The 127,550-nt window shown below is 32.6% G+C and overlaps 8 protein-coding genes across 22 annotated transcripts in view; 2 read left to right on the plus strand and 6 right to left on the minus strand.

Annotated features, from left to right (window-relative positions):
- The window catches only part of LOC134235878 (ATP-dependent translocase ABCB1-like), a 14,816-nt gene extending 3,048 nt beyond the window's left edge, over positions 1 to 11,768 (plus strand). The window contains exons 4-22 of one of the 2 annotated variants that reach the window (XM_062718040.1): positions 618 to 731; positions 935 to 1,045; positions 1,531 to 1,656; positions 1,839 to 2,042; positions 2,720 to 2,890; positions 3,047 to 3,242; positions 3,400 to 3,542; positions 3,947 to 4,108; positions 4,310 to 4,402; positions 4,625 to 4,786; positions 4,908 to 5,040; positions 7,071 to 7,141; positions 7,316 to 7,416; positions 7,716 to 7,856; positions 8,060 to 8,216; positions 9,551 to 9,748; positions 10,581 to 10,784; positions 11,160 to 11,306; positions 11,381 to 11,768. In XM_062718040.1, the coding sequence (XP_062574024.1) occupies positions 618 to 731; positions 935 to 1,045; positions 1,531 to 1,656; positions 1,839 to 2,042; positions 2,720 to 2,890; positions 3,047 to 3,242; positions 3,400 to 3,542; positions 3,947 to 4,108; positions 4,310 to 4,402; positions 4,625 to 4,786; positions 4,908 to 5,040; positions 7,071 to 7,141; positions 7,316 to 7,416; positions 7,716 to 7,856; positions 8,060 to 8,216; positions 9,551 to 9,748; positions 10,581 to 10,784; positions 11,160 to 11,306; positions 11,381 to 11,581 (2,835 nt within the window). In that variant the 3' untranslated portion in view covers positions 11,582 to 11,768. The remainder of the gene's footprint in view (positions 1 to 617; positions 732 to 934; positions 1,046 to 1,530; positions 1,657 to 1,838; positions 2,043 to 2,719; positions 2,891 to 3,046; positions 3,243 to 3,399; positions 3,543 to 3,946; positions 4,109 to 4,309; positions 4,403 to 4,624; positions 4,787 to 4,907; positions 5,041 to 7,070; positions 7,142 to 7,315; positions 7,417 to 7,715; positions 7,857 to 8,059; positions 8,217 to 9,550; positions 9,749 to 10,580; positions 10,785 to 11,159; positions 11,307 to 11,380) is intronic. The other variant, XM_062718041.1, reaches the window with a different exon arrangement.
- Positions 11,769 to 19,296: 7,528 nt separating this feature from the next.
- LOC134235899 (uncharacterized) lies at positions 19,297 to 21,480 on the plus strand. The gene is made up of 2 exons (XM_062718079.1): positions 19,297 to 19,623; positions 20,102 to 21,480. Exons 1-2 carry the CDS (start codon positions 19,416 to 19,418, stop codon positions 21,193 to 21,195), a joined length of 1,302 nt encoding a protein of 433 aa, XP_062574063.1. The 5' UTR covers positions 19,297 to 19,415; the 3' UTR covers positions 21,196 to 21,480.
- A 2,763-nt stretch (positions 21,481 to 24,243) lies between these two features.
- LOC134235880 (interferon-induced helicase C domain-containing protein 1-like) lies at positions 24,244 to 38,034 on the minus strand. Of its 2 annotated transcripts, XM_062718043.1 has the most exons (12): positions 37,944 to 38,034; positions 37,138 to 37,308; positions 35,592 to 35,674; positions 32,544 to 32,798; positions 32,226 to 32,388; positions 31,602 to 31,700; positions 30,793 to 30,977; positions 29,110 to 29,251; positions 28,710 to 28,901; positions 28,407 to 28,433; positions 25,581 to 25,748; positions 24,245 to 25,150 (listed from the first exon to the last, which is right to left on the minus strand). In XM_062718043.1, exons 1-12 carry the CDS (start codon positions 37,996 to 37,998, stop codon positions 24,522 to 24,524), a joined length of 2,169 nt encoding a protein of 722 aa, XP_062574027.1. In that variant the 5' UTR covers positions 37,999 to 38,034; the 3' UTR covers positions 24,245 to 24,521. The 2 variants fall into 2 exon arrangements, with proteins under 2 accessions (XP_062574028.1, XP_062574027.1); XM_062718044.1 differs by lacking the exon at positions 28,407 to 28,433 and having other exon boundaries at positions 24,244 to 25,150; positions 28,683 to 28,901.
- A 71-nt stretch (positions 38,035 to 38,105) lies between these two features.
- LOC134235868 (uncharacterized) lies at positions 38,106 to 44,819 on the minus strand. Its single transcript, XM_062718031.1, has 4 exons — positions 44,772 to 44,819; positions 40,087 to 40,731; positions 38,389 to 38,934; positions 38,106 to 38,242 (listed from the first exon to the last, which is right to left on the minus strand). Exons 2-4 carry the CDS (start codon positions 40,727 to 40,729, stop codon positions 38,106 to 38,108), a joined length of 1,326 nt encoding a protein of 441 aa, XP_062574015.1. The 5' UTR covers positions 40,730 to 40,731; positions 44,772 to 44,819.
- A 180-nt stretch (positions 44,820 to 44,999) lies between these two features.
- Positions 45,000 to 121,181, minus strand: LOC134235884 (uncharacterized). 7 transcript variants are annotated; one of them, XM_062718055.1, is made up of 7 exons: positions 121,007 to 121,181; positions 115,906 to 116,001; positions 109,011 to 109,086; positions 108,551 to 108,715; positions 107,953 to 108,059; positions 106,806 to 106,868; positions 45,000 to 45,011 (listed from the first exon to the last, which is right to left on the minus strand). In XM_062718055.1, the coding sequence occupies exons 1-6, from the start codon at positions 121,142 to 121,144 to the stop codon at positions 106,815 to 106,817; spliced, it is 636 nt and encodes a 211-aa protein (XP_062574039.1). In that variant the 5' UTR covers positions 121,145 to 121,181; the 3' UTR covers positions 45,000 to 45,011; positions 106,806 to 106,814. The 7 variants fall into 7 exon arrangements, with proteins under 7 accessions (XP_062574039.1, XP_062574043.1, XP_062574041.1 ...); XM_062718059.1 differs by lacking the exons at positions 107,953 to 108,059; positions 108,551 to 108,715; positions 109,011 to 109,086 and adding exons at positions 114,747 to 114,835; positions 115,108 to 115,272; positions 115,571 to 115,646; XM_062718057.1 differs by lacking the exons at positions 45,000 to 45,011; positions 107,953 to 108,059; positions 108,551 to 108,715; positions 109,011 to 109,086 and adding exons at positions 114,747 to 114,835; positions 115,108 to 115,272; positions 115,571 to 115,646 and having other exon boundaries at positions 106,320 to 106,868.
- On the minus strand, positions 47,047 to 50,277 carry LOC134235870 (uncharacterized). Its single transcript, XM_062718032.1, has 6 exons — positions 49,776 to 50,277; positions 49,474 to 49,569; positions 48,631 to 48,706; positions 47,763 to 47,927; positions 47,271 to 47,363; positions 47,047 to 47,096 (listed from the first exon to the last, which is right to left on the minus strand). Exons 1-6 carry the CDS (start codon positions 49,920 to 49,922, stop codon positions 47,047 to 47,049), a joined length of 627 nt encoding a protein of 208 aa, XP_062574016.1. The 5' UTR covers positions 49,923 to 50,277.
- Positions 54,124 to 88,273, minus strand: LOC134235881 (uncharacterized). 6 transcript variants are annotated; one of them, XM_062718045.1, is made up of 9 exons: positions 87,802 to 87,919; positions 87,433 to 87,528; positions 86,586 to 86,661; positions 59,791 to 59,970; positions 59,463 to 59,558; positions 56,403 to 56,478; positions 55,080 to 55,244; positions 54,897 to 54,985; positions 54,138 to 54,404 (listed from the first exon to the last, which is right to left on the minus strand). In XM_062718045.1, the coding sequence occupies exons 2-9, from the start codon at positions 87,513 to 87,515 to the stop codon at positions 54,321 to 54,323; spliced, it is 849 nt and encodes a 282-aa protein (XP_062574029.1). In that variant the 5' UTR covers positions 87,516 to 87,528; positions 87,802 to 87,919; the 3' UTR covers positions 54,138 to 54,320. The 6 variants fall into 6 exon arrangements, with proteins under 6 accessions (XP_062574032.1, XP_062574034.1, XP_062574029.1 ...); XM_062718049.1 differs by lacking the exons at positions 54,138 to 54,404; positions 54,897 to 54,985; positions 55,080 to 55,244; ... (4 more) ...; positions 87,433 to 87,528; positions 87,802 to 87,919 and adding exons at positions 66,895 to 67,053; positions 67,535 to 67,623; positions 67,735 to 67,899; ... (3 more) ...; positions 84,958 to 85,046; positions 85,135 to 85,291; XM_062718050.1 differs by lacking the exons at positions 86,586 to 86,661; positions 87,433 to 87,528; positions 87,802 to 87,919 and adding an exon at positions 61,639 to 61,659 and having other exon boundaries at positions 54,135 to 54,404.
- LOC134235883 (uncharacterized) lies at positions 81,884 to 102,529 on the minus strand. 2 transcript variants are annotated; one of them, XR_009985495.1, is made up of 9 exons: positions 102,409 to 102,529; positions 100,197 to 100,392; positions 99,850 to 99,945; positions 96,749 to 96,824; positions 94,588 to 94,752; positions 94,403 to 94,491; positions 93,238 to 93,908; positions 82,414 to 82,527; positions 81,884 to 82,286 (listed from the first exon to the last, which is right to left on the minus strand). XR_009985495.1 is itself a non-coding variant. In XM_062718052.1 (7 exons), the coding sequence occupies exons 2-7, from the start codon at positions 100,338 to 100,340 to the stop codon at positions 93,825 to 93,827; spliced, it is 654 nt and encodes a 217-aa protein (XP_062574036.1). In that variant the 5' UTR covers positions 100,341 to 100,392; positions 102,409 to 102,529; the 3' UTR covers positions 92,113 to 93,824. The 2 variants fall into 2 exon arrangements, 1 of the variants encoding a protein (XP_062574036.1); XM_062718052.1 differs by lacking the exons at positions 81,884 to 82,286; positions 82,414 to 82,527 and having other exon boundaries at positions 92,113 to 93,908.
- Positions 121,182 to 127,550: the final 6,369 nt, after the last annotated feature.

Below are 127,550 nucleotides of genomic sequence, written 5' to 3' on the forward strand. Positions count from 1 at the left end.
AAGTGTTTTCTTCCTCTCGTGTATGTTTTCTATGCAATATATTTTGTTTTATATGAATACCACAATAGTTCAGCTAATTTCAGAATGTATTTGGTACAAAGGAAATCCCAACAACCGTTGGCACCCCATCCCACCTCTGGAATGCTAAGGAGAAGTTTATAATGTCATATTTATAGACATGCATTGTTTGAAATTTTTTGAGATCTATCATTAATCATCATCTTTTACCCGTCTTCATTATGTAGCATCACACAATTTAACACAAGTGTACGTGTAATTGCCTCTTAATGTGTACAAGACAGAAGTGTATGTTCTGCCAAAAACCACACTAAACCTCTAATCTAATTATCTTCATAATCATCTTCATACAACTGAATTGAATAAAAGTATTTCCATTTACCCGAGCTTAATAAAGGAATTATTGCAGGTACATGTATGACCGTTGGCAAGGGATACTTACACCTCCATGGCATCTGGTCCCATCTCTGATGTTTTAGCGGTCCATTTTGCTCTGCTGGCAATCTGTCTTTCTGAATTTTACTTCTGAACCCAAATACTGTTTTTTCATGTTACATATAATCTATCTTTATGGTTGTTTTTCCTATTTGGATTGACAGGTATTCTTCTGCGTGATGATTGGTTCCTTTTCTATTGGAAATGCTGCTCCTCATCTTGGTTCAATATTTGGCGCCAAAGGTGCCGCCGCTGTAGTCTTTGAAACCATTGACAATGTAAGTATAATAAAAAAGGAAAAATTACTAAAATTAAAGCAACTGGAAATTAAAAAAAAATTACCTTCTTAAATTATAATTTGAAAACCTGTTTAAGCTGTAAAATTATATATATTTTAGCTATGGTATATTGAGAACATTGTTTATGATGGATAAATTGCGGAATAAGATAATATGTATCCTTTTAAATATTTTGTATAAAGGTACCCACGATAGATGCTACAGTTGATAAGGGACAGGTACCCAGTTCACTAGAAGGTGACATCGACTTTGTTGGAGTAGAGTTCACCTATCCTACACGAGAGGAGGTCAAGGTATGCGCTGGCTGAAATTAATAATTGTTTCTTCCAACAAAATGTTTGAAATTAAGCTTCTTTTAAAAAAAAAATATTCATATATATGATGTTTTGAAAAATACAATTGTTGGGAAATCATTGCACTGCAAACAAAACAAAATCGAATCGGGTTCCCAAAATCAAATATTAGCACAAGCTTAAAAGGGGAAATAAAAAGATCATAAAAAATGCACATTGTAAACAGGTAACCGTTCACGGTAGCCTAGTTTCTCGGGTTGCGGCGCCCCAAAATCAAATTTTATCACAGGTTTAAAAGAGGAAATCTGGTAAAACAAATAGAATAAAAAATGCAAAATTTTAGTACAATGCAGAGATCATATCTTAAACATCTGACTTTACTTTGTTTCGAATCAGCTTCAATATAAGGGTAATGAGTGACATATTTATAGATTGAATAAAAACGTGCTCAGCACAGAGGTACAGGGGTTTTCATTTCTTTTCAGGTATTAAAGAACTTTAACCTGAATATAGGGCACGGTAAGACCGTGGCGTTGGTGGGAGCCAGCGGTTGTGGGAAATCAACGGTCGTCAAACTTATCCAGAGAATGTATGACCCACAGAACGGAAGGGTAGGACATTAAAGATGTGTTCGGAAATATACTTTTTATATTGATTCTGTAAAGAAAATTTTTAACTTTCCTGAGGACAGCCTATACTTTATGTCAATCATGTTGTTTATTAACAAAATCAACAAATTTACCTTGCATGTTCTTTCTTACATTACTTACTCTGTTTTATATAAATTTTTAAGGTTTTATTAGACGGCAACGATTTAAAAAATCTGAACACCAACTGGCTCCGAAACAACATCGGTGTGGTATCCCAGGAACCAGTCCTGTTTGCCATGACTATCGCCGAGAACATCAAACTGGGGAATCCTGACGCCACAATTCAAGAAATAGAGGAGGCAGCGAAGGCAGCTAATGCGCATGACTTCATCACTCAATTACCAAATGTAGGTCACGTTATCACTTAGTTAAACATGTGACTGCATCACTCAGTTTCCAAATGTAGGTCACTTCAGCAGTTAGGTACATCTACTTACTTACTCACTTAGACCTCCTCATCCAAGGTGGCACATAAGACAGTCAAACAGTCCCGCCACCCAGTCATATACGTTGCGTTTGTTTCTATTGCCTTTCATGTCAACCCTATCTCTTTCAGTTCTTTCTCTGATGTTCTTCGTTGTGTTGTATTTTGCCTACTACTTCTTTTTTCTCTTGCCATCGGCTTTCTAAAAATACTCTATCTCTCAATGGTGATGTTGTTTCATGTACCTGACATTTAATTACTTGATTTCCTCGCTCATTAACGAAATGTAGGCGACTCTATCGCTACATTGTAAGTAATCTCATTTATTCACGTGACTTCGATCATAATTCATCAATCAGTTTATCACTTGAGTTCACTAGTGATCCCATGTAAAGCCACACAAACTTTATTGCTCGGTTTATCTTGCATTTCATCACTCAGTTGCAAGGTCATAAAATCCATCTCATCACTTATACTTACCCCAATTTAAAGGGAAGAAGTGTTGTTCCTTAATGATAGTTACATCATTTTATCTCTGAAAAAATTAATTGGAAATCATATGAATCTTGAGACACTGGATATTATCCTTTTTTTCGGTAGGGTTATCGGACTTTGGTCGGAGAGAGAGGGGCCCAGTTATCTGGAGGACAGAAACAGAGGGTCGCCATTGCCAGAGCTCTCATCAGAAACCCACGAGTTCTCCTTCTGGACGAGGCCACGTCAGCCCTAGACTCCGAGAGCGAGAAAATTGTCCAAAAAGCATTGGATAAAGTGAGTTTGTAGTTATACAGATATCCTTTTCTGATCACTGCTCTAAAAAAGGATTCTAAAGCGTAAGATTACAGAATTAGTTCAATCTCTGTTTCTCTTTCCTTAAAATTGTATAAAATTGAAGTTTGTTTATAAATCTAAACTTTTCAAATGTAGGCTCGGCTTGGTCGAACAACAGTTATGATAGCTCATCGTCTGACTACAGTCCAAAACGTGGACATGATTTACGTGGTGGACAAAGGGGAGATAATTGAGTCCGGAACACATACTGAGCTCATGAAGAAGGAGGAATTTTACTACCAACTCGTGCAGGCCCAATCATTAGAATCTGATGATGAGGAAAATGAGAATGGTTAGTTAAAAATTCTACATATATATATTAAATTAAGAATTTCTTTGATTTAGTGATAATCACATCTCAATCAGTGCTATTCCTAAAGCGAATTAAAAAATCCTACACACCCTCATACTTCTCATTGTATAAGAATTTTAAATCTTGATGTATGTAGAAGAAGAATCTGGTCCAGAAAAGCGCGCCTATAAACGTCAAAGGTCACGTGTGTCAACTTCGGAAAAGGGAGACCACCTAGTAAAGAGTCAGATCTCTCGGCAGATATCGGCTTCTGAAAAGACAAAACAAGAAGAGGAAGAAGTTTGTATTCATTTTAGTACATCTCAACCAAACTTCCAATGGCTTCAAAATTGATTTTTACTTTTTTGTATATTTTCAAAAAGCTCTTTTACTTGTGTAATCTCTCAAAGAAATGCATCATATACATATATACATTTAATTTTTTTTTGCTACCGTAAATAGATTTTGTCTTGTCAAGACTCAAGAATTTCATAAATCCCTCTGATTGAAAATTCGGTTATACCTGTAAGATTATTCAGAATGAATTTTTTTATACCTGTAAGGTGGTTCTTCAAAATGAACTTTTTAGCAATATAATACCGGGTACTTATCAAATGTTTGCAAAGCATCGTACATGATTGTATGTTTGCAGGATTCCGCTTAAATTGTATTGATTTTCTTAATTAATTCGTATTTTTATGAAGAAGAAAGAGGAAGAAGAGGAGGAATTCGAAAAGCCAAAGTATTTCCGAATCTTACGTGAGAATTTCCCAGAATGCCCTTTTCTGATTTTTGGCACATTGTTTTCTGCTATCCAAGGTTCCACAATGCCGCTGTTTGCATTGTTTTTCGGAGAAATGATAAAGGTACTGGTTGTATTAAAAAAAGTATCTTCAAAAAAAGTATTTTAAAATGTTATCAAGATTCATTGCAAACAACAATAAAAATATTTTTAAATAAAGGAAAAATCAACACTTAAGATTGTATCGGTATCAAACACAATGACATTCAGCTCAATGATATAAAAATTAATTTATAACATTATGTTTTTAAATTTTCCCTCCTAGGTCTTTATAGATATTGACGGGACAGATAACGTCCTATGGAGCTTAATGTTCCTGGCTCTTGGAGGGTTGAACTTTATGTGTCATTTCTTCATGGTGAGTAAAATTGGAACATATCATTGTGAAACTTATTTTGTTTTTATTGCCTTCTAATAACTTACATTGCATTAAAATTAAATTTGAATTAAAGTTTTTTTTCTACCTTTCTTCATTATTTTAATTTACTGATTTCCTAAATTCTTAATCTGTATAGTTAACGCTCATCTACAGCGGCAGGGAAACTAAATTGTGAATAAAAATGCTTCTTCGTGATTTCAGAACGTTAATCTTGGTATAGCCGGCGAGCGAATGACGTTTAGACTGAGATTGAAGTCCTTTAAGGCGTACTTAAGACAGGATGCCTCCTATTTTGACGACCCGAAGCATGGTACAGGTGCTCTCACGACGCGATTGGCTACTGATGCCTCTCTTATAAAAACGGTTAGTGAAAGTTAGTAAATCTACAGATTCCAAATTGTATAACATGTAATTGCTTAACAGTTCCGAGAGAATTTGATATGATTGGATTCGTTACCTTTACCAATTCAACTTGATATTTCAGGCAACGGGTTTCAGAATAGGCACAATCCTGTCCTCCATTGTGAGTCTAGTGGCGGCCCTGGTAATAGCATTTTACTACGGCTGGAAATTGGCGCTAGTTGTCCTCGCAGGAGTTCCCATATTAATGTTGTCAAGTGAGTATTCAAAGCACTGATCCAGTAATGTGATGGAGTGGGTATCTATTCCAAGAACTGCTCGAGAGAGGGTTGCTTTTTACTGATGCTCTTTCAATAAATCACTAGATAAAAAAGGAGAGCATCCAAAGTCCTTGTTTTGCATTTTTTATCCTTCTAAATAATTTCCCCTCTTAATAAAAGTTAGATGGGAGTGCAGATACCTTTTCTGATGAAATATATGGAGATAACAAACAGTATTCAAGATAAAAAATCCATAAAACAATACAAAATAGGAGCAGAGCAAAGAGAAGTGAGCCTCCCCTGCCGACCGGTCACACTCGCCGTGTGCTCCTTGTCATGATTGGGAAATAACAGAAAAATCCGTCTTCAATTCAATGTATAAATAATGGACTAACAATGAGTATGAAAATCATCAGTCAGCATTTAAATGATAAATTGTATTTGCTGACAAGGTCATTGTATCGACCATAGAATTACGAAATGATTACTTTAAACGAGACTGCCGAAATTCTTGTTTCATCAACTTGTTTGTCAATAATTTACCTCGTTTTAGAAATTATTTTGTAGTAGAACATCCTCTTGTATATCAAATCAATTGAGATATATACACTTCGTATGCAGGTGAAGGTACATCGCTGCATAAGTAGGGGAAGTTGACGATAGAAAAAATAAATCATCTTGTTTATCATGGAGCTTAGTCGTTAGATTACCATTTACGTCTTTTTCAAGTATAATATACAAATATGAAACAGAATCTGTGGTATCTTTTCTCTCAAGCTCACCTGGATATATCGCATCGACATAAGAATGGAAATTATCATTGTTTATTGACAATATGTCGTCGATATATTTAAATCTCGGGTTGAAGGACACAGCAAGTGTTTGCTTCTTTTCACGTATAAGATTTAGCAAAAATTCAGCTTCATATGAATACAAAAATAGCGAATATGCCAATAACGGAGCACAATAGATTTTTGGAATACCTGGTCTCCAAAAACCCCATAGATATTGTCAATCAGAAACTCAAGCATCTCTTTGATGTCAACTTTATTGTACTTGTGTGTGTAATCAGAATGTGTTTTAACAAAATAATTTTGCGAATGACCAATGACCAGGTAAGTAAATGTACGAGTTCCATTGTTATTGAAAAAGCAGCTGTCAATGATTTCAAAAAGGCTGGACTTTAATTTATCTTGGAATTGGTTGGATAAAATTAAAAAGTCGTAATTTTTTATGCTGTTAATTTTGCCAAAATTTTGTGAATTTACCAAAACTTCCTTAGAATTTTTGAGTATCTACATCTGATTTACACCACGTCTTGAATATGTTCTTGCACAGTACCCCTGAAGTTCTCCTTAACTACTGTTAATATTTTATAAAATAAAGTTATTGTTATTTTTTGTTGAAAAAGCAGCTGGCAATGATATTATAAAGCCTGGACTTTAATTTATCATGGAGAATGATTGTGTATAAATTTATAAAAAGTCGTAAGTTTTTAAGTCGTTGATTTTGGTAAAAGCTTGTGATTTCAAATTTTTCAAAAGTTCCTTGGAGTTTTTGAGTATCCACATCTGATAAATACCACTTCTTAACACATTGTTGCACAGTACTCTTGAAGTTTCTTCTTCACTTCTGTTAATATCTTAGTGAGGAGTAGAGAAAGAGGCTTGGTTGAACATTTACTGGAACCCGCTATTTGTCTATGTTTGTAAGGATTCTTAAATAGTTTTGGAATCCATTATATATAAGGTAGTTCAAATTCATTTTGATTCTTTGGGATATTAGAAATATGCAAAATTGACATATGATTTTGAAGAATTTCCTCCTTAGAAAGAGAACTATGAGTATAGGTTGGATTACCATTGTAGAATAAAATCCAAGGTCTTCTAAGATATAGTTTATAAAATGAACCTTACAAATGAAGACAATGTTACCTACTTTGTCAGCAGGAACCAGTACTTACTGATCATATAACCTAATTCTTTTTTCACTTCTGGATTAAATCTCATTTTGCTCTATATTGATAGGTAGTTTACAGATCAAGGTCGTCATGGGGAAACATAAAGAAGATCAAAGTAATTTAGAGGATGCTGGCAAGGTAATAAGCTAAAAGAGCTAGAAAACCTCAGTAAATGGTAAACTTTAGTAATCAATTTCTAGAAGTATTTGTAACAGTAAAAATATGTATTAATTTTTAATAAAAGTTTGATGTTAAAGTATATATCGTGTAAAGATGAATCCGAGTGATGCATTATTCGTGTGTTGTTTTAAGGTGGCCAGTGAAACAATTGACAACATCAGAACGGTGCAGTCTCTAACCAGAGAAAAATATTTCTACGACCTCTACGCGGCTAAATTAGAGAATCCTCTAAAGTAAGTTCTAGATCTACGGATATGAAGCTTATTAATTGTAAAAAGAAAGCAATCTGTTTTTGCCATAACGTGATATTGACAAAATTATGTATTCAAAAAGCAGTGCGTTTTCTTAAAAATCAATATTTTGTAAAAGTTATTTTGGAGCCAGTTTATTATTTGTCAGTGGCGCCCCACCTTTTTGAAAGTAATAAACTGATTATGCATACTCACAGTTTAGCGTCAATATGGCCTACCTGGTTTTTGCTTTTATGAATCTGAATTTGTTACATAGTATAATCGTTCTTTTCCTTTGACAGGTCCAGTCTTAAACAAGCTCAGATCTACGGGTTTGCCTACGGGTTTTCACAATGTGTTGTGTTTGCTATGTATGGCGGTTCCTTCCGATTCGGTGCCTGGCAAGTGAGCCTAGGAGAAATGGCACCGGAGGATGTGTACAAGTCAGTGAATAAACTATGAATCGTTATTCGTCAGTTTTTGAACAATATCACTTATTGATAAATATCACAAATATAACAAAACTTGGTATTTGAAATATTTCCTTATACTATCATTCGAAAATCTCAAAAGTTTTCGAAAATTTTAGCTCTTTAGTAATATCATCCTACCTGTCATGAATATGCCTATATTTGTCCTTTTCCAGAGTCTTTTTTGCCATTGCGTTTACTGGAATGACAATTGGACAGGCCAGTTCCTTTTTACCTGATTACTCCAAAGCTCAGCATGCTGCTGGACTGATATTCAAGATACTGGAAACCATTCCAGGCATAGATATCTACTCCCAACGCGGGACGTATCTGGTACGGATATGCAAGTGATAATAATTGTCTTCGAAAGTGCATATACGAGGGTTGTCCCGTAAATTCGTGGACAAGTTGTCTAGTGTAAATAATATACATCACTGCGTTCTGAAATTTTCACTATTATTTAGTACATATTTTAGTAAAATACACAGCAAATTTCAGATAAATATATGCATAAATAAACAAATTATGTGATTTTATGCCATGTATTGTATCACCTTACGGCGCATGGATTATAACGTCAAAGTGTCTAAAACAGCGTCACGTTTTATCTTTGCTGAAAATGAAGTTGGATGAGTCCGACTTAAATTTAGGAATTTCATTGATACACATTCTTTAGTCTTCATAAACAGTCGGAGAACCAATTGGCACCCTTATGCGATATTCTGAAAATTTATCAGTAAGTTACAGACAATATTCTCACTATCATACAACTAATAGAAATCTCATATCGGCGGTCTACTGTGACAGCGTCTTTTGCTATTACATTAGGAGTTTGTCCGTATGTTGTGTACTACCCAGGGACTCGATCAAAAAAGACTTCGCTAAGAAAACCCCTATTTCATTTGTATACTTTAGATATGGTGATATTTTTATAATCTTTTTTCTTCTATGGTCATTTCAAGTCTCTAAAGGTGTCATTAGAACATCGAATTAAAACGGAACTGCTCTCCGGTGCGCCGTAACGTCATAAAACGTGGCCATTTTTCGTGTGTTGTGTTTACCACTTTCCCATTTCGAATGTTTGAGAAACTGCCAAAAATGAACCAAATGCCTTAAAATTTTTACAAAGACTACAAAATTGAATGTGGAATTGAATCAGGATAATTTTAATCCAAATCTTATGTATTTAAAACTTTTATTTTGAATTCAAACTTGTGTATTCTTTGATAAAACCTTGGTTTTTTGTCCGTGCGCCGTAGGACAATACCCCGTGCACATTTAAGCATAATAAAATCTTTATTTTTGCCTATATTTTATCAATAAAATTATCATGCACTTAAATATGATAAATAAACATTTACTGAAATTTTCAGCTTAGTGCGCCCATTACTTTTCGAGAAAAACGCCTTGTCCACGATTTTACGGGACAACCCTCGTACATGTGTCATCTGGAAAAGTTCTACATGCAAATATAAGATAAGAGTTTTTGATTAAGTTGTTGATGTATTGTTAGCGTTTTCATTTTACTATTTCTTCGTATATCTGCTGGTCGATTTCTACTCTATTAAGTTTAAGTTCTTATTATATTATCAAAAAGTGGTACATGTATTTTAACCTATCGGTATATTTTCAAGCAATACAATTCCAATTCATTCGTTTCTTTCCAGAACAATGTAGACGGTCGAATCGTCTTTAAGAACGTGTCCTTTAACTACCCTATGAGGCCAGATGTGCGGGTGTTGAAATCGTTAAGTTTGACGGTGGAGCCCGGGCAGACAGTGGCGTTAGTGGGGCCGAGTGGATGTGGAAAATCTACAGCTATATCTCTGCTACAACGGTTCTATGACGTCCAGGATGGACAAATAGTGCGTAGTTGTGGTTTTTTACGTGGGATGAAAGATACTTTTGCCTTAGATTAAAAATCATTTTCAAGGAAGTTAAAAGTTTTCTTTTTGTTGGATTGTATTGAAAATGTAGAATAATCCATACTCAAATATATGAAATATGTCAGTCAGAATGAGACAGGTTGTAAGAAGGTGGTCATTTTGTAGTTCTTGGAATTATACAGTTTAATAAGTGATTGAAAACAAAAAGCAATATGTTTTGCGTATGGCCTTTTAAGTTTCTATATGATTCTTTGGTATAAATCTGAAACAAACGTTCCATTCTGACGGAGGAATTAGGTCTTCTTTATCATAATTTGCCCATCGTTTATCATCACCTCCCAAACATTTAATAATAGATATGAAGTTCAGTCACATAAAGATCTTAGACCTCCTGAATTCAAGACCTTTAAAAGTTCTTATTATGTTCTGCATTTAACTTTCTATACGATTCTTTGGTATATTTTTGATGCATACTTGTCAATCTGATAAAGGATTTAGGTCTTCCTCATCTTATTTTGGCAATCGTTTTGCATCATCCTCCAAACAATGAATAATAGATATGAAGTTCTGTCACAGAAAGCTCTGGACTCCCCTGAATTTAAAACTTTTAAAGTTTCTTTTAGATTATCATATAAACTATACTTACTTCACCAGTAAGGTAAAGGCCTGCAACAGTGTAGATTATTGATCATATAATTATTTCAGAAATAAATATAAGCATAAGATGCAAGAAAAGTTTCCTTTCACATCAGTTGAAACATCATCTAGATATATAACAATACAAATCTTTTTCTTTGATTTTTTTTTGTAGAATGTCGACGGTATAGACATCCGGGATTTAAATCTCTCCCGTCTCCGTTCATTTATTAGCGTGGTCAGCCAAGAACCGATTTTGTTTGACTGCAGCATCCGGGAGAACATTTCTTATGGTGTAGATTCCGATGTAGGAATGGACGACGTCATCGAGGCAGCAAGGAAGGCTAATATCCATGACTTTATCACACAACTTCCGGCTGTTAGTGTCTTTAAAACCAGTGATATATTTTTCACTATAAAACAAAGATCACAAACAAAGCATTAAAAAGATTCGTAGATTGTTGTTCAAATTAGACATTAATGTAAAACTTAAAGGCACTTGATCCAGCAATAAAAAAACTTTTAAGAGAGGTCCGAATTTGCCAATTTTCAGGTTATTATAACAATGATTACCCAGACTTTGATTTCTGTTTGTTAATTTCTTATCTTACTTTATCGATAAAAGTATGATATGCTTTGAAACAGGATTTAATTAATAAAGAGTAGTGGATATAATTCATGAAAATGCACTTGAAATTTTATTTGATTAGATACTTATTAAGGAATATGTTTAATGAATTACTGGTAAATACAGGGCTATGAGACGGTTGTAGGAGAGAAGGGAACACAGCTTTCCGGAGGACAGAAGCAGAGAGTGGCTATAGCACGTGCCATCGTGCGTAACCCAAAAATACTTCTCCTTGACGAGGCAACGTCAGCGCTTGACACAGAGTCCGAAAAGGTAAGTTTAAGTTTTTTTTTCTCTTTCATTTTGAAGAACAGTACGAAATAAATAATAAATTTACAACTTTACAGCAAGTTCAGGCGGCTTTGGACGCCGCCCAAGAGGGCAGGACATGTATTGTGATAGCACATCGTCTGTCAACAATACAGAATTGTGACGTCATCTATGTGATCGATGATGGACAGGTGGTGGAGAGCGGATCACATCATGCGTTGTTATCATTAAAGGGAGTTTACTCTGCTTTAGTCAGTGCGCAGCAGTTTACAAAGTAAACGACGTTAAAGAATGACTTGGAGCTTCTAAACGAATAAAAGTTTCTTTAAGAGTGTACTACAATCAGGGATGATGTGATACTTGTGAGGTGTGAAAGATGCATACTTGTTAAATATGTTGAATTTATTTGTTAATGACTTGGACGTTATTTTCAAATATGTCTTGAACAAAACTAATTTTATAGCATTTTTAGCTCACCTGAGCCGAAGGCTCAAGTGAGCTTTTCTGATCAAAATTTGTCCGTCGTCTGTCGTCGTCGTTGTCGTTGTCGTAAACTTTCACATTTTCATCTTCTCCTCAAGAACCACTGAGCCGATTTCAACCAAACTTGCCACAAAGTATCCTTGGGTAAAGGGAATTCAAGTTTGTTCAAATGAAGGGCCACGCCCTTTTCCAAGGGGAGATAATCATGAATTTGTTAAAAATTAATGGCATTTTTAAAAAATCTTCTTCTCCAGAACCGCTGGGCCAGGAAAGATGAAACTCATGTGGAAGCATCCTCAGATAGTGTAAATTCAAGTTTGTTCAAATCATGACCCACGGGGCAAGGGTGGGGCCAAAATGGCCGACCCAAGTTTTACATAGGTATATATATAGGAAAAATCTTTAAAAATCTTCTTCTCCAGAACCACTTGGCCAGGAAAGATGAAACTCATGTGGAATCATCCTCCGGTAGTGTAGATTCAAGCTTGTTCAAATCATGACCCCCGGGGCAAGGATGGGGCCAAAATGGCCGACCCAAGTTTTGCAAAGGAATATATAGGAAAAATCTTTAAAAATTTTCTTCTCCAGAACCACTGGGCCAGGAAAAATGAAACTCATGTGGAATCATCCTCAGGTAGTGTAGATTCAAGTTTGTTCAGATCATGACCCCCGGGGCAAGGATGGGGCCAAAATGGCCGACCCAAGTTTTACATATGATATATATTAGAAAAATCTTTAAAAATCTTCTTCTCAAGAACCACTAGGACAGGAAAGATGAAACTCATGTGGAATCATCCTCAGGTAGTGTAGATTCAAGTTTGTTCAAATCATGACCCCTGGGGCAAGGGTGGGGCCAAAATGGCCGACCCAAGTTTTTCATAGGAATATATAAGAAAAATCTTTAAAAATTTTCTTCTCCAGAACCACTTGGCCAGGAAAGATGAAACTCATGTGGAATCATCCTCAGGTAGTGTAGATTCAAGTTTGTTCAAATTATGACCCCCGGGGCAAGGGTGGGGCCAAAATGGCCGACCCAAATTTTACATAGGAATATATAGGAAAAATCTTTAAAAATTTTCTTCTCCAGAACCACTTGGCCAGGAAAGATGAAACTCGCGTGGAATCATCCTCAGGTAGTGTAGATTCAAGTTTTTTCAATTCATGACCCCCGGGGCAAGGATGGGGCCAAAATGGCCGACCCAAGTTTTACATAGGAATATATAGGAAAAATCTTTAAAAATCTTTTTCTCAAGAACAACTGGGCCAGAAAAGATGAAACTCGCGTGGAATTTCAGGTAGTGTAGATTCAAGTTTTTTCAAATCATGACCCCCGGGGCAAGGATGGGGCCAAAATGGCCGACCCAAGTTTTACATAGGAATATATAGGAAAAATCTTTAAAAATCTTTTTCTCAAGAACCACTGGGCCAGGAAAGATGAAACTCGCGTGGAATCATCCTCAGGTAGTGTAGATTCAAGTTTTTTCAAATCATGACCCCCGGCCCTGGGGATAGGGTGGGGCCAAAATGGCCGACCTAAGTTTTACATAGGGGTATATAGGGAAACCTTTTATAATCTTCTTTTCAAGTGCTTCAAAGCTATGATTAGTGATACCCGGGGTATTTATATGGAATCATCCTCAGGTAGTGTAGATTTTAGTCTGTTCAAATGATGAACGCCTGGAAGGGGGGGGGGGGAGTAAATTCAAGCCCGATGTGCTCAGGTGAGCGTTGTGGCCCCTGGGCCTCTTGTTTATGTAGCATTGTCACAATAAATTTTATGACATGTATGTTCTATTCTATGAGCAAAGCAACGTAAAGAACAAAGACATAAACCCTTTTCCATCTCAAAGTGGAAAACGTGACGTTTCAAAGATTTGTTAACTTGTCCTTTCAATGATTTGCCGTGAATTTAAAAAAAACTGCTTCCGGGCTTTGTAATCTTTTTTCTCCCTTTCAAAAATTTGTGTAGGAATAGTTTCTTTGTTATTATCAATGTTCTCCCATCCTGTCAACACAGTTTCTCTGATCCTGTTCATTCTTATTCATTTTTCTTCTAAATATTGTTTTCCCTAATGCTTTCCTCATATACCCTCATCTGATGGTGGCGACAAATTAAGGAAAAATTCTCCACCATGTGAAGTAAATGAAAATTGAAATTATATTTTTTTGTCAAATTGTCGCCGTTCCCTTTTCTGTTACTTGAAGGACAACATACATGTAAGTATTAAAAAGTTTTCTTTTATTCTTGGCAAATAGCCATCTGCTTCTTCATTTAGGCCATCTGCATATTAATTTGTTTTCATCTGATGTTCTATGTTCGATGCTGTGCATTTTTACGTCCCTTATGGTATGTCGCTTGTCAGCGTTTTATATAGAAAAGTTCAGACAGAAATTGTTCAATGGCAAATCTTCTAAAAATTCATAAAGAAGCAAGATTTCTGAGGAACTATTTCTTATGGTGGAAGGATATGTAGCAGAAAATTCTCCAAAGCTGCATATTTATTAAATTTGATATCTTGGAAACTTTGCCTCACGTAATTTTACTCCGAGAATATTTTCCTTTATGATATGTCAGGAATATTAAATATAGGTTTCAATTTATATTTGTAGAATAGATTTTACACCTTCCCCTAACAAACTTTACCGAGAAATGAAGATATGTTGAGGAAGTCTTGAAATAAAATTTTTGTCACCGTTTTTAGCCTGGAAATCGCATATTTTGACCAATATTTCAAACTGTACACCACTGATCCCAACTTTTTCTTTCATTACTTTAAACGACTTGATACTTCTGATTGATCGGTTCTTATGTCATTAAAAGTTTCAAACAAGAAAATATTTTATAGCCTTTTAAATTTTGTAATACCCTTATTAAGTCATTCTTTAGTGCAGAAGGGTCACATCATTATTTACGCGCATTAATTTGCAAGATTTGTTCAGTGATAAAAATCATTCAAACTATTTGACGTGAAATAAGATTATATTTATTGCCATGGTTACATTTGACTTAAAATGAAAAAAGGTTAAAGTGCTAAACCAGAGTTTAATTTATGTGCAAAAAGTAAACTTAATTGAACCGTACCTCAGTCAAATGCACGTTGACCCCTATTTTTTTTCTGTGATTTTCAGTCAATCTACATCAGCATTTTTTCAAAATATACTTCTAAAAAATCCTTGATATTATTTTAGAAATTTTTGAGTGGCATACCTTAATCATAAATAAATACAATTAAAAGCATCAATCCTTTCTTTGAAAACTCTGATGGATAGATTTGTTATTAAGTCGGTATAAATTCGATGCTGAAAGATAATGGTGTCACCGGAATTTCCCGATTATGACACGTATCACGAGGTGGATGTGACAGGTCGACAGGGGATGCTCACTCCTCATTTTTAATTGACTTCTGAGCTATAATATTGTTAGTTATCTCCATATATAACATTTGAAAGTTTACTAATTGATTGAAAGTGTCTTATCTTGTACTGTTTCACTATGGACCAGGTTAGCATTTTGTAATCAATTTCTATGGACGGCGAGTAAAAATGTAGAAAAGTGATATTTTCATCAAAGAAAAATAAAAGCTAAAGAAGCTGCAAATACTTTAATAAATAGTTTTTTGCATTGTTAGTTTCATTTTTATGTGAAGAAAATATGAAAAAAAAGTTAAACTTTGAAATTATAATATTATAAAGAAAGGAAAATGTATTTATACTACCAACTAATGACTTTTTAAGATATATTGATTGGAATATTGAGATCAAAAGCCAAACCTTGATGAGAACATGTAGTTAATCTATCCCAGAGACAAAATCAGTTATCAGTTATCATGATTTTTGTATCTCAGGGATTTCCATTTTTAAGATCCTTTCGTTTATGTGTCCCCTGGTCGGTTTTTACAGCATATAACACATGTATTTCATTATTGTAATTTACTGAAATAATTGAACACCAGGTATAAAAATACGGAAAGATATTCAATTCATTAATAATTTTCTGTCGACTTTAATGCAAGAAGATCTGCTCTCACAGATATGAATACTTATAGTAAGTTTCTTTTTTTCTAGTTTGTTTCTGACAGGTATATAACTAGATTTCAGATTATACAAAGTTAATTTTAAAATGAAAATTGAATTTATTGATTGCTGCTTTTTGTTAATTAGGAATTATTTTAATATATTTATAGAAGTGTTCAACTTGTTAAATGATGCTTTTTATTTTTTTCTGATCGATATCGCCTCGAGATATTTTCATATGTGTCATATTCAAGAAATAAAATTCTTGTTTTTGTGAATGTTGCATGATAACCACCGAGGTGGAGAAATGTTGTTTGAAAGATAAAAGCCGAGGTGTTAGCCAAGGCTTTTATCTTTCAAACAACATTTCTCGACCGAGGAAGTTATCCTGGATCATTCACGACAAGAAGGACGTTATTTTTATTCTACTGAGATCTCCAAAATACGGCCTACATAGAGAAATGCATTAGGTCACCATGTCTCGATTACGCTGTTACATTTAACACCAGAGGGAAACCTTTGTATGGAATGCAGATGATTTGAGCCGTTGTTGCATTAAAAATAAAAAAAAATTTTAATTACAAATTTGTTCGTAACATGTATTGATTAATTTTAATAACAAAATATCATGTTTCTATTTTTTTTGCTTTAATTAGTACTAAAATCACGTTGTTTCAATTGTATAGGGAGGTCTGTGGAGTAGTCCCGCTTAGTTATAAAACTGACATCCATCAGCACCATTATGCAATTTACAGTGTTCAGACTGCGAAAGACGACACATAGATGTGGTCTAAACAAGTATTCAAATATGCATTTGAATTGTACAGGTTTGATACGTGTTTCTGAGCTGGTATTTTTTTTTAAAACGTTCGTGATTTATTGAAGAATAATGTCCGCGGAATTTCTTTGATCTCGGCAATAATAGTAGAATTTATTTTATTGCACAATTGTCAACAATACCCATGTACAATTGTCAGTTTACCCGGTGATTGAGAATTACCAGCAGCATAAAGTCATATGATACATTTAGGATCACTGAATGCGCTGAAAAGCAAAATGTTATTATGGCTTTATTCTTGTATCATATTTTCGAAGATATATCGGGCCCCGTGGGGATCCGGGTTAGAATAGGTCCTCAGTACCCCCTTGCTTGTCGTAAAAGGCGACTAAATGGGGCGGTCCTTCGGATGAGACCGTATAAACCGAGGCCCCGTGTCACAGCAGGTGTGGCATGATAAAGATCCCTCCCTGCTCAAAGGCCCTAAGTGCCGAGCATAGGCCTAAATTTGCAGCCCTTCACCGGCAATGGTGACGTCTCCATATCAGTGAAATATTCTGGAGAGGGACGTTAAACAGTATACAATCAATCAATCAATCGAAGATATATCGGCATAATGTGTTGAAAAGTGGTGTAAACATTTTATTGAAATTTTTAGTTATTAGGTTTTTTTTAAATACCTCAGATATTTTTTAATTATAAGTTTAAATCATTAGAGGTGAGTGCCTGAAATCCATGGAAGATTTCAATTAATATAAATCTATTATGGGGGCCATAAAAATCAGACGAGCTCATCTTTTATATCATTTCACTTTTCCTCTACGAATTCCTTTGGTAATAAGTGAGACTAAGCTCAAAAGTGAGCTCGTCTAAGTTTTATGACCCCCAGGCTTGGTGTCCATTTGTACAAAATTCCTGCCATGACTGTCAATGTCCTAATCTGCAATGGCCACCTATCTTATCTTACACTTAACTGATGCCAACGTATTTTATTTATCACAAACTGTTCAATAGGTTATCTATGGCTCTATGATCTTTCAATGTTTGATTCGATACAAAAGTCAATATTCGAAAAAAAAAAAAACAATTATAAAATGCCAACTGAAAATGAAAAAATATTTTTATACCACCCGCAAACGAAGTTTGGGGGGGTATATAGGAATCACCTTGTCCGTCTGTCTGTCTGTCTGTCCGTCTGTCCGTCTGTCTTTGCAATAGTGTCCGGTCCATATCTTTCTTACGGAGGGACATTAGAATCTACTACTCCACACAAAGATTGGTCATGACCCAAGGGTGTGTCATGAACTGACCCAAGGTCATTTGGGGAAATTCTAGGTCACTGGAAGGAAAACTTCATAAAAAAATTTCACACAAAGATTGCCCTTGACCCAAGGGTGTGTCATGAACTTGACCCAAGGTCATTTGGGGAAATTCTAGGTCACTGGAAGAAAATTTCATACTTCGTGTCCTGTCAATATCTTTCTTTTGGGTAAACTTGGTGATTCTCATTTCACACAAAGATTGCCCATGACCCAAGGTTTTGTCATGACCTTGATCCAAGGTCAATTATGGAAGTTCAAGGTCATTGGAAGAAAATTTTCATACTACGTGTCCGGTCCATATCTTTTGTATGGATTAACTTTTCATTTCACACAAAGATTGCCCATGACCCAAGGGTGTGTCATGACCTTGATCCAAGGTCATTTGGGGAACTTCAAGGTCACTAGAAAAAAAAATTCATAATTCATGTTTGATACATATCTTTCTTATGGAAAAACTTACTCCTGAAAAACACAGCGGGGGGTATTTTGTCCCGTTTGGACAATTCTAGTTGAATTTGTCAGAAAATTGTGATACTCCTTTTAACCTATTAAGCTAGAAAGTTATTTAAAAATGTATTCGTAAGTGAGGTATTTGACGACAAAGAACAAAGTATGGTTTCAAACCTTGCCCTATGACTTCCTTAAAAATGAAACTGAAGTCAAAGATGAAAACTCATGAGTCATTTAAATTCCATGCAGAATAATCGTACAAATTACTTTCCTCACAAGAATTTATACATGCTAAGTGTGACGTCATAAATATATGCAATTCCCGTATTTTCTTTAAAAATTGCAAAAGACACCAATTTTCAATAGAATTTTCTTTCAGATAATATTGACCACAGGCATCGCCCACAAAGATTTTGAAATATGTGATTTTTCATTGAATTTTGCACAACATAACCAAGAAGTAAAGTAGGCGACGTCTATGGACCCTATTTTCTAAAGGCAAATTACCATTAAAATGGGACATTTTCAGGCATTTTCTGTTTAAAGTAGAAAAATGCATCAAATTAATGAAGTCATATTTTCATAATGATACTCCTTTATGCCATATTCTTCTCCGATCTATTACAGTCATAAATTCGACTAATATTAAAGCTGTTTCAAAACTTTTAGAAAACATTAAAATCCCTAGGGCATAATAAATCGAAAACCATACCTTTCTCTTAGAAGGAAAAGTTATAACGCATTTCATGCAATCAATTTTTATCAAATGCCTTAGTTGACGAGAATGATCTGTTAGATAATGCATTTGTAAATTGAAGAGGAAACACAAAGTCTATAAGAACAATATTAGTTTGTGGCCTAGCAATTAAAGACCTCACAATCATCAGAGGTGATGTCAAGTTCCTAAAGGAATAATAACAACCCTACAGAACGGTTTGAATAGCTGTATATCTCATTTTAATTAAATTTGTGAGATTCAAAACCCATGTCTTCTATCTGGTGTTAAGTCTGACGCCGCAATCGTATATGTGTGTGTCTAGGTACCATTAATTTTGTAGATTAAGTATGAGTATTTTTTCAACAGGATACTGTTTGTGTTGGATTCCTTTTCTGAACTGGATAATTACCTGTAGTCGAAGTGATACGATATCTACACCTGGTGATCCAATTCGAACACCCACGGTTAAAGAATCTGAGTCAACAAAAAATAACAATCAAGTATTAACAGTAACTCCCAAGCATTTTAAAACGACAACATTTCCACAACTATCAGGTTGGTTGCATTATTTGTGGCCGATTTATTTTCTTAAGTCATCAAATATCATCAAATGATAAAGTTCAAAATAATCCTGTTGTGTACCTGGCAAGCTCTGTGTATTGATCGAATAGACATAACTTAATGTTTTATAAAATTTAATTCAAAATACTTATAGCTTTTAAACTTCCTAGCAGCAAAGCACATAAATAATATGTCAAAAAGGAGCTTCGTTTTATTTTTTGAATCTACCAATTTTGGAATTTACATTAAAATTTATAAGAACATCCTATTTTTAAATATTTCTACGATACTAAGAAATCTTAATTTCTTCTATAAATTTAGGTATTGTACAATGATATTTTTTCTAAACAATCTTTTCTAAACAAGCATTGTGCAAAATGTGAAATTATATCAAAAGTCATGTATATGCCACAGATTTGAATTTATTTCAATCGCTACGATAATGATGTTTTACTCGTTGCTTGTATTTTAGGGTTAGATGGGGAGCCAATTAATTCAAGCTCAATGTTCACAGAACAAAATAGCGGTAACACAAACATTGGTGTGCTGAGAGACGCGTTAAACAAGACATTGCACCTACCCTTTCTCAAATGTTTACAAGATGCATCATTGAACGATTGTCTGTATATTTTATCAACGGAAATCATAATGTTAGGTAATCATGATGTTTCACTAACTTCCCTAAGAGAAGACTTTTGTATACTTCCATCTATTGAAAACAATAATTACACGCAGGTTCTTTTTGAGACAGGTGTTGAAAAAGTAGATCTTTTCTGGGAGATATACATTGATGTTTTAAATGTTGTCTTTTTTACATTTGGGAGCATATGCAATATTGTGACTATTTTAGTAATAATATCTAAGCCTCGTTTTAGGAAACCTTTCTATCTGAGCATTTTATCTTTATCTTTGGCCGATCTTCTTGTTCTTCTCAGTGACTTTTTGATGGTTTCTATCTACAATGAAGACTTGTGCCAGGTTCTTTATCAAAAGGAAATCATGCAAGCAGTTTCTTTTTCCACTTCTACATTTTCTTACCTGAATATTGTGTTGCTAGCAACAGTTCGCTATGTCACGTTTGCACATCCTATAAAAAGTCGCGTATATCTGAGAAACAAGTTGATTTTAAAAATCTCCATGGCAATGTTTCTCTCCAGTATAGGATATGCCGTGGCGATGGTGTATGCCACTTGGTTCTTCCTTATAAGATATGTTGGGATAATACACATATTAGAAGACGCTGTGTTTTTCCTCGGGTTCGTTATTCTGAACGTCATATTTCTTGTTCGTCGATTAATAATCGCAAAATCATCGCTGGCATCAGGTCATCTGAAAAAACGTATGACCTGTGTTGTATTGATAATATTGATGTTGAATACAGTTGCTTCTTTAACCACAGTTATTAGAGATTTATTTGAATCAGGCTATTTTGAGAAGGAAGAAATGACCTTTCTATTACCCTTTTTTAAGCATTTTCTATATTTTAGTCATTCTGTTAACCCTCTTCTGTACTTTTTTACGTCCCGGAGAGTAATAAAATTTCTTTATAGTAAATGTATAAAGTAGGGGTATTTCTTTATTTTTGTAGAAATCGTTTTTACAGATAATTTATTTTGTTTATTAACCTTGTTCGAAGCTTAAACATTCTCTTGTTATCTCATTTTTCAATCTTGATATCAAAATAATCAAAAATGCATAAATTGTTATATTTTGGAGAATAACTGCACCTTGTCAGACATTTTTCAGTGTACGGATGTACCTTTTTTTCTTGAAAAGTGAGTATGAGATGAAGTGTAATATGCATTTTAATGTAGATGATAAAACGTAATGAAAAAATATAAAAATTTAAGAATTTCTTGGTTATTGTAGAATTCTGCTGCTTTATTTTCTGTTGTATAATAATTCAAGTGTAAATATATGGAATAAAGATGTATCATCAATGTCTGAGTTAGCAACGTATTAGAAGTAAGGAGATAAATTGTCTGAAAATAATATTTACCGTAATGGATACTTTAATCAACGTCTAATATGTATTTGTGGTATATTTCTCAGATATATATATATATATATATATATATATATATATATATATATATATATATATATATATATATATATATATATATATATATATATAGAGGTGCTATAGCTGACCACTTTAAAAAGGTTTAAATAATCTTTGTTTTTCAGTAAATAGAATCTTGACTTCAATGCCATATATTATTTTTTGAAGGTAAGGATGGCAAACCAGTCAAAAAAAAAATAAAAAAAAAATAAGAAGAGTTTATCTTCACCTGCACAAGGTGTTTATGTCTTCCTGTTAATCTGACACGCAAATCTACGTAAAATCATCTTTTTGAATGAAGTAATTGACAGAACAAAAAAATCAGGATTCACTTTATAGTCATCTTTCGCAAGTTCTGTGGTCGTGCAACTGGTGATTCTAACTTCTTCATGGCACCTATTCCCCGCCTCTTTTTTTTTTTTTGTAGGTGATCGCGATTATATGATTTAAATGGACATAAATACCCTGTAAAGCCTTAGAGCTTTTGTTTCCAATTTTTAAATCAATAAAACATAATAATAAAACGTTAATAATGTCTTTCGATTACTTGTTTTATGTTTATGAATAGAAATTAATTTAAAGGAAAATGTAGATAAATAAGCATTTTTACACAATTATTCAAAGAATAAACAATAATTAAAAAAAATGAAAAAAAAATTTAATCTTTTAAAAAAAAATATAATATATTTTACCAAGTTACTTTGGTCATGTTTATAATTCAAAGATCAATACTTTTCTAGATCTTTATCAAAATGCATTAAGAGTTAATATTATTTTTATTCAGATGTGCTGTACTGACCACTTTAAAAAGGTTTAGTAAATAGAATCTTGACTTCAATGCCATATATTATATTTTAAAGGTAAGGATGGCAAACCAGTAAAAAAAAAAACCCGAGTTAAATCTTCACATCACTTATTTAACAATATACTCTTACAACCTACACAAGCTATATAGATTAAAGGTACATATATATATAAAAAGTATTTGTGTGATAATTCTTTTATTGAAAAAGGATTTAATTTACTACTACAAAAAATTCAATCATAATTTGATTTAAATTTACATGTTAAAAATGAAAAAAAAAATATTAAAGGATGTGCACTTTAAAGCCTTTTCATCTAAATTTGAAAGTTCAATTTCAGTTTTGGCTATTTTTCCTCTGGTGATTTTAACTTCTTCATTGTGTTTTGCATGTGAAGTTCCCCGTCTTTGATCACTTTCTTTTGTAAAAGAAAGTCATTTTTTCCCGATTATATGATATTACAAACGGATCGTTTCTCTCTTGGGTACTACTAAACAGAGGACAAAAATACTCCGTAAAGCCTTAGAACTTTTGTTTCCAATTTTTAATCAGTAAAACATAACACTAAAACGTTAATAATGTCTTTCGATTACTTGTTTTGTGTATATGCATAGAAATTACTTTAAAGAAAATGTACGATAAATAAGCATTTTTACACCATTATCTCAGAACGATATTAAACAATAATAAAAATAAATTATACCAACAAAAAAAAGTTTAAAATATTAGAAAAAAGATACAATCTTAAATGTATTAATTACCAAGTTCTACTTTGGTCAATTGTATCAGCATACAAATACTTTATCAAAGCATATACTTTTGTGATAACTAGATTTGTTCTTTATATAGGTTTATTATATGAATATCAATGATATTAAAAATAATGATAATGTTAATAATAATGACAGTAATGACAGTGTGCTGTACAAATGAAAAATAAGAAAAACATGACATTACTTACAAATGTAAATTCACATGAATGTAATGGTTACTAAAACATGAATAAAAATAGATTTACAAAATATGACAGACAGTTGACCTTTCTATTATAAAGATTTTATATATATTATATATATATATATATATATATATATATATATATATATATATATATATATATATATATATATATATATATCTTGCCCAAAACTGAAAAGAAAACCAGGGCCACATTGCATAAGATTTATTTCAAGGTCACCACCGACCACAGTGATACTGTACAATTAACCAAAAATCAATATACCTATGTAACCTCTAACTGTAGTTGTAAACAATAGCAAAAAGTATATCTCATATAATTAATTTAAACTTCTTCATAACAAAAGCCTATTAAACATCACTAGAGTTAAAATGAATAGCCAATATTATCAACAAAACATTCGAAACATATTTTATTTAAATAAATATTTTCAGACTTTACAAATATTAAAAGAATCCTACCAAAACATACTTTACTATTATGAGCAAAGCTAGATAAAAAAATATAAACTTACAGTTGTTGTCTTTTACCTGATGCTTTATACAATGCATCAACACACAGCCTTAGAATAGTGCAAAACATTTCTGTGCAAAATCATAAACTATGAAGTCACGTTATGATCACAGGAAGTGATGTTGAAATTTATCAAAATATTAAACAATACATTTTAATAAAAGTGTATTTTCCATCATTATTTGAAAAATTGCAATGACAAAAATTATTTTAAATGAAAAATATTAAACACTTTAACTGAACAGAATTTCTGTTACTAAAAATAGATGTGGAAATTACCCTCAAGGACAAACAGTATATGAAAACAAAGAGAGATAACGCTATTGTGAAAATCACCACATCAGACTTTTGAAGATAAGAATATATATAATTATAAAATACACGATTAAAAGTTGCTAATTACAATAAGTATGGACTCATTTAAATTGTCTGAAACAGGACATTGCCTTTGTTAAGTGTATTTCTTCACACAGTATTGTTGACCAACTTAAATATTCGTATTAAAAAAACTCTCATCTCTTTATAAGTCATCTCACAGAACCCCGCTCATTTCCATTAGCTGTTCCTCGCCAATTTCTCTCAAAGATTTCTCAAAGGGAACAAACTTCCACTTTATAATAGGCAAAGGTTTTCTTGGTTTGTCTTGTTTTTTGTAGTAAACGAACCTTCCTTGGCCCATGACTGGTAAACGGATTCCTTTGTAAAGATAAACAGTTCCTAGCTTCTCAGCACAGTTATCGTGGTACCACTCCATTAATTGTTCTAAATCATCCTCTTTGTATGGCTTCTTTTTCAGTCTCTTTTGTGTTATTTTTGCTGCTTTGTTCTTATCTATGACGGCATGATGCGTACCCTTGATCAGGAAAATATTTTCACAATCTATATCAAATTTACCACATCTTGTACAGGAAACTGCATATTCGGAATGATCCTTTTTTGACAAGCTTTCCTCCTGTTCTTTTTGTTGCTTTCTCTTTTCTTCAAGAAGGATTTCGTATCGACATTTCTTAAGCTTTTCTTTAAGCATCTCTTGCCTCATGTTGCAAATTTCGTTTACGGCATCCGTCATCAGCAGTGCTCTCTGCGTGTTGAGGTGTTCTCTAATAGTATGTTTGCCTTCACCAATTGTTATGTAGGTGCCCTCATCTTTTCGAATTCGTCCTAAATGAATAGGAGGCTTATAAAAAATTCATCTCTAATAGAGAGATGCAAGTATGGCATACATCTTCTATGAAAATATATTGCAACTAGATAAAGGATAAACAAGAAGCGATGACCCACACCACTCCCCTGTGTAACAGCAGTCCTTATTTTTGGGCGCGAGTTTTCCCTCTTATTCATAGAAATCGAGTTGATTCTATGTTATTGCTTAACCTCAAGGGATTACTGTATACATGTAATCAAACTTGATCCACATACAATGTTGCCTTAAATCAGTTTCACCAACATTGTTCTGATATTCATCTTCGTGAGTTTTTACGCCATTTACAGTCAATATTCCAAATTTGATCTCAAAATATTGCCATTCTCTTATCGAGTTTCAGTAATTAAATATTCCATTATATAACAACAAAAGTAAAACAATCATTACCTTTAAACTGTCTTGATGTTATTTCATTTCCAACACACATGTATCTAATCGCTCCTGAACATCTTTCGATATTAAGGCCCTCTCCCGCTATATCTGTAGCAATTATTCCCTGTAACTCGCCAGCGTTTAACTTATTGATAACATCGTCTTGTTGCTTCTGACTCATAGCTGCCAAAAAAGTATGTTGACTTATTCCTACAGAGTGAATGACTGTGGTAGATGTTATTTCTTTATAAAAATATTTTTTTGTTCTCCGTATCATTTTATTTTTTTTAAGCCTACTATTTGGTATAATTAAATATTTTCAAAAGTCTTTCCTTTTTATCTAATATATGTTTTTCATGAGAATGACATCAAATGGAATATTTATGGTCATTTTTGTTTTACAACTTTTAAAGCGCTTACGATTTTTACTCGTACTTTAAATGAAAAAAAACGATGTAATCAGGAAATTTGCTAAATGCTAATATAAATTTCAAAACAAATATCTTAATGAATTAAGTTAGTAACTGAAGGCTTTTCTAGATAACCTGTATGTTCCAGGTGCCTAGTCACCTGAGAACCTACAAACTAGTATGACCTTGTGAATTTTTACTCATCTAGTGTATAGACATATAATTTGGAATCTAGTCACTTAATTATTTACCTCGTTATATGAATATGTACCTTGTGTCTAGTCACCCAAATACTTATCTGGTGCCTAGTTACCTGCAGCTGATAACTATTCCTCATGCTTAGTCACCTACAGCTGAATACGATTCCCCGTGCCTAGTCACCTGATAACTAACACTGTACCTCATCAAATAATAACTTACTTGAAGCCTAAACACCTGATTACCGACCATGGCACCTAATCACCTAATTAATTACCTGGTACCCATGTACGTAATCACCTGATTTCTTACCTTTGGTCTCGTCATGTAATAATCTACCTCATGCCTAGACCTTCTGCCTACTATTCTATTTCCTACCTGTTACATATCTGGTGCCCAGTCATCTGATTACATGTACATACTTTGGTCCCTTGTCTGACCTGTTTTTGCATTCCTACATAGCAGGATTTTGTAACATTCATTCATATGTCGATTCGATACACTAGTATCCCAGTGGTCTTTAGACACCACGTGCACAATTCCAGCCTTTTGATCATCAACATTCCTTATTTATGTACATTTGAAGTCATATCATGTTATCATCTACATATGGTGTTTAAATCTCTAATCTTATTTCCTACTCCAGAGCGTTCCTCGAGTACAATCAGTTATTAAATCAGGCTAATGACAGATAAGTTGGTGTTTTCAGGGATTTTAACAACCTTGTTCAAATAAAATATGGATATTAGAAAGACTATTCAACAGTCTAGTTTGAAGTCATCGATTCGCAAGTTTTTCAGTCGATACAATGAGGTTGTCAGCAACCCAACATTGAGTCAAATACTGACTAAAATTTGTCATATCAATTGTTAGTCCATTATTTACAGATGATAGACGTGATAAGACTACAGAAATAAGGAAGGTTGACGATGAAAAAGAATGAATTGTCTACGACTCCCACTTCCCATTTTCTCGTTTACACATGGATCATGGATGTGACAGAGCGGCAGGGAATGTTAACTCCTTCATGGCACCTGATCCCATGTCTGATGCTTTAGAGGTCTGTGCCTGCCTGCTCTGCTTCTGATTTGTATTCTTTGAATAGACTTTGAGCTTGAATACAGTTTGATATCTATATATATCGCCAAATATCTCCAATTATTATATGACTGAATAATTTCCATCTTTTTGATTGGCTGAGATCCAACTATGTTAGAAAAATACTACGTTGTATTGACCTGCACGTGACGTTCCAGGTCAATACAAGAATTGATTCCTCTACATTGATCTAAAAATAGATCGGGAAATTCCAAAATGATACAAATTGTTTTGGAAAGCTATTTAAACGACTATGATTATTTTCATGTGAACAAAACATAAGCGAATATATATTTTCAGGTAAGGGTGGTAATAGGGGATGCAGGGACACCCCTCCAACACTTTTACTGATCGGTAATTTTTACTTTTTGGCAGTCAGTTTTCCCTGATAATACTTCTTCCTTTCAAAATCTATCCGATAAAAATAAATGACATTATATTTTTTTTCACGGCAACTAAAATTGTTAAAAAAAAACAATATTGAAACGACTGGTAAGGCTTATTTACATTTTAACTCTGCTTCTCTTTTGTATTTGGCTAGGACTTAATTAAATGCAAGCAAGTAATGGGCTTTATCATTTTATCAGTGAATCATATAATAAAACAATTATTGCTGTTTTTTTGGTCAATACAATGATTTAGCCATCTGTATTGACCTCAAAAACAGCAATAATTGTATAATATTTAATTCAAGCTCAAAAGTCCATTTGAACAAACAAATTTGGACCACAGAAAACAAGGACCTCCAAAAACATCCGTGTCGAGATCAGGTGCCATGGAGGAGAAAGCATTCCTTGTTCCATTTGGGAAAACGGGAAAATCTGAAGAAATTCGGAATGTAAATAATGGAATAACAATTAGGATAAGAAAACAATCAGTCTGCATTTTAATGACAGACTATATTTGCTGCTGATAAAATTATTGAATCAAACAGAACTTGCCAAAATTATGACTTCAATCGCTGTTCGTTCCTTTAAGTCTTCTCACTATGCCTATTCACTTGATTACCAACCTGGTGCCTAGCCCCCTGACTTGACTACTTAACTATGCCTTTTCCTGTGGTAGTCACCTGATTACTTAACTAGTGTCTGTTTATCTGATCATTTACCTTGTGCCTTGTCACGTGACTACTTACCTGGTGCACCGTCTCCTGATTGTTGTCCTGTCACGTGACTACTAACCTGGCGCACCATCTCCTGATTGTTGTCCTGTCACGTGACTACTTATCTGGTGCACCGTCTCCTGACTGTTGTCCTGTCACGTGACTACTTACCTGGTGCACCGTCTCCTGACTGTTGTCCTGTCACGTGACTACTAACCTGGTGCACCGTCTCCTGACTGTTGTCCTGTCACGTGACTACTTACCTGGTGCACCGTCTCCTGACTGTTGTCCTGTCACGTGACTACTTACCTGGTGCACCGTCTCCTGACTGTTGACCTGTCAGTCGTCCAAATTTGTAATTTTCCCGCTTTAAAAATTCTTCTAAGCAAAACACAAGTTCTCGTGTTCTGACAAATATGATAATTACAGAATCCTGCTTAACATTCTCTTGAAGTAGTTTCAAAAGTTTGTCAATGGGTCGGTCTTTTGACTGGTGAGTGAACATTTCTGTCATTTTTTTCTTCATATCTGATAAATAAACACATATTACCAAAGTTATATAAAGTCATGATTATAATAATTACAAATTTATATAATTTCTTTTTTTTTATTATCATGACAATACATACTTTTTTTTCTCAGCGATTTTAAACTATATCAAAAAAATTAATTCAAAATGCGAACTTTAAGAATCTAAAACATTTATGTGAAAGGATGATATGTATATTTTCCTTACTTTCTGTCCGATTTGCAAGGTCATTTTCAATTGTAACTAGAGATGGTTTCCCTAGATTTTCACGCTCTAGTTTTTCTTCCAGGGCAAGAAGGGTACTTTCACCGCGTAAACAAAGGTTAATTTCCAAGCATTCGCTCAGTATCTACAAAAAAAATTAAGCTCTCTTGTTAGATAATTTTTTTTTATTTGTATACGAAGTTTTCCAAATACCCGATTATAACAAAGAGCAAATGGGGGTGACGGGTTGCTCACTTTGCCAAGGTGTCTATGCGAACCTCCGTTTTCAGAGCTCAATGCTTTATTTGTTTGCAATTAGTACCATTTTATTTGAGGGGATTACTATTAAATTCATATTTCATGCTAGGTTCTTCTATGTATTCCAAACCAAATCCTCACATGCATTTTTAAGAAATCTTGGCTACACCATTTTTAGGAAGAAGCTGCTAAATATAAAATAAGATACCCGTAATATTGCAAAATCAAAATGACGGCTTGTTCACATCCTTTCTTGCCCGGGTTTGAACTTCGGAAGAATTCCAGGGGAAAAAGAAACCACTTCCAGTCAAACGAAACCTTTAACAAAGACACATAAATTGGAGAAATGACCATGGTGATAGCGCCTTGAATATCTGCAGATAGAACCAAGTGGAGCTCCCCTTGAGATTTTTAGAGGGTGCTAGGAGGGTGGGTAAGTGAGAGGGTTTCTGGGCTTCCTATTTCTGCATTGCTTACGTTAAGTGTTTATAGACTTTAAAGACAGGTTAATGTTTGTTAACATTTTTAAGAGATCAAGAGTGACATTATGTCAAGCTTTATAGTCTTAAATTTACAAATTCGTATTTGAAAGATTTCCTCGCATATTCATTAATTTTATATAAATTGTTTATAAGATTATAAATATAGCTTATTCTAGAGTTATCATTCACAAAACTTTCCAATTATCGATCAAAGAATTTCAATAATTTGTTTATCCTAATACATGTACCTGATGTTTTGTTGTTACGAAAAGAAGAAGGTATGGTTTTAGCTTTATTGCACCCTAAAAATGTAATGACATCAAAAAATTTTGAAACTGGCTTAAAAATTAGTTAGATAAATGACTCTGATAAAACAGGAAAGAATATGGCATGAAGGTTTACCATTCTGCAAATATGACGTCACTAACGTGAAGCATTTCTCTATTTTCAACAGAAAAAGCCTCAAAATGGCACATTTCAAGGGTGATTTTCCTTTAGAAAACAGTGTCCACAGCCGTCGCCCACGTTAATTTTTTGATATTTTGTGCAAAATTCAATAACAAATCATATATCTCAAGATCTTTGTGGGCGATGCCTGTGGACAATGTTATCTGAAAGAAAATTCCATTGAAAATTTGTGTCTTCTGCAACTTTTTATGAAATTACGGGAAAATGCATATGTTTATGACGTCATAATTAGCATTTAAAAACACATGTGAGAAAAATGACTCGTATGATTTTTCATGTTTGAATTTCAATTATTTAAAAAGCATGAGTTTTCAACTTTTGCACCAGTTTCGTTTTTTAGAAAATGACAGGGCAAAATTTGTATGGAAACCATACCTTCTTCTTTGGTTTTGACCATAAATTGCACATACTTTTTGACATTCAGAATTTCGCATACAAATGTAGCAGCACTATAACAGAGATTTTCAGACTTGCTTACCTTGAAATATTTAGCGTACAGCTTGATTTCTGTAGATAATGGTAAGTTTTTTCCCATTAGTGGGTGGGCTCTTTCTTCAAGCTTTTTACACCAAGTGATGTACTGGTTGGAGCGCTTATCGTCAGGAATCCCTAAGATCACATCCCTCATTGCTTCTTCATCTTCATCGTTTTCACTTAAATGATCTAGAAAATAAAATCTAAAATAAACAGATTTAAATTCTAAGAGTAAAAACATCAAGGTTTAAATACATTTCATTTTTCGACAAAGGCATATATTATATGCTGTACATATCTTCGAGTGTAAAGCGTATCAAAACAATACTGTACAGTCATGTACATAATCTATGTAGTCCGTTTTTATTTTCTGTGTTAGATATATAATTTACGGATACAGAATCAGTTAAATAGTTACATTGTGATGATAAGTGATAGAAATTATCGATAGTTTTTCTCATTTAATTGATGAGGTTTGGAGTCTGTCGTTCGAAGGAAACTGTAAAATCTGTTACAGTATGTGCTGACAAAAAAAAGATCCTTCATGGCTCAGAGGCAATAAATGCAGAGTACAAATCTTAATTTGCAGCTCACTTACGGCAAGTTTTTGCCTCCCAAAATAGGTAAACAACTCTTTAAGAAACGTTTAACAGGCAAACAAACATAATTACCTAAAAATATATAAGTTTCGAAATAACTACTAGATAATGTCTACCAAATCGATTCTCTTAGCTTGAGAGACGACTCTCTTTTTCTTATTCTCTCTCTCTCTGTCGTATATATATATTTAATAAACGGAGCGTTGTTTTTTACCTTTAGCCATCTGAACTTTCCTCTCCAGCTCCGCCATAAAAGTTTCAATTACCTCATCCACTGAATCCTTTATGGGCTGCTTTGGAAGCTGGATGATTTCTTAAAGAGAGACATACTTGTTCACAGTTATAGTAAAGATGCATAAGTTTGGCAATTGTACAAAGCAAACTAACAATTGGTTATAGGTGTAAGTATCGCAGAGGTTAAACAGATTTATACATGTAGAGCAGCATTCAGAAAATATTGACAATTAAATTAATTATATTCTTTACAAACGTTCAACCATAATATTTAAGCCGTGAAAAAAAAATGTTGAAAAGAATATTGAGATATAGAACACTTATCAAGTCCGTTGAAAAAAATTCAAATTTAGAGACGAACAATGCGGACCTCGAAAGAAGTAATGGTGGGATCATGTGCCATAAAGCAGTAAGCATCCTCTCATGATTGGTTAAACATAAAAATGAGAACACAATTCAGTGTAAAAATAATGGCCGAGCAATACCGGTATGTAAGAAAATGTCAGCTTGCATTTGACTTACTGATAGGGTGTATTTGCTGATGAATAATATACAATTATATAACTGCAAATTCAATAAAGGATGTTCCATTAATGATTCTCACCTGTTTTTACATTCTTCAAAAATTTATCGTAATTTTCCTTTTCTTTTGTGACAATAGACAATTCCTCTACGTCAAGATTTGCCATAATGCCAATGATGTGTGTCTTGGCTTTTTCTAAAGAGATCGCTGCCCCTGTCCCAAGAGTTGCTGTTAGACCTAATATCTAATAAACAATAGTCATTAAATTTTATTTTTTGTCTTGTGTGTTGTTACAATTATGGTATTTGTATGATGTATTTGTTTTGTAATATATTCAAGATTTATTGTGACATTTGTGCTAGCTATCTTGCATAGTTTCTTTCAGATATCCTAACTTACTTGTGGAACGCTGTATCCCTTATCTTTTTCTATGTGGTATCTTCGCATAACTTTATTAAAGATATGCTCGCCATATGTATGGTGACACTCATCAAACACGAGCAGTGTGAAACTACTGAGGATCTCAGGATCATTACCCGAGTCTATTGTATTCAAAATAAGTGCAGGGGTCATGATGATAATTGGCAAAAATTTAGCAAATAAATGCAAGTTTTTGCTCAGCTTGCTGCTGCCAGTTAACATCATTGTCGATTCCTTCAAAGGAAAGAAAAAGAAAACTAGATTAAACATAAAAAATAACATATTTTAAAATCACATAAAATCTTACGGAAAATATTTATCAATTGACAACAATATATAAATATCAAATCGATCAGGAATGAATTGGTATAAATATATCTTGAGTGTTTTAATAGAAAAAGATATTAAAATGACGACAGTTTTAGCAATCTTTGATTCTTTTAATTTTTGCTTTAAAAGTTTACGGGGGGCTGTTCAATAAATATTGTTTCCGTTGCTCGGAAAGAAAATTATGACGCCCTTTAATGATTAAGTCTAAAAGATTTAATTCAAATATTCTCTTTGTATTGAAACACATGTCCGTAACATTCTTATCCAATTTCCGATTGTTTTTAGAACTCATTTTGAGTATAATCCTTCGTATACTGGAATATGGCAGATGAAGGATATAGAGATAACGAACAGTATTCAACATCAAAGTCCATAAAATAATAGAAAATAGGAGCAGAGCAAACACGGACCTCCAATGATTTCATAGTCTTGTTTCTTCTTGCTGAAAGGTATTTTTTTTGTTTGGAAAATGAAGCAAGTCAAAGGGTGACAGAACTGGAGAATATTGTTGGTGTAGCAAAACATTAACTTCCTGTTTATCCCCAAACACCTAAACTCTTCAAGGCGTGTGGGTTTGAACGCTGTCATGAGGAAATTTAATGAAGTAGATTCCTGATTTTGGCTTCTTCCACTCATAAACCTTTCGATTTTTCTGTAAAACGTTTGCTCTCTAGACTCCTCCAGAAATTGAACTGCCTCCAAATAAGAATTTGATCAACAAGCAAGCTTATATTTAAGAAAATGGCATATAGGCCTAAACTCTCTTTGTCCTCTTATAGTTCTTTGCTCTTTTCAGACCTTTGCTGTTTTTGTCAAGTGCATGTTATTGTAATTTGTTTTGATGATATAATCCAATAGATTCAAGATTCAGTATCTATGTGAATATCATACAAATCTGGATAACTACAATTTCTGATTTTTAAAAGTAATTGTTTAGATATTCTTACACACTGTCATTTTTATTCATATTTTCAAAACAAAGGGATTGTGGAGTACTAAGCTTTCTCACATTCAAAAGTTTCTTTAAAATAATGTGAACTATCACTAAATTTATGCCAATATAATTTTCTTTGTGTCTTAAAGTCAATCAAACAACATAAGTAATAATTTATTGAATTTTGGTGAACAGAACATTGGTTGTTGCACGGCCTTGTCGCCAAAGACGGTCCCCATTTTGTGATGTCCATTTTATCATTATTGTTCAAAGAAATCCACCTGTACATGTGTCTATGATACAGACATTGGTTGCTGTAAATTTCACAAAATTTCAGTATTTATTTGGGATTCTTAACAAGTTTTATAACAGCCTTAATGTAGCGTTTCATTTCTCTCTAGTTTACTGATTCTTTACCATTTATTTTGTAATACAGTGTCTCGAATAGCCCTTGTTTTCCAGCTTCTCACAAATATATATTTGAAAATATTAGAGGAAAAATGGTCACATGAACTGATATCAATTCATTAAAGATTCATTCATGAGAGAAAGGCAAGCTTAATGCCATATGATATCTGTGTTGTATTTCAAAGAGTTCAGGACATAATTTATTGAACAGCCCTCGTACATGAATGAAGGTAAAAGAAAAGAACACTAGTAGCTACGAGAAGGATGTGGATATAACGAACAATATTCAATCTCCATAAAACAATACAAAATAGGAGCAAAGCAAACACGGACCTCCGAAACATCAGAGGTGGGATCAGGTGCCATGGAGGAGTGAGCATCCCCCGCTGACCGTTCACATCCGCCGTATACACATCAAAGAACAGGGGATTAATCAATCTTACTGTGAGCCCTATGTACCAATCAGGTAGAAGGAATATTCCGTGGTGAAATGCATTATAAAATCAAAGACATTACAATCAGGACGAAACAAGTAATTATAAGCCAAAATACGACCTGTCTATAGGTTATTTTCGTTCATAAGGTCATTGTTATGACAACCGAATTAACAAAACGCAGACTTAAAACAATGTGTTGAATTCCCCGTAATATCATTTTACTCGTCAGTAGCCTCTCGGTTTCAGAGTAAGCACCCAAGAAGCAAATAAGTTTGGAGACATAATCACAATGTGTCATAGGTGATACATTAAGCATAATAATTACTAGTAAGTTTTTGTCGTTTATAATCAGTAAAAAATACAAATATAAAGCAGGTGTGGCAGATTCTGTGGCGTGCTCTTTTTTCAAGTTACCTGGGATGTATATCAAGTTAAATGATTATTTTTTCATGTAGAAATCTTTCGTTATGGTCAAATTATTAATAGTGCTGGAATTATTTGTTTAATTTTGTTGGTTATTGATTCAGTACGCGTATCTTACTCTTTATTTGTAATTGTTCTCATTGAAGTAATTTTTTTTTTAAATTCTGAATGATATTTTACATTGTATAATTCTGCTAAACATCTACGGATCACTCAGGCTACCATACAATATATGGGGGTAATAGCGGATTTTCCTTTCAGACAAAAGACGCTCACTTCTCTTAGGTACCTGATCCCACAAAGTTTATTTCTAAGGGTCAGATATTTCATAACCTAATTACAGATTTGTATTGCTTTTTTTCAAGCCGATCACTGTTCGTTACCTCTTTTAGACCTTTTTTTTTTTTTTTTTTTTTTTTTTTTTTTAGATATTCTTAACCATTTTTTAAAGTTATAAATATCATTAAATGGAAAATTTAATTTAATGTGACCTACTTCATACTCAGGTAATAATAGCTTGACAGCTTTATAGTGCTGAGCAACTAATACTGCATTATTGGCTAAAACGCCAACATGTCCTAGAAAAGATAAAATTATATGATAAAAACATCATTAATCGTGTCTAATAAGAAAATGAAAGATTCAAAATTAAATAAATCACAAAAGATCACTCTGTGAGATCAATGTTTTATAGCTCTATAAGAAAAACAGATTCTTGTCTGCGCAGAAAAAATGTCCTACATCACAATGCTCACCTGTGACACCTTGGTTATACTTCTTTTCATAAAAGTACTCAGTTTAATTGGCAATTTATTCATTATCACATTGATCGTTGGTGACGGAATATCCAAGGAAAATAATGTAATAGCCCAGTCAATAGATCTAAAATTTATCATATTTCCCATTTTATAAAAATTAACCACAATTCTAACCTTTCTTCAATAGATCCTATGAAATACAAACCTTAGTGCAATTATATAAAGATATTTATTATATGATTAAATAATTCCTATCTTTCTGATTGCCTAAGATCCAATGATGTAGAAAAAAATACAACGTTATATTTACCTGCACGTGACGTTCAAGGTAAATATACGGATTTATCTTACAGAGCCTGACATGTCCTTTTCATGGCAACCATAAAATATAATTTTAAAAATTTCAAATAAATACGACTGGTAATGTTTAATTACATTTTAACTCTGCTGCGTCTCTTTTTGTAATTGGATAGGGCTTCAGCAAATGCAAACAAGCAATGAGTTGTATCATGTTATCATTGGATCATATAATAAAACAATTATTGCTGGGTTTTTTTTCAGTCAGTAAGATTATTAAGCAATCTTCGAAATACAATATTTAATTCGCCTTTCGGGCTAGCTCCTCAGATGGCTCATCATATTGACCTCAAAAACAGCAATGATTGTACAATGAATAAATTAAGATTTGCTTCTATAGAAAATAGAATTGAAGTATTTTTGGGAATGGAGAAATTTGCTCATATATCATTTATTTGATTAATGTACTCAAATATTCGCTTTCTGCAAAATGCAAGAGTTTTTCATTTTCACTAAATATGTTTTCGGATATCTGGGCTTATAGAGGATACTTTGATATAAAAAATTGAGAGAGAGAGAGAGAGAGAGAGAGAGAGAGAGAGAGAGAGAGAGAGAGAGAGAGCTAGTCAATATAGATGATATCTCTGGAAGTATAAAATATTGGTCAGTTATCTAGTATATTGATAGAGCTTTTTATGTGGAAAGTATCTTGTTCTTTAAAAAGCTATTTCGAGAATGCTTTGTTCATAGTCTCCTTAAACTTGTCCAATTGACTTTGGAGAAAGTAAAAATGGTCTAAAACACACACATTGACAAATGACAATTCTTGGTCATAAATTTTCCTTAGTAGGGCTTAAAGAATCATATTTTTTCAAAAACGTTTTTTCTAGAAAATACATGGAAGACTTTGAAGAACGAGTAAACCAAAGTGTGCCTAAGAGAGAAATACTGTGAAAATGAAGTGAAAATGTTGAATTTTATTGTACCTTCTGGATTTTTCTTAAGGTGGTCTTTGATGATGTCGAATGCTATTCTTGTTTTTCCTGTCCCCGTATCTGAGCACACAATTGTATTGCATCCTCTCTTTGCAATTTCCGTTAATTCAATTTGAAACAATCTGAGGTTCAATCCTTTCTGCTCTTTTGTGTCCATTTCCTCTGCATAAGAAATAAAAGTCATTTGAAATAAAATACTTTAAATAATAGAAAAGAAACATATTTGTAGACAATGTTTATTAAGGGCTCGAGTTTTCTTCTGATGTAAGTTTTTTTTTAATAATTCGACTTCATATAATACAGATTAGGCCTGTTAATAACGGAGCTCAATCGGTACCCCTACTCATTTCAAGAAATAGTTGGAAGATTTGCTCTCAAAGACTGTAATAGATTTAAGTAATAAAACTTATGACTTTTGCAACTTTGTAGTATACAACCACAAAGTAATTCCAATTTTTTTAAAAGGAGCATGTGAATCATCTTACTTCGTAATTGATCATTTGCAATATTTAATAAAAACATCCTGAATGTACACAGAGGTAATATAAAACTGATATTGAGAAAAGTACCTGCGTTTCTGATTGAGACTATTTATGCTAAATTTGGGGACCATGTCTGTCAACTCTCTATTCAAATTCCCATGGATATCAATTGTTGAGAGGATGTGCTCCTTTTTGCTAAAGTCTATTTTTTGTAATTGGAGATGCATTCATGCTTTTTAAATTTCTGTTAGTGAGAATGTTAATTCTGTTTCATTATTAGCCCTTAAGTAAAAAAAATATTCAATGAAAGATTACCATTTTCCTCATCCGATAGGATATCGATATTCTCTAATTTCTTTTCTATTTCCATAGTGGTTTCGTCATTCTCTAACTGAAATTTCTCAAAATCTTCTAAAAATATTAATATAAGAATGTTTATTTTGAGATATTAACAGTTACATGAGCAATCAAGAAATGTCATTCAAACCAACAGAAGTTTTGATAATGTGTAGGAATAGTATGAATAAAGATGTACTTGCCGTCACACTTTTCTTCTTTGTCTTCCTCTGCGTCACTCTCAGCCTTCCTCTTTGTTCCTCTGCGTCTCTGAAATTCTTTAAGCAAGCAAACAACAAATATAAGTAATCCACAAGTTAATAAAACTTTTATAAAATTCTAAATTTTCTGCTTTTTAACAGAAATCAAAAATTTCTAAATTTTCTGCTTTTCAAAAGAAATTGAACAAGATTTAACACGTTACCTGTGAATGCAGTTTCTTCTATATCACGAATCACGAGGTTGAGACATTTTGCTCCTGGCAAGTGGTAAAGAGAAAGATGTTCATCTTTTAAGATGATACTGCTGAAAGCTTTATTTATTTCGTCCTTTACTTTATTGTCCGGTGGCTGGTTGATCGGAAATTTGTAACACATAAAGAGGGATCCCATAAAGCATTCTAAATTGCATTCATATTTTTTGATAAACATTATAAAATCAAAGATTGATATCATCATGTTAATTTCTTGGTCATTTTCCAACGGGCAAACCAGATTTTGAGATTCCCGTGCAAAATTTTTTAATTCATTTAAAACGTTGTGGAATGTTCTCCTTGTTTCTGCGACTCCTCTTTTACGCAGGCATTGATACATTTGTAGGCATTTTTCTATCGCACCCTCTTTCCGAATGAATCTTTCTATTCCATTAATGATACATCCTAGATCTTTAAGGAAGGTATCAGTGAGTGTCATAGATAAACCACTCTCATTGGGATCGCTCAGTGTTACATTTTTGTATATCTTGAAAGCCTCTGTAAAAAAGACAAAAATCTTTTAAAAGTAATATGCATATAAAGAAATAGTTATTTTCTTGAATGTTGCAGAATAATCATCAAGGTCGAGAAATGTTATTTGAAAGATAAAAGCCAAGGCATTAACCGAGGCTTTTCTTTTTCAAACAACATTTCGAGTCCGAAAAGGTTATTCTGCATCATTCACGACAACAAGGACTTTATTTCTATTCTACTTAGCAGCTTTAAAATACAATTGATCGTTTCTCTATAGAGAAGTAGGGAGGTCAGTGAAATAGCCCCGCTTTAGAAACCTACATTTATCAGCTACTTTCTGCAATATACACTGTTTAAATTGCAAAAGACGGCACATTAATGTGGTCTCAATGTAATTCGTTCTTACTTTGTAAGTCAAATGTACATTTCAACCGCACAGGTTTGATATGTGTTTTCTGATCTAAAATTTTTTGAAGACGTTCGTGATTTATTGGAGAATAATGTCCGAGGCATTTCTTTGATCTCGGCAATAATCGTAGTAGAATTACAATTAATATAAAAAAAAATGTTAAAATCTAAATGAAACAAGTGCTAACCAATGAAATGCATTTTTACTAGTCAGTCATACCGATATAACAAAAATAAGAAGAACACGGATACATGACATTTTTAACATGTACATGTAACATGGAATTAGCTTTTCAACTGTGAAAAATGACAAAATGACTTTACTGACAAACGCAGATTGGTCAATTACATATGATATCAATACATAAAGGAGGATTATTGAAGAATTTGAATTAGCTTTCGAAATAGGGTTGAAATCACTTGCTTAACACACAAAGATTAGTCCATTTGTAGGGAGTTCTAAAAAGATATTCAAATCTAACGATCTTATTAAAAGTATCGTAAAAGGTTTAATGATTCCATTTTTCATATACCATGAAACATGGAGATAATGAAAAGTATTCAAGATCAAAGGTCTATAAAAAATACAAAATAGGAGCAGAGCAATCACGGACCTCTGAAACATCAGAGGTGGGATTAGGTGCCATGGAGGAGTAAGCATCCCCTGCCAAATGGTCACACCAGCCGTATGCTCCTTGTCATGTTCGGGAAATAACAGACTAACAATAAGTATGAAAAACGTCTGATTTGACTAAAGTAAACACTTACTATCTCCTCGAGCAACGCAAAGCGTCAAATGCTCTTCCAATTCGACTATCTTTTCTGCTAGCTTCCTCTCCCTTTCCTCCATATCTTTGATTTTCTGGACATATTTCTGTTCAGCATTTTCATCAAGTGACATTGTTTCAATGCGGTTTATTTCTACCTCGAACTGTGTTGTTTTATTTTTTGATGAGAAATAGGTATCCATTCTTTTAGAAATTTCTCTAATAATCTGAAAATGTTTCTGGAAATCTGTATCTGACATCCAGGTGTCTGCTACATGACCGTATACTTCATTCCTCATGAGTCGAATTCGCTCGATATCGTCCCCTATTAAAATATGACCTGGTTCTGGCATTGTGTCGCCTCCCCAACCGTTTGTCGGTTTTGGAACATTAGAACATACATTTCTAATCAGAGTATAAAGAAATGTTATGTCCAGGTCTGAATAATTAGAAGCAGTTGATGCCATCTTAAGAAGGTCTTTTTGCTTTTCCTGTAATTTTTTGATTTTTTTTACCGCCTTTTGTTCGATGTCGCTCGGAGGAACTTCATTTTCGAGAATTAGGCGAAGCATGTTTGATTCATGGTCAATTATGGCGATTCCCAACCGGACAAAATTTCCCCGTGACCCTGGTGCCAACGCCATTCCTGGATGAATAAAAATATTGATTCTTTGTTTTTATATAGTTTTAAGTATAATAGAAACTTGCAATTGTTGAATAATAAATATTTATTTATTCTGTGTGTGGCTATTTTTACCATTCCCCATATATAATTCAAAATGCTCCAAACTATAATACACAAACGCTTAATCAGAAAACTAAATTAATCATTTTTTATTAATTATTTTAACTACCAATTATTTATATTCGCTATGTTTTTCTACTTAGCTAACTGTGAAATTAATTTGAATACCATTTCCGTGTATCCTCACGCAAAGAAATATACACGGCGATAACAGATAACGTGCGATAACGGAACGTCACAATGAGGCTACAGTAACATTCGTAAAAATGCAATGATATAGGGCAGCGATAAAATCAAATATTGAGTATATTTAAGTTACTTCCAAACATGTAACATGTAACTATTTTTTGCCATCATTTTGATATCCTTTCACAGTGTGACAGAATGTCATTTTCATTCAATGAATAAAGTACAGCATTTCACTTAAAAAAAGTTACAATAGAATGTATTGATTAAACTTTCAGAACAAAATAAAATATATTAATCGATGTGTAAAGTATGGAACTATCCTTAAATCGGTGTATACATGTCTCTGAAATCAAATGATATATTATTTCAAATGTTTTGTGCAAATGTTAATATTTGGTTTTACACCTATATTAAAACACAGGCATCTGTTTTTGGCATTGGGACAATCTCCTCATGCATATGAGACAAAAAACCATTTTAAAATCATTTTTTCAAAATTATTTTATTTTGAAATGGTTTAATTTCACCATTTGTTAACTCAATTAACCTTTTCATAGGGGTCACTTCCGGTATAGACACTAAGATTCAATAAGTGCCCGATTCGCCTTCTGATTTTGTATAGTTGATCCACCTTTTTTGCAGCCCAGAGGACCGGGCTGCTCTGTACATATAATTTTAAGTGTTGGTATATGGGGATTGGGGTGGGAGTAGTTATTCAAAATTAAAGGTTTTCATACATGGAAAAGACTGTTAATCAGAATGTTCTTTCCGTTCATAAATTACGAGATACATAATATATTTACTTCCATAAAGTGAATCTGTAAAATTATATATGTTTTTCATTTTGATATATAAATTTACTTATCATTTACTATCTAAACAACGACAGGTCCCTTTTTTAGAACATCGAATTTTACTTCTCGCATAAAAACGTACTCTGCACAATTCGTATTTTATATTCTAAAATTGAAAATTATATACATTTTTGAATATAGGTGATGCATGTGTCTAACTTCAATTTATATTTTATGCAGCCAACATTTACTCGAGGAACTGAAGTTTGGTATCGTTTTTGTTTGACATTTATCCCACTATAAGTTTTCCAAATATTCGCGACTATCGTCTCCATCTATTAGACGCAAGCATTTCACACATATCGAAGCGGTTTGATGATCAAGAGTCATTTCCATAGCTTACTTTATAATATTAGAGATGGCAATCGATTGCAGAATTGCTAATCGGTTAACCGCAAAACATTCCGACCGATTATCCGCTTAGTCGTATCAAGATATACATTTTGACATTTTCTGTTTATTATTTTGATTGGGGGATTTTCTGTACCTAAGAATATATTTTATTTCGATTTCAATAGACAAGAAAAATTAAGAAAACCATGAATCTTACTTGAGAAACCAGACGGAAAATTTTCCAACGCAGAATAGATGTTAAAGAAATTAATTCTGCGTTATCACCATAATCAGAACTAGCCTATGTCTGAGCAAGAAGAAAAGGATCGAACTCTACTACAAGAGACAAATACAATTTATTCCTGTTCAAACTACGTAAATACCAGCTGAAACAGGCCAGTCTCTAAAAGCAATGATCTCCAAGCTAGACAAATTTGAGCTCTGCTGAACTCTCACTTTGTTTACAATTTAATTACAACGCTCTTTATAATAATAATAATATATAGTTTAATTTAAACGGCAAAATATAGACATACTGTAATTAAAAGTGCTTAACGGTGAAGTTTCAAATATAATTAAAAACAAGAGGCCCATGGGCCACATCGCTCACCTGAGAAGCTTTGACCATTCTGACCAGATTTCCCCCTTGTTATACATAATGCATCCCCACCCTACCCCACTGATCATAATTTAGACATTTTGAAATCTACACTACCCCATGATCCTTCCATGGGCACATATGTTTCAGCTTTTTTGGCCCAGTGGTTCCTGAGAAGAAGATTTTCAAAGATTTTTCCTATATATTTCTATGTAAAACTTTGATTCCCTATAATGGCCCCGCCCTTCCCCCGGGGGTCATGATTCCTACAATTTAGAATTTACATTACCCCAGAATGCTTCCACATAAGCTTCACTTTTTCTGGCCCAGTGGTTCTTGAGAAGAAGATTTTCAAAGATTTTTCCTATATATTTCTATATAAAACTTTGATTCCCCATTGTGGCCCCGCCCTTCCCCCGGGGGTCATGATGTGAACAATTTAGAATCTACACTATACCAGGATGCTTCCACATAAGTTTCAGCTTTTCTGTCCAAGTGGTTCTTGAGAAGAAGATTTTCAAAGATTTTTCCTTTATATTTCTATATAAAACTTTGATTCCCCATTGTGGCCCCGCCCTTCCCCCAGGGGTCATGATGTGAACAATTTAAAATCTACACTATCCCAGGATGCTTCCACATAAGTTTCAGCTTTACTGGCCCAGTGGTTCTTGAGAAGAAGATTTTTTAATGACCCAACCCTATTTTTGTCTTTTCTTGATTATCTCCTCTTGCGAGGGGATATGTCCCTTCATTTTAACAATTTAAATTCCCCTTCACCCAAGGATGCTTTGTACAAAGTTTGGTCAAAATTGGCCCAGTGGTTCTTGAGAAGAAGTCGAAAATGTGAAAAGTTTACAGACGGACAGACGGACAGACGGACGACGGACAAAATGTGATCAGAGAAGCTCACTTGAGTCTTCGGCTCAGGTGAGCTAAAAAAACAGCAACACAGGACTATCTGGGTAACGGCATGATGTTATAAAATCAGTAATTAACACTTTACGAATTGACCAATTCCACTACGTATACCGTGCAATCTCAATGTGGAGATCTCCAAATATTTTTAATTATAAGATGTGTAAAAAACACTAAATAAAAATCTATGCAGCGCTTTCCTTTAAAAAAAAAACACAATAGGATTTTAAGGAAACTGCGCTCAAATTTACATATATTTTATTTTTTCCGAGGAACCAATTACAGATTTGCTAACCGATTAGCATCGTTCCGACCGATTAATCGATTAACCGGTTACAAGTTGCCATCCTTACTTTATATATTTCCCGGGCGACGTTTGATGGTTACATCAATGTTTTCTTGTTATATTTGTATTGTTTATAAGAAAAATAAGATTGATCTCAACTTTTTTTTTCATTTCAAGCAGCTACGCTTTTGCGGACGACAAACAGATAATGAAGCATATCCATATTAAAAGCTATTATATGTATATTCTTTTTGAACACTTACACTAACCAGTTTGTTTATTTTTGTTTCGGGGAAACCCGTTCTTATTTAATAATGATACCAAAAATATTCAATCGTTCCTAATTATTTTGAGCTCTATATATGTATTATTCAAAATCTTGATTTTTTTCCCACACCCTATTGTTTTGACCAAATTATATAGGCTATCAAATTCATAACGATGTAAAAACAAAAGGAAGGTACTTTCGGTTTACGTTCCGAGAAACAAGGAGAGTGTGGATTCGTTTATTTTAATTATTTGTTTATCGGAAACTCAACTATAGAGAATATATCATAAATATGTTTTAAGTACCTCTTTATTCGTGGAAATAAAACGTTACGTTGTCCAATTTTTCAAGGTTAATTAACAAATAATAAAAATGTCATTGTTCAGATAAAAAGTCTTTGTGTTAAGCACATCCTTAGGTTGTGGATTAAATAAACGGCGAACATATACACAAGGCATGTTTAATTTGCCGGAAAACCGAAATTAATTAAAATCTTACCTTATGTGTGAAGCAAATGTTGTGTTTTCAAATGCATTACACAAAAAACAACAGCTCGTATCAAATAGTGCTAGCAATTCTATAAATAGTTTGTCTCTAAAGTGAAGATCATAAAATTTAAAGCCCACGATTAATTTTACCGGGTTTTAACGTTTTTTTCCTTACTTTAATCTTTTATTACACTAAACATGTTTTGAATTTCACGTTCTTTTTTCAACACATGCAAATGTGAATTTTAAAATGTTATAAGAAATATTACATTTTTGATTGTAATGTTTTTGTTATTTTATATATTTTGCGTCGATATTTTGCAAAATTGAATAATACAAAATGTAAAAACTCTTTTGGTTATTTAAATTGAGAATAATTTTGCACACAGTGGTTATATCTATATATATATATATATATATATATATATATATATATATATATATATATATATATATATATATATATATATATATATATACACACATTAAGTTGTTTCCTAATCCACAGAAGAATTCAAGTTCCTTTTTAATAGATAAAACATAATGTGCCGACTTTCTGGCTTTCAGACATGGCAATCTGAGTACTTATAACATTTGATTCGTATTTAGTAAGAATTTCATTGATTAAATTCCACCGATTATAAATCATCTTTGTGTTCAGGACCCCTTGTCATCATTGGGAAGTAACGGGGAAAAAACTCGCCGATAATTCACTATGTGAATAAAGGCAAAACAATAAATATAAAGAGCTTTAGTCAGTATTTGACTTTTTAAATGATAAAATGTATTTGCTGACAATGTCATTGTATCGACCATAGAACTTAAGAAATGTTGACTTTAAACGAGACTGCTGATATTCTTGTTTCATCAGCTTGTTTGTCAATAAGGTACCTCGTTTTAGAAATTGTTCATACGTAGAGCATGCTTAACTCCGTATGCAGGTAATAAAGATATATTGCTATTGCTGCATAAGTAAGGGAAGTTGACGATAGAAAAGTTAAAATCATCACGTTTATCATAGAGCTTAATTGTTAGATTATCATTAACAACCTATTTTTAAGATTTTGCACAAAGTCTAATAAAAAGGCGCAATTGCTACCCATGGGAATTCCAATAGATTGTTGGAAGACCTGGTCTCCAAAAACATCATTGATATTGTTTATCGGAAACTCAAGCATCTTTTTCATGTCACCTTCAGAGAACTTCTGTGTACAATCAGAATACTTTTAACAACATGGTTTTACAAATGACCAATTACAAGGAAAATTAATTTTCAAGTTCAATTCTTATTGCAAAGCAGCTGTCAATTATATCGAAAAACATGGACTTTAATATATCGTGGAGAATGGTTGTGTATTAAGTTCAAAACTCAAAATTTTTGCAAGCTGTTGATTTGGGTAAAATCTTGTGATCTCAAATTGTCCAAAAGTTCCTTGGAATTTATAAGTATCCACATGTGATTTACACCACTCCTTGAATTGTTGCACATTACTCTTGAAGTTTCTCCTTCACTACTGTTAATATCTAAGTGGGGAGTAAAAAAAGGGCTTGATCGAAAACAAAATAAGGATATGTAATTGAACCTATTTCCCAGTCTTTCGCTTAATTCGCAGTAAATATTGATATAAATTATTATATTAAAGATTTAAAGTAGCATAATAAATATTCGATTCTAATTATAAAGGAAAAAAAGATCCGAGGTTTGAAATCAAACTTCATAAAGAAACCCTTTTTATGTTTACAGCTCATTTGCATGATCTATGGCTACATGTATTCTTTTTAATCTCTCATATAAAACATATTAGCGTACATATTTTCTTGTACTTGATACATGTACTCATCTGATCTTGCTTATCATCAAATAAAAGGAAAAAATAATATACCAAGAACAAAAGACAAGGAAAAAAACAGACCACGAGTAAGTTTTTAAGATAAAAAAAATTAAAAAGTATATATTAAAACAGAAAAACAATTTTTATATCAAAGAAAAATTGTACCAAAAATCTGAAATATGCTACGAAAAATGGTTATAACTATGATTTAATCAAGTGTTATACATCTAAGAAAATATTTTTGCGCATGTTTTTTTTAAAAAGAAATAGTTATTTTAACTTTTTTAAAATTTCATCATAAAAAACTGTTACTGCTTACAGATAACGCAAATGATTTTAAAAATATATACAATTTTAAAAAAATTCTTATGATTAAAATGTAAAGGATCATGCAAAAAGGTGACTTAAATTTTCTAATTTCAAGGAAAGCAGGGATTTGGATCTCCAAGATAATTAGTGATGCGATTTGGTTGGAAACAAGGTTTTCTGTCGATTTTCGTGACCTGCAAAGAAAGAAAAGTAAATTAAAAAGAGCATAAACATAGAAAATCTCAACTACTTTTTCTTTATTATTTTCTTTCGTAGATCTTAGCTACTCTTAACATAAATAGTAACCAAGCGAAATATTGAAATTGAAATAATCTCATTTGTGCGGAAAAAATCTTGCAAAAAAATACTAGCATTTTTGAAGCACATCTTTGGTGGAATAAAGACTGATGGATCTTTGATTCCTAATGTCATGTTGTAAAAGACGTACAATTGCAGCCCATCTGTGAAGAAAAAGAAACGTAAAATATATTGAATTTGAAGATAATGAAGAAAAAGAAACGTAAAATATATTGAATTTGAAGACAAAAACTCAAAAAATGAAATATATTTACATTTGTGACTTATTCATACGTTATATTTGCCTTTTTTTTAACGTGTGAAATGCGTTAATTTTTCAAACCCAACGGCATGTATGTAATCCACTAAAAGACCCTTTATGACGTCACAGAGAAATTACCACGGCACATCTATAACCTCTTGACCCCGTACCTGTATTTACACAGTTATAAAAACGCTTGCCTTCAGTAGTGTTATATAAAGGAAAACATTTGCAAATGTAAATATATTGAAATATCTTCTGCATTATTTTTTTTAGGCATTCAAGGAAATTCGAGTTTTACCAGGCTGAGGGATTATGGGGGAAGATGCACCAATCTCAACAAAGGTACAGTTGAACCCAAGTCTGTAGAATAATGTGTAATTCTTCTGCCTCAGCATATAGGTGTCCAAACTAATAATTTCGGGAGCAACTCCCATAAAAGTCTTCTGCACAAACTTAGCTTCAGCTGAAGAAAGAAATAAATTGGATAATAAAAAATATTTCATAATTTTCATTCTTGTATCATTTAAGGCGAAAATAAAAAAATCAAGACAATGCGTCCAGAAGAAACTCCTAATCTGAAGACAAAGAACGAGGAGAAATAATGATAAAAGCAATGCCAGTTAACGAAAACTACATTAAGAGGGTAAAAATATAGACCACTTAAATGAAAAAAAATGGAGATAACGAACAGTATTCAAGATTAAAAGTTCATAAAACAATACAAAACAGGAGCAAAGCAAACATGGACCTCTAAAACGTCAGAAGTGGGATCAGGTTTCATAGAGGGGTGAGCATCCCCTGCCAACCGGTCACACGCGCCGTGTGCTCCTTGTCATGATCAGGAAATAATGGAAAAGTCCTTCGTCAATTCAGTGTATAAATAATTCACTAACAATTAGTATTAAAAACGTCAGTCAGCATTTGACTCAATGATAAATTGTAGCAATCTAATTAAAATTAGATCCTTTACGCTCCTTGTATTTTGTTACATGTATGTCCATCATAGAATAAGAAAAGTCTATATTCCCTCTGCTCCAAAATATGTGTTGATTCACAGGACTTTTTGCCTGATTTCTGCATATCATTTTCATATCTTCGGAGAGAGAGAGAGAGAGAGAGAGAGAGAGAGAGAGAGAGAGAGAGTAATGAGTGTAGTATATATTGACCTGGAATACATATATTCTGAAAGGCACCGCTTTTATATACTCTACAAGTATCCCGATTCCAGTTATAGACTTTACCCTAAAAAGAAATTAAATTAATTTTTTTTTTGTTTCATAATGTTTCATAAAATTTCACTTTGGGAACATATATAAACATCTAAATAATAAAAAAAATCATTAACAAATCTAGGTTCATTTCTCATGAGAGAAATATGATAAAATGACTACAGAGTAAGCTTTAAAAATTAAATCGAAAGTCGTATGATATCAACATAATTTTTATAACTGTATTAATATTGGCTTTATCCAACTCGTTGAATGGTACATATTTCCTCTGCAAACCTCGCGATTACTAACGGCATTCCAACTCGTTGGCCATGTGCGAGTATAAAGCAAATATCAAATCACGCAATATAAATATTCATTTGTTGTTCGACTGTAATTGTAGGTAACATTTTAACTGAAAGTGTTTACAGGCGTAAAATGGTCTACAAATTCTAATCCGTACGTTTCCGTTTGCTTTTATTTTTTTCTCCGTTTGGGGGGATGTTTTGAGAAGGCATTTGAGGTATTCTTAAAACCATTCTATATAGGTACGTGAAACTGTTATTGTTATGGATTTATTACAGCATTATGTACATGTAGTTGGTTTGAATATACTTTCCATAGGATATTACTTTCTTTTTGTTTTTAATTAAGTTTAGCTTAATTCTAAAACTTTAAATATTATAACTTTAAATATTTTGAAACATATACTTAAATTCAAGTGATATGTTTTTTATTTATTAGACAATAGCTTATTTGTTTACCTATAATATATTTTAAGAAATAAAAACCTTAACTTACAGCCGGGTAATCTTCTATAATGTTGACTTCATCTCCCTCAGGTGTAGTTAGATAATACTGCGCAAATTTTTGGGATATGGCATCATAGGAAACCATCTATTAAAAACAGTGCATGTATAGCTTGACTTAAAATCAGAAGTGTTTTTAAAAGAAGAAAAAAATTAGGATTGCATTTTTTTCTACAAATTATTTTCTTATAATTTTTTTTACTATACATTTCTTTCATTATTAATTTTGCTGCAATTTTCTGTCCTTAAATTCTTTTTATGTACATTTTGTTATTACTGTTATTAAGATCTTACCATTTGCTGAAATCGTTTTTCCTTTGGGCTCCCTGAGAGTGACGTCATAACGTCCATGAATGACTGGCCCTGGAGGGGTAAACAACACGTAGAGACGGACCTGGGGACTATAGAGAGAGAAACCCCGAGAAGGATAAAGGCAACCATCTCAGAAAAAGTCGACTTTTACGAAATCATATGGTCACAGAATAAATTTAAAATGTGCTTTATTGCTTACAAGGATGGGTTTTAAATATTTCCCTCTGAAATTTATTACGACCTTCTCAAATTTCACGAGGAAGCTCTTTCTTCTTTGTTTAATCATCTTCCGTGATCATTAATTATGACATCTCTCATTAATTTGCCGCAAAAAAGAACTATCGTGCTCAAATCTAATTTGCTGCAGAAAACTGCTTTTGTTGTTTTCTTTTAAGACGGAAAATAGATGACACAAAACATAATTTTTTTTAACAAGAGGTCATTATTAAACAATAAGTATTATGGGATATTTTCTTTATATCCACTAGTACCCTTCTTTTTATTTGATAACGCATTTTTAAAATCTTCGACACTGGTGACGTTTTGGGGATCGCATCTTGACAAGAATCACCGAGGTTTACTCTCCTTGTTTTTCTTTGCAATATTTGAAGAATACAATGAATGGATTGATTGATTATTGTTTAACATCCCTATCGAGAATTTTCCACTCATGTACACCATATACATATACCGATAAAGGGTTCCAAATATTACCAATACTCGGCACTCAGATCCATCAAGGAGCGAGGGATCTTTATCGTGGCACGCCTGCTGTGACATGTGACCTCAATTTTTAAGGTCTCATCCAAAGAACTTTCACCTCAAGAGGCAAGCACATGACAAAGGAACAATTGCTACCTGACCTCCAGATCACAGCGCTAGCGCTCTACCGACTGAGCTACAGTGAATAGTCAAGAAAACAATGAAAATGTTGGAAAATGTGGAAAAAACGAACAGTATTCAAGCTCAAAATCCCATTAATTTTTTAACGAGGCCCGATCTAGTTGAAAATTACGAAAAAGGAATGATGAAAAATTTTAATTCTTGGAAATATACTTGTATGTTTTATGCTTAGAAAAATTAGAATGAAATTTTGTTACCTTGCCTTTATTGTAGTGAAATGGGGGCACTGTCAAGATATGGACCATTTTTCGTGTTTTTATACACAATTACATACTAAAACTATTCAATAAACAAAGAAATTTACAAATTTAAGAAAATACATGATGAAATTCTTTATTTTTCACATATATCATGCAATTTTCATTCTTCTTATAAAACATGAAAAGAAAATTGGAGGTAGCCTTTATTGCAGTGAAAAGGGGGCATGTCAAAACAGAAAATTTGGATTTATTCTATCCAGCTTCGTATTTTATAGGTCGCAATGGGTTTACATAACGCCAACAAACGATTACAATAATGTATTAGTTTCTAAAAAAATTAATAATTCTTACATTATGAAATAATTTTCTAGCCATGCTTTATTTTTCTCTTAACACGCGACGTTGTTATACGTGGAAAAGGGGTAGAGGGAGGAGGAGGGGGGGGGGTAACGGCGACAAAATTGCAATTTTTACTGATATCATGTAATATATAGAAAAATAAAATATTTCGGCGGTTCAATTTAAATGATTTACATTCACTTATTTTACTTTTTAAAACTGAAGATAGCCCATGCATATTTAAGTCCGCAGTAAAAAGAGTGTGCATAAACACTTCAACATGTTCAAAGAGAAAGACTAAAATCGTTTACTTTTAGATGCAGTGTTTGTTTTTTAAACTCACAAACTGAAATAAAACAGAATAAAATTAATGAATCGGTACCAAAAGATTAATCCCTCAAAATTTATTAGGTTCCAAAGTTGTTTATTAATTTGAATATTTAAAAAAAATAATAGAATGCCAGCTTTCAATGCATATTCTATAGAGTTACCAGGTAAGCAAGATCAGCGAATACATTTTAGCGCAATTTGACGTCAATGTAACTGTGACGTTATTGTGTTCAACTGTGACGGCAGTCAAGGGTATTATGACGTGCGTGAGTCGACGCTGCGTTAAAACGTATGCGCAGATCAAGTAGATCGGGCCTCGTTAAGCCATTTTTGAATTCTTTTTGCTTAAAAATAAATTTTTGGAAGGAAAAATTAGAAATTTTAAGAATTATTTTTTCTAATCTAAAAAGATTTTATGGCCAAATTGTCATTAATATTAGATTAAATGGTTGTAAAGCGTAGGTTAGAATCAAGAGTTAGCGTGCGTAGTTTCCGTGCTTTTTGACAAGGTCATTGTATCGACTATAGAACTTACGAAATGATGACTTTAAACAAAACTACCGATATTCAATAATTTACATCGTTATAGAATTTGTTCATATGTAAAACATGCATATGCCCTTGCGTATCGAATACACTGAAAGATATTATCTTCGTATGCAGGTGACAAAGGTATTTTGCTGCAAAAGGAAAGTTAAAGTCATCAGATTAATCATAAAATTTGTTTGTAAGATATTCATTGACGTCTTTTTCTAGTAAAAGATAAAAAAGGGAACAGATATCTCAAACTACAGTCACGTGCAGGTGAAAATATTGTCACGTGATTAATCATGTGACTTAATTCTCTAAATTTTTAAAAATCTACTTCCTGTGATGTGATATCAAGAGGGCAAGGTCATTTTCTTTTTTAATACCGTTTAAAGTGTAAACACGCCGCCATTTTTGACCGAATACTTTTGCTCGTGTCTGTATGTAGAAAGGAAAATTGCAGATTTAAAAGTTAAAATCGTGATGATTTATCATAAAGCTATCGTAAAGCTTGGTTGTTAGATTACTTTTAATAAACATGTTTGTAAGACTCGACTCTGTGGTATCTTTTATTTAAAACTAATCGCAAAATATCAATTAAGGACAGACGAGACGTTCCTTAATAAAAGAAAATTTTTTGAAGTATTGCTACTTAAACATGTTTACTCACAAAAATTGAGGTACCGTACCAGGCATTTCTGTAAGATACCAGGGGTAGTTTTCCTTATATAATCCTTTTGGGAAGAAAAATAATTTTCAAATTTCAAATTTTTGGGGGTTTGGATTTTGTAAAAAAGTTTAGAAACCGGTTTAGAAATCAAGATGTTATTAAGATTTTGAATATTTTTCATACATTACGAAGATATACAAAACATATATTAAAGAACGTCACGTCTGACCTTAAAATAAGAATTAAATGACACATATGGAGATAAAGAACAGTTTCAAGTTCAAAAGTCTATAAAACAATACAAAACAGGAGCAGAGTGAACACTTAAACATCAGAGTTGGGATCAGGTGCCATGGAGGATTGGCATCCCAAGCCGACCGGTCACACCCACGATGTACTCCTTGTCCTGATCGGGAAATCCGTCGTATAAATAATAGACAAACAATTTCTATGAAAAAATGGTAAATTGTAGTTGCTGAAGAGGTCATAATATCACATAGACTCATAGAACTCACGAAATAATGACTTTAAACGAGCCTGCTTAAATTCTTGTTTCATTAACTTGTTTGTTAATAATTTACCTCGTTGTAGAGATTGTTCATACGTAGAGCATGCTCTTGGCATGGGTATCTGATAAACTGAGATAGGTAAACTCTAAATCTGTATGCAGGTGATGAAGGCATATTGCTGCATATTGCTGCATAAGTAAGGGAAGTTGACGATAGAAAAGTTAAAGTCATCACGTTTGTCATAGAGCTTGCTTGTTAGATTATCATTAACGTCTTTTTCAAGTAAAAACGTCGTCAATATATCTAAATGTCGAGTTGAAGGCCACAGCAAGTGTTTATTTTCTTTTCACGCATAAGATGTTCCACAAATTTTGCTTCATATGAACATACATGTCCAAGAACCAATTCGACGTCGATTTCGACGATATTGGCAATATTATGTCGATATCGTATCGATATTGATCCTGACCAGCATTATTAATTGGAAATAATACATATAAGAGACTTGGTGCTATGTCGATGTCGCCGATATCAACAATACCATGATGATACGTATCGATATCGATCCTATATGTATTTTATACAATGCATTTTCACAATTAGGTATAATATAATTTTATAAGACAAGTGTCGTCGATATTGATTAATCAATTACATGTATATGAAAATGAATTAGGATGATAAACAAAGGGTTTGGGGTAGTTATTGTTTTGAATAAGGTTTGGAATAAGATGTTGGGTTAGGGTGAAAGTTGTAAAATATGTTTTAACAATCATGATTCAATATAAGAAGGAGTAAAAAAAAACTTTATTACCAAAGAATGATATAAATTTTGGGAATTTGTTAAAAAGTATGAAATGGTTTGCGGTATGATTGAATGGACTTTAAGTTGTATACAAAAATATATCTTACGTTCATCCTAAATAACCAAAATAGCATTTTCGGACACATATGGTTTTGGAAAAATGTATATTATGTTAAGTTGCTTCGTTAATTAATTTTAATTTTAACATTATGTACAGGAAAGGGAAATAGATTTCTAACAATTTCAAGGGAAACAGGGATTTGGATGTCCAAGATAATTAATGAAGTGATTTGGCTGGAAACAAGGTTTTCTGTCGATGTTTGTGACCTGCAAAGAGATTAATATAAAAGAGTATAAAATAGAAAATCTAAACTACTAGAAATATAAGATACTGTTGATAACAGATGAAATATAGTTGCTTTCCCTTATTATGCACTCACGCAGACCTTGACAAATTTAACATTTCATACAACAAAAACATAGCATCGGAAGGGGAATAGCCCCTTCACTTTTCCCAAACATAATATTTTATCTTTTTTAAAGATCCCTATCCCTTTGTTGCAGTAAAGTTAAATAAGGGTAATGTGGAAAATTTTGTACCGAAAAAATTACACCCTCCTCGTCACCATCGCACTAACCCCGTACGAATGAGGATTTTCGATTTTATACAATTTTTTTCAGTTGATTTTTTATTGTCTAGCTGCTCCCCCTTTAGCCACTTTCAAAAGCAATGCTACGTCACAATTAAAACCAATTAAAGTATATTTTAATATTTTCATGTAAACGAAAAATGTCTGCAAGCAATAAAACAATTCTCACATTTTTGAAGCACATCTTTGGTGGAATAAAGACAGATCGATCTTTTATTCCCATTGTCGTGTTGTAAAAGACGTACAACAGCTGCACATCTGTGAAGAAAAGGAATCATAAAATATAATGAATTGTAAAAACGATTGTTGTTTTTTTTCATTTTTTGTTTACGTCATTTAAGGAAAGTTGTACCAGTTTGAGGAATCTTTGACGAAAATCCTCCCATTTCAACATAGGTACAGTTTAATCCAACTCTGTAGAAAAATGTGAAATTATTCTGCGAAATCATATAGGTGTCCAAGTTAATAATGACAGGAGACACTCCCATGAAAGTCTTTTGTACAGGTTTAGCTTCAGCTGAAAAACGCAAGTTGTTGCAAGTATATTTCATTATTTCATTCGCTTATCTTCATGACAAGAAGATACAATTTATAAAGGCAATAAAACTAGGTTGAACGAACAATGATTAATCTCATAAATACACATAAATTAACGTAAATATTGCAAAAACAATTGGACTTCTGCAAACATGACGGGATTAGCTGCCTAAAAGGATAACAACCCCTGTCACCAATCACACCAGCCATTAGCGTTATGTATTGATTAGAATTCCCCAGTCAAATCCTTTACAAAAACCATAAAAATAAATGGTATGAAAGATGTCAGATAAAATACAAGTAACCAATAGGATGTATTTTACAAGCAAGGCCACGCTAACAACGGTAGAATTTGTGAGAAGCTGAATTGGATTGTTGAAATCATTGTTACATTTATGTGTCAATAACTAGCCTCGGTTAAAAAACAGATCTATTTAAAGCCTGATCATTCGTATTGTAGGGGTGGAGGTAAAAAGACTATTTTCTTTCGACAACTCTCCATTATAATGTAGATATTTCCCATTTTAACATTGAAAGAAGGTTTATGTTTCGGAGAAGAGTTGAAACACAATAGCATTCTCTACATACGAGCAATTTCTTAAACAAGGAAAACTATCGCCAAAAAAGTTAATGATACGAGGACTACAACAGTCTTGATTGAGTGCAACTTTTCGCAAATTCTGTGGTCATTTAATGATTTTTGGGCTTATTTTTATTGAAATTTTTAACGTATTTTCCCATTTTTATCTTTAAGGGTCACAGGCTAAGTGACTGGTCGACAGGCCATATTTACTCCTCTATGGTACCTGATCCCATCTCTTATTTGCGGTCAGTATTTCCTCTATTCCATCTTCGTAATGTTTGAAAGGATTTTTAAAGTTCATTTTGGCATATTATATTAAATACCAAAAGCAATGGTTAAACAGTTTCTGTGCAGAGTATCTTGTATTATACTTCTCAGGTTGTTTTTGTTTTTTTCTCATTATTGAAAAACAAATACGCATTATACACACACACATACAGAGAGAGAGAGAGAGAGAGAGAGAGAGAGAGAGAGAGAGAGAGAGAGAGAGAGAGAGAGAGAGAGTAATGTAAGTAAAACAGATTAAATTAGTTTAAGCTTAGAATGTATATTGACCTGGAATACATATATTGTTAAAGGCACCACTCGGAGATACATGACAAGTAGTTCGATTCCAGTTATATAGCTTGCCCTGAAAAACAAAAGCATATACAAATTTTTCTTTTGTTTCATTATATCTCACAATTCATGAAATATTTCTATGGAAATAATACACTGTATTAATTTTTTATTATATAAGATGTTTTCATTTTCATTTTTCATTTAAGGTAAGTCACTTCTCAAATTTGCTAAATCAAGGATTTTTTGGGAAGTATATTTTGGATAAGTACTCAAATAGTATTACTCAAAATCGCAAAGAAAATAGGGGGTCAGTGTGCATCTTACTAAGGTACAATTAAATTGACCTTTTTGCACTTAAATTTTAACTCTTTGATTTATTACTTTATCTCTAATTTTATTTTATCAGATGTTACTACATTAACAAATTTAATCTTTTTTTTACATAAAATAGTTTGAACAATATTTACTGTAAACCAACTTTTATTCGCGTGCGAGAAATTTTCGCGAAGTTCGCGAGTGCCTCATTATCGCGAATATTTCTCTCCGCGAACCGGTCCTTCTAGTATATTTGTCTATTGAAAACAGATGCAAAAAGGCTTGATCGCGAAAATTCATCGTCGCCAACTAGTTTAACCCTGGTAAATCGCGAAATAAAGTCGTCGCGAATAAAAGTTGGTTTACAGTATCAATTTTTACATTCGCTGTGTTTTTCTTCTAAACCAACTGTGAAATTGATTTGAAAACCATTTTCGTGTATACTCACTCGTAGAAATATATTCGAAGAAACGTGCGTTTACGTGACGTCACAATGAGGCTGCAGCGACGTTAGAAAAATGCAACGATAGAGGAAAACGAGAAATTCAAATATTGATTATATTTTAGTTGCTCCCAAACATGTAAAATGTAAATATAAGGATTTTTTTAAGTTTAGTGTGAATTATTGGTGTGAGAATCACACAGACTTGCACGTAGGCATATTTTTATGCCTACGTGACAAGTCTGTGTGATTCACACACCAATAACTCAAACAAAACTTAAAAACATTCCTTAATTGAACAAATCTTGCAAATTAATGCGTGTTTATTATTGTGTGACCTTTTTGCACTAAAAATAACATATTTGGGGTATTAAAAAACTAGATAGGCAATAAAATATTTTCTTATATCAAGCTTCTTAGGAGTTAAGTGTTGATCAGTCAGAAGTATAGAGTATTTTAAAATAATGAAAGAAAAAGTTGGGGTCAGTGATGTTAATTTTGAAATATTGGTCAAAATATGTGATTTTCAGGCAAAAAATGGTGTAAATTTTATCTTGACTTTTTTAATATATCTTCATTTCTTGGCAAAGTTTGTTGAGAGAAGGTGTAAAACTTGTTCTAAATATATAAATTAAGACCTATATTAAATATTCCTGCAAAATCATAACGGAAAATATTCTCCGAGTAAAAGTATGTGAGGCTAAAGTTTTAAGACATTAAATTAAATAAATGTGCAGATTTGAGGAAATTTCTGCTGAATATCCTTCCACCACAAGAAATAGTCCCTCATAAATCTTGCTTCTTCGCAGATTTTTAAGCAGTTTTTTCGATGAATGTTAAAAACTATACATTGTTGAATATAAATATTTTATAAGAATTGAATTTTGATAAATAATTTTTAAGTAAGAGTTTCTGCGTGCACTTTTCTAAAAAGCTGACGAGTGACATACCTTAAAGGCCTTTGCTCAATATAGTGAGAGGTTCTACGTTCATTTTTAATGAGAGAATGGGAATAATACATATCATTTATCCTTTATATCGCTACATTGATATATTTTTCTGTAAAAAAAATTAACATCAATCTTTTTACTGAGCAATCAAAAAAATCAATATTAAGTTAGTCAATGAGATGTTAAAAAGATGACGGACTGTGACGTCATTCACAACAGGCCTAGCGGGTGTGACCAGTCGACAGAGAATGCTCACTCCTTCATGGCACCTGATCACATCTCTGATGTTCCAGAGGTCTGTGTTTTCTCTGCTCCTATTTTCTATTGTTTATTGGACCATTGTTCTTGATTACTGTTCGTTATTTACATATGTTTCATAAAACCTATCATTTATTCATATGCTGACTGACATTTTATTGCGAATTTTTAGGCCATTATTTACACACTAAATTTTGTAAGGATTTTCCTTCCCCCTGTATTTCTTTTCATAACAAGAAACACACCACAAGTGCGACTGATCGGCAGGGGATACTCACTCGTACCTGGCACCTGATCCCACCACTGGTTTGTGTTTTTGTCCGTGTTTGCTCTGCTCCCGATCCGAATTGTTTAAATAGTCTTAAAGTTCAAATATCGTTCATAATCTCCATCTTGATATATTTTTCATATCAATTCTCAAAACCATTCTCTAGGGACTTGAAATCATTTTTGTCATGGGTTCATTGGCATATATGGTTGGTTTGCATAATTGTTCATAAGGTATTATTTCCTTAAATCATTAATATACCAGAGATACAAATACATCGGTATAGCGACAAATTTTGGAATCTAATTTTTTTGGAAAAGAAAAATCTTCGCTGTTAGTTTTCGTATTTGAAGTCTTTTTTCAGTTTAATTTTATGAGAGTTGTGACTCTTTGATTGCTACAGTGATATTTACTTTATCTGATGTTTTTTACTAAGTGAACCATTTCATAGAAAGATGATGTAAATCTATACACAGAAATATACACAGAAAAACGCTAGTTTAAGTGACATACCAATGAAAATACTGAAATATATCAAAAATAGGCCAACAAAAAGTTAAAGTAATGAGTGTACAAATGTAGGTTTTGAATTTGAATACAAGGAATGTTTTAAATTGCCTGGGTTCAACTGTGTTTAAATCACACAGGTTTCCTCTCGAATTGTATAATTTCTATGACGCGGAAGAGTTTAAAATAATCCTTCAATGTTTTTCAAAATTATACTTTATTGAAAAGCGTGAAAGGTACATCGTTTATCTTGTAGGAAATAGCTAATATTATCTAACCATGATATAATAAGAAATAAGAACCTTTTAACTTACTGCTGCGAAATCTTGTATAATGTTGACTTCGTATCCCTCAGGCTGAGTAAGATAAATACTTGCGATTTTATGGGATTTGGCATCATAGGAAAACATCTATGACAAACAGTGCGGTTGTTGTACATTAGATTGTATTAGAATCATAATTGTAAATATATTAAGAAATATTAACCGTATAACTCATTGAAAATACATTTCTCTGCAATTATCTTATTATAAAGTTTATACTATGCATGTCTTTATATCTAATTTTACCGAAATATTTACGTTTTACTGTCTTTAACGTCACAGTATGTATACATCATAATTAGTACTGTTTTCAACTTACCATTTGCTTAAATCTTTTTTCCTGTGGACTCCCCGAGAGTGACGTCATAACGTCCATGTATGTCTGGACCTGGAGGGGCAGACAACAATTGGAGACGACCCCGGGGACTACAGACAAGGACACTCCGACAAGAAGGAGGTAGGCGATCATCTTGGTGTCTAGAAGTATGACTAAAAAACTCTGCAGAAATGAATTAATAAGCCTATGATCACAGAATAAGTAAGCCATGTGTCACCCTGGCAAATTTGTTGAGGAAGTTCCTTCTTTTTTTTTTTCATCATCTTCCGTGATCGAAAAGAAAAAAATAATTTGATAAAGTACTAAATTTTGGAGAACCATTGATTTGGTTCAACAAATGAAAGATATGGAGATAACGAACAGTATTCAATCTCATAGTCCGTAAAACAATACAAAATAGAAGCAGAGCAAACAAAGACTTGTGAAACATCAGAGGTGGGATTATTTGATGTTGAAAATTTTACTTGTTGTAACGTGATGAATTTGATGATGAAAAATGTATTTTGATTTTCAAGAGGTCTTTAACTTACTAACTTGTACTCTTAGTCTGATAAATTAAACATTAAAATACCTATGGCCGGTTGGGTACCTATCGCTCAGGTTATGTACAACTCAGCCGTTAATCTGGGGATCAGGTAAGTTACTTGAGACGTAAATCTGCTGAACGCTATATAACTTAAAGGGCTAACCTAATCTTGACTTACTAAAATAAAAATGCTGAGGGCTTGTAAGAATTACGAATTTTCCAGTACTTTCAAACAAGTTTAAATATAATTAGTGGAATCCCTCAAGGATATATTTTGAAAACAAAATTATATGTTGATCGTAATTGTTAATTAAAAATACAGGGAAAAAATGCGATACACTTAAATTTAAACCACGCGCTCACGGGATCTATTATCAAAACTCAAACAATAAAAAGATATGAAATCACAAAAAGATCACAGCTTTTGCAAACGGCTGAAGAGAGTGAAAAGGGGGAGATCGAGGGGTCTTAGGAATAGTTAAATTAGAAACAATAACAAAACTTAAAGTAGAGGTAAATAATGAAGGAACAATGTATATATTTGAATTTTTTGAATTTGAAATAAGATGCTACCTTTTCTAGATCTGAAGTAATCAAGCCTTTAGTACCTAATTATTCATAAGTTTCAATTAACATACAACTAATGTAACATGAGGATAATTTGGGAGCGGTTCATATAGCATGTAATCCATTGAAACATTATTCATAAATATGAGTTTGTTGTCATTTAATCAAAGAAGGATATGGAGATAACGAACAGTATTCAGTGTCAAAGTCTATAAAACAATACAAAATAAAAGCAGAGCAAATACAGACCCCCGAAACATTAGAGGTAGGATCAGGTGTCATGGAGTATTGAGCATCCCCTGCCGACCGGTCACACCCGCTGCTCCTTGTCATGATCAGGAAATAACGTAAAAAAATCGTTGTCAATTCAGGGTATAAATAATGGACTAACAAAAAGTGATATGTAAATTTAAATGGAATCTGTTTGACGCGATTGAATAACAACGATCTCTGTCCAGTACCTTATACTATTTAAACATCAGTCACAAAGAGAGTCAGCTGAAACAAAACTAGTTAGTATAAAACATTCCTCCAGAAATATATAGGACTTGGCAAACATACCTTTGTCATTCCTATTCTTTGAAAGTAATAAAAATATTTTTGCAATTATGAGAGATAATATTTCTCAAGGTGTAAAATATTTAACTATTGTGTCTAATTAATATTTTTATTTAATACCTATAATTTGATTTTAAAAAGATTAATATCATTTATGATTTGCGGGGGGAAAAACTTACTCAATGGAAGGATGGCTTGCATAAAACAATTATGAAAGCTCCGAATTTGTGCGAATTGTTAAATGATTTCTGGAGCATTCAGGAACAAGGAAGAATAGAAAATTGTGTTTATAAAACAGGATGAATATCTTTTGAAAATGTTTTTGACACGCTTGATATTTTTTGTGTAAATGTTTAGCCCTGTTTGTGCACTCTATTTACCAGGAAACCTTTGAATGAATCGAAATGATTTCCCTGCTTTACTGTCACTAGTATGGTACACGACAACTTTTGGTTTATAGTGAAACATAAACTATCAGGAACTATCACATATAATAATTTGACCGTTTTATTTTCATGATAAACTTATACAATGTATTATAGTTTGAAATTTTATAAAAGAATTACAAAGATTTTTTTTTTATTTTTACAAAATACACAAGAAAACAAAATTCAAATGGTATTTACGATTTTACTCTGATCACCGCAATGCCCTGTCTGATCTTTAAACGTCTGACCTGTTCTCTCCCAGCTTCCAACAATTTATATTGGGGTAGGCGTAGTGACTTATGTAATTAAAAAAAAGACTTTTTCATAGAATCGATAATTGTTTCATCAATAATCGTGGATATCATTTAAATATTTCGTCATTTGTATAAGCAAACTTCTTTTGTGAAAAAAAAACAAAACATTCTGATTCTACATTGAAGTAGTACCCCGGTCCGTGTAACACTTAACAATTCAAATTTCTTCAATGTTTTTGAGTTTAAGAATGTTAATATATTAGTTCAAATTAAAAAAAAACTCAAACTGATTTTGTATATTGAAATTTAACATGATAGTTCAAAAATAAAAGTTTTCAAACTTCCAAACAGGTTTTGAAATTTTAATATTTTCGATTTTTACCTTAAAAAATCAAAATTCAAATTTCCAAAAATTTTTTTTGTAATTTAAACGTTTGAGGTTTTAGACTACCGTTTGTCCAGGAAGTTTACATTTAACAATCTATAGTTCAGTAATATTTGTCGTTTTTTGATTATTTGAAATTAGCTTCAAACTTTTAAAATCAAACTTTGAAACGGTTGAGATTTGTAGGAATTTATTCAAATGTTTTAATTTCAAATAACCTAAACACATTGAGTTTTAGAATTTTACTTAAAATATCCAAAATATCAAATTTCAAAAACCGTTTTGAATTTTGAATATCAGTTCAATATTCTAACTATCTAAAAGATCTTTTATTTAACCAAAAGTGTTTTTGTAAAATTTTCAAAATTCGAAAAGGTTTGGAATTTGATATTTTGGATATTTGAAGTAAATAGCTAAAAAAAAGTGATTTGGTTATTTGAATGTTTGAATCAAAATTCTAAATTTCAAAAAATCTTAAACGTTTTGAAAGTTGAAATTTAGAGGTTTGAAGTAAAGTTTCAAATATCAAAAGTCGTAAAACTGCACTAAACTGAAGCGTAAACTTTCAAATCAAACGGTAGATTAAAAACTCAAAAGTTTAAAATACAAAATTTGTTTTTGAAATTAGAGATTTGAATGTTTAAGGTAAAAATCTAAAAATTTAAAATTCCAAAACCTGTCTTGAAATTTGAAAATTTAGGATTTTAAACTTAAATATAAAATTTCAATATACCAAATAAGTATGAAGTTTTTAAATTTAGAGATTTAAACCATTATATTAACATTCCAAAACTCGAAATCATTTTACAAATTTGAATTGTTAAGTATTACACGGACCGTACTCCGAAGTTGATTGTAAAAAGACGATTAAGTTTTCATTGACAACATGTATTTAATCTTTGGATACAAGGTCTCCGATTAATCTAATGTAAAAAAAAAACAAACATTGGTACCTATTGTATCCTGTTGTTTATAAGCTTTAAAAAACTTCTATATTCAAAAGATTTCTCATGTTGAAGCCTCTGATTCAAATTCAATCAATTAACAATTTTTGACTTTGATTTGAGATATGCCATCTAACTCGATATGCAAGACAGCGCATAGTTTGACACATCTGTTTTTGTATAAATGTTTTACTCCATGGTACCTGATCCCACCTTTGATGTTTTGGAAGTCCATGTGTGCTCCGCTCCTATTTTGTGATGATTAACTGGATTTTTGAGATCGAATACTGTTCGTTATCTCCACATATCCTATTTACTTCAAAATGACATTGATGGCAAAATATCAACAAAACTTCATGATAAATGAGATAAATATAGGATCTTCCATGGTTTGTAGTTGGAAATGATTTTTATCCAACGAGTTGTGTGATTTTTATTCCCGAGCCTTGGCGAGGGTATAAAAACACACAACAAGTTGGATAAAATCATATCCAACTACAAATCATGGGAGATTCTTTTTATCCCATTTTTAATACTTCACAGCCGATTTTTTAAACTGTTTTATAGGGACTCTGCTATATTTTACTTCATCACACTACCTTAAAAACCATTGTGACGTCATAACTGCACTTAAGTGTGGGATATGAAAACGATATCCCTTGAGCTATATCCACGGGATTTAGGGGTTAACATGGGATAATGTCAGATTTTCTATCGTCAACTTTCCTATTTTATGTAGCAATTTACATTAATCACCTGAATATGTACATGGTTTATGCCTCACAATTTATTCATTACGTAACAGCCGATCTAAGAATGACCAAGAAGTACGCACGCTTACTTGAGATTCCCGCCCCACATTTTGCACCCATTTAATACAAAATTGATTGCAATCTAGTCATAAATTTTTTCTTTTCTACAAAGAACAGTTCAATGGTAATTGATTAATGATTTTAATACCAAAGTTCAATTGTAAATTATCCCGAAATTCTTGCTCTTGAAACAAGGGTGGTAGACTATCTTTACCAATGAAATCGGACTTTCAAGCATCAACATCTTTTGAAATATTCTTGAATGTGATTAAATGAATTTGTAAAATTACCCGTAAAAAGAATTTTTTTTCACTGGGGGGGGGGGGGGGGGAGATGTTTTAAAATTATTTTCCGTTTTTCATTGAATTATTTAGTGAAAAACACAAGTTTTACCAAAATTTTAGAGTTATCTCTCGTTGTTTTCCCAAAGGAATAATGTTTTATTAAAATCAATATAAATCAATATAAATATCAATATCAATATAAAAAATCATCCGAATATCTTCAAGTTTGAAAATTGACTTGGGGGTAGTCGGAAGAACAATACATTCTCAGTTCTTCTTAAAGAGACAGGCTATTGACAAACAAGCACCATGATACGTACATATGTAGATATTTCGTTACAAATCAACCATTAGAAAATTCTATAATCTTTGATGTTGGGAACTTGTTTCTATTGATTGGTTGGTCATTATTGTTTATTGCCGAGTTGGCAATATTTCAGCCATATTTTGACGAGCTTGCTTTTAATGATTTTGTCATAGATAATACGAAAGGATGGACCAAACATGAAGAAGATCTTGACCCATTGTTAAATTGTACTAAAATAATTATTGGCCAGATCTTGAAATATCGCATTACATATTGAGGGGCAATATAAAAATAAAATATTCCTCTGCATCAAGTTATTTAGAAGGGGGGGGGATGTTTCACGATCTGGAGGTACCGGCTTGGATTCTCCTTCCCGGCGCCCTTTAAAACCTAAGACCATAACAAAGGTATTGACTTTTACTTCGCCAAGCGTTCAGAAGGATAGGGAGATAACGAACAGTATTCAATAACAAAGTCCATAAAACAATACAAAATAGGAGCAAAGCAAATATGGACCTCCAAAACATCAGAGGTGGGATCAGGTACCATGGAGGAGTGAGCATCCCCTGCTGACCGGTCACATCCACCGTGTGCTCCTTGTCATGATAGGGAAACAACGGGTTCATGCTTTTTTGAATCAGGTATGTTACCACAAAAAATAAAGGTGAAGACAATGAACTGGAATCGATCTCAAAACGAATCTGAAAAAATACATTCAGAGTTAAAAGTGAAAATAAAAGGAAGCATCTCAGTATATAAGGTATCCGTGACTTGAAATCACGTCTGATGCCGGGCGCTCAGCGAAGGAATAGCTAATGCCTTATTTACGTCTAAGGTTTTACACTGCGTGCCGAAAAAAATAAAACCAGGTCTCAAAACCATATACCTGTACAATACACCCGTGGCGTTGCAGTACACTTAATTGTAAGGATTTTTGTGCTTTGAACGAATATTGTATTGATGTGTTAGTATGTGTTTTTATTATCTTTTATACATGTTTGATAAGAAGGAAGAAGATTGGAAAGGGTGTCACTAACTTGTTTACAACGAGTCAATTGCATAAACGTTTTTTTAAACAAAGAAATTTAAACTATGAATAAGTGTTGGAGACAAATCATATGTATACGAGGTCATAATTCTAAATGTAAATTTTCAAATTCTGCTTAATGTGAATACAAAAATAGGTATGCTTTATAACAATTAGTACCCATGGGCATTCCAATAGATTGTTGGAAGACCTGGTCTGCAAAAACAACATATATATTGTCAATAAGAAACTTAATGTTTTTTAACAAAATAATTTTGCAAATGACCAATGACACGGTAAGTAAATTTGCGAGTTCCATTTTTATTGAAAAAGCAGCTGTCAATTATATCTAATAGCGCTGGACTTTAATTTATCGTTGGGAATGGTTGTGTATAAAGTTGAAAAGTCGTAAGTTTTTAAGCTATTGATTTGGTAAAATCTTGTGATTTCAAATTGTCCAAAAGTTCCTTGAAATTTTTAAGTATCCACATCTGAATTACAACACTTCTTGAATATATTGTTGCACAGTACTCTTGAAGTTTCTCCTTCACTACTGTTAATATCTTAGTGAAGAGTAAAGAAAGAGGCTTGGTTGAACATTTAATGGAACCCGCTATGTATCTTTGTTTGTAAGGATTCTTATGAAGTTTCGAAATCCAATACATATATAGGGTAGTTCCAATTCATTTATGTTCTTTGGGATATTAAAAATATTTAAAACTAGCATATAATTTTGAAGAAAGTAAATACACTGTGTTGTCTTTAACTTGAAATGTGGTCGAAAACAAGACTGGATCATTTTGTGATTTGAAATATAAATGATTTGAAAAAAAAATATGACCAAAGAATAATGTAAATTTTTGGGAATTTGTGAAAATTAATGAAATTGTTTGTGGTATGATTAAATCAACTTTAAGTTTTATACATGAATATATATCTTACGTTCACCCTAAAAAAGCATTTTAGACACATATGGTTTCGGAAAAATGTTCATTATGTTAAGTTGCTTTGTTAGTTAATATTATTTTTAACACTATATACAGGAAAGGCAAAAAGGTTTCTAACAATTTCAAGGAAAGCAGGGATTTGGATCTCCAAGATAATTAATGATGTGATTCGGCTGGAAACAAGGTTTTCTGGCGATTTTTGTGACCTGCAAAGAGATTCAATATAAAAGAGTATAAAATAAAATTCTAAACGACCTCATATATAAGATACAGTGTGGAGAACAGACGAAATTAGTTGCTTTCCTTTATCATGCACTCACACAGACCTTGACCAATTTTAACACTATATATAACAGTCATATAGCATCGGAGGAGAGATAGCCCGCTAACTTTTTTAAAACGTAACATTTTTGATAAATTAGTGTGATAAGTTTTAATTTGTGCTGAATGAAGTTGTACCTCCCCCCCCCATCGCTCTAACCCCTATGAAATAAGATTTCCGATTTTAAACATTTTTTTTCCTAGTCATTTTTTTCAGGTACCGGTGAGTTGATTTTTTTTGTCTAGCTGTTTTCCTATTCCCAACTTTCAAAAGCGATGCTACGCCACTGTATAAACCAATCAAAATATTTAAAAATTTTCATGTGTACGAAAAAAAATGTTTGCATGTAATAAAACAATTCTCACATTTTTGAAGCACATCTTTGGTGGAATAAAGACAGATGGATCTTTGATTCCCATTGTTGTGTTGTAAAAGACGTACAAAAGTTGCCTACCTGCGAAGATAAAAAGTAAACGTAAAATATGGTGAATTGGAAGAAAAATTGAAATATTGTTTACTAGTATTTTCTTTATATTTTTTTTTAGTCATTCAAAGAAAGTTGTACCAGGCTGAGGGAGTATGGAGGAAGACGCACCAATCTCAACAAAGGTGCAGTTTAAACCAAGCCTGTAGAATAGTGTGTAATTGTTTTGCCTCCGCATATAGGTGTCCAAGTTAATAATGTCGGGAGCCACTCCCATGAAAGTCTTTTGCACAGGTTTAGCTTCAGCTGAAAAACACAAGCTGTCGCAAAAATATATTTCATTATTTTCATTCGCTTATCTTCATTTCAAGAAGATACGATTTTTCAAGACAAAATTTACTTGGATGAGAGAACAATGATGATTAAATCATCATTACACAGAACTTAACATGAACATTATCAAAACAATTGGTCCTCTGCAAACACGGCTGAATTAGCTGCATAAAAGGAGTAAACATCCCTTGTCACCGATCACACTAGCTATGAGTGTTATGTATTGATGAATTATCAGAATTTTGCTGTCAAATCCTGTACAAAGCCATGATTAACAAATGGTATCAAATATGTCAAACAAAGTGCAAGTCAACAATAAGGTGAATTTTACAAGCAAGGCCATGATAACGACCGTAGAATTTGCGAAAAGCTTACTTTCATTATTGAAATCATTGTAACATTTATTTGTCAATAACTACCCTCGGTTAAAAAACTGACCTATTCAAAGGGGCGTGGGCAAAGTTTCAGCTAAAAATTTCAAATTCATGTTTTCATTTTCTAAATACATAACTAAGGTCTTTCTAATGATCATCAAAAATTTGAACGTTAGTTGTCGAGATACAAGACATATTTAGAGCTCCAAACCTTTGTTATGTAAACAGGGTCCATTTCATGTTTTTTGTATACAAAGGTTATTATACTAATATATGTTAGTTCAAGGCAGATAATTTCAATGAAGAAGTAAATTCTAAATTCTATTTGACAGTTTCTAGTGAATTGCTGAATTTCATTTTGTTATAAATATAATTTGTAAACAAAAACAAGGCTCGAGCCTAGTTTACATTATGAAGAACTTTAAGTACTTTATCTCATTTCTTAATCAACAAATGATGTTCAAATGTTTGCTGATCATTAGATGATGCCTTAGTTAGGACTTTTAAACATTAAAATTGGTTTAAAAATACAGTGGAAACTGTTTCCATGCCACTTTAAAACAAGATTATTCATATTGTTGGGATGAATGTAAACTATTTCCCATTGACAACTTCCCTTAATTTATTTTAATTTTGCTATATCCCATTACTTACATACATGTAGATAGAGTGTTTATGTTTCAGAAAGGAATTGATACAAAAACATATTTTCTACATACTATCGACAAAGAAGTTATACAAGGACTACAACAGTATCGTTTGAATTCTGGCAAATTCTATGGTCGACACAATGATTTTATGGCTTCGGTAGTCCAGTGGTTAAGGTGCCGGACTCCAAACCGAAAGGTTGTGAGTTCGAATCTTCGACAAGTTGATTGTGTCCTTGGGAAAGTCACTTTACATGAATTTTCACTCCAACAAGTGTAAAATACCTGAGAGAGAGACATTATAAGAGAGAAGAAAGCGCTGATAAGCCAGACTGAAAAAGAGAGAGAGAGAGAGAGAGAGAGAGAGAGAGAGAGAGAGAGCGCTATATAAAAACAATCATTATTATTATTATTATTATTTTGCGTATATATATTGACCTGTTTTACACATAATTTTTCAAGGGGAACAAGGCTAAACGTCGTCGACAGGTTATGTTTATTCGTAAGTGGTGCCTCATTTCACGTCTTATTTAGAGGCCAGTAATATATGAAATTAATTTTAAGTTGATTTTGTTTTTTCTCAGTATTAAACAAAAATACAGAGAGAGACTGAGAGAGAGAGAGAGAGAGAGAGAGAGAGAGAGAGAGAGAGAGAGAGAGAGAGAGAGAGAGAGAGAGAGAGAAACCCGTAAAACAAGTTATATTAGTTTTAGCTTAGTATATATATTGACCTGGAATACACATATTGTAAAAGGCACCGCTCTGAAATACTTTACAAGTCTCCAGATTCCAGTTATATTCTTTGCCCTGAAAAACAAATTAATATCTTAATTTTTCTTTGGTTTCTAGGTTCATTTTACATGAGATAATGGAATTGTTATATATCTTGTATTTTGTATATCCCTCAATGATATATGTGTCTATGAAAAATTAACATCTTCAATCTTTTTACTGAGCAATCAAAAAATGAAACATATGGTGGGATCAGGTGCCGTGGAGGAGTGAGCCTCCCCCGCCGATTAGTCACTTCGGCTCCTGCTCCTTGTCTTGATCGGGAAATAACGAAAAAAATCCGTCGTCAATTCGGTGTATAAATAATGGACTTACAACTGCATTGGTATAAAAAACGTCAGTCAGCATTTGACCCAATGATAAGTTGTATTTATTGGTCATTGTATCGACTATAGATCTTACGAAACAATGACTTTAAACGAGACGGCTAATATTCTTGTTTCATTAACGTGTTTAGCAATAATTCAACTCTTTTTAGAAATTGTTCATATGTATATTATGACAAAAAATACACGACAGATGCGACTAATCGGCAAGGGATTCTCACTCTCCAATGGCATTTGATTCCACCTTTGATAGTTTTGTTTTCTGTGGGTTTTTTTTCTTCTCCCGAATCTGAATTGTTCAAATTGACTCCGAGCTGGAATACTGTTTGTTAATTCCATATGTTATTCGTATACTTGTCATATCAATTCCTATAACCATTTTCTGGGGGCTTTTTTCGTTTTCCATTTTCGTGATGAGTTAATTGTGGCAGTATGGTTGATTTGCATATAATGTCCATAAGGTATCAATTTATTAAATCAATAAATTACCCTATTTACAAATATCTTTGAAATTAAGTCTATATAGTGACAATTTTGGAATCTACTATTTTGGAAAAGAAATCTAAATCTTTGCAGTTATTTTTCAAGGACTTGTAAATCTTTGATCGATGTAGTAATATTTACTTAATCTAAGGTTTATTGATAAGCCAACTATGAAATATAATTTAATGCCCTTTTCATGCATATCTATATGCAGAAATATATACAGAGAAACCTTTTTGTACGTGACGTATCAATGTGGCGAGTAAAATGTAACAAAAAATAGGCCAGCGAAAAATTGAAATATTGGGTTTACGAGGGGTGATCAAAAAGTTCGCGAACTTTCTCTTTATTTTCAAAACAACAATTCGAATCAGAATGAAATTTTGACACACCTATAGCCATGCACATGTTCTATAAAAAGCACATGAAAAGCATTGATTTTCTCCATTATTGTTACGTCACAATATGAAAATGACGCCAATATGCAAGTTACTCTTAACGAAAAATGATTGTCTCAGTTTTACTCCAGCAACGAACTGCTGTAAAGTAATTATCTTATAATAATCTGTACAAGGTTTATGAAGACAATAGACTTTCAAGACTTTCAATCATAAATTGGATTGATTGTTTTAATGAAGGGAGGGAGATGGTTAAAAATGATGTTTGTTTTGTACCTCAGCGAAAGCAAGCTGGGTAAGAGATGTTTCCTTTGTCGGGCAATCGCAAGTTCTTATGAGAGATTGCGAAGTTACATTCAGAAAAATGGTTGAACACTTTAACAATAACAATATTATTAAATCCCCAAAATATATTTTAATTTTGACTCTTATCATATTTAATATGGGCCCCTACAACTATATCCATATTTGATAAACGACGTTCCTAAGACAGAAATCTCGGGTTGTGATGGTCACCATGTTCTTTCTGGGAAAGAATATCCAACCATCCTATCTCGGAGATTTCGTCATTTCTGACAAATGGACCGTTCTTGTTATAAAAATCAATTTGCATGGTAAGAAATATAAGACTCGGAAAAATATTTTAGCGTCTGTTAACAGAATGCATCAGGGTATGTCACGTGACCACCTGGATCACATGATTCGCGCATGTGTAGAACGGTAGCAGATATGCATTAAAATCAGAGAGGGCTACTTTAAAAAGTAATGGACACTGAAACCTAATTTCATTTGTTTCATGGATGTTATCCATTGGTTTGCGAGCTTTTTGATCACTTCTTGTATATGTAGGTTTTGAATGTGAATATAAGGAATGTTTAAGAATGTGTGTAAATTACATGGATTTGTACTCGAATTGTATGGATTCTATGAAGCAGAATGGTTTATAATAATCTTTAAATTTTTTTAAAATTATATTTCATTGAAAATCGTGAATCGTAGATCTTTTATCTTGTAGAAAATAGAAAATTTTATCTAATCATGATTTTCAAATAGATAAAAATCTTATAACTTACTGCTGCAAAATCTTGTATAATGTTGACTTCGTATCCCTCAGGCTCAGTAAGATAAATACTTGCAATTTTATGGGATTTGGCGTCATAGGAAAGCATCTATGACAAACAGTGCAATTATCTTATATCAGATTGTATTAGAATCATAATTGTACTCCAAAGAAAAATATTAATATCAATTGTATAATTCATTGAAATTACATTTTACGATCAATTTATTACATTGGTAAAGATATTATATAAAAACCTAAATTCAAAATGAAAAATAACGGATTGTTATCTAAAACATGTAGTATTACAAGAGGGATCCGACAGGGATGTCCAATATCAGTTTTACTATACTTATTTGTAGCTGAAATTTTAGCCATTAAAATAAAAAAACGAACCAAATATATCAGGAATTAGTATAAATGATAAAGAAATTATTAATAAACAACATGCAGATGACCTAACAGTGGCTCTGAATGACAAGAAATCTCTCGATTTTAGTTTGAAAATTATTAACGAGTTTTGCGATCACGGAATGTATCCTGTTAGGGGGGCTTAAAGATATGTATGATGAAATCAACGGTATTAAAGCTACAAATAAAGCAATACGATGTCTAGGTATTTATATAGGACACGATAAAGAAGAATGCTACAATAAAAATTGGATGAAAATATACCACGACATTGAAAAGTTATTTGTATCTTGGAAACGTAGAAAATTAACGGTTTTTGGTAAATCGTGTATAATCAAAACATTAGCAATTTCAAAACTAGTTTATATTGCATCTATATTGTGTATATCAGATAAAGAATATATCTGTAAGGTCCAAAGACTTTTATCTAATTTCTTATGGGACAAATCGGAAAGAATCAAACGAAATACACTGATAGGCGATTTAACTGACGGAGGGTTATCGATTACAGATATAGAAAGTAAGTTTAAGGCTCTGAAAGCAGCGTGGATACCGCGACTTCTATCTTCTAAGGGCACTCTTTTTGAAATCTTTGAGAGTTTTTTGAATAAAGCGAATTTAAATCTGAATTACGTCTTACAATTTTCTGAAACTAGTTTAAATGCACTTGACAGAATAGGCAAACTTCCGCTTTTCTACAAACAAATTCTAAGCTCATTTAACGAATGTAAAAAAATGTGTAACTTTGAAAATACATCACCTAATGATATTTTGAAACAACCCATTTGGAATAATAACAATATCAAAATAAAAGGAGAAACATTATTTTTCAATAACTGGGTCAACAGTAATATTCTCTATTTAAAAGATTTAATAGATGATAACGGGAACATTAAAACACTACAAATGCTTTCCACTGTTATTAAAAGAAAGTCGAACTGGCTTTGTGAATATAAAACTTTACTCTCAGCAATTAAACCTTTGTGTAAAAAATGTGATTTATCTAATGCCAAATATTTAAACATAAAGAATGAAATGAGATTTCATTACGCAACAGGGGTATCAAATCTAAATGGTAAGAAATGCCAATTTTTTAAAATAAAATTTTGATACATAAGAAATTTATTAAACCGTGTTATCAAATTAAACTTTCTCAAGAGTTTTCAATTCCTGCAAACGACTCAAGTATATGGCAAAATATATACAGGAGAAAAATTAAAGATATAAATGATAATAAAGTTGCTGAATTTAATTATAAAATGCTCCATAATATTCTCTGCAACAATACCTATTCAAGTAAATGGATAAAGGACAAGGGGGACAACTGTACTTTATGCAATATAACTGAAACCACAAAACATCTACTTTTTGAATGTAAAATCGTTGAACAGATTTGGAAAAAGCTAGGAACGTTTTTATTTAAAAATCATGAATAAAATCTTATTAAAAAAAAAATTTACATTTTTTCTGCAAGTTATTTCTTTATTACGTTTAGACTATACATGTATATGTATTTCTGTTACATTTCCCCGAATTTTCATTGCAATAAAACAGTCTGTAAAGTCATTGCATATACATATCAAAATTAGTACTGTTATCACCTTACCATTTGCTTAAATCGTTTTTCCTGTGGACTCCCCGTTATTGACGTCATAATGTCTATGTATGTCTGGACCTGGAGTGGCAGACAGCAATTGGAGACGACCCCGGGGACAAAAGAGACGGAAACTCCGACAAGAACGAAGAAGGCGATCATTTTAGCCTCTAGAAGAATGTCTGAGTTACTCTGTAACAATGTTTAAGTAAGTCTATGATCACAGAATAAATAAAACGTGCTTTATTGCTTACATAGATAGGCTTTAGATATTCCCTTCCTAAATGGTACCAGTATTATCACCCTGTCAAATTTCTTGATGAATTTCTATCTTCTTTGTTTCATCATCTTCTATGATACAATAGAAAAATAATATGATAGAGTGCTTACCTTGGGGAAACATTGATTTGCTTCGAGAAGGAAATAAATTGATGTGGAAAACTGCATTTTTTTGACATAGTAAATGATTCAAAATGTAATTTGATTTACTTGAAAGGTCATTAACTTATCAATTACTTTTATGGATTTCTTTCTTGTCATTAACTTGCATACTCTTGATCTGCTGAAAAACTTATGGCCGGTTGGGTTCCTATCGCACAGGTTAAGTAAAGCTCAGCCGTTGATCTGGGGATAATGTAAATTGTGTCGGGTTTACTTGAGACGTTAATCTACTGAACAAGACTAGTCTAATCTTGACTTACTTAAAAAAAATGTAAAGGACAAGTACGATTCCTAATTTTACAGCACTTCCAAACAAGTTGAATTCGAAAGGATATTTTAAAAATGAATTGTATGTTGATGGTAATTGTACATTAAAAACGCAAAAAAATGTTATACACTTCAAACCAAGTTTTATCATCACAACTTAAACCAATAAAAAAAATATGAAATCTCAAACACAACATAGCTTTTGCAAACAGCGGAAGAGAGGAAAAAAGGAGAGATAGAGGATTCTTGGGAATGGGTAATTTAGAAACAATAACAAAACGTGAAATAGAGGTAAATAATAAAGGAACAATGTATGTTTTTGAATTTTTAATTTAAAATTAAATGCTACCTTTTCAAGATCTAAATATATCAAGCCTTTCATACCTATTTATTCATAAAGTTATGATAAACATACAACAACATGTAATGTAACACGGGGATAATTTGGGAACGGTAACCCAGTGAAACGTCATTCATAAATGTGAGTTTGTTGTAATTTAATGAAACTGAAATGCTTCCCATAGGCCTAATCAGACTAAACATGACTACAATCTAAACTGCTAAATAATCAAAAGGTTCAGGTAAAATTTGAATGGAATCTGTTTGACACGATGGAATAACAACGAACTCTGTTAAGTTCCTTATATTTATTTACACATCATTTACAAAGAGAGTCAGCTGAGATAAAACTAGTGAGTATTAGACATTCCTCCAGACATAGAAAGGACTTGTCAAACATACATTTGTCAATCTTATTCTTTGATAGTGATAAAAATGGCTTTGCAATCATGAGATATAATTTTTCGCAAGGTGCAAAATGTTTAAATATTTCGACTTATAAATATTTCTAATTAATTCTTATAATTTGAGAAAAAAGATAATTATGATGTAAGATTTGTTGAACCAAAATTTACTTGATGGAAGGATTGATTGCATACAACTATTCTGAAAGTTCCGAGTTTGTAGAAATTTTATTTGATTTTTGAAACATGAGACCAATTCAGGAAGGAGAAAGAAGAGGATAATGAGTTTATAAAACAGGAAAAAATATCCAATGATTTTTTTTTAGACGCGCTTGTTCCATCTTGTGCAAATGTTAAATTCTTTTTGTGCAACATATTTAAAAGGAAAACTTTGAATAAATCAAAATGATTTCCCTACTTTGATGTCAGCTGCATTATAAACTTTTGGGATATCATGAAATACATGTATAAATTATCAGGAACCAATTAATAATTGATTGATCGTTTTAATTTCATTATAATATGCAAACCGTGTATTGTTGATAGGAATTAAATAAAGAATTGTATAGCTTTTCTTTTATATCAAAATACTCTCGAAAACAAAACTCAAATGGTATTTAAGATTTCACTCTAATCATTGAAATGCTCTGTGTAATCTTTTAGTTTTTGACCTGTTTTCTACCACTTTATATTGGCGTAGGTGTAATCGGTAAATTAAAATATTCGGGCTTTTTGATATCATAAATTATTCTTTCTTTAATAACCGTAGAAATACTTAGTCGTTTGATAACTGCAAACTTATTTTGTGAAACAAAAAATACTCTGATTCTACATTCAAGTACATCGAAGTCTAAGTACACTATTCAGCATTTGAATTTTTAATTCAAATAAGATGCTACCTTTTCTAGATCTCAAGATATTATTATTATTATTCTACTTTTATATAGTTCCCTATATAATTATGGAATTACCCTAAAGCGCTTTACACGTAGAAAACAATTACAATATAAAACAAAGGCAGGTACAATATAAAAAAGCAAAAAGGTAAAATCATAGGGCATTTTTTTTTTATAAAATAAAACCAACTGGATGCTCCATTGTGACTAGAGCCTTATAAACTAAAGGCGAGTCTAAAAAGATGTGTTTTTAGATTTCTTTTAAAAACGTCAAGTGACTGTTCTTTCCGAAGATCCAGCGGGAGGCAGTTCCACAGGGTGACTAAAGATACATCAAACCTTCTATCTCCATACATCTTACTTTGAGTGCGTGGTTTAACAAGGCTCAGTGAATCCACAGACCGTAGTAAACGTTGTGGGCGATAGACCTGAACAAGTTCCTGGATGTATTCCGGGGCTAGCTTCTGTAAGGCCTTGAAAGTGTACTACAGAATTTTATATTGTGCACGGTATGCCACAGGTAGCCAGTGAAGAGTTATGAGAATTGGTGTTATATGCTCATGTTTTCTCAAACGTGTCACCAGTCTGGCTGCAGTGTTCAGAACTTTCTGCAACTTTTGCAAGGATGTGGCATTGAGGCCAAACAATAGTGCATTGCCATAATCAAGTCTAGATGTCACTAAAGATCTAACGAGTGTCCTGCAAGCATCCTCTGTTATGAGTGATCTTATTCTACCGATGTTACGAAGATATAAATAACAGGATCTTGTAACCGAATTGATTTGGCAGTCCATACTTAGTTTGCTGTCGAAAAATACCCCGAGATTTTTTACACAGGAAGCATTACTGATGACTGATCCACCAAATGCGAGTTTACGTCCTGCAAATTCATTTGCCATACGTTTTGGTGTAAAGATGATGAGTTCAGTCTTATCCTGGTTTAACTTAAGGATGTTGTTTTGCATCCAGTCTTGTATATCAGACAGACACCGTTCAAGTCTATTCGCAATGTCGTCCCAACTGTCCTTCGGGTTAATAATCAGGTAAACCTGTGTGTCATCAGCATAACAATGGTAATACATGTTATGTCTCCGACAAATTTCTCCGATGGGTTTGGAAAACATACAATATAGACGAGGTCCTAAAACAGACCCTTGTGGTACACCAAACTGGAGTAAGAACTCTCTCGAGAATGTCGAACCTACAGCAATTTGTTGACTTCGACCAGATTAATAAGACTTTATCCATGAAAGCGCCGATCCTGTGATACCAAACGCGTATTCGATGCGACTGATTAGTATATCATGATCAATCACATCGAATGCAGCCGAGAGATCTAGCATTACGAGAGCAACGCATGAATTCTTATCCAGTGCAGAGGTGATATCATGGTGCACCCGCAGCAGGGCAGTTTCTGTAGAGTGACTACTTGTAGGCCGACTGCACGTCATCATGAAGCTGGTAAGCGTTTAGGTGTTTTTCGAGTCGAGATGCCACCGCTTTTTCTAATACTTTAGATAAAAAAGGCAAATTTGAAACAGGTCTGTAATTTTTGAATTCATCTTTGTCAAGTCCTTGGCGCTTAATCAAGGGACGTACTATATCCTTTTCGAAATCCAATGGTACTGACGCTTCTGAGAAGGATTTGTTGATAATTTCAGTGATGATTGGCAAAACACTCTCCAAACATTGTTTCAAAACATTTGTGGGTATTGGATCTAACTCGCAAGACTTCGTAGGTGCATCGCCGATAATGTCACATACCTCAGCAATCGACACTGGTTCAAACGCTTCCAGAGGAATGCCATCAAACTTGATATCAGCTCGAAGGACAACTTCCATAGTAGGAGACTTGGTCAAGGAGCAAAGGTTTTCTCTGTTTTTCTGAATTTTACCGATAAAAAATTCACCAAATTTGGATGCGAGATCGATTTCGCTGTCATGCTCTGGCAGGACTGATAAATTTGTGTTTCCCATGAGATTGTTGGTAAGTTTAAAAAGCTGTTTCGAGTCGCTGCCTATTTCCTGAATTTTGTTTATATAAAACTGACTTTTACAGTGTTGTATGAGTTTTGTAACCTGCATACATTTCTGATTGAAAATGTCCTTGTGGACTGCTAGGTTTGTTCGTCTCATAGTTTGTTCATCCCTTCGGCGATCTCTCTTAGCAGAATAAAGATCATCCGTAAACCAAGGAGTATTCGGTCGTATAACGATCTCCTTTGATTTCTGAGGGGCATGAACATCAATGGTAGCAGTTAGAACTCTATCGTATTGAATGGTAAGGTTTTCAACAGATGCTTCCTTGTAAGTCACGTTTGAAAAAGTCACGTTTGAAAAATCGTTGGACAAAAGATATCAAGCCTTTTGTACTTATTTATTCATTAAGTTATGATAAACAGACAACTAATGTAACATGGGAATAATTTGAGAACGGTTCTTATAGCAAACCATTCATAAATGTGAGTTTGTTGTAATTTAATGAAACTGAAATGCTTCCCATAGGCCTAATCAGACTAAACATGACAACAATCTAAACTGCTAAATAATCAAGAGGTTCAGGTAAAATCTAAATGGAATCTGTTTGCCGCAATGGAATAACAACGAACTCTGTTCAGTTCCTTATATTATTTTTACACATCATTTACAAAGAGAGTCAGCTGAGACAAAACTAGTTAGTATAAAACACTCCTCCAGATATAGAAAGGACTTGTCAAACATACATTTGTCAATCTTATTCTATGATAGTGATAAAAATGGTTTTGTAATTATGAGATATAATTTTCTCAATGTTTAAATATTTTGACTTATGAATATTTTTAACTAATTCCTATATTCTGAGAAAAAAAGGAAAAAAAAAGATTAATATGATGTAAGATTTACTGAAACAAAAACTTACTTGATGGAAGGATTGATTGCATACAACTATTCTGAAAGTTCCGAGTTTGTGGAATTTTTATGTGATTTTTGAAACATGAGACCAATTCAGGAAGAAAAAAGAAGAGGATAATGGGTTTATAAACAGGAAAAAAATCCAATGAATTTTTTTTTTTGGACACGCTTGTTCCCTCTTGTGCAAATGTTAAATTCCTTTTGTGCAACATGTTTAAAAGGAAAACTTTGAATGAATCAAAATGATTTCCCTACTTTGATGTCAGCTGCATTATTAACTGTTGGGTTATAATAAAATACATGTATTAATTATCAGGAACTAATTAATAATTGATTGATCGTTTTAATTTCATTATAATATGCAAACTGTGTATTGTTGATAGAAATTTAATAACTGCATAACTTTTCTTCACATCAAAATACTCTGGAAAACAAAATTCAAATGGTATTTAAGATTTTACTCTGATCATTGTAATGTCCTGTGTAATCTTTTAGTTTTTGAACAGTTTTCTTCCACTGACGCTTTATATTGGGGTAGGTGTAATCGGTAAATTAAAATTCAGGCTTTTGGATATCATAGATTATTCTTTCTTTAATAACCGTGGAAATACTTTGTCGTTTGTTAACTGCAAACTTATTTTGTGAAACAAAAAACATTCTGATTCTACATTCAAGTACATCGAAGTTCAAATACACTATTCAGAAAATGTTTGATAATACTGGACTTTTACGAGTAGAGAAGTACTGACTTCTACAGTTGACGGTTTACCTGGACATTTAAACTTGTCTCATGTACGGAAGTACAGAATTGATAATGCAAAAGAAAACCTTTCTAGTTGTAACAGGTATGATGTTAGGGGCACGAACATGTGAAGACCGGGAGTTGAGGGTAGGATGACTGTCGTTTTCTTCAAGGACAACTGATATGTGCATTGAAATAACCCGTTCTTTTCCTTTTATTAGATGTTGAGCTAAATATTAATATCATAATAGAGCTACCGTACATAGCCCTAGTGTAAAAGTAAGCGTCAACTGTAAAAGTCAGCGCTCCTCGTAAAAGTCCAATACTAATTACTTTATATCACCACTTTATTCCTCTTTTAAAAGAGCTCATAGAATTTGAAACATTTTCCAACTTTAATTCTCTCCTTCTATTTTAGATCATTATGAACCTCTATATTAAGAAAGGATCTAGAAAAAAAATGTGCTAAAAATAGACCATTTGTTGCTTTCATTGTTCTTTACATTGATTTTGAATATAACAGTGCATTGTTTTGAACCTAAAATTATCATTTGAAAGTGCAAAAAAGGCCATCCTCAGCAAATGGTTATAGAGAGAACATTAATGCATTCTTTGCGTATTTTGTTTGATTTTTAAGGCTCTAATGAATTGTGTAGCTCTGTAATTTTAAGGAGCATATCAAAAGCATTTTTCTTCAAAAGTTTAGATTATTCAACAAAACCTGTATTTAATTATGCATATTTATTGTATCTTTATCATAAGGACTTGAGATTTGATCAAAATTTAATGCATCTTAGCCGCTTGAAGAATACGTCGATACGATATATCCTGGTGAGCTTGAGATAAAAGATACCACAAAGTCTTACACATCTATTTCATAATTGGATATTTTACTTGAAAATCTAATCTTGTAATCTAACAACCAAGCTATATGATAAACGTGATGACTTAAACTGTTCTATCGTCAACCTCCCATGCTCTACGTATGAACAATTTCTAAAACGAGGTAAATCATCATTTCACAAGTTCTATGGTCGATACAATGACCTTGTCAGCAAATACAGCAAATACAATTTCTCATTGACTCAACTGCTGACTGATGTTTTTCATACTAATTGTTAGTCCATTATTTATACATGGAATTGACGACGGATTTTTCGTTATTTTCCGATCATGAAAGGGGGCACATGGCGGGTGCTACCGGTCAGCAGGGGATGCTCACACCTCCATGGCACCTAATCCCTTATCTGATGTTTTAGAGGTCTGTGTTTGCTCTGCTCCTACTTTGTATTGTTTTATGGACTTTGATACTAAATACTGTTCGTTATCTCCATATCCTTCTTTCCTTGAAAAAGAAATGTTAATATTTTGTTCTCATCGCAGATTCTTATTAAGGTGGCCAGATACCCCCTCTTAATATTAAGTAAAAGAGTAAAATAAATTTTTAGCATTATAATTTTAATCTTTAAATAAGAAATAATGAAAATGCTCGATACTTTATAAATGTTATCAGCACTATCCCTGTGTTTGTAAAATATTGTTTTTATTTGGATATTTATGTTGAAACTACAATATTTTATTAATTAACGCGTGTTGATCTATTTAACGCGTGGCATATCAGGCACGTAGCACCTCCCCCTACTTTTTTCAACATTACTATTTACTATTTGAAATGTGCATTGAACGCTGGTCCCCCCTATTCATAGTTACAGAAAGGTTAAATAAGGGTAATGTAGTATTATATGTAGAAAATTTAGTACTGAAAGGAATCCTATCTATCATTAATAAAAGCTTTTCAGTGTGTAGAGAATAGCGCTGAAAAATGGTTTTAAACTATGATTTAGGAAATAAAATGTAAAGATTTACATATTTTGGCTGTTTTTTTTTTTCATTTTTCATAGCTTTGATAATATAATATCTAAAATAACTAGAAAGGCTGCTATTGCAAGCAAAAACGTATGTCGCCCTGAACTAGTCAGGACTTTCATTTTTGTTTCACTAAAACAGTACCCATTAGCTAAGCTTGGAAAACCATCAATTAGTATTAGTCCTTTTAGAACTTTCATTTAAAAATAAAAGTTACAGAAATTTCACTTTCCCCTGGTTTCCATTGCCACAAAACACAACTACAACCAGTGATCGTCCTTTGAAGAAAGTTTCAGAAAGATTGTCCCAGCCATCTCCGAGAAACAGTCTGGATAACAAAAACATGCGTAGAATCGCAATATGTCGTCCCCGACTTCGTTCGAAACGACATAATTAAATTGCACGGTATCCCAAAACAGCCGCATTTTCTAAACAAAATGAAAAAAAAAACAACTTTTGTCTAATATATTGTTATATATTCATTTATCTTAAAAATGTAGAAAACAAGCATAAAATAAAACTCTGAATATATTTTTATTCCATTTCAAGACGTACCGTTTTAAAACAGATTTTGCGTGGTGTGAAGATGGTAGCATCCTGAATTCCTATTGTCATGTTGTAGACTATCCACATACATTTAGGAGGGCCTTAGACCAATTTTGAAAGGTCCTAAATATATGGAACACCGATCCTTCAACTGTCGTCGGAATGTCATAAATATTATGAATTCTCTAGCGATTACACCCAGCGATGGACCAGAAAAAACAAAGAAGACGTTGACACTTTGTCATGATGGATAAAACGTCAGAAGTATGTTGAAATCGCGCATTAAAAATTTGGGGTAATGATAGATCCATCTATCCCTCTGTATTGAGTTATCAAGAGGTGAACAAAGAATGATTAAACTATGGAGATATCAAACAGTTTTCAAGTTCAAAAGACCATTTAACAATACATAATACGAGCAGAGGAAACGCCGACCTCCAAAACATAAGAGGTGGGATCAGGTGCCATGGAGGGGTGAGCATCTCCTGCCGACTGGTCCCACTTGCCATGTGCCCTTTGTCATGATAGGAAAATAACAGAAAAATCCAACGTGAACTCAGTATATAAATAAATGACTAACAATTAGTATGAAAAATGGCAGTCAGCATTTGACTCAATGATATATTGTATTTGCTGACAAGGTCATTCTATCGACCGTAAAACGTACGATTTATTGATTGATTGTATTTTGTTTAACGTCCCTCTCGAGAATTTTTCACTCATGAAGACGCCACCACTTGCCGGTGGCGAGCTGCCAATTTCGTCCTATGCTCGGCACTCAGGGCCATTAAGCTGGAAGGGATCTTTTTCGTGCAAGAAGCTGCTGAGACACGGGACCTCGGTTTTACGGTCTCATCCGAAGGACCGGTCTCAACGTCCCACAGTGGAATTCGAACCCACGACGTAAGGATTGACTACTTACTCCGCGATTCTAGAGCAGACACTCTAACCACTGCGCCACGCCGGCGACATAAAACATACGAAGTGATGACTTTAAACGAGATTGCTGATATTCTTGTTTCCTCAACGTGTTTGTTAATAATTTCTCTCGTTTTACAAAATGAACATACGTAGAGCATGTCTATAGCAACAGAGAGATTTAAACCTCGTATACAGGTTGGTAAAGGTGTAATGCTGCATAAGTAAGGGAAGTTGACAACTGAAAAGTTAAAGTCATAACGTTTATCATAGGGCTTAGCTGTTAGCTATAGATTTTAATTGACGTTTTTTTCCTTCAAGCAAAATATCCAAATGTGAAACAGAAATTTTTAAGCTGTTGATTTTCCTAAAAGTTTGTAATCTTAAATTTCCCAAAAGTTCCTTTGAACTTTTAGGTATCTACATCTGTTTTGCACAACTTTTCGAATGCTAGTATACTAGTATATTGCTATACAATAAGTTTCTTCATCAGTACTAGTACAGGTAATATCTAAGTGAGAAGAAAAGAGAGTTATTTGGTTGAACATTTACTAGAAACCCTCTTTTTATCCTTCTTTTGTTTATAAAGTTTTAGGATCAAATTTGGATAAAGTAATTTCAATTCATTTTAATTGTTTGGGATATTTTGAATATAAAAAATGACATATGATTTTGAATAAAGGAAATACAATCTTTAGCCTCTAATTTGAAACATAGTGGAATACAAGACTGGGCCGATTATGTGATTAGGAATATAAGTAATAGGAGGAAAAATTAAAATAAATAAAAAAACAGGAGAAAATCAATTTTTATTACCAAAGAATAATTATATAAAGAAATTGGAAATTTATGAAAATCTAAGGTTAAACAAAAAATTACATGGCTCCATAAAAACCAATTTCTGACACATATGGAAAAAGATGCATTATGTTAAGTTTCTTTGATAGCAAACTACGAAGGAATTAGATGTTAACAAACAGATATGGAAGTCAAATATATTTCTAACAATTTCAAGAAAAGCAGGGATTTGGATCTCCAAGAAAATCATTGATGTGATTCGGTTGGAAACAAGGCTTTCTGGCAATGTTTGTGACCTGCAAAAAGAGTCAAATAAAGGAATGTACAATAAAATTTTCTAACTTCATATATAAGATACTGAGGAAAACAGATGTAATGAGTTGATCCTTTACCATGCACTCATACTGACCTTGACTACTCTTAACATTATGTATAACAGTCACATAGCATCGGAAGGGGGTAGCTCCTTCACTTTTTCTAAACATAATATCTTTTACGAGGGTTTCGGAAAGAACTGTTGACAACAAGACCTCCCCCGCCGCCCCCCGTTTGTTGCAGTATAGTCAAATAGGGGTAATGTGCATTGAAAGAAAATTGTGTACAGAAAGAATCTGGACATTCCTACTCCCCCATTCCTCCCACTTATAGGATTTCAAGTAGGATTTTCGAGTTTACATCAAGTTTTTGCTTCCTAACTTTTTCAGGTTTTTTGATTTTTTAAAATTTAGCTTTTCCATCTTTCAAAAGCGATGCTACCTTACTGTGTGATCGAATCAAGCTATTCAAATATTTTCATTTTTTAAAAAATATGTTTGCAAATTATAAAACGCTTCTCACATTTCTGAAGCATATCTTTGGTGGAATAAAGACAGATGGATCTTTGATTCCCATTGTCGAGTTGTAAAAGATGTACAAAAACTGTCCATCTGTGAAGAAAAAGAAACGTAAATATATTGAATTGTAGGTTTGAAAACAATTGCTGTTTCAAAACTAGAAATTTAAGGAAAGTTTTACCTGGTTGAGGAATCTTGGATGAAAATCCTCCCATTTCTACATAGGTACAGTTTAATCCGACTCTGTAGAAAATTGTGTAATTATTCTGCGACATCATATAGGTATCCAAGTTAATAACGTTGGGAAGTACTCCCATGAATGATTTCTGTACAAGTTTAGCTTTTCAAGGCAATGAATTTACTACGATAAAAAACAATGATGAATCTCATCAATACTCAGAACGTTATGTTAACATTGCAAAATCAGTCGGATCTCTGCAAACATGGTGGAATTAGCTGTCTAAAAGAAGTAAACATCCCCATGTCATTGATTGCACCCGCCATGGTCTTTATGTTTTGAACCGAATTCCCCAGTCAAATCCTGCGCAGAAGCCAAAAGTATCAAATTGTGTAAAATATGTCAATTCACCAATAGTGTGTATGTCAATAATAGGGTTATTTTACAAGCAAGGTCATGATAATGAACGTAGAATTTGCGAGAAGCTGACGTTGATTTTTGAATTGTAGTTGTTTTTGTCAATAAATAGCCGCGATTTAAAAAACGGCCTATATAAAGCATGGTCATGTCTATTGTAGAGATGGAGGTAAATAGACTATTTTCTATCGACAGCGTCCCTTATTATGTAGATATATCCTAATATTTACATACCAATAAATTTCCCTTATGGGTCTTTACTAAAAAATGCAGTTTATTTTCTCATGAACACATTACGTATGTACCACGAATAAGCATGAATATCTCCATTTTTACGTCATTATACCTCTCGACGTCAAAAAATATAGTATACACTCTTTTGCTTTAAAACTGACAGCTGAATGGGGGTAAATTTACGCAAGTCTTCAGAAAAATAATGTAAATATACGAAATTATTTTAATTGTGAAGATTCATGAAGCATCATAGTTTTTGATTAATAGTTCATTACCTCATGAATTTTATGTTTCGGAGAGGAATTGAAACACAAAAGCATTCTCTACATACAAGCACTTTCTAAAAAAGTTCATGATACCAGGACTACAACAGTTTCGTTTGAATTAGACATTTTGCATATTCTATGGTCGATGCAATGATTTTTGCGCCTTAATTTTCAGTAATTTTTCTTTTGCCCAATTTTTATTAAGGGCACAAGGCTAGGTGACTGGTAGACAGGTTATGTTTACTCCTCCGTGGTACCTAATGCTACGTCTTATTTAGAGGCCAGTTTTCCCTCTATTAAAATTCATAATGTTTGATTTTTTTAAGTTCATTTCTTTATATTATTTTCTGATGAAATATCAAAAAAAAAAAGAATTACAGAATAAAATATGTTTCCTTTATAACACATCTCGTACCATGGTTGTTTTCCCCCATTATATAACAAATATACACACACAGAGAGAGAGAGAGAGAGAGAGAGAGAGAGAGAGAGAGTCCAAAAATTATATAAGTTTAAGTATAGATAGTATATAGTGACCTGGAATACATATATTGTAAAAGGCACCGCTCGGAGATACTTGGCAAGTATTCCGATTCCAGCTATATACTTTGCCCTGAAAAACAAAAATTCATACATCTAATTTTTTTCTGTTGATTCATTATATTTCTCAATTCTTAAAATATTTTTATGGATGATATACACTGTACTTTCTTAAATTAATAAAATTTCTTTAAAAGACTTTCTCAAAAATAATTGAAAGGTTCAAGGTTCAAATTTCATGAGAGAATGGAAATATTATATATCTTGTATTTTATATATCGCTACATTATTATATGTACAATGTATGTATAAAAAAAACAACATCTTCAATCTTTTCTTACTGAGCAATCTAAACATAATTATCAAGTCAGTCAATGGAATGTACGACCATTTAGTGAGATGTTAGACCGCATTAACTATGACGTCATTCACGTCAGGCATAACTTGGATCCCCTAAATTTGATAAAGCAAAGAAAAATCTAAATATAAAGATCTCTGGAACGTCAAACGTTCCCATTCTTAAGAATGAATATTTGTAGATATCGAACAGTTCATTCGATATGCAAGGGCTTGCTCTATGTATTAATAATTTTTAAAACGAGGCGATAACGAACGGTATTCAATCTCAAAGTCCATAAACAATACAAAATAGGAGCAGAGCAATAAATATTAAAACATAAGAGTTTGGATAAGGTACCATAGTAGAGAGTTTAACATAATCCTTAAATGTTTTTAAAAGTATATTTTATTTAAATCGTGATCGTGCATTGATCGTTTATCTTGTAGAAAAAAGGTAATATTGTCTCACCATGAGATTCTAAGAAAAATGAACTTTATAACTTACTGCTGCGAAATCTTGTATACTGTTGAATTCGTTTCCCTCAGGCTGAGTAAGATAAGTATTTGCAAATTTACGGGCCTTTGCATCGTAGGAAAACATCTATGACAGACAATGCAGTTATTATTTATAAGCTTTTATAAGAATCTAATAAAAATCTTATCATAATTGTACTTCGTCGATAAATACAAGTATCAATTGAAGAATTCCTGAAAATACATTTTTGTGTGACAGTTATCGTCTAATAAAGTTTGGTCTACACATGTTGTTCTGCTTAAATTTGCTAAAATTTGAATATTTACTGATATTTAATGGCAATATATGTATATATTGTTATAAATATTGTAACAGTTATAAGTATTCTTATCACCTTACCATTTGCGTGAATCTTTTTTCCTGTGGGCTCCCTGAGAGTGACGTCAAAGCATCCGTGTATGTCTGACCCTGGAGGGGCAGACAACACTTAGAGACGACCCCAGGGACTACAGATACGGAAACTCCGACAAGAAGGAGGTAGCCGATCATCTCAGATGAACTGTTATGTCTGCTCATTTCAGTATCAAATGATCACAGAATAACTTTCACGTGTTTTATTGGTAATAAGTAGGCGTTTTAAATATTTCCCTCTGAAATGTATTACCACCTTCTCAAATTTCACGAGGAAGTTCTTCCTTCTTTGTTTCATCATCTTCCGTGATAATAAATTATGACATCTCTCATTGATTTGCCGCAAAAAAGAACTACCGTGTGAAAAATTTAATTTGCTGAAGAAAACTGCACTGGTTGTTTTCTTTTAAAAGGGAAAAAAAAATAATGACACGAAACATATTTCGGTTTACAGGGAGTTTTTATTTCAGAGGCGTAGCAACAGGGGGGGGGGGAGGGGGCCAGGGGGGATGTTTTTTTTCCCAACCATACTTATACTACAGGAAATGTTAATTGAAAGCCTAGGTGCCCCCCACCTTAGACTTCTAGTGATATACCGAAAAGGTTAAAAGGTTAAATTAAAATTGGTACTAAAAGTAGTTGAAACTGAGAAAAAAAGTTTACCTATACATAACCCCCCCCCCTCCCCCCCACCCCACGGAATAGGATTTTCGACTTTGGGCAACTTTTTCCTTTTTTTTAAATTTTTTTTTTACTTGTCAACTTTTTCAGGTAAGTAAAAAAAAATTTCTCAATGGCTGCCCCCCCCCTCCCCCACTTTCAAAAACGATGCTACGCCACTGTATTTATCAGCTAAAAATATGGATTTTTTTCTCTATATCACCTAGTCCCCTTACCTTTATAATAAATATATTCTAAAATTAAAAGACTCTCCTTGTTTTCTTTGTAATATTTACAGAATACAATGAATTGAAAGGCTTAAAGGTTCAATTTTTCATCAGATAGATACGTCACCAAATACCTATGAAAGGCTTATTTTTTAAATCTATAGTCGGCACTCAGAGCCACCATTATTATACGTGACATATGACCTCGATTAAAAAAAATCCACAACTTTCACTTTAAGTGGTAAGCGCATGGCAAAGGGACATTTGTTATCCAACTTCCAGATTACAACAAGAGCGCTCTATCGACTGAGCTACCGTGAGCGGTAAAAAAAGCATTTGAAAAATGTAGAGATATGTGAATATATAGAATAGTATACAAGTTTAACAGTACAAAATTGGAGCGGAGCAAGGTAGGATCAGGTAACATGTAGAAGTGAACATCACCTATTGACAAGTCACATTAGTCATGTGCTCTTTGTCATGATCGATAAATATCGTTAAAAATCCTCGGACAACTCAGTGTATAAATAATGGCCTAAAATCAGTATGGAAAAGAAAAGTTAATCAGCATTTGACGTAATGAAAAAAAGATCTGCGAACGATTGTTTTGTTCGCCCTCCTTTATGTATCCAAAGTCTTTTTTTATAGTGAACACATTTGACAGATTTTTTATATTGATATTTATATAAAATTTCATTAATCATTAATTATTTAGGATAACCACGAAAGATAACTCTAAAAATTTAGTTCAACTCATATTTTTCACTACAGAAATCAATGAAAAACGGAAAATATTTTTAAATTGCCCCCCCCCCCCCCCCCCCCCCCCGTGAAACTAAACAAATATCATTTCCCGGGGGAGCACTTGTTTATAGACAAAAAACGACAATTATTTTCATTTTATGCAATGTCCATGCGGTTTACAATTAAAACATTATATTTTACCAATATAAATTACAGTGGATATTTAACGCTTTGGTTATCAATTTTTTTAAATGAACCACCAGTTTATAACATCTGAAAATTCTTTAAATATACAGAAAGATATTGAAGGTCCACTGTATATTTTTAAATTTTATATGCTTTAAATATACAGAAAGATTGAATAAAATTTCAATAATATCCAGCAATATACCTTTATCACCTGTGTAAAGAGTTTATATAATGATACAATGTATTTGCCGACAAGTTCAGTGTATCGACCATAGAACTTACGAAATTGTGACTTTAAAATGCGACTGCTGAAATTCTTGCCTCAATAACTTGTTTGTCAAGAATTTACCTCGCTTTAGATATTGTTCGTAGGTAAAACATGCTCTTGCATAGCAAAGTAACTGAGAGATATTGCGGGTGATGAAGGTAAGGAAAGTTGACGATAGAAAAGCTAAAGCTGTCACGTTTATCATACAGCTTGGTTGTTTGATTACCGTTAATGTCTGTTTCAAATAAAATATACGAATATGAAACCGGTGTGTCAGACTCTGTGATATCTTTTATCTATAAAGCTCACCACCAGGATATTTCTTATTGACATAAGAGTTGAAATTTTCATTATTTAATGACAATACCTCGTCGATATATCTAAAGTTGAAGGCCACAGCAAGAGTGTTATTCTGTTCACGCATAAGGATTTGCAGAAATTCTGCTCAATATGAATACAAACTAGGGTTGCTAAAAGAGAGACATAGAAAGATTTTAAAAAAGTGTTTTAAAGCGTGGTATTTTTTTCCAAAGAGTGGCTCCTGCAAATCTCAATCCTTAGATCTTAATTTTCAGTTTTGCTCATTTCTTTTTTGTTCCTTTTTATTAATCTGTTTATTTATTTATTTTTTTTTTTTGGTTTTGTTTTCCTGCTCAAAGTTTATTTTGTTTTGTTTGTTTTAAAGTGAGTAATCTTAGTTAACATAGATTTATAGCATTAAAAGTATACTTTTAACTGAACAAATTTGTTTTATTTTTATCACAATTTTTATCAAATACATGAATCATAGACTATTCTTTTAGAGCATTAGTGCTATTTGGACAGTCATTTATATTTATTTTCTGTGTTTGTCTTATTTATATGCATGATATATGTGCTTTCTGTGTCGTTTTGTGTGTGTATGTGTAAATATGCTTGTTGTGATGCATGACAGTGTAATCCTAACTGTTTTATATGTGTATATAGTTATTTATAATATGTAGTACTAAAATAATGCCGGTCAAAAGCTCTACAGAGCTTAAGTTTCTGTTGTAATCATCCGACTCAAAATAAAATTTTCTGATCTGATTTCTGATTTCTGATGTCAAGGAAAGTATAAAAACTTGGCACACATAGATGATGTTATAAAGACACAACCCTTTAAAATTATATCTAAGTTATAATCTGGTACATGTTGCCTTTTTCATTATAGTTTGAACACCAACAATGCAATTACTTAGTGGAATTGGAATTTCATTCGGCATTGAAAGTACACAGTATTAAGCATGGTAATATAAATACTCAATTATAGTGGTGTGAACTTTTGTAGAAAATAAAAATTATTATACAAAAATACCAAAGAATTCACTACACGATTATCTTTTCTTTAAAAATATTGTCCATATTAGTTTACAGTGTAGTCCGTTGTCCCATTGCTCTTAGGAAATTCATTCTTCTTAGATGGTAAATTAAATTTCATTCTTGGTCTTTGGATGGTCAAAGACAATACTTGTAGTTCTAACATGTATTATTATGTTCTTAAAATTTAAATTTAACCCGTATTGGAAATTTGAATTAAGTTTTAATTTATTTTGTTAAATTTCACAAAAGTTTTGTATACACTGATTTATATCAAACTAATAACATCTTTTAAAAACATATGCAGTCAAAGATGATTATTATAAAAAATATGAGCTGATTCAAGTAACTATTATTTCTTTTGTCTCTGCTGAAATGAAAATTACTCTATGAATAGTCTGTAGCCCAGGGCTCCAAATAGTCAATTCTTCTTCAATAAAAATGAACTCGTAAATTTACTTACCTCATCATTGGTCATTTGCAAAATTATTTTGTTAAAACAGATTCTGATTGCACACATAAGTACTCTGAAGTACACATCAAGAAGATGCTTGAGTTTCTGATTGACAACATCTATGTGGTTTTTGGAGACCAGGTATTCCAACAGTCTATTGGAATTCATATGGGTACATATTGCGCTCCGTTATAAGCAGACTTATTTTTATATTCATATGAAGCAGAATTTATGCAAAATTCTATGCGTGAAAAGAAGAAAAAACTTATTGTGGCCTTTAACTCGACATTTAGATATATCGACGACGTATTGTGAATTAATAATGGTAATTTCTGTTCCTACGTCGATACGTTAAATCCTGGTGAGCTTGAAATAAAAGATACCACAGAGTCCGAACTTCTGTTGCATACTTGGATATTTTACTTGAAAAAGACACTCATGGTAATCTAACAACCAAGCTATAATTATGATAAACGTGATGACTTTAACTTTTCTATCGTCACCTTCCCTTACTTATGTAGCAATGTACCTTCATCCCTGGAGTATATATATCTCAGTTGATTCGATACGCAAGAGCATACTCTGCGTATGAACAATTTCTAAAACGAGGCAAATTATTGACAAGCAAGTTGACGAAACAAGAATATCAGCAGTCTTGTTTAAAGTCATCATTTTGTAAGTTCTATGGTCGATATAATGACCTTGTCAGCAAATACAGATTATCATTGAGTCAAATGCTGACTGACGTTTTTCATTCCAATCGTTAGTCCATTATTAATACACTGAATTGACGAAGGATTTTTTCCGTTATTTCCTGATCATGACAAGGAGCATACGGCGGGTGTGACCGGTCGGCAGGGGATGCTCACTCCTCCATGGCACGTGATCCCACCTCTGATGTTTCGGAGGTCCGTGTTTGCTCTGCTCTTATTTTGTATTGTTTTATGGACTTTGAGATTGTATACTGTTCGTTATCTCCATATCCTAAATTAAAAGTACCCGACATAATTTTGTTCTCTGAATATTGCCAAATACGTTTGAAGTTGTTCTCACTCCATATACATTTGCTTAGAAAATTTGAACATACTTTAAATTATTTTTTTTCGAAATGCCATAATATTAGGGGTAGAAAAATTCTGAGAGATAAGCAGATTAAACCATGTAAGATTTTTAATGGAAATGACTTACTTTTATAGTATGTGATTTTTTTTGCCCAGACAATATTATGTGAAGAGTTTGTATCTGAATTATACATTTTTGTTCAGTTGAAATAAATGTTATACGTGAATATGTATAGTCCATAGTCCAATTGGTTTGATTTTGTTACAGCTAAAGAAAATTGACGGAAATGGACAGAAATTTCAGACAATCTACCATTATTCATTTGAATTAATTTTTTTGGTCAATCTGCAACCAACGTGGGCATCTGATCTCGGCCAAGCCGATAAAAATTGAATAGAAAATTTAGCCTTAGTATAAAATCAATCTGTAGGTATTCTTAATCTAAACTAAATAATTAAATGATAGGATGTTATTTAACCTACATTTGAGAACTTTTCACTCATAAAGTATATATGTAAAGGGCTTCCAATACAGTCCTTGACATGGCCCTCAGGGCCTTTCAGCAGTGAGGGTTTTAACATGACATCAGACCTAACTTTAATATTTTAGGGTTCACCCAAAAGACTCAAGACTTTCTCTTCTTCGGTCGCTTGACAAGGAAGGATAATATCTAATATTAAACACGGCGAGCCTAACGGGAATCAGTGCTGGGCCTTCCAATCATGAAGCGAGTTCTTTAAGATTTCATCAAGGTAGTTATTTACCACTTAAGACATTTTTTTTTATTTTTTCCTCAATTAACATAGCAATGTATCAATTACATCATACACAAGTTTTGAATAGTAAAATATTACTTTCATATGATGGTGCATTAGCTATTTTGTCTAGCGTATAATAGAAAATTTGCATTCTTACAAATTTTTGTATGAGCTATTACAAATATTATTTTATGAACATATATGCATAACTGACATAAGATTATCATGAGAGGCTTGGTTAAACATTTACTTGAAACCGCTATGATGTAGATTTCAACAAATCAGACAGGAAAGGCAAATAAATTTCTATTTTAAGGGAAGCAGGGATTTGGATCTCCAAGAAAATTATTGATGTGATTCGGCTGGAAACAGAGTTTTCTGCCGATTTTTGTGACCTGCAAAGAAAGTATAAAAGAATATAAATTATTAATAAGATACTGTGGAAAACAGATAAAAGTAGTTGCTGTCTTTTATCATGCACTCACACAGAACACTATATATAAGAGTCACATAGCATCGGAGGGGAGATAGCTCCTTCACTTTTATCAAAATATAACATTTTAATTTTTAAGATGCTCTCGGAAAAACGGTTGCACCCGCCCTTTTCTTGCAGTATAGTAAATCAATATAATATATGGAAAATTTTTGTACTGAAAGAAGTTGGACCTTTCTCCTCCCCCATTGATCTCACCCCCTACGAAATAGGATTTTCGATTTTACACAATGTTTTTCCTAGTCAAATTCTTTCAGGTATGTTAATTTTTTTTGTCTAGCTCTTCCACCTCTCCCCACCTTCATAAGCAATATCACGTGGAGGTATAAATCAATCAAAAATAAGATTCATGTGTACGAAAAATATTTGCAAGTAAAAAAAAACAACAATTCTCACATTTTTGAAGCACATCTTTGGTGGAATAAAGACAGATGGATCTTTGATTCTCAATGTCGTGTTGTAAAAGAGAAACAAAAGCTGCCCATCTGTGAATAAAAAGAAAAGAAAGGTATAATAAATTAACAGTAAAAAAGTTTGTTGTTTTTATACGATTGTTTTCAGACATTTAAGGACAGTTGTACCAGGTTGTGGAATTTTGGACGAAAATCCACCAATCTCAACATGGGTACAGTGTAACCCAACTCTATAGAATAGTGTGTAATTATTCTGCGACATCATGTAGGTATCCAAGTTTATAATGTTGGGAGACACTCCCATGAAAGTTTTCTGTACCAGCTTAGCTTTAGCTGAAAAACACGTAATTGCAAAATAATTTATGTTCATTCGCCTATCTTAATTATAAGAAGATACTTTTTCTCAAAGCAATAAATCGACTAAGATGAACGAAAATGCTTAATCTCATTGATACAGTAACATAATAACGTTAAAATTCCGAAAACAATCGGAACTCTGAAAACACGGCGGAATACGCTGCCTAAAAGGAGTAAACATTCCCTGTCACCGATCACACCCGCCATAAGCGTTGTGTATTGATCAGTTATCAGAATTCCCCAGTCAAATCCTGTACAAAAGCCATACGTAACAGATGGTATGAAATATGTCAGACGAAATACAAGTCAACAATAGGACAATAGGGTGTATTTTTCAAGCAAGGCCATGATAAGGACCACAGATTTGTGAAAAGCTGACATTGATTATTAAAATCATTGTAACATTTATTTGTCAATAACAAACATCGGTTCAAACACTGACCTATTTAAATTATCTTTTTGTTGTAAGGATGGAGGTAAATAGACTTTTCTCTATCGATAACTTCCCTTTAACTTTTCTATCGTCAACTTCCCTTACTTATGCAGCAATATACCTTCATCACCTGCATACGGAGTATTTATATCTCAGTTGATTCGATACGCATGCTCTACGTATGAAAAAATTCTTAAACGAGGTAAATTATTGACAAGCAAGTTGATGAAACAAGAATATCAACAGTCTCGTTTAAAGTCATCATTTCGTAAATTCTATGGTCGATACAATGACCTTGTCAGCAAATACAATTTATCATTGAATGAAATGCTGACTGACGTTTCTCATACCAATTGTTAGTCCACTATTTATACACTGAATTGACCACGGATTTTTTCCGCTATTTCCTGATTATGACAACGAGCACACGGCGGGTGGGACCGGTCGGCAGGGGATGCTCACTCCTCCATGGCACCTGATCCCACCTCTGATGTTTCGGAGGTCCGTGTTTGCTCTGCTCTTGTTTTGTATATTTGTTTAATGGACGTTGAGATTGAATACTGTTCGTTATTTCCATATCCTTCATTATTACATTGAAACAAGGTTAAGTTTCAAAGTGAAATTGAAACACGAACGTATTCTCTACGTATACAGAAGAACAATTTTTAGAAGAGGACCACTATGGACAAAGAAGTTGATTTTAGGAGAAAAACAACTGTTTCGTTTGAATTCAACAATTCTTAAATTCTTCAGAAATACAATTTTTTGCCTTATTATTCAAATATTATTTAAAACGTATTCCCCCAATTTCTTACTCCAAGGTACAATATGCTTAATGACTGTCCGAAAAGTTATTTTTACTCATCCATGGTAACTTATCCCACCTCTTTTTCATAAATCAGTCTTCTGTTTTTTGAAATTCGTTATGTTGGAAGGATTTTATTTATTGGGTTTATTTCTGCATACTATCTTCTTGCTTAATACCAAAAACAATGTTTACACAGTTTTCTTGCGTGGCATCTTGTATAATTCACCGTTCACGGTAGCTCAGTCGGTAGAGCGCTCGCTCAGTGATAGTGAGGTCGTGACTGACCCGATAAAATGGGTAGCAACTGTTCTTTCGCCATGCGCTCGGCACTTTGAAGTACAAGTTGTGGGTGAGACCTTAAAAACCGAGGCCCTGTGTCAGCGGCAGGCGTTGGCACGATAAGGATCCCTATCTGCTCAATGGCCCTGAGTGCAGAGCAAAGGTCAAAATTTGAAGCCCTTTACCGGCATACGTTGACGTTTCCGTATGAGTGAAAAATTCTCGAGAGGGACGTTAAACACTCTACAATCAATCAATCAATCAATCTTGTATAATTCTTGTCATACGAATCTAGTTTTTTATCAGAATATTTAACAACAAATACAGAGATATATAGAAAGATATAAAGAGATAGAGAGAGACAGAGAGAGATAGAGTGAGAGAGAGTGAGAGAGAGAGAATTATGTCAGTAAAACATTATATATTAGTTTAAGCATATGAAATATATTGACCTGGAATGCATATATTGTAAAACGGACCACTCTGATATACTCTACAAAAGTCCCGATTCCAGTTATAAGATTTGCCCTGAAAAACAATATATTGATATAGTTTTGTTTCATATCTAAGCATGCGGGAAATATTTCTTTGAATGAGATAAACTATATTTTTTTTAAAAAAATTTAAATTTCAATTTAAAATCTTTTCTTTAAAAGATCTATGATCAATAAATTAAAAGTGTCTAGGTTCAGCTTTCATCAGAGAATAGAAATATTATATATCTTATACCAGTATTCTATAAATTGCTACATTGATATATGTATCTGTAAAGAAAAAAAAATGAATCTTTTTACTGAGCAACCCAAGAAATCAGTATTAAGTCAATCGATGAGATATTAATAAGATGTCGGATAACATTGACTGTGACGTCATTCTTGTAAGGTCTAGCTGGGATCACCTATATTTGATAATGCAATGTAACATCTTAACGAGACCCGATCTAGTTAGACTGCGCATACGTTCTAGCGCAGCGTAGACTTAGGCACGTCACAGTACCCTTGACTGCCGTCACAATTGAACACAATAACGTCACAATTAAGATGACGTCAAATTGCGCTAAAATGTTTCACTGAACTTGCATACCTGGTACATGTAAGCTGTTATTTCTTTTATTAACATGTTTTTTACAAATATTTTTTTTAAGTTAATAAACAACCTTGGAACATGATTTATTTTGAGGTATTTATTTCTTGGTACATATTCATTAATTTTTCCTTGCTTTATTTCGATTTGCATGTGAGTTGAAAAAAAACACTGCACCAAAAGTAAATGATTTTGTCTTTCTCCTTGAACGTGTTGAAGTTTTTATACACACACATTTTTGAAGAGGACTTAAATATGCATGGATAAGCTTTATTTAAAAAAAAAATCAGTCTACGAATCATTTAAATGCTACCCTCAAAATATTTTATTTTTTCTATATATTACATTTTATTAGTAAAATTCGTCATTTGTCGCCTTTTACCCCCCTCCCCCTTTTCATTATATGTATAACAACGTCGAGTGTAAAGGGAAAAAAGAGAAAAATTTGCAAAATGTAAGAATTATTTATTTTTTAGAAACTAATAAAGTATTGCAATGGTTTGGTGTTGTTATGTACAGCCATGGCGACTTATTTCATATCTAGTTGAATAAAATAAGTCCTAATTTTGTGTTTTGATACGGCCCCTTTTCACTGCAATAAAGGTTACCTTCAATTTTCTTTTCATTTTTATAAGAAGAATAAAAATTGCATGATATATGTGAAAAACAAAACATTTCACCCTGTATTTTTTTTATTTTCAATTTCTTTGCTTTTTTTGGATAGTTTTACTATGTAATTGTGTATAAAATGACAAAAAATGGTCCATATCTTGACAGTGCCCCTATTTGACTACAATAAAGGCAAGGTAATAAAATTTCATTGTAATTTTTTTAAGCATAATTCATACAAAAATATTTCCAAAAATTAATTTTTTTATCATTCCGTTTTCGTAATTATAATATTCAACTAGATCGGGCCTCGTTAATATGAAGAGCTCTGCGACGTCAAACGATATTCTTTCTTCCCCGTTCCTTTTCCTTTAAATAAATATGTGGAAAATATCGAACAGTTTTCAAGCTCAGTAGCTTGATAATGTTTAGAGAGGTCATATCAAGATCGTACTGTTTGGCGATATTTATTAGCATGTCTAGTTTTATATTCATATGAAGCAGAATTTGTGAAAAATCTTTTTCATGAAAAGAAGAAAACACTTGCTGTGGCCTTTCCACTCGACATTTAGATAAATCAACGACGTTTTGTCACTTAACAAAGGTATGTTCCATTCCTAAATCGATACGATATATCCTGGTGAACTTGAAATAAAAGATACCACGACACCTGACACAACCAATTCGGTTCGGGAGGAAAACAAACACAGAAAACAAAGGTGGAATCAGCTGCAGATACGAGTGAGTATTCTCTGCTTATCAGTCACACACGTCACCTGTTTTTTTTGTTTTGATTAGGAAAAAGTGGGGGCGTTAAGAATTAAGTCTGTAAATAAATGCCTAAATATTTGCATAAAAAATGTCAGTAAGTACATAAATAAATGATAGGTTGTAAAAAAAATGTCAATAACGAACAGTAATCAAGTTCAAAAGTCTAATCAACGATACAAAATAGGAACAGAGCAAACAAAGACCTCCGATACACCAGAGGTGGATCAGGTGCCATTGAGAAGTAAGCATCCCCTGCTGACCGGTCATGGTGCGCTTTTTGTTACTCATACCTGGCACCTAATCCCACCTCTGGTGTTTTTGTTTTCCGTATGTATTCTGCTTCCGATTAAAATTGTTTAAATAGACTTCGAGCTTGAATACCGTTCATTATCTCCATATTGATATATTTTTCATATCAATTTTTAAAACCATTTTCTAGGGATGTGAAATCATTTTTATTCAAAAGTTTATTGGCATATATGGTCTGTTTGCATATAATGTCCATAAGGTTTGATTTCCGTAAATCATTAATTTACCTGAGCAAAAAAACATCGGTTTTGATCCAAATTTTTAAATCCACATTTATGGAAAAGAAACACAAATCTTCGCTGTTATTTATCATATTTGAAGCCCTTTTTCAGTTTAATGTAATTATGGAGTTGTGATTTACTTTATCTAAGTTTGAGTACTAATAGAACTTTGAAATAGAAAAAAATGCCTTTTTTGTGTGAATATATACGCAGAAATATACAAGGAAAAAAATTGTTTAAGTGAAGCACGAATAAGGCGACTGATATGTAATCAAAAATTAGCCAGCAAAATATAAAGTACTGATTGTACACAGGTAATATTTGAATGTGAACATAAGGAATGTTTTCACAATGCGTGAGTTTAACTGTGTTTAAATCACACAGGTTTGCTCTCGAATTACATAATTTCTAAGACGCGGAAGAATCTAAAATAATCTTGAAATGATTTTTTTTAATTTACATTTTATTGAAAATCGAGAATCGTACACCGTTTATCCCGTAGGAAATAAGCGACATTTCCTCACCATGATATTCTAAGAAATAGAAACCTTATAACTTACTGTGGCGAAATCTTGTATAATGTTGACCTCGTTTCCCTCAGGCTGAGTAAGATAAATGCTAGCGACTTTAAGGGATTTGGCATCATAGGAAACCATCTATTAATGATAAGCAGTGCAGTTTGTTTTTGTATATTAACTTGTATCATAATTATAAATGTACTCCGAATGATAATATTAGTATTAACTCTGTACAATGTATCAAGAATACATTTTGTTTCTGCAAGTAATCTTGCTATTACGTTTAGACATTATGCATATTTCTGTTACATTTCACCGAATTTTTCACGTTTTATTGTCTTTTAAGTAATTGCATGTATATAACATAAATAATACTGTTATCACCTTACCATTTGTTTAAATCGTTTTTCCTTTGGGCTCCCTGACGTCATTACGTCCATGTATGTCTGGAACTGGTGTGGCATACAACAACTGGAGACGGCTCCAGGGACTACAGACAAGGATACTCCAACAAGAAGAAGGTAGGCGATCATCGTTTTAGGTCTAGAAGTATGGTTGAGTTACTCTTTGTATGTTTAAGTAAGCCTGTGATCACAGATTAAACAAAATAATGTGCTTTATTGCTTGTAAAGATGGGTTTTCAAATATTTCCCTCTTAAAGGTATTATCACCATGGCAGATTTCTCGAGGAAGTTCTTTCTTCTTTTTTTTCATCATCTTGCATGATCAAGAAGAAAAAATAATACGACAGAGTATTTATTTTGAGGGAATTATTGCTTTGCCTCTACAAAGTAATAATTTGGTTCAGAAAAATTGCACTCGATGTTTACGTGCTAAATTTGATTATGCAAAATTTATTTTTATTTCCAAGAGATCATTAAATTATCGATCATTTTATGGATTTCTTTCTTGATATCAACTTGTATTCTTAGTTTGCTGAATAAAACCGTAAAATACTTATGGCTGGTTGGCTACCTATCAAGCAGGGTAAGTACAGCTTAGCCGTTAGTCTGGGGATCACGAAAGTCGGGTTTTAACGCTAGCTTTGTCGGGTTTACTTGAGACGTAAATCTGCTATACGCTATATAACTGATTATGGCTATCCTAACTTTTCTATCATTAAATGCTCTTACTTATTCACCAATATACCTGCAAACAGACTATATATATAACGTTTCAATATACATTTTGTAGTTCAAATTTACTGAAGCCCATTTAGGACCTATCATAGATATTATTGAATTTGTTATAACGATTTTTAGAATATGCTCTAACGAATTTAATTTGTTATGAAAGATTTATTGAATTTGTTATAACGAATTTAATTTGTAATAACAGATTCGTTGAATTTGCTATAACCAAATTAATTTGTTATAACAGATTAATTGAATTCGTTATAACGAATCTAATTTTTTTATTAACAGATTTATTGAATTCGTTATAACGAATTTAATTTGTTATACATGTAACAGATTTGTTGAATCCGTTATAACAAATTTAATATTGAATTCGTTTGAACTAATTCAAAAATTCGTTAAAACAAATTCTTGAATTGGTTATAACGAATTCAACAAATTAGTAATAACAGATTTAATTCCTTATAAAGAATACAATAAATCTGTAAAACCAAATTAAATTCGTTGTAATGAATTCAATGAATCTGTCATAACAAATTAAATTCGTTATAAGAAATTACATAAATCTGTTATAAAAAATCAAATTCGTGAAAACGAATTCTAAAAATCGTTATAACGAATTCAAAAATATTTTTGATAGGTCCTAAATTGGCTTCCGTACAAATTCATATTTGTTCTTCTAAATATTAAAAATGTTCAAAACTGACATATGCGAAGAATTTCTTCCTAGAAAGGGAACTGTAATTATAAGTTGGATTACCACTAATAGAATTAAACAAAAGTTCTTCTAAAATACAACTTATATTATGAGCCTTATAAACGTAGAAAATGCTGTTACTAGTACCTGCTTTGTCAGGGACGAGTACGTACGTAAAGTTCAAATGGAATCTGTTTGACGTGATGGAATAAGAACGATCTCTGTTTAGTTCCCATGACCGGATCTAGAGGGGGGTCGTGGGGGTCAGGACCCCCAACCCTGGGATTTACTAGGTTAAAAAATGGATATACTATAGCAAGAAAAAAGTTACTATGGGTCTCCCTTGGAAAACGCCCCCCCCCCCCCCCCCCCCCCCCCGCGAATATGGGTATGAAAAATGAAAGATGTGAGGCAATAGCAGTCATAACAGTCATTGACTGGGAGGGACCTCCCTGGAAAAAATTTCTGGATCCGCGCCTGAATTCCTTATACTAACTATTCATAATTTACAAAGACAATCAACTGTGACGAAATTTGTTTGTATTAAACATTCCTCATTAAATATCAAGGACTTTTCAATCATACATTTTTTTTTCAATCTTATTCTTTGAAAGAAATAAAAATGATTTTGCAATTATCACAGATAGTTTTTTTCTCAAGGTGTAAAATGTTTTGATATTTTGACTTATAAATATTTTTAATTAATATGTATAATTTGTGAAAAAAAAGATATACATAATAAATAAAATTTGCTGAAACAAAACTTACTTGACGGAAGAAATAATATATAATATTATAACATATAGCAAATCTGAAAGCTCCGAGTTTGTACGAATTTTTAACTGATTTCTGAAGCATTATACCCATTTAGGAAGAAGGAAGAAGAAGTTTATGAGTTTATAAAACAGGAAAATATCCAATTGAAAAACTTTTGACACGCTTGACCCCTTTTGTGTAAATGTTAAGCTCGGTTTATGCACCCTATTTAAAAGGGGAAAAATGTGAATGAATCGAAATGTTTAAAAAAAATTCCTGCTTTATTGCCACTCCTAAAGTAAACAGGGAATGTTGGAACTGTGATGAAATATAAATTATAAGGAAAAGATTCCAAACTCAAAGGTCATTAAACGACACAAATTTCGGAGTAGAGCAAACACAGACCTCTAAAACATCAGAGATGGGAGGAGAGAGTTTTTCTTGCAGACTGTTCACATCCGCCTTGTATTCCTTGTGATGACAGGGAGATGAAGAAAAAATTCGTCAACAAAGCAGTGCATTGATAATGGTCTAAATAATAATTTTAAAAAAATGTCAGCCAGCATTTGACATAATGATAGGATGTATTTGCGGGCAAGGTAATGATGAAGACCGTAGAATTTGCAAAATGATGAATTTCAGCGAGACAGCTAATATTCTTGTTACACTAACTTGTTTGACAATAACTTACCACTTTTTGGAAATTGTTTTCAGAGAAAATAATCTAACATAAAGACTCAACTGAGAAACATACACTTCTTATGAAGGTGATATTAGCAATATTCCTGTATGAGTAAGGACTATTAACGAATAAAAAGCTAAAGTCATCACATCTGTCATAAAGTTTGGTTGTAAGATGAACAATAACTCTAGTTAAACTTCCAAAGATGCAACATATATATGTATAACGCTATGGTATCTTTTTATTTCAAGCTCACTGGGGTATATCATATCGATATCATGATGGAAATAACCATTAGAATTTTAAATGACATCACATCGTTGAAATATTAAAATGTCTAGGCCAAAGCAGAGTTTCTTCTATTTACGCATAAGATATTGAAGAAGGATATGGAAATAACGAACAGTATTCAATTTCAACGTCCATTAAACAAATAAACAAAATAAGAGCAGAACAAACACGGACCTCCGAAACATCAGAGGTGGGATCAGGTGCCATGGAGGAGTGAGCATCCCCTGCCGACCGGTCACACCCGCCGTGTGTTCTTTGTCATAATCAGGAAATAACGGAAAAAATCCGTGGTCAATTCAGTGTATATATAATGGACTAACAATTGGTATGAAAAACGTCAGTCAGCATTTCATTCAATGATAAATTGAAGAAATTCAGCTTCATATTATGAATACAGAAAATTTCATTATATTACGAACTCTATCGGTATATTGATATATAGTAATTGTTAGGCTATCTTATACACACTGAATTGACGACGGATTTTTCCGTTATTTCCTGATCATGACAAAGAACACACGGCGGGTGTAACCGGTCAGCAGGGGATGCTCACTCCTCCATGGCACCTGGTCCCACCTCTGATGTTTCGGAGGTCCGTGTTTGCTCTGCTCTTATTTTGTATTGTTTTATGGACTTTGAGATTGGATACTGTTCGTTCATACTGTTCATATATTTCATACATCGACCCCTTTTGATAATAATTTTCACTCTACAAAAACGTCACCATTAGTAATTATTTTTACTGCCAAAGAAATAAAAAGTGTTCATAAATATAAAGTGCAACGGTATTTGATAAAATCGGATCGCGCAGCAGTTTTGCAACCACTATTGAAATAAGGACCACTATTGAAATAATTATATCAATAGTGGTTGAGGGTGCATTTCAAAGGCAAACATAGTTAGTTACCACTATTGAAATGCAATCATAATGCTACTGTATATCAAAAGTGGTTGATGGTGCATTTCAATAACCAAAATAATTAGTAACCACTATTGAAATACGACCACTATTGAAATTATAATTATATCAATCGTGGTTGAGGGTGCATTTCAAAGGCAAACATAGTTAGTTACCACTATTAAAATGCAATCACTATTGAAATAATTATTGCAATAGTGGGTGAGAGTGCATTTCAATATAATAACCGTAAGTTTCAACCTTTATTTAAATACAAGCACTACTGAAATAATTACTTAATAGTGGATGAGAGTGCTTTTCAATATGGTAACCATAGGTTTCAATCACCATTGAAATACTATCAGTATTGAAAGAAAAGTTTCACCACGTCAGCAAATAACGTCAGAAATAAATTATTTCAATATGTATTGGATTCATTGTTCAAAGCACTATTGAAATCAATAATTTAATCCATATTGAAATTTTTATTTCAAAAGTAAACATTATTTCAATAGTGGTTACATACTATGTATTTTATTGAAATGCACTCTCACACATTATTGAAATAATTATTTCAATAGTGTGTGAGAGTGGTCGACCGTTCTCGGTAGCTCAGTCGTAGAGCGCTCGCTACGTGAGCGGGAGGTCGTGAGTTCGTATCTCGACCGCGACTGACCCAGTCGATCAAATGGGTAGCAACTGTTCCTTCGCCATGTGCTAGGCACTTTGAAGTGAAAGTTGCGGGTCCTTCGGATGAGACATTAAAAACCGAGGCCCCGTGTCAGCGGCAAGCGTTGGTACGTAAAAGATCCCGCATTGCTCAATGGCCCTAAGTGCCGAGAAAAGGTCAAAATTTGAAGCCCTTCAACGGCATACGGTGACGTCTCCATATGAGTGAAAAATTCTCGAGAGGGACGTTAAACAATATACAATCAATCAATCAACCACTATTGATATAATTATTTCAATAGTGGTCGTTATTTTCATAGTGGTTATTACCTATGTTTGATATTGAAATGCACTCTCAACAAATATTGATATAATTATTTCAATAGTGGTCGTTATTTCATTATACAATTATTGACTTTTGATGAGGTCTACTCGAGACTATACAGACCTGTTCAGGTATTGGTTGACCGAGGCCGAAGGCCGAGGTTAACCAATACCTGACCAGGTCTGTAAAGTCACGAGTAGACCAAATTCAAAAGTCAATAACCGTTTTAATAAATGATGAGGAATTTTACAACACGGCTTACTCTTTCATTCTTGTCTCCATCAAATATAAACATCCATAGTGTAAAGTGTAATTACACTTTTTAGCTGTTGATATACTTCAACAGCTAAACAAATATTAGTTAAAAAGTTGAAAACAATATTATTAAACAATGAATACTCAACCATTTACTTTCAATAGTTTGTAATCTCCTTGGTAATGGCGTCTGACATGTTTACGTTCACACCGACACATGCTTTGAAACACGCAATCTGATTGGTCGAAAAAGCTTTAAGCAAATCTATGGTTGGTCGAGAGGGAAAACACGAATAAACCTCCCAGAACGTCATACGAGGTGAACTCACTCTGAGGTACACAACAGTAAATGGCGTCTAGACCAATCAGAGAGCACCAAAATTCCGTATCATTTAATAATAGTGGTTGCAACACAGCAGGTCAAAATTTAGTATTTCACAAACAAAAAACTAAATAAATATGAAAATGTCTGTAGTCATATTCTTTGTAAAATGGAGCAAAAATCGAAAAAAAATCCAGAGTGTTAAATTTAGAACTTTTACATTGACTCATCTTCCAAATTATGGCTAAATATTTTGCTTCGTTGAAAATTTCTTGAAACTAGTATATTCGAACAATCCTCGCACATTTATTTGTACAATACAAACTTGGTGTTGCAGTACATGTTTTCGCAAGGATTTTTTGTGCTTTGTAAGAATGTTATGTTGATGTGTTAGTATATCTTTAATGTCTTCTAAACATGCATCATGAAAAAGGAAAAATAATCAATATGGCAATACTGTCACTGATTCGATCACAAAGTGTTTATTGCATGGACGTTTTATTTTTCAAACAAAGATTTTTAAAAACTATATAAATAAGTGTTGGAGACAAAATACATGTATATGATACCTTAAATATAATTGTGAGTATTCCCTTCCAAAATAAATTGAACGGTGATTTTTTTTTCACTTTCCAGTTCTAACAATGCTAAAAGTATATTTTTAAATTTTTGTTATTCATTCAAACAAACATACAACAAAGAGCAACTATAAATATGTTTTAAAATAATTCCATTGATGAGAATAAGAAATATATTTTAAAATATAAAAATGATGAGAATAAGAATAAGGAATATATAGTACATGAAGAAGACCAGCTTTCCTTTTCTCTCATAATAATGATTAATTATCTGTCGTTTTACGTCCCGTTTGAGAATTGTCACTTATGTAGAGATCCATGAGAGAAGAGCGATAAACTTGTTACCAAACTAGTTTCTGGTAATCGATTGTAGGTGGTGAATTTTGATTTTTTTTTCCTTAAAACTGTGTGAGATGAGGTAAATCAGCTGGTCTTTTATCCACTCTTGTTTCCTGCAAAAAATAAAGAAGGCTATCAATAAAAGAATAAAAACTACAAAGAAATGAAATCTATCTTGGTAATTCTGATCATTAAATTACCTTCAAAATGTATGTAACGAATAATTTAACTGTCTTAATCGTATGCAGCTAAAAGCATAATTTAATTTTTAAGAAGGGTTATGGAATTTTTTTTAAAAAATGAACCAGGAAAGATGTAATTTAAATCAGAACGGAGGAATTCTTTTTTAAGATTGTCCTCGCCCCTTGTTTTTTCTTCCCTTATACAAGTCTTGTAAATTTTATTTTACCCTGCATAGAGAAAATGCATTTTTGTTTGAATATGTCGCATTTTTATTTCGCCCATTCACGAAAAGGGCGAAAGGAGTGAAAACATAATAAAACGAAAATTTCTTGTATACAGCCTCTGTGGTCTAAAGGTAAACGTGTCTAATCTAGATTTGCGGAGTGTGGAGTTGGACCTTTTGTCGCGGATTCCAATTCCCCTCTGGGATGTGGAGGCTGGCCTTCGGCTCAGATTGTATTAAATGATTCACAGTGTTGCAGAATGTACTGGCATGAAAAAAGACCAAGAGTGCCAAGCATTGATCCAAAACTGCAGCTCTTCATTGGCTAGTGGTGGTGTTTCAATCTGAGTGAAATCTCTCGAGAGGGACGTTAAACAACAAACAAATATACAAACTGAACTGCCGAAGGATTTTCCATTAATTTCCTATCATATAACAAGGAGCTCAAGTAGAGGTGACCAGTCGGCAGGGGATTTTCACAGCCCCATGGCACCTGATCCAACCTCTACTGTTTGAAATATACTGTTTGCTATCTCCATATATTTTACTTTGGTTGGAAAATTGCGGCTTCATATCACTTTAATTTCTTAAAGCAAGTAGGGCTTCTATTTCATTATTTATCTGATGTTAAATTGGAAATTTCAAAGGAGATTTCTTTGAAACAAAAGTATTTTGTGTGATTCCTCTCTGATCTTCCTGTCCTTTCACTCTAAAAACTCTAAACTAACGTTTTAAATTGCTACTTGTAAAATCAACAACAAATATAGATTCTTATACAGTCGATTGCTTACCTTTTTAAAACAGATTGAAGGTGGTGTAAAGATGGAGGAATCTTTAATTCCCATCGTCATGTTGTAGAAAATCCATAAAAATTGTCCATCTAGTAGAAATGGTAAATCTATATTATATTATTGAGAACTTTCTTCAGGATGATGTTTACATAAACGAAAAAAAATACTCCTATGATTCTCATGTAATTATTTACTTTCATATACCTAGGTCAATGACCTACATTTCATGTTAGTAGCTCTTATGTATTTCTAGGAGAATAGTTTTTTCCTTCAAGTTTTCAAACGATTACCAATATTTTCTTCATTCAAAATGTTGCAAGCAATACAAGTCTTTAAATTAGAAAAGATGATAAAAATCGAATAGAATTTTCATGTAACTGTTGATATTGACCAGTAATTTACTTAGAGACACTTCGATACAGACAACAAGCTGACGGAAGAACGACTTTATCTAGATCTGAGCATGCACACATAACACAAGTATGGAGAAACATTAATGACATAACACACATACATAAAACACCAACAGTAATCAAAGAATAAGATCTTGAACCATGAAATTGTAAATAATTCCCATGAAATTCAAGAATAATTTTACCGGGTTGTGGGATCTTCGAGGTGGTCTTAACATACTCTACAGGAGTGCAGTTGGGTCCAACGGTGATGAGTCTTGTGAGATCACCATCCATGATTCTGTATGTGTTTACCTTAAATGTGTAAGGTGATACACCCATAAACGACCGCCCGACTAATTTGGCTCTAGCTGAAATATATACATATATAATATAATCATACATGTATATAATATGTTTTAGTTTAATCAGTTGTTGTGACTTCTTTTAATGATGTTAGAATTAATATGTACTTAACGAGAATTCATACTGATACGTTTTAAGAGATATATTGAGTAAACATATTTCTGTACTGTCTGGAATGAAATCCCATGTTATAAAACGAATGAGAGAATCATAGAAACATTAATAAGCGTAGAAACTAAAGGTTAAGATAATACTTTAACATCAATCTTTGAGATATAAATTAGTTAGGTTATGTCCAACCTGGGACACAGGTCTGGTTGAAAAGACCTGACGATGAAACATAACACCGTCCTCTTCCCCATTTGTAGGACTTATTCTGAAAGCAAAAGAAATCAACTATATTTCCGATGCACTTTGCACTACGAACGACTCTTCTTTTTTATTCTTTTACTGTATAAACTTGTTAAATATAGCATCAATTTTTAAATATCGCGAAATATAACGAAAAACACATAAAAACGACTTTTTCCCAAATAAGAACACTTCTAATTTCTGGATTACACGTAGTTATTACCTACTATTTAAATTCCAAACTTCGAGTTAGTACCTTTTACAAACACCATTTACATGGAATTTTTCCCAATTTAATAACTGTATATAACTGTAAACTTACATCTGCATAATCATCTATTTGGTCATATTCGTCCTCCTTTGATTCAGCCACTACATGTGTTGCAGTTTTCCGAGACTTAGCATCATAGGAATACATCTAAATAGAAATAAAGAAACAAACCCCATTTGTATTAAGTCATATAGTAAACAAATATAGGAAGAACCATAACTATCGGTGATGTTGTACAGAATATAAATCAATTAGAAACATATGAAGATAACAAATAGTATTCAAGATCAAAATTCATACAATACAAAACAGGGGCAGAGCAAACACGGACCTCCAAAACATCAGAAATGGGATCATTTGCCATGGAGGAGTGAGCATCCCCTGCCGACCGGTTTCACCCGCCTTGAGCCCCTTGTCATGATCGGGAATTAATGGAAAAATCCGCCGTCATTCAGACTAACAATTAATATGAAAAATGTCAGTCAACATTTCACTCAATAATGAATTGTATTTGCTGACAAGGTCGTTGTATCGGCAAGAGAACTGACAAAATGATGACTTTAAACGAGACTGTTGATATTCTTGTTTCATCAACTTGTTTGTCAATAATTTACCTCGTCATAGAAAACGTAGAGCATGCTCTTGCGTATCGAATCAACTGAGAGACATAAACTCTTGTGTTTTAGTAATCACGTTTATGTAAAGTTGGTTGTTAGTTTACATATTTTGTCTTTTTATAAAATGACCAAGTATTGAGATGTGTCGGACTCTGTGGTATCTTTTATCTCAAGCCCATCAGGACATAGAAATGGAAATTTCTATTCTTAATTGACAATACGTCGTCGATATATCTAAATGTTGAAGGCCACATCAAGTGTTTTCTTCTTATCACGCATAAGATTTTGCATAAATTCTGCTTCATACGAATAAAAATTATGGTATATATTCAAGAGAAGTGTACTTAACTATTTGAATACATTTGAAAAAATTCATATACTAACACAAGAAAGATGTAAAATTAATATAAAAGCAATTTTCAAATTTTTAAGCATAAATGATTACTCTTCTATTCATCACTTTCTTAATTTTTGTATTCTTTCATTGCGGGTACTTGCAATTGTAAGGATTTCGCGGTGACAAAATAACTGGCCCCAGGTCATACATTGAGGCTACGAAGTGGTTATGGGAAAGGGCAATTAGAAATTCAAACGTTGTGTAAGTATACTTTTAGTGCTTTTAATCATTTAAAAGGTAATAATAAAGAGTGTTATAAATCTACGTGTGAATTATTGATGTGTTAATCATATAGAATCATATAGACCAGCGCGCTTCATGATATATGTCTACATGACATGTCTTTGTGATTAACATACACATAACTTACACAAAACTAAAAAAAAAAAGCATTCATATTTACTTTTACGAGAAAATGTTTAACAATGGAATGCTCTTGTTTTATTTGAAACTTTGAAAGTCAGTGCTTTTATTCATTTAAAAGGTAAAAAAATGTATACAGTGTGAATTATAACTAAATCTGGAAATTTTTGCTGTAGATAAATTTTTAGCAAATTTGCGAGTTCATTGCATTAGAAAATGTAAACAAAGCAGTGGTCATTCGCAAAATTTTGAAACGTAAAAATTAATCAACAGCATTTTCACACTTAACATAGATATTGTCGCTTCATGAAATGTCATGCATCTTTTTGATGTCGATTTCAGAGTACTTATGTGTGCAATAAAAATATTTTTAACAAAATTATTTTGCAAATGGCCAATGACAAGGTAAGTAAATTAACGAAAATTTGAAAGTACATCAGTAGTATTTAAAATTTGTATACATTTTTCTGGAGGCCCAAATTTTACGCGTTCTTCAGATTTGATTTTTAAAAAATATTTTTTGAAAGCCGTAAATGGTTTGTTATTTTTAACTTTTTTCACTTTCTCTCCATTATCAACGATTAAATATTGGTATCATGTATTTAGGTAAAGTAAACCACAGACCAAAACTATGACAATACGACAGAACGTTACTAAATAGCATAGTTCAATTCTGTGAACTTACCAATTTTTGAAATCTTTTATCCCTGACACTTGATAAAGATTCTAATGTGTCGATATAAGTCTGGAACTGAAGGGGTGGACAGCACTGGAAAACAGTCCCGGGGATAAGAGACCAACAAACAGGAGGAAGGAAATGTCAAACATTTTAGCGGTGTCCTATCGTTTAGCAATTGGCAAAACGATCCCAAAAAGTTCCTTCTGCTCTTAATAATCAAGGAAGAAATATTACCACGGGAAAGGTCTATTTTGATTGGATAAAGATCCATTAACTCTCAAAAAGGGATAAAACCCTACTCGTGTTATTCTTCCTGAAATCACGTCAATTTGGTTACAAAAAGAAAATTGAATGCATTTATTTTTTTCTACAGGTTGTGTTTGTTCTGCAAATATTTACCCACTATTACTCTATAGTTTTTCTTACTTTATGATATGGAATACCCATGGTACCAAGAATTATTAGAAAAATAAATGCATATTAGAGATATACTGTATGCAATTATTCTGCAACTGTGTGATATACTGATATAAACGTGTAGTCAACATGGTCAACCGAAGGAATACATTAAAAAATTATGTATTTCAAGGATCAAAATAGATTATATTTGTGTGATATTTTGACTATTGACCGGACCCTTAAGGTAGATGTACAAGCCATATTGGATCTAGTCTGATGTAGATTAGGAAATACAATGTACCAAGAATGCGCTTAATAATCCACCAAACTAGCTCAGCGTTACACAAAGTGTTAATGCACTCATTACCTATCTTTAGAGACGAAAATTAATAAATAATTAAGTTTATTTTGTTTGAATTAACATGTTCACTATTAAGCAATTCCATTATTTATGCACTGAATTGACCACGGTATGCTCGCAAAATTTTCATTCTTTTCCTTTAGATTATAGAGAGAAATGACCATAATTCATGAAAATTTCGTCTTGCTAACAAAGAGTCAATGACTATCTCGCAAAAATAAGTTGTCGCGAAAATTAAGTGATCAACAGTATTTCCTGATCATGACAATGAGCACATGGCTGGTGTGACCGGTCGGCAGGGGATGCTCACTCCTCCATGGCACCTGATCCCACCTCTGATGTTTCTGGGATCTGTGTAAGCTCTACTTTTATTTTGTATTGTTTTATGGACTTTGAGATTGAATACTGTTCGTTATCTCCATAATTATCCTTCTTAGACAAAAGCTGACTGACTTTTTTTTACTTATTTATACACTGAATTGAAGACGGATTTTTCCGTTATTTCCCGATCATGACAAGGAACACACGGCCAGTGTGACCAACAGCAGGGGATGTTCACTCTCATATTGCACCTGATTCCACCTCTGATGTTTCGGAGGTCCATGTTTGCTCTGCTCCTACTATGTATTGTTTTAGGAGCTTTGATATTGAAAACTGTTCGTTATCTCCCTATCTTTCTATGAAGAGCTATTTTAGAATACAGTTATTTTCCGACTACAGATGATAAGAAGTGGGATCGGATGCCATTCGGGAGTGAGCATCCCTTGCCGACCTCCCACATATGCCATGTACTCCTTCTCCTTCTTCGGACCGGTTTTTTGTTGTTAAACGTCCTTGCGACAAGTGACCTCGGTTAATACGGTTTCGTCCGAAGGTTTTCATGTCCGACGGTAAGATTTGAACCCGCGACGTAAGAATTAACTTCTTACTCTTTATTCCTCGACTCTGGACACTCTAGCCACTGTGCAACGCAGACGACTTCTCCAGATCGAAAAGAAACGGAAAAATCTGTGGACAATACAGTTTGTAAATGATAGCCTAACAATCATCAAGATGAAGTCATCAATGTTTAACATAACGATAGGTTTTATTTGCTGACAAGGTCAGTGTATCCAACACATGTACAGAACTTACAAAATGATTACTTTAAACAAGACTATTTATACTACCGTTCCAATGCTACTAACTTGTTGTCATTAATTGCCCCATCTTAGAAATTGTTTATAAGTAGAAAGCATACTCTTACATATTATTAATATTCTTGATTTTTGTTGCAAATTGGTTGTTAATAATTTACAATAAGTTATTCAAATGTTGAAAAAATTCTTTTGCATCAAATCAACCGAGAGAAAAGAACTCATTATCCAGCTTTCAATTTTTATTAAAAATGACCATGTGAAACAGATATAGATTGTAATCAAAAACTATTTTCATTTTTTATACAAACTTTTCAGTGTGTAGAAAATAACCCTTAAAGATTATTTTAAACTATGATGTAATAAATAAAATGTACAGATTTTATTATGTTTGGTTTTTTTTTTTTTCATAGCTTTAATAAATTAACATCTAAAATAATTAAATTGCACAGTACCCAAAAACAGCCGTATACTTTATGAAAGCGCATTTATGTCTGTCCAATGACTAACTGGTCTGTGGAAAATCTCAAAAAGAGGTTCAACTCTTTATAAAAATGTTATATGTTGGATGGAAAAAGCTCTAAAGAAATATGTTTTTTGAGATTACAGCAATTAAAGAACTGTATTATAAAGAATGTCTGTTAGGTAAAAAAAAATAAATAAAAAGTCCATGAACATTGTTCCTAAGATTACTTAAAATTATTAGTCGTGTTATTAATAAAAATGTGTATATATAAGTTCAGAACTTTTCCTTGTCTTTCTTTTAATATTTATCACACGGCAGAATGCATTTCGCACCGTCAATTCCGGAAGCTGCTTTAAGACGCCATTGTCCTAAAACACGTTAAAGCCAGGTAGGCCACGTGGTCTTTTGTCGACTTTTGTGCTCTGTTCAAGTATATAAATCAACATTAAATATATATTATGATAACCTTCAAGGATATAAATGTTTTTTTAAAGTGTAATACAATTGTGATCAAATCTTTTTATTTTAAAAATGTGAATGCAAATAGAATAATTTTATTTCTAGCTGTAATAAGCCAAAAAATTAACTAAGGATGTAGTACATGTGTATTTGAAAAATTCCACTGAGTTCAATATTCTACAGAGCGTTAATAGAATTACCAGAAACTGAAAGCAGAGACATTATAAAAATGAAAAAGTAAAGTTATTGAATGCGTCAAAGACGTGTCTAAATGACAAGTTTAAATCAGAAAAAAATGCTTGTTATACAGCTACAGAAACTATGGAAGACAGTTATCAGTAACTATAAAATTAATTCTATTAATAACAAAACCAAGGAGATGTAACACGATAAAAAAAAACTTTCATGTGATTTTTCTAAAGAAACTAAGAATAGTTTTGTCTTATGTATATTGTAAAATATTCATTTATTCTTAAAATGTAGAAATGTAATAGAAACTCTAAATATATATATTTTCAATTTCATTTCAAGACGTACCGTTTTAAAACAGATTTTGGGTGGTGTAAAGATGGAAGCATCCTGAATTCCCATAGTCATGTTGTAGAACATCCACATATATTGCTCAGCTAGGCAAAAATTATGATTAATAAAGAATCAGGTAGACAGACAAACTGAATAAATGTAGATATGCAATTATGCATCGTCCGTCAGAATTCCTTCTTTCAGTTTTTTTTTTCTCAAATTCATTAAGAAAACCCATAACATCAAACAGTGACATAACACAGAGTCAAGAATTATGAAAAACGTTAACCACAATCTGCTTATTATGTTGGAAAATCAATGAACATGAATTAATGACTATGATCATGACCAATTTAAAAATCATTAAATATAATACCTGGGTGGGGAGTCTTTGGGGTTGTTTGGACTAACTCTACAGGAGTACAATTTGGTCCCATGGTGAAAAGTTTTGTGAATCTGCTCTTCATAAATTTGTATGTATCTACCTTAATTGTGTTCGGGGATACTCCTACGTGAGATTGTCGGAATAATTTGGCCCCAGCTGTAATAATTACAACACCTTTCATGCATGCATAATTTGAATTCATCAGAAATGTTATTTTAAAATAGCTTTAAAAAGTTTGTTTTTTCTTTCAAATTGATCTGCTCTTTATAAAAATTTATGTCGATCTTACATGAGTTTTCTTTGCATATTGCTCTAATTCTAAGCACTTTGGACACGCACAGATCTGCCCTTTTTAAACCAAACTTATTATAGGGGTGTTTATTGTATTGTATGAGATATGCGTTTATACGTTAAGCGAAGCTGAGCCTTTTATACAGATCAAATTTTATCCGACCTGGGACGCAGGTTTGGTTGAAGGGACCTGTCGGTGTTACATGGCACCATCCTTTTGCCCATTCGTAGGATTTATTCTAAAAGTATAAATATGTCACCTCTTTATTCTAAGATAAAGTGTAACTGTATTAATATTTCTATATTATGTTTATATTCATCCTACAATGAATCTTTCTTTTTAGGTTGTAGTCATAAATGCAATGGTGTGTTGCACAATGCACTTCATATGCGAATGAAAGAATAAAATTAAATCTTTATCATTTAGTATTAAGAAAATGTTCAATAATATTTTCATATTCAATGTTTCCATTAGAGTAATTTGATAAAAACACTTACAGCTGCATAATCATTTATTAGGTCGTATTCGTCTTCCTTGGATTCAGCCACGACATGAACTGCTAACTTCCGAGACTTAGCGTCATACGAATACATCTAAAATCAAAGTACTGAAAGTACTGAAAAGCGGTTCGCATGCTTTCATTGAATATGTACAGTGTACAATAACAAAAAATGCATTGAATGATGATATTCAAGTAGGCATGCATATATTTTTCCAGTGTCATCAGCAAAGAAGCAGACACACTGAATTTTGTAGTACTTAACAAAATGGTATAACCAATAACATCCCAGACTGATGTCACAAATGTTTGTTTCAAAATATCAACCCGAGATTTTCAGTTTGAAAGACAGGAAGTTCAATTTCAAAAAATTCTTCCTAATTGTCTCCATTGGTGGCGTCCAAAAGTGCTCAGAACGAAAAAAAAATTATGTTGATGTTGCAAATTTAAGGTCTTCAATCCCTAATAGGAAGAAATTCAATGAAATTGAAAAGATAACAGATATGTAGGCATTGAACAATCAGTTTTTTTTAGACATAATTTCCATTTATTACTATAAGTATATCTAGTGGGATGTGTCCTAATTCATGACATTGAATTTTGGTAAGAGTTATTTCCCCTTTTTTAATTAATAAAAAAAAACTCAATTAAAAAAAAATTAGCTGGTAAAAAAAATGTTTTCAGTTATCATTCTATTTTTAATATTTCAATGCATCTTTCCACCACAGTATTTATTGATATTCAAATTATTTGAATTTTTATTTTGAAAAAACCGTTTTCCCCATAGACTTCAATGCAATCTTTGTTAATTAACTACAGCTTAATTAATGAATTTTTCCAAAATTTCTCGTGGACAATTTTTTTTCAACTATAAAACACTTTAATAAAATATCAGAGTATTGTGTACTTGATGGACATTTAAGGGTAGAGAATTTGGTCCCATTAGGGATTGAAAGCCTTAATTGACTTTCATGCTCTATTGATTCTGAAATTAGGTAACTGTAAAGGCTACTATAGCAAACAACTCAAAAAGAAAATAAAATGATAATTCATTTTTTTTAGATTAATTGATTTGGAGTACTGTATATAGATCTTTAGCTGGCTAGTCTGAGAAAAACGTATGGACGAGCAGAGAATTAATTAATTTCAGATAGTTTTGGTTTCGTAGGCTCACTGCGGGTCAGCAGGTGTGACCTGTCATTGGGGATGCTTACTACTCCTAGGCACCGGAATTTTCTTTTGAGACCGATCGCTGTTCATTCTATATTTTGATACAGATACTGAGTACATCTGTTTATTAATATAATGAACTGTTTCTCTCATAGGAAGAAAGACAAGTAAACAAGATAATAAAGTTTTAAGAAATGTACATTATTGACTTTTCATACAATTAAATGTTCGAATAAGTAAATGGTATATGACAATTATTTAAAACAGAGTCTTGCATGATATGTATAAACGAACATATACTGAGTATTTGGCAAATATTTTTCATGAAAAAAAAGAATGAAAAGGAAAGTTGTTGTAGAATCCATCAATACTAGTATTTTAAAAATTCAAAGGTTCACTAAAAGTCAGTGTATAACAAACAATGTAATTGTCCATTGCAAGAATTACCTAGGTATCATTGTCACTTTCTTCAATATGTCGCATAAGCAATACATTGTTTTGTTTTTTTTCTACTGAATACAAGTATGCGAATTTCTATCAATATGTCTGTAAGCATATGTATTTTAATTTTTATTTCTTCTCAAAGGCTCAAAGTGATGATTAACAAATTTCACAAATTCAAATTTAAAAAGTATTTTCATAACTTATACCTTGCATAGGAATTTAGCAAACTTTCAAACATAATCATTCATTATTTATAATTTTCAATTTGTGCTTATCGTAAATATTTTTCATGCCTCTTTTTTCTGTGAATATTTTATATCGGCTGATTTTTAGAAAAGGATCAAATGCCGATAAAAATTTTTTCTCCAATTTTTTAAAATTAATTTTAGTATTTTCAGGCTCCCATTATTTTTCTTTTTTAATAAAAACGTGTTCGTTTAAAATCGTTTGTAATAATTAGACTGAGTACAGAATTTTTCCCTGGATACAAAGCTTTTATCATCTTTTAAATACTTTCAATTGAGAAAATCAAAAAGGAGAAGAAAACAAACGTTTTATTATGCAAGTAATCCATAACTGTACAACTTACAGAAGTATTTCAGTATTTGTTTTATAAAGGCTTTCTTCGTGTAATACTATTACTTAAGTTAATTAAAGGGATGCCTTAATATTTTGGAAAAGGGAAACCCGATCAAGAGATTCTCCGATGTTTTGCAGTCAGTAATAACCTTCAACCCCTTTAGCCAGTAATTAACGCGTCCTCCCTGTGCCCAGTAGCATAATTCGGTCAAATATAATTTATTGTTCCTGGGGGGTGTCTTATAATTAATCACAGGCACCTGAATTCTTATCAGTAAGTCTCTAAAGTAGCCAAATATCGAAACATTCTACCGCCTCTCTATATAAACACACAAGGTGTGCGACGCATTTTGACCACCTGTTCGATTCAGGCTTCAATTTAACGCACAAATCGGAAATGCCTACTGGTTTTCGTGTAGCATTGGGTTCAAATGTGATATTTCTCTCTATACATTTCTTCCTAAAGTTTAAATCTAACGCGTTGGTAATGTTATCAGCTTAACTTCATGCTGACTTCGAATTTCGTCGTCGCCCGCGTGGCGCAGTGGTTAGAGCGTCTGCTCTAGAGTCGCGAAGTAAGGAGTCAATCCTTACGTCGCGGGTTCGAATCCCACTGCGGGACGTGGAGACCGGTCCTTCGGATGAGACCGTATAAACCGAGGTCCCGTGTCGCAGTAGGTGATGGCACGAAAAAGAACCCTCACTGCTCAAAGGCCCTGAGTGCCGAGCAAAGGACAAAATTTGTAGCCCTCCACCAGCAAGTGGTGGCGTCTCCATATGAGTGAAAAATTCTCGAGAGGGACGTTAAACATCATACAATCAATCAATCGAATTTCGTCACAGAGCCTGATCGCTATAAGCTGATGTCACGGAAATCTAATCTCGAAGCCAAATGCTCCTATACATAAACTTTTTTAATACAACAATTATAAATCTATTTCATTGACAAATAAAATCAGAAAAAAAATTTAAAAAACCGAAAGATTATGTTGTTTTGATAGTTTTGATTTTATTTAACTTATGTTACATGTGTTAGAAACAAATCATAGGTACTAAGTAGAGGCTTGGTTGAAGTTTCCGTTGTCGATAGGTAGCGCCTTATGGAAGTTTCCGGTGTCGATAAAAACAATAACGATAAAACGAAAAAAACGGATACATGCCATAAAGCGGTTAGCAAAGCTAATCGCTTAAAAAGTACAGAACGTAAACTTTATGTCTCCGTGTAACGTTTATAAACTATTGTAAATGTGTACCTATCTTAATCCTTAAACGGAATGAAATGTTTAAACAAATTACAAAGTATGAGTCCTACAATATTTACAAACTGATGCGTCTATGGATTATGCTCTTTGTCCGATCCTGGCAAGGAGCATATGGCGGATATTCCTGTCAACATGGTATCCTCACCCCTCCATGATACCTGATCTTACCTCTGATGCTTTAGAGGTCCGTATTTGATCTGCATCTGATCTGAGTTTTTGGACTTTGCATATGGACTTTTGAGCTTAATTATTATATTATATATAAACATATACAAACTTCAGCGATTTCTTAACATACACAAAAATACCCTTCCTATAAAGAAAGGATTTACAGTACAAAACTAATCATCATATCTCACTATAATTATTCCCGACAAAACTTTATGATTGTTTCTAGATTATCACGTGTTCGGCCCATAAAAGTGTATATTTCACAATCGTAGGCATGCTTTTCATTATATTCCACCTCTTCAATTATCGTTCATTGTAAGAACACTCAGGGGTTGCACACTCCTTCATGTCACCTTAACCCATCTCTAATTTTTTGAAGGTCTCCGTTTGTTCTGCCCCTATTCTGTATTGTTTCATGGACTTTGATATTGAATTAGCTGCAGATCTGTAGCTATCCGGAAAAATATATCTTGATAGACCGGATAGCTACAGTGCCACCCCTGGAAAAAACTGTATATTTATTGCACACAAAAAAGTGCGCTCGGTTTTCGATTTATTTTTCCATGTTCCTAAAACTGTAATTTCAAAATATTACTAACCGTGTGTTCCTAACATATTCTTTGACTCTTTCCACAACAAAACATTCGTCATAATTGTTGTTAATAGTCCTCCTGACCCTGATATTGTCATCATCGAAAATTTCGATTATATATACTGCCATTTTGGTTTCAAAGATAAATCCAATATGCTTCGTTCAGATGTCAACTACGAATGTAGAAGAGGGAAACTTTTTTAAATCTTCCCTCTTTTGCAATTGAGGTAAGAATATGGAAGAAATAATCAAGAACTGAGCGAACTTTTTTGTGCTCAATAAATTTACAGTTTTTTCAATGGGTGGCACTGTAGCTATCCGGTCTATCAATATATATTTTTCCAGATAGCTACAGATCTGCAGCTAATATCGAATTTGTCCGATACCTCTTTATATCCTTCATCCCAAAAGTAGTATACGTTATAAAAGCTAAGTATACATCACAAAATTGCTCATTAGTGATACCTCAAAGGGTTTCAGTAACTTTATGTTAAAAATAATAGTGATAGCATTGCTGAATTTGAAAGTTTAATAAATATGTTGATTTAAAACGTTTTGCTTGTTTTATGGACTTTGATATTGAATACTGTTTGTTATCTCCATATCCTTTTTTGTTTCGGTATAATTAACAATTCATTGCAGTAAAGTTCCGGAAACATGAATGAATATCATATTTCCCTCATGATTATGCAATAACCGTATAATATATAGATCACTAGAGAAATGGCAAATGCAATATTAATCATATTCAAACTAAAAACTTACCAACATACTCGTTGGAATCCATTGTGAGATGCCAAATATACTTACATGTACCACTCTCATTCCATCTGTCCTTATCATCAAGTTATAAACTGAAGACTTCTCATATAACAACTTACCAATGTCTTGAAGGTTGAAAACGATGTAAACTTGTCGATATTGGTCTGGAATTGTAGGGGTGGACAGCACTGAGGGACAGTCCCAGGGATCAGGGAGACGGACAGACCGACAAACAGGAGCATGGAAAAAACTGTCATTTTAGAAGTTTCATATGATGGGATACTAACCGCACGCAAAAAAATTACTTGGCAGTTCAGAAAAAGGGATTTTATATAAAGGAAAATGCTTCCTTATCAATTAATATAGCGGAAAATTCTTTTGAATTGCTAGTTAATTAAATATTTTTGATATTAAATCTCTTATAATAATTTTATTCCCAAACATTTCTATAATCTATAAAAATTAATAAGCAAAATTATTCCACTTAAAAGTTCAAGTAGGATTGAAAATTCAGAAAGTCCAAAGCTCGAGTAAATGTCTCATTTTGTACCCTTTACCAGCATATCGTGATGCCTCTTCTATGAATGAAACATATGGAGTAAAAAAAAACCTTTCAAACGGCACAAGAGAAAAACATCTATTCAATAATTCTTTTTAAATAAAAATTCTTTCTTCTATTTCATTTTAACAATTTGAAATGAATCTGATGGTTGCATTGATGATGGCAATTTAAAGAAGCTTGCATTCTCCACACTAAAAAAAGGTTTTTTTTCTGTCTTCCGCAAGTTGGTATCAAATGTTACATCTTGAAATTTTATCCCGGAACAGGGATGTATTTGACAGGAATTATTATGGTTTATTTTACTAAACAGGTATAGGGATGTTTTTGATAGGACTCATTAGGATTTATAAATCACTGATTTGGACAACCTTTCTTCTTTATGCCTCACATTCACGTTCTGTCAATTAACAATGGTAATTTCCATTCTTATATCGATACGATATACCCTGGAGAGCTTGATATAAAAGAAACAACACAGTTTGACAATCTCTTTCCTATTTAGATATTTTACTTGAAAAAGACGTTAATGATAATCTAACAACCATGCTCTATGATAATCGTGATGACGTTAACCTTTCTATCTTTCCTTACTTAATATGCAGCAATTTACCTTCATCAACTGCATACGGAGTTTACATATCTCAATTGATTAGAAACGCTTGAATAATTTTTACGACGAGGTAAATTATTGACAATCAAGTTGATGAAACAAGAATTTCAGCAGTCTCGTTTAAAGTTATCATTTCGTAAGTTATATGGTCGATACAATGACACTGTCAGCAAATACAGTTTATCATTCTAAAAGTCAAATACTGACTTAAGTTTTTCATACAAATTGTTAGTCCATTGTTTGTGCACTGAATTTGTTTCCGTTATTTCCCGATCATGACAAGGAGCACACGGCGGGTGTGACCTGTCAGCAGGAGATACTCACTCACACTGGAAACTGATCCACCTCTGATGTTTTGAGATCCGTGTTTGCCCTTATCCTATTTTGTATTGTTTGATAGTCTTTTGATCTGATATACTCTTCGTTGTCATCATATGTTTCATTTCAAAGTTCCCAACCGAAATCAATTAGGTTTTCTCATCCAGTTTAGGTCAAGGTAACAATTTTTTAATTAAAACACGGAATTCTACCATTGTAATTTTTATCAAAGCGCTATGTGTACAAAGCTTGTATGATTTTATTTGCAGTTCATAAATAAAGTTAATGATGTATATGGAGACCACGAACAGTATTCAAACTCAGAAGTCAATAAACAATCGAAATTTTGGAGCAGAACAAACACAGACCTCTTAAACGTCAGATGTGATTTCATAATCAAACGAGGAATAAAAAGTAAACATTTCCAAAGAGAGGAGAATAAAAGTACTGTTTAACAAGAAAATCAATCCAATAAACAAAAACAGAACAATCATTTGAATAAAATATTTCAATAATGCAAAAAGCTATGCATTCAATCTTTGTATGTTTTGAAAAATGTTATTTTATTAATATACATATTTTACAAATCGTTTGATTAAGGACAGGGTATGATAACGACGGAATCTGACTCATTATTTGATGCAAAAACCATATTTTAAATTGTGATATTTTGTAATTAAGATTTGTTTTTTTTAATCAGAACTAATTTTGATTCAAAGCGTACATGGAGGACACAAAAGAGTGCAGAAGTAGGACTTTTTTCCCTGAATTTCTTAAATTTGGTGGAATTTTGACAAATTTGAGATACTTTTCACTTCGGGAAACATAAAATACAAGCTTCCCTATCTTAGATTTTTATACGTAAGATAAAATTAATGTATAGGCAAGCAATAGCATTTAACAGCAACAAAACGTGCTTTAAAATCGAAAAAAAAATATTGCATACAAATAAGAAAATTCGGAAATTAAAATATTTTTTCACCTTCCTGTGATCTCTGTGTATCCTATTACTTAGAACCAATACTTATATCGTAGCAGGGATAAAAACAGGATTATATTGAAAAACTGTTGCATTATTCTAGAAGACACCCCTAACCAGGGGCCAAAAAGGGCCTTACCATATCTTGTCTTTTATTTATTTTTAAAACCAAAAATTTAAACTTTGCTTTATTTTCTTCTTTTTTATTTTAGAAAATCATTGGGTTTTTTTGTAGGGAGAACCTTCGCTAATCAGTAGTTTTTACTTTGTGTGCTGCATTTATGATAAAACATTTATTGAAGGAAGAGCTAGGTGGAAGTACTATATCGGAAAGAATACGTCGCTATAAGCGTGCTTTTTCTCACCACTTTAACAACACCCTGTTCTTTAATGACAGAGTAACTGGCTGTGCCTATGCTTTCTCTAGAATGAATTCAAGAAGAAAGTGGTCAAAGCTTATATGTCCAATTGACAATAATTATGAACGCCCTTTTCCCACAATCTGATTTTAAAATGTATTGATGAGAAGAAAATTAATTTAGAGTGTTCACATCATATTATCTCTTGATAGACTCTAACGTGTCGATATACAGGCCTGAAACTATATGGGGCAACAACGAGAATGAATAATTGGGATCAGAATGACTATGTTACAAAAAACAGGTGAAAGGCATTCACAGACATTTAGGGAAGTTATATTCATTTGTGATTTTACAGTTTAAACGTCCCTGCTCGTCCTATTACTTAATTCCTTTTGTTCTCATATCAATAATTGTAGAACAATTCAATGCAACAAATGAAGACAAATGAAAGATGAAACCCTTCCTTTTCTTACAAAGGTATATAGATACATACCGGTATGTGCATGTATATATATAAGATATGTATATTGATACATATCCTACATCTAGTGTTTTCGGATACTGTCATTTTACTATGTATCTTTACAGGATTAAATCTCTATCAAGGAGTGATCACTATGTTTTTATTTTTACCTGCTCTCCTTAATTAATGACATTGTGCCAGTATCTGTTATCTCTAGTTGACACAGCTGCAGTGAAATAAGTTTTCTGCGGGTAATTTAAAGCGTTGTGTTACATTTAAAACACGATATAGCAATTCCATTCAATTAATCATAACAATTAACCTAGAAGAAGGTTTATAAAGGTGAAATGACATATATGGTAATTTTCTGACAAGGTCATTGAATCGACTATAGAGTTTATTAAATGATGACTTCAAACGAGATTGCAGATATTCTTGTTTCATCAGCTTGTTTGTCAGTAATTTGCCTCGTTTTAGAAATTTTGCAGACGTAGAGCATGCTCTTGTGTATCGAATCAATTGAGAGACATAAATTGCGTTTGCAGGCGATGAAGGTATATTGGTGCATAAATAATGGAAGTGGACGATTGAAAAGTTACTTTTCATGTTTATCATGGAGCCTGGTTGATAGATTACCATTAACGTCTTTTTTAAGTAACAAAAACATTGATAAAGTGTATGTCTATATATCCATACAATCAAACTAAAGGATAACAATTGAAAATAAAATTTTAAATTAATTTCTGGATTTTACGAAAACAGAATTTTTAGAGATTTTTAGAGGCCCATGATGGCTTATCTCAATATTCGTAATGTTTCCATGATAACGAACTGTATGAATTTAGCTCAAAGTACATTGTAACATTACAAATTGGAATCGGGGCAAACATGGATCTACAAAATATCAGATGTGGGATCAGGTGCCACGGTGGAATAAGAACCCCTATCGACAGTTCACTCCAATCGTCCAGATCAAGGTAAAAGAAAAAAATCCGTATAAAATTTAATTTAAATGAAATACATGGATATAAAGAACAGCATTCAAGCCCAAAGTCCATTAAACAATAAAAAATGGAAGCAGAGCAAAAACGAACCGCTCAATCATCAGAGGGGGATCAGGTGATATAATGGCTAAACAAATGGTATGAAAAACTCAGTTTGCATCTTTTTGTTTTACTTAATAATAGAATGCAGTTGCTGACAAGGTTAGCTTGCGAAGCGATGACTTTAAATGGGACTGTTTACATCCTTCTTTTATCAAATTGTTTGCCTTGCCTTTTTATGTAAATTGCTTTTTTATCAATCGGGAGACATAAACCCCAAATGAAGGTGAAAGGGGTACATTGCCACGGAATAAACGGAAGACCGGGGTCACCACGTTTGTTATCTCCATAATCCATTCATGTTAGGAGTTGTCACCGTTTAATGAGAAAAAAAAAGAAATTTAATAGCAATAAGTCTATATGTCTTGTATCTTATAGAAACTTTTATACAATACATGTACATTAACAGAAATCTTTTTGCTATTTTTTTAAAGATTGATATGATCTGGAATCCGTAGCAAAAAATGAAATAATTCCGGTGAAATATGACTTTATTTACCCGTAACATATGGGGAACTATAAAATAAAATAGCGTACGGGTAAAAAAATATATCATGACATGGGTTAAACTGGATATGGAAGAAAAATAATAAAAAAGATCAATATTGTAAAATGATAATTCTAAATTAGATAAATAAAAACAAATTGGTTATAAAGATACACCTCTCAGCTTACAATTTCTTGTTTATCACAGATAATTGGAGGAATAAACACACTCCGGTCTTTGATTCCGGTTAAAAAGAAACTCAGAGTGATCCTTTAAAACAAACAAACAAACAAACAAAATTAACTTTATTAATGTCACTAGTAATAAGGTGTCACGAAGGACTTTTGTTGTAGTGTCAAGAAGAATATGAACACAAAAGGGGATTATGATTCAGGTATCTGTTATATGTAGTGTCTGTAAAGTCTTTGTGCCCATTGCTTACAAAGTTTGGAAGCAATAGACGATGTATATTGGCATAAAATCATTATGTGGTCTTCAACTTGAAATGTGGTGGAATACAAATTGGACCATTTTGTGATAAAATAAAATAATACTTGCATTAAACGCGTTTGTTTAATTTGGAAGTTTTGGTCAAAGGGAGTTGTTCTAGCTGTATTATGATGTGGAAGACGTGGCGGTTAAACAAAATAGCCATAACCACAGATGAAAACATGTATTTTTATTTTAGGAATCAAAATATTGACTTTCCTTCACTTTTAAAGTAAACTATTGGACTTTTACGAGAAGCACTGATTGCCACAGTTGACGGTTTACTTGACATTTAAACCTGCATTATGTATGGAGGTACGGGATAGATAATAGATAAAAACACCTTTCTAGTGGTCATAGTTAGCGCCGCTAATGTTTTTAGTGGCACTAACATGTGAAGACCGGGAGTTCAGGGTAGGGTGGTTGTCGTTTTCTTTAAGGACATCTGATTTACCCTTAGAAATAACCCGTTATTTTGGTTGAATTAAATGTTGAGCTAAATATTTCATCGTAAAAAAAAGCTTCCTTAAATTGTTCTAGTGTAAAAGTAAGCTGTCAACTATAAAAGTCAGCGCTACTCGTAAAAGTCCATTTTAAAGTTTCAGAAGGGACAAGTAAAGTTTGGTGCAATTTTGATGAAGACTTTATTGTTGACTTACAATAAGGAAGGAAATAATCAAAATCAAAGAAGAGCTACACTGTAAGACCGATGTCCACCACTTACGTCTCTTCGAATGGTTAAAAAGTAACATCACATTAACATTGCTACATTGTGGAACTTTTTCAAACACTAACGACATTGCATGGTGTCTAGTTCTAATATACTCTAATATAATATTTTTCACTACGGAAAGATTTACTCAATGATGGACTATTTATACGATTGTTAATCTTATCTACGATTCTAATTTTAAATGAATGAAATACAGATCAGTAAATTTCATTCTTTGTACAGATGCTGGTCCCCTTTGTTGTTTTGAAATGTACGCCCTGATATTCTTTTTGAAGTTAACCCCTGTTTCACACACACTAAAATAATTAATCTAACTTCACAGACATTCCATGTATTATATTTTATGTCATACATAACTTTTTATTGACGGTGTCAAAGAATTATTTTAGGTATAAAAATAATGTAAATCTAATCCGCATGCTGTACAATTCTTCCGCAATTTTATTTGTTAATTATAACAATTTTTACTTTAAAAAGCAAAACTTCTCGTATAATTGTTCCGACGACGACCGTAAAAAAACTTAAACTTAGGTGCAGCTATTTTGTATTGTTTAATG

The sequence above is a fragment of the Saccostrea cucullata genome, unplaced genomic scaffold, assembly GCF_032062105.1.
Source record: "Saccostrea cucullata isolate Sc308-1 unplaced genomic scaffold, CSIRO_AGI_Scuc_v1 ctg337, whole genome shotgun sequence".
NCBI lineage: Eukaryota > Metazoa > Mollusca > Bivalvia > Ostreida > Ostreidae > Saccostrea > Saccostrea cuccullata.

Excerpts from the sequence above, each read along its gene's own strand:
- LOC134235899 (XM_062718079.1), top strand. The coding sequence starts at position 19,416 with ATGAGTATTTTTTCAACAGGATACTGTTTGTGTTGGATTCCTTTTCTG. Across the intron at positions 19,624-20,101 it reads AACATTTCCACAACTATCAG|GGTTAGATGGGGAGCCAATT; the intron begins GTTGGTTGCATT and ends CTTGTATTTTAG.
- LOC134235880 (XM_062718044.1), bottom strand. The coding sequence starts at position 37,998 with ATGGAAATAGAAAAGAAATTAGAGAATATCGATATCCTATCGGATGAG. Across the intron at positions 29,252-30,792 it reads TGTACGCTAAATATTTCAAG|ATACTGAGCGAATGCTTGGA; the intron begins GTAAGCAAGTCT and ends TTTTTTTTGTAG. Across the intron at positions 25,749-28,682 it reads GTCAGGAGACGGTGCACCAG|CTATGAGTCAGAAGCAACAA; the intron begins GTAAGTAGTCAC and ends CTTTTTTGGCAG.
- LOC134235868 (XM_062718031.1), bottom strand. The coding sequence starts at position 40,729 with ATGGCGTTGGCACCAGGGTCACGGGGAAATTTTGTCCGGTTGGGAATC. Across the intron at positions 38,935-40,086 it reads TTGCGTTGCTCGAGGAGATA|AGGCTTTCAAGATATACAAA; the intron begins GTAAGTGTTTAC and ends TCTTTTTTACAG. Across the intron at positions 38,243-38,388 it reads AGAAGAAACTGCATTCACAG|AATTTCAGAGACGCAGAGGA; the intron begins GTAACGTGTTAA and ends GCTTGCTTAAAG.
- LOC134235870 (XM_062718032.1), bottom strand. The coding sequence starts at position 49,922 with ATGGTTGCCTTTATCCTTCTCGGGGTTTCTCTCTCTATAGTCCCCAGG. Across the intron at positions 48,707-49,473 it reads TTATAGAAGATTACCCGGCT|GGTAAAGTCTATAACTGGAA; the intron begins GTAAGTTAAGGT and ends ATTTCTTTTTAG. Across the intron at positions 47,097-47,270 it reads GATGTGCTTCAAAAATGCTA|GTCACGAAAATCGACAGAAA; the intron begins GTATTTTTTTGC and ends CTTTCTTTGCAG.
- LOC134235881 (XM_062718045.1), bottom strand. The coding sequence starts at position 87,515 with ATGCAAAGGCCCGTAAATTTGCAAATACTTATCTTACTCAGCCTGAGG. Across the intron at positions 86,662-87,432 it reads GTATACAAGATTTCGCAGCA|GGCAAAGTATATAGCTGGAA; the intron begins GTAAGTTATAAA and ends TTTGTTTTTCAG. Across the intron at positions 59,559-59,790 it reads AAAAAAGATTTAAGCAAATG|ATGTTTTCCTATGATGCCAA; the intron begins GTAAGTTGAAAA and ends TGTTTGTCATAG.
- LOC134235883 (XM_062718052.1), bottom strand. The coding sequence starts at position 100,340 with ATGATCGCCTACCTTCTTCTTGTTGGAGTATCCTTGTCTGTAGTCCCT. Across the intron at positions 96,825-99,849 it reads TTATACAAGATTTCGCCACA|GGCAAATCTTATAACTGGAA; the intron begins GTAAGTTATAAG and ends ATTGTTTTTCAG. Across the intron at positions 94,492-94,587 it reads GTCCAAAATTCCACAACCTG|ATGGGCAGCTTTTGTTTCTC; the intron begins GTACAACTGTCC and ends TTTTATTCACAG.
- LOC134235884 (XM_062718055.1), bottom strand. The coding sequence starts at position 121,144 with ATGACAGTTTTTTCCATGCTCCTGTTTGTCGGTCTGTCCGTCTCCCTG. Across the intron at positions 109,087-115,905 it reads TAATAAATGATTATGCAGCT|AATAAGTCCTACAAATGGGG; the intron begins GTAAGTGTTTTT and ends TTTTGCTTTCAG. Across the intron at positions 108,716-109,010 it reads CAACCAGACCTGTGTCCCAG|CTAGAGCCAAATTAGTCGGG; the intron begins GTTGGACATAAC and ends TATATATTTCAG.